The sequence below is a fragment of the Sminthopsis crassicaudata genome, chromosome 3 (genome assembly GCF_048593235.1).
Source record: "Sminthopsis crassicaudata isolate SCR6 chromosome 3, ASM4859323v1, whole genome shotgun sequence".
Taxonomy (NCBI): domain Eukaryota; kingdom Metazoa; phylum Chordata; class Mammalia; order Dasyuromorphia; family Dasyuridae; genus Sminthopsis; species Sminthopsis crassicaudata.
Window position 1 is genome coordinate 332,729,554 of NC_133619.1, and position 144,179 is coordinate 332,873,732.

The 144,179-nt window shown below is 35.7% G+C and overlaps 2 protein-coding genes across 7 annotated transcripts; both read right to left on the reverse strand.

The window, feature by feature from the left end:
- Positions 1–14,793: 14,793 nt before the first annotated feature.
- CCDC14 (coiled-coil domain containing 14) lies at positions 14,794–54,479 on the reverse strand. Of its 3 annotated transcripts, none has more exons than XM_074301421.1 (13): positions 54,323–54,479; positions 48,492–48,544; positions 45,817–45,892; positions 43,642–43,708; positions 43,408–43,542; positions 33,510–33,710; positions 33,309–33,391; positions 31,730–32,234; positions 30,522–30,663; positions 26,041–26,123; positions 18,822–19,040; positions 18,618–18,750; positions 14,794–15,936 (listed from the first exon to the last, which is right to left on the reverse strand). In XM_074301421.1, the coding sequence occupies exons 1-13, from the start codon at positions 54,419–54,421 to the stop codon at positions 14,958–14,960; spliced, it is 2,775 nt and encodes a 924-aa protein (XP_074157522.1). In that variant the 5' UTR covers positions 54,422–54,479; the 3' UTR covers positions 14,794–14,957. The 3 variants fall into 3 exon arrangements, with proteins under 3 accessions (XP_074157522.1, XP_074157521.1, XP_074157525.1); XM_074301420.1 differs by having other exon boundaries at positions 48,492–48,547; XM_074301424.1 differs by lacking the exon at positions 48,492–48,544 and having other exon boundaries at positions 54,323–54,447.
- Positions 54,480–57,559: 3,080 nt separating this feature from the next.
- Positions 57,560–84,457, reverse strand: ROPN1 (rhophilin associated tail protein 1). Of its 4 annotated transcripts, XM_074301426.1 has the most exons (8): positions 83,630–83,821; positions 82,188–82,272; positions 69,956–70,082; positions 67,169–67,286; positions 63,723–63,884; positions 59,231–59,263; positions 58,043–58,218; positions 57,560–57,770 (listed from the first exon to the last, which is right to left on the reverse strand). In XM_074301426.1, the coding sequence occupies exons 3-8, from the start codon at positions 70,069–70,071 to the stop codon at positions 57,704–57,706; spliced, it is 672 nt and encodes a 223-aa protein (XP_074157527.1). In that variant the 5' UTR covers positions 70,072–70,082; positions 82,188–82,272; positions 83,630–83,821; the 3' UTR covers positions 57,560–57,703. The 4 variants fall into 4 exon arrangements, with proteins under 4 accessions (XP_074157527.1, XP_074157528.1, XP_074157526.1 ...); XM_074301427.1 differs by lacking the exon at positions 59,231–59,263 and having other exon boundaries at positions 83,630–84,457; XM_074301425.1 differs by lacking the exon at positions 82,188–82,272 and having other exon boundaries at positions 83,630–83,846.
- Between the last annotated feature and the right edge of the window lie 59,722 nt (positions 84,458–144,179).

Sequence of the window (144,179 nt, forward strand, 5' to 3'; positions counted from 1 at the left end):
TTAGAAAGAAGCCTTCTCCACCTCAAGGAAAATGTGTAGAGTGCATAGTTAAACTAATAAAAAACCAAGGTTTGATTGTAACTTGGAAGCAGATCATTGAACTCTTTAAAATATTAAAATACACATCTCTTTAATTATCTAAGGAAGAATAATTAGATCCAGATAAGTAGAAACTAGTAGGAGAGCAATTACTTTATTATATTATAGTGATAATGGTCCTAATTCAATTTTTTTTTTTTATTTTAACTTTTTATTGACAGAACATATGCCTGGGTAATTTTTTACAACATTATCTCTTGCACTCACTTCTGTTCTGATTTTTCCCCTCCTTCCCTCCACCCCTTCTCCTAGATGGCAAGCAGTCTTATACATGTTAAATATGTTATAGTATATATATAGTATATCTTAAATACAACATATGTGTTCAGACTCATACAGTTCTCTTGTTGCAAAGGGAGAATTGAATTCAGAAGGTAAAAATAACCTGGGAAGAAAAACAAAAATGCAAATAGTTTACACTCATTTCCCAGTGTTCCTTTTCTGGGTGTAGCTGATTCTGTCCATCATTGAACACCTAATTCAATTCCTAAAGAAACATTCTATACATATAACTTAATACAATTGGCTTTAAGGAATTACATAAGTATTAGAATTAGGAAAAAAAAAGCAAGAACAGGAGAGGGAGTTATTGAAAAAACAGTTGAAAAGCATGAAGAATTAGACAAGAAATGAGTTAAGTACAATGCTGATGAAATTAAGGATGTAGTGCTTCACAGCAGGAGCCATTAGGGCATTCCCCATTCCCTGACCTACCATCCCCCTCAATTAACCCTTCATGGGTGGAGGGAGGAGAGGGAGGGGCAGTAACACAATCAGCACCATCTATGAAGCAGTTTTATCCATCCTCTATGACAGGATTACAAAAGGCACTAGTTAAAGCTAAAAAAGGACAGGATATATCTGATTTAATAGAAGCATACCCTGTTATTCAAGAGTTTGACTCTTCAGGTCAACAAAGGAAAAGATATACTTCTTTTGATCTGGAAAACACCAACATTTGAAAAAGGGTTGCACTCTTTATGGGGCTACATCATCTTATGTTAAGATGGCATTAGAGAATTTGGCTTATGAAATTTTAATCCCTAGTTGATTGGAAATCTATAGCAAGGACATCTTTAGAACCTGGACAAAACTTGTGGCTTTTGGAGTATAGTGAACTATGTAGAGTACAAGCCCAATGAAATAGGCAAACTGGAGTTAATGTACCAGCCACCTTTGATCAACTAGCAGGTAAAGGTCATTATGCAGATGCTTTAGCACAGATTAATTACCCTTTGATAGCACATGAGCAAATTCCTGCTGCTTCTATCAAAGCATGGGGTATGTTCCCAGAAAAACAAGATAGAGATAAAGCCTTCACAAAAGTAGAGCAAAGTTCAAATGAACCCTTTTCTGATTTTGTGGGACATCTGCAGATAGCTGTCATATGAACTGTTGGTGAAAATGCAGCAACAGGAATAATGATAAAATAACTTGCTAGGGAAAATGCTAATGAGGTGTGTAGAAGAATTATACTGGGACAACACAAGAATGCTCCTTTAGAGGAGAGCATAAGATGCTTTTTATACCCAGGCTATGATGCAGAACATGGGAAGACAGGGTCCCTCTTGGCAAGGGACTTCCAGAGAGACTTGTTGATGCTTTCAATGTGGTAAAGTAGAGCATCTGAAAGTTCCATCTTGGCATAGAGATACAGTGAGAAGACACACTAAGAGAACAAGACCCAAAATCCTATGTCCAAAATGCAATAAAGGCTTCTATTGGGCTCAGAATGCAGACTGACCCAGGGAAATGAGAGGTAGGGCCCAGCTCCAGGACCCCAGGCAAAAAACAGGTGGGGCATGATGGCAGCCGAGGTTACACCCACAGAGCCTTTAGAAATTCAGTAGTCTGACGTGATCAATCAGCCAAAAAGTAATCCAATGGGAGAAAGGGACTACAATTGGGGAGAATACAAGCTTTTTAACCCGACAGAAGGGCAATGTCCAGTGTGAGCAGCTCCAATGAGGAGAGATCTAGAAAGTGGTGAATGGAAGGGACCAGATAGGTTAACTAATTGGAAGAAAGGATTTGCTTGTATCTCTACAGATGGAGAAGGAATCAGATGAGTGCCAACACATACCTTGAGAGAGACAGAAAAAGAGAAAAAATCTCGTAACAAAGGAGAAGACCTAAGAAACATCTGACACTGAAAGAGCATGGCTGATAATGAGATTGTTACAGAACTTCAAAATCTGGAGGAATTATTGGATTCCCTGACACATGATGAGACTATTGCAGGACTTCAAAACTTGCAGGAATCATTGAATTCCCTGATCATGAAGTAATGCACAATACATTGGTTTTCAACTATTTCTAGAACTTATGAATATGTATAATTCCTCATTTTGATTCATGTTGTTTGTTATATTGCAATACCTCCCATGTTGATGGATTTACATATACCTGTTTCAAGTAAGACCCTTCAGAAACCTGCTAATCTGATTTGATTTCCCATTTCCCTTTAGTGTTTTCATCTCCCTTCCTAAGACGTCAGGGAGGGCGTGATCACCTCCTTTTTTGGTGTTTTCACCCCCTTTTCTCAGAAGTCTTGAAGGGTGTGATTACCTCCTTAATGAACGTTTGAGTCTGAGGGCTTGTGCTCCAGCCTCCAGCCACCACAAAGGTGGGAGATGGAATGAATGCATGTCTCTAGCTGAGTTTGTCCCAGTTTATATGCTCTATTCCAGTTAAATCCATTTATCATACTGCATATAAGCCAATCATTATATCACTAAGGAAAAACTTACTTGTTGTAAGATTAATTCAATGATATTGAACTAGAGAACTATTAATCACCATGCTAAAGTAGATAATCATTGTTTTATCAAGTCCACTGAGTTAGCACCTTGTAAGAATCTTTGCCTAAGTATATTTCTTCAGAGTTCTGGCCCAATAAAATTTCCCATGTAAACAAAACAAAACAAAACAAAACTATTTGCTTATGACAAGTTTCTTGAAATTGATATTGGCTCTTTATATGTTCATTTTCCTATTAAGTTTAGGTTCGGTTGATAGAAAGTCCTGAAAATCTACAAGTTCATTGAATGTGCTTTTTTTCTCATTCAGCATAATTCTGTGGAATGTGATATTTTTGGCCACAGGCTTAGTTCTTTTGAATGTCAGTAGATATGATTCCAGGACCTGCGGTCTTTTGTTGTGGCTGCTGCTAAGTTCAGTACAATTCTAATTGTAGCTCCAAGTAATTGTGTTTTTTTTTTTCCTTGTTTCTTTCAAAATAGGGATTTTGAAATTTAGCAATAATGTTCCTATGGTTTTTTTTTTTCCCCACAAAAGATTACATTGAAGTGGTATAATCAGTGGATTTTTTCTATTTCTTCTTTCCCCTCCTGTTCTATCACTCCAAGATAGTAGGTCTTTTTTTTTTTTTTTTTTTTTGGTTACAACTTTCAGGCATTACTTATATATTCTCTTGATCTGTTCTCCAGATTTGTCATTTTTCTTGTTTTACATTCTATTTTTTTCATTTTTAATGTTTTGTTATTTCTTGGTCTCTTATAGCTTCACTGGTTTCCCTTTGCCCAAATTTTAATTTTCAAAATTATTTTTGCCTTTGAGACTCTGTATCTCATTTTCTAATTAACTTTATTTTCATAATCTTGGTTCTTTTGAATGGTTTATTTTTATTTTTTTAGTTTTTCCTCAATGTTTCTCATTTGATTTTTAAATTCTTTTCTGATAAATGTGAGGAGGTACCTCAGAGCTTTTTTAATTTGCATTTTGTGTCTGATTCTTTGTGGTGTCATTCAGGGTTTTCTTGGCAAACATCCTGGAATGGTTTACCATTTCCTTCTCCAAATCATTTTATAGATGAGGAAATGAAGGCAAAAAGGGCTAAGTGACTTAATGAGGATTATACACTAGTAAATGTCTAATACCAGATTTGAACTTCCTGAGTCTTCCTGACTCTAGGCTGGCACTTTATCTACTCTGCCACCTAACTGTCTCCTCATCCCCCCCTCTTTTTTTTGGCTAACTGAAAGCATAATAAATCCTGTTCTACACCTAACATTTCAACTTTGAATGAATATGTATGTTTCAAATATATTTCTTGCAAATAACATATAATTCAAAGTCCCATTTTAAAAGTTTATTTTTTTTTATTATTAAAAGCTTATTTTCAAAACACATGCATTGATAATATTCAATATTCACCCCTCTGGAAAAAAAAACAAATTTTTTTTCCTTTCTTTTGTCCACTCCCCCCCAAATCCAATATATGTTAAACATATGCAATTCTATACATATTTTCATAATTATCATGCTACGCAAAAATCAAGAAATCAAAAAAGGAAAAAAATGAGAAAGAACACAAAATACAAGCAAACAACAAAAAATGTGAAAATACTATGTTTCTGGTTCTAGTCACTTCACTTCAAATCAGTTCATGTAAGTCTCTCCAAACCTTTCTGAAATCATCCTGCTGATAGTTTCTTTTTTTAAATTAAAGCCTTTTAATTTACAAAACACATGCAGGGATAATTTTTCAACATTGACCCTTGCAAAACTTTGTGTTCTAAATTTTTCCTTCTTTCCCCCATCCCCCCTCCCCTAGATGGAAGGTAAACCAATACATGTTAAATATGTTAAGATATATGTTAAATATATGTATACATATTTATACAGTTATTTTGCTGCATAAGAAAAATCAGATCAAGAAGGAAAAAAAAGAAAACAAAATGCAAGCAAACAACAGGAAGAGTGAGAATGCTATGTTGTGCTCCACACTCAGTTCCCACAAAATTCTCTCTAGGTATAGATGGCTCTCTATCACAAAATCATTGGAACTGATCTGAATCATTGTTGGAAAGAGCCATGTCCATCAGAACTGTCATCGTATAATTTTCTTGCCATGTACAATGATCTCCTGGTTCTGCTCATTTCACTTAGCATCTATTTATGTAAATCTCTCCAGGCCTCTCTGAAATCATCCTGCTGATTGATAGTTTATTACAGAACAATAACATTTCATAATATTCATATACCATAACTTATTCAGCCATTCTCCAATTAATGGCATCTACTCAATTTCCAGTTTCTTGCCATTACAAAAGGAGCTGCCACAAATATTTTTGCATATGTGGGTCCCTTTCTCTCCTTTAAGATCTCTTTGGGATATAGGCCCAGTAGAAATACTACTGGATCAAAGTGTATGCACAGTTTGATAGCCCTTTGGATATAGTTTCAAATTGCTCTCCAGAATGATTGATCAGTTCACAATTCCACCAACAATGTATCAGTGTCCCAGTTTTCCCACATCCCCTTCAACATTTGTCATTATCTTTTCCTTTCACTTAGCCAATCTGAAAGGTGTGCAGTGATACCTCAGAGTTGTCTTAATTTGCATTTCTCTGATCAATAGTGATTTAGAGCACCTTTTCATATGACTAGAAATAGTTTCAATTTCCTCATCTGAAAATTGTTCTTATCCTTGGATCATTTATTAATTGGAGAATAGCTCTTTCAAGTACCATTTTACTATCTTTCTTCATTTTATGGATGAGTTCATCCCATTTGTGTTATGATTATTATTGTAAGTTACAGATCATGACCTCCAGTCAAGTGAAACAATTTCCCAGCTTAAGATAAATTAGGACATTAGGAAAGGGCTTTGTCATTTGGATAAAAGAGTACAGCAGCCCAATACAGACAGTGCTGCTGGCCATAGCACAGATCAGTAATCAAGGCTTCTCAAGTCCTTGTTCAGGAGGCTGAGAATAGCATGCCAGCTGTGAGGTGCAAAACCTGGTACAGAAGGCAAATTGCCAGTCATCAAACCCCAGCAGAACTACCATGACTAAGCCAGGCCAGTGGGTAGCACAGTGGACAAGCCACTAACATCTGAGGCTCTAGGTTGGAAAAAAAAAATCAGCAACCATACCCCTAGCTCCCAGAACAAGGAGTTGGGTCAGTGTACCCTGTATCCCATGAGCAGAGATCAACTTTAAAAAATGAGGAAAAAAACAAAAAGAATCCTAATCATAGAAAGCTACTATGGCAACAGGGAAGATCAAAAAACACAAACTGAGAAAAAGACAACAATGTCAAAATGTCTACATGTGAAGCCTCAAAGGGGAATAAGAATTAATCTCAAGCCCAGAAAGTCCTCTTAGAAAAGCTTACAAAATATTTTAAAAATCAAATGAGGTAGAAGAAAAAATGAGTTATATGGGAGAATTAGGGAGGAAAAAAAACAGCTTGGAAAAGGAAGCATAAAAATTAACTAAAAACAACTCCTTAAAAAATAGAATTTATATTTACAATTATTTTTTCTTAGAGAGAGAATTAACATGCACACTTATTTGGGTATAGAAATTTATCTTACCTTATATGGAAGCAGGAGAGGAAAGAGGAAAAGAAAAGAAGGTGGGGTAGATAGAAGGTGTAATGGGCCAGAACTCTGTACTTGAAACAAAGATTCTTACAAGGTGTTAACTTAGTGGAATTGATAAGACAATAGTTATCTACTTTAGCATGGTGATTAAGTTCTCTAATCCAGTATGTTTGAATTAATCTTATAACAAATAATGATTTCCTAGTGATATGTTTTGTCTTATACTCAGTATGACAAATGGATTTAACTGTAATAGAACATATAAACTGGGACAAACTCAGCCAGAGACAATCATTCATTTCATCTCCCATCTTTGTGGTGGCTGGAGCACAAGCCCTCGGACTCAGAGAGAAACTTCAAGACAGAGACTATGCTGGTGTTCTTCCTGCTTCCCACACAGAAACCAAGACACATTCTGAAGGACCTCCAGAAAAGTAGCCTGGACCCCAGGTAAAGAGACAAGACTTTGAAGGAGATAATAAAGAATTTGGACTTTATCCCTGGCTATTCTCATGGCAATTTCCCTGCTGAAAAGAAGGCTGCCCCAAAGATCTCCAGAAAGCCAACAGGAACACTACAAGAAGGGAGGGCAGGAAAGGAAAGGAGAAAAAAAGGGAACTGATAGAAGGGCAGATTGAGGGAGGTAGTAATCAGAAGTAAAACAATGGTGAAGAGAGACAAGATGAAAAGAGAGGGCAAAATGTAAATGGGGAAAATAGGATGGCTGGAAATTCACAATAAGTAATTATAATTTGAACATAAATGGGATGAACTCTCCCATAAAATGGAAGGTAGCAGAGTAGATTAAAAACTAGAATTCTACAATATGTTTTTACCAGAAATGCATCTGAAGCAAAGAGATACATAAAGAGTGAAAAGGCTTGAACATAATATATTATACTTAAACTGAAGTAAAGAAAGCAGGAGTAGTAATCCTGATTTCAAACAAAACAAAAGCAAAAATAGGTCTAATTAAAACAGATAAGGAAGGCAATTATATCTTGTTAACAGGTGTCATAGATAATGAAATAATAACACCAAACATATATGCACCAAGTGATATAACATTAAAATTCTTAAAGAAGTAAGTTAAAGGAAAAAATAGACAGCAAAACTCTACTAGTGGGGGATACCTCAACCTTCCCCTCTCAGAACTAGATAGCTTCAGAAATTAACAAGGTAAATAGAATTTTAGAAAAGTTAGGTATAACAGAACTCTTAAGAAAATTGAATGGGGATAGAAACATACCTTTTTCTCAGCAGTACATGGTACATGGCACTTACACCAAAACTGATTATGAAACCTCACAATCAAATGCGGAAAGGCAGTTAATATTAAAGGCATCCTTTTCATATCATGATGCAATAAAATTACATATAATAGAGAATCATGAAAAGCTAATACTAAAAATTAATTGGAAATTGAATAATCTAATATTAAAAAAATGAATGGAACAACAAATCGTAGAAATAATTAATGATATAACATACCAAAACTTCTAAGGATGTAGCCAAAGCAGTTTTCAGGGGAACTTTTATATTTCTAAATGCTTACATGAATAAAATAGAACCAATTGGGCATGCAACTAAAAAAGCTAGAGAAAGAACAAAATAAAACTCCCTAACTAAATACCAAATTAGAAATTCTGAAAATCAAAGGTTAATAAAATTGAAAGTGGGAAAACTATTGAACTAATGTAACTAAGAGCTGGTTTTATAAAAACCAAATTACCACTATCAAAAATGGAAAAAGTGAATTTATCACCAATAAAGAAATTAAAGCAATAATTTGAAGCTATTTTCCTCAACTGCATGTCCAAAAACTTGACAATCTAAATGAAGTAGATGAATATTTACAAAAATATAGGTTGCCCAGATTAACAGAAGAGGAAATAAAATCTTAACAGATCTCAACAATTGGAAAAATATCAATTGCTCTTGGGCAAAGCTTATATAAGAAAAATGATAATTTTACCTAAATTCTTATTCAGTGCCATACCAATCAAACTATTAAAAAGTTATTTAACAGAGATGGAATTTCTTTTCTTTTTTTTTGCTGAGGCAATTGGGGTTAAGTGACTTGCCCAGAGTCACACAGCTAGGAAGTGTTAAGTGTCTGAGGCTAGATTTGAAATAAGGTCCTTCTGACTGAGCTGGTGCTCTATCCACTGCACCACTTAGCTGCCTTTAGAAACATTTTTAACAAAAAAAACCTGCAAAGGAAGGTGACACCAGACCTAAAATTATGCTTATAAAGCAGCAATCATCAAAAGCACTTGGATACCGGCTAAGAAAGAGTGGTGGATCAGTGAAATAGGTTAGGTACATAAGACATAGCAATAAATGACTATAGTAATCTGTTTGATAAGTGAAAAGACTTCAGCTTTTGGGATAAGAACTCACTATCTGATAAAAACTAATGGGAAATTCTGGAGAGCAATCTGGAATTATGCCCAAAAAGTTATCAAACTGTGCATACCCTTTGACCCAGCAGCGCTACTACTGGGATTATATCCCAAAGAAATACTAAAGAGCGGAAAGAGACATATATGTGCCAAAATGTTTGTGGCAGCTCTTTTTGTTGTAGCTAGAAACTGGAGGATGAATGGATATCCATCAGTTGGAGAATGGTTGGGTAAATTGTGGTATATGAAGGTTATGGAATATTATTGCTCGGTAAGAAATGACCAGCAGGAGGAATACAGAGAGGCCTGGAGAGACTTAAATCAACTGATGCTGAGTGAAATGAGCAGAACCAGAAGATCACTGTACACTTCAACAACAATACTGTATGAGGATGTATTCTGATGGAAGTGGAAATCTTCAACATAAAGAAGATCCAACTCACTTCCAGTTGATCAATGATGGACAGAGGTAGCTGCACCCAGAGAAGAAACACTGGGAGGGGAATGAAAATTGTTAGCACTAATATCTGTCTGCCCAGGTTGCATGTACCTTCGGATTCTAATGTTTATTGTGCAACAAGAAAATGATATTCGCACACATGTATTGTACCTAGACTATATTGTAACACATGTAAAATGTATGGTATTGCCTGTCGTTGGGGGGAGGGAATAGAGGGAGGGGGGGTAAATTGGAAAAATGAATACAAGGGATAATATTATAAAATATATATATATAAAAAAAAAAAAAAAAAAACTAATGGGAAAACTAGTAAATATTATGTCAGAAATTAGGCATAGACCAACATCTCACAACACTATATACCAAGATTAGGTCAAAAAGGGTACATGAAGTAGACACAAAGGGTGATAACCATAAGCAAATTAGGAGAGTTTATCAGATCTTTGGAGAAATTAAAGATTTATGACCAAAAGAGAAACAGAGAACATTATGAAATGCAAAATGGATTTTGATTAAATTAAAAAAGGTTTTTGCACAAGTAAAACCAATGCAACAAAGATTAGAGATGGGAAACAATTGTTATTGCCAGTGTTTCTGATAAAAGCTTCATTTTTCAAATATATAGAAAACAATCAGATTTGTAAGAGTACAAGTCATTTCCTAATAAATGGTCAAAGGATATTAACATTTTTCAGATGAAGAAATTAAAGCCATTTCTAATCATATGAAAAAGTGCTCTAAATTACTGATCAGAGAAATGCAAAATTAATACTGATGTACCACACCTCACAACTATCAGATTATTTAATATAACAGAAAAAGAAAATATTGGAGGGGGTGTGGGAAAACTGGGATATTAATGCATTGATGGTAGAATTGTGGAGTGACCCAACATTCTGGAGAGCAATTTGGAACTATTCCAAAGGGTTATAAAACTGTGCATATCTTTTGATCTAACAGTGTCACTACTGGGTCTGTATTCCAGAGATCATAAAAGAGGGGAAAGGACTTAGAAACTAATGAAACTAAGTGGATGTCTATCATTGGGGAATGGCTAAATAAGTTGTGGTATATGAATATGATGAAATTTTGTTGTTCTATAAGAAATGATGAGCAGACTGATTTCAGAAAAGCTCGGAAAGACTGATATAAACTGTTGCTGAGTGAAGTGAAGAGAGCCAGGAGAACATTATACACAGTAACAAGATTCTGTAATGATCATTCATGATACTTAGCTCTTCTCAGCAATATAATTCCGAAAGAATCATGACAGAAAATGCTATTCACAACCATACAAAGAAAAAACAGTGAAGCATACTATTTCACTTTTCTTTTGTTTTTCTTTCTTGTGGTTTTTCCCTTTTGTTCTGGTTCTTTTTTCATAACATAATGTGAAAATATGCTTAATATAATTATATCTGCATATCCTAAAATTTTTTCTTTAGATTCTCAAATGATTCAAGGCACTTCATTTTGTACCCAATTAAAAAAAAATTTTTTTTAAGAATTCAATATTATTTTCTTGTTATTTAATTACCCACTGCAACAACATTGTTGTCTATGATTTTTGTGGTCAATTTATAATGTATATATTTCAGTTTTGTTATGGGTTAAACAAGTTTTTATGGGCTACCCTGTACATTTGTCATCTATAATGCTCTTTTGTTTCTCTGAGGGGAAATTTGCAAAATGAATTTGTAATTTATAGATAAACTTGAAAAATATTAAATTATATGTAACTCACAACAGAGATCTTTATGATGCAATGCTTGAATACATTTTTTTCTCTCTCTACTTTTATAGGCACCACCACAATTTAAACTTTTGCCTAGATTATTGCAACAAACTATTGCAATCTGTCTCCCCACAAGTCTTTTGCAACTTCATTCTATCAAGTGTCAAAGTGACTCTTGAAGATCTAAAACCATGGAAGGATTGCAGTTTACATCAATGGATTAAGTGCTCACACCAAAAAAGTCGCAAATAGTAGAGAAGTTCATATTATGTATAAATGAAGTTTACCTAAGATTTTAGAAATCACTCACAATTTATTGTAAAACTCTTAGTTAAATTAAGAACAAGATGGTAACCACCTGAGACTCTCCCCATCTCTCTTCAGGAAACACACCCAAAAAACCTGATATTCATTTTTGATGCTACATATTTCACAATGAATCCCCTGTGTACAATATGTAATATAAAAAAAGAAAAAAAATTTAATAAAAAATAACCAACACATCAGCCAAGATTGGTATTTAATACTAGTCCATATTCATTTTCCTTTCCTCTGCAAAGAAAAAGGGATGCATTTTTCAAATCTGTTCTTTGGGATGTTAACTTGGTCCCAATAGTTTCACAATTCAATTGTTTTGTTATTGTAGATCTTTATGTTTACACTGTTTGTAAACATTGTGTATATTGGTCATGTCTATTTTGCTTTGCATCAATTTATAAGTTACCCACATTCCTCAGGGAGGAGCTTTTTTTTTTTTTTTTTTTTTTTACACAATGCAGTAATATCATATATCACAATATATCATAACTTGTTCGGTTATTTCCCAATTGTTGGGCATCTGATCTGTTTCTAGCTCTTGGCTGCTACAAAAAGTGTTACTATAAATATTTTGTTGTACATAGTACCTTCCTTTTTCATAATTTACTTCCAAAATCTCCCTTCCCTTTAAATAGTAAACCCTCAAATTGTTCAAAATTGCTAGTTGCCTTAAAAAAACTCAATACCTCCCTTCATAGGTTTATGCAGGGTAACTCAAAAATCTTAGTGCATTGCATTTTAAAGCTTTAATACTTTAGGTTTTATACTGTATTACTGCTCAAAGTATTTATAATGTATACTGTTCAAATAATTAAGAGGTTCTTTTTTTGTAACTAACAAAAAGGATGCCCTTTCTGAAATTTGCTTGGGAGCCTGAGGGTCCAGGCTAAATTCTTTTCCACAGTTCTGCTTAGTTCCAGCTTCTGTTCTGATTGCTCTCCTCTCTCTCATCTGAGTAGGGAAGAGGTCCACTTTTGTCTGAAGCTTCTAGGCCAGTACTGTCATATTGTCCACACCAATGTCAGGACCAATCTGTTAGGAAATGCCTTCCTGAACCTAAAAGTCAAACCTGAAATTTACTGTTATAGCAGCATCCAAGCTTTGTAGGCACATTGTTGTCAGGATGTCTCACAACTGAGATATCAAATGGAAAAGCACAGCATCTGTTATGATTAAGTAACTCAGCCTAGCTGAAGAAAGAAAAATAGAGAGGACATAGAGCATTTACTAAGCACTTATTTTCAAGATACTAGGTTAAGCAATAAAGACATAAATGCAAGCAAATAGGGGTGAACAAGACAGCCTCTCCAAGAAGCTTACTTTTTAGAAGAATGGTGAGCAGTAGGGAGTTTTAGACAGAATTGCTTTGATTTATTATGCCTAGAACAAGAAGGGAAAAGGGAATGTTAACAAGGAGGCAGGATATATGGCAAGTTAGGGATAGCTGGATAGAATGTATAGCATGGTCTGAGACAACCAGATACTGACCAGCCATGTTTGTACTCTTACCAATCAAGGTAGCTCAGTCACAGGGAAGGAGTTCTGAAAGTAAGTGGGTCAAGTCCTCCAGGGATATGGGATATAGAGCAGTTATTAGAAGGGATAGAATATATAAAAACTTTAGATGAAGAACCAGAGACTTAATCTACAAACTGGGTAATCAGTCCATAAAAAATGTTATATTTATGTGGATTATTCAGTATCCCCTTTGGTGCATTGAAGTATAGCCAGCAGAGGGAGTTCAGACCTCATATCCTGACTAAAAGCAGCCAGCTCTGTTAGTTGTATAGGATCGAGTCAAAAAATCTTAATGCTGTCTATGAACAACCAATTTAAATCAGAGAATCTCAAATTCCATTATATTTAATTGGCCAAGCTTATGAAAAATAGGTTAAATTCATATTCCATTAAACACATGTTTTCTTTTCCTTTCCCCCAGTATTTTCCAGACGAACCATATAGATATCTTTGTGTGCTGGGATTCCTATGTGTAACATAATTTAAGGAATGCAAAGGTTCATCCTTCAATGTGTTCGTGATATCTGAAGTGTCATCATTCATGATTTTGGATTAAAGGGTTGTTCTATTAAAATGTAATCAAATGAGATAGTATAAAAAGCTTTGAAAACCTTGATGCCATGTATACATATAAATTCTTTATATGGAATCAGATCTTAATCAAATGACATCTTAGTAAGAGGTTGGGTATGGAGCAAGGTTATGGAAGTATGTACATATAGAGATGTCACAGAGGACGGTGATGGTACACAGGAGATAGGAACTCTCAAAAGATTAATTTCTTCAGTTATATCTAGGATTGGTACTGTTTATTTTTCTTCTCTTGCTCCATCATTTTTGGCTTCTCTTTTCCTGCCTACCTATGCTTCCCTTTTCCACTCTCAATCGCCACATATATTTCATTTTAGAATATTCCTTCACCTAACTGCTCAGTGATAACTGGGACCTCAGGAATTTTACATGCCATCCCCTCTCTTGCACTAATAACTTACCCTATCTGGTTTTCAGACGTTTTTTGTGTTACTGTGCACTTTAATCAATATTCTTCCTTCTCTCTTAAGCTACAGAACAAGTAACTCTTGATTAGACTGCACAAAAAGGAGCTCATACAACTTCATAGCCATGAATGCAAGAGCATGAAATAAAGCTATTGACCATCATTCCTAGAATTTTGCTTAGTACTTTTCCCCTCAATTTGCCCTTTGGGCAGACCTTTTCTTTCTTTCCACAACCCTTATTTCCTTTGGTAACTTGTGGCCCAATTTCAAATCATATTACTTAAATCCTGGTCAGCTGAGCTTTTCCCTTTATGCTACTTTCTCATGCTATGTTAAGTCAGTAAGGTGGCTGGCACCTTATCTATTCATTCTTCATTAGTGACATAGGGCCAGGCAGTCTATCTCCTCTTTTGGTGTTGACATTGGAGCTCTCAGGCAAGATTCTAGGGAATAATGCAGAACAACCAAATGTGGGACATTAACTCCTGGAACATGTAAGAGAGGTAGGAGGTAGTTCAACCTGTCACATGTATTTTACACATATGGTGTTTAACATCTGAAGGATGGAAGAATCATTACCAAATTCCCCATGGAGACAATCTTATTTCCATTCCCCTGCCAAACTTACAGACTTAATGCCATTTCCTCAAAAGCTTAACACCTCCACTATGACTGAAAATATATTCTTAATAGTCACCAATAACATTTACCAAATCCAGTGGAAATTCTTCAGTTCTCATTTTTCTGATAGCACTTACTTAACCCAAATCATAAGGGTATATTTGAATTTAATTATTTAACAGTTAAATGCTGAACACAATTTACAAATCTTTCCAAATTGGGATACTTATTCCCTAAAATTTTAATTCTTCAAGATGATAGATTTCACAAATTTCATAGTGTCAATTTAATGCAATATAAATTTAGTTTATTCCACTGATAAGTTAATTCCACCCATAATTTAAACTAATATAAAACACTCATTATAAGCCACTCCAAAAACAGAGCACAAAGTATCAAAATATTCTGTAACGAATGAAGAATAGACACACTCAGTTTTGTTTTAGATTCATTTCTTCAGCAGGCCAGTCTGTAAAGTTTTTTGTAGCCTAGTTATGTTGGCATCCAATGCTGCAAGATCATTTCTGAAATCCTGTTCATCACGTGAAGTGAATGAAGAGAGGGAAGACACACTCCAGTCAGACATTCTTGACATCAGATCAGAATTTAAAAAGCTGTAGTCACAGAGAGTACTGTTTTTCAACACAGAAGTGGCAGTTTGACATGCCAAAGTATGATGATTAACTGAAGACTTGTCCATAAAGTCATTAGGGATCTTACTGATTACTTCCTTTATTTTCATTAGGAGTTGCTCATCTTCCACATTAACTGCCCTTAACTTTTCAGATGCAACTTCTGTTTCCCTCTTCAGAGAAGATGTATTTGGGAACTTTTCAAAACTAGCCTTTGCATCTTCTGACGACACAAATAAAGAAGTCGGCTTAAGAAGCTCATTTTGTTTTTCAGAACCAGGAATTCCATTGTTGCTAGATAGTTTAGAGACATTATTCTGTGGCAATGGACTTTTTCTTTCAGGGGTGGATTTCTTTTTAGATGAGCTTATAGCAAATGGGAGGTAAATTGTCTCATCATTTAGTCTGGATTCATCATCTATTAATGTGTCTGTCTCACTCTCTACTTCTGAAAGTACCTTTGAATGATAAGGAGAAGTCTCAAGGTCTAATTCATTAGCTGAACCTGGGGATTTGTGTTTACAGAGTTCAGGATTTAGGAAATTTTCATAGGACACATCTGGCACTCTCCCATTTCGATCTTCTTTTAAAAATGGTGACTCTGAGTGAGTGAAAATTTGGTCGTTTTCTAACTTTTTAAGGTAACCCATGGAAAACTGAGGTGGAGACTGTTTATGCTGTAGGTGTTTTTCATGAATGTCTAGAAGGGATCTGGTAAATATTTTCTCAGGCTTATAGAGAACATGGTCCATACTGAGGTCTGTGAGGAGTTGTGCCATATTGCTCTGCAAAGTTCTGTTGGGAGAAATGTGGTATATGAAGTTATTTTTCCTAGTCAATGTATATTTTTCCTCCAATAATAGCTCACTTCCACTTTGATTAAAATGTCACAGATGGTTTAAGTTTAATCCAGACCACATGGAATAATTTGGCCCAGATACTTCAACTACCTGCAGAACTTAAAAAGTATTAAGGAAAGCAGTGATTTTCTAGAATGTTTCTGATCTTGCAGGAGAAAGCAAATGACTTTATGACAATACAACTTCAAATGTAATATTTTCATGTAAGAAGAGATTCACAAAATAATCTCTTGTAAAATGTAAATTAATTGAAATATATATATTTAGAGTTGGAAGGACTCTCAGACATCATACAGTTCAATCTTCTCCTTTCATAGATGAGGAAACAAAAACCCAGAGAAATCAATTGATTTGCCCAAAGTCACACAAGAACAAAATGGGATTAGAACTCAGGTCCGAATCTGGCCTAGATTGTAATTGCAAACTAGGCTAAAATACAGGAAGTAGGAGGCATAATTTAGGCAGGGACTGAGCTAGAAGGCCAAAGGTGACTTTCATTTCTAAGATACTACTGTTTTTTCATGGCATCTCAAACAAAGTTATTTCCTTCCACTAGAAATATTTATACAAAATATATTACCCTCTAGTGGTTATTATCAGAACATCCTAACTTTTAGGGCTTAAATGCATATGAATCTAGTTTCAAGAAATAGATTCTTAGAAAAATATTTTGCAAATCAATTTTATTTAAATTGAAAATGTTTTCCACTTGGTTTACATGACAATTTTATAAATTTTTTTTCTTTATTTCTGATTAATTTTTAAGTAGTAAGAGCAACTTTTTTGCTCTCCTAACCTCAAATGGTTAATAAAACAATGTAAATAAATTGAAAGCATATCTTTAAAGAACCTACCAACAAGGTTGGGAGTTTTCTACTGTAACATTGTTGTTTACTCAAAACATTATATATGTTATATTAATATTATATAAATTTCCTACTAGCATCAAGCACCAGGAAATTATATTTTTACAAACTTAACTTTAATTTGTGGAAATGTAACTTAATAGATAACAGTAAAGCTCCTAATATGTAAAGCATTAATATTTACTCTACAAATTAAAAGTCAAAATTTCAATTTAAAAAGTCTCTAAATAATCCCAATAATTTATAAAAATTTGTAAAAAGTCACAAATTTTAAAGTTTAAAACAAACAACAAAACGGTGGTAGTTTAGGGAGAAAAAAGCTATTTCCTTAATAAGCCAATTGATATTTTTCCTCCAGACTACTTATTAGAAGTATTGTCATGTAAATATGGACCACCAGGTGCAGTTCATATACTTTCTCTTATTGATGCTCTATTTCTTATTCATTTTTGGATAATTTGTGGATAAGCCACAAATTACATTAGAATCTAAAAAGAGTGATCAGGATAACTGTAATCATTTAAAAGTTTATGCAGCATTAAAAGTGAACGAAATAATTTAAAGCTTGTGACATTTGTCAACCCTCACCTATTTGTTTCAGACAAAAAGGTGAAGGATATTCACAAAAAACTTACAGAGTTACTATCTATAGGTTAGTCTTAGTTCTGACCAGAGTGATGGATAAGGGCCAAGAAACTGAGGAGGAGGCTTGGATATCTATTTTATTTGAGATTGTCCTGTTTATTTTCAGTGCCTCTTAGTTTCTAAGTAAAACAAAAACAAACCCCCCAAACCCAAATCAATCCTGACCACCACTGTTTTTAAAAACCAGGGGCCAGTTTCAGGATATTTTAAAACAAAACAAAACTATTTGTAGACTCAAGGCTGTTACCAAAATGACACAATGAAGTCACTGACAGCTTTGGGATTAAGCATGAGTTTAAACCCAGTATGCCTAAATCCAGACTCAAAAACAAGAAAACCTCTCTGACCCCCCAAAATGTTAAAAACTGTGTGTATAGTATAATTGGGAATTATTTTTGGAAATATGCCAAATCCTCCGGGTACTTGTGCCTAAACAAATCTGCAAGTCTCTTAGATTCATCAAAAAGTTCAATTAATCGAATTAAAATAGGTTACCTGGGAATCATGCTATAGATGTCTTGAAAAGCAAAATGCAAAAGATTATTAAACATGGGGAAAGTTACTGAGACAAGCTCTGGAATCTCCTTTTGAAGAAGTATTTTTAAAAATCCAAGAAAAATATTCCCCCAATTGAGAAGTCTTACAGTTGGGGATGGAGTGAGAAAAGAGAGGATGTGTCACCCCATGTCATAGATGAGATTGTCATAGTAGTTCTAATGAAAAGGAAGGTCATTAAGTAAGAATTAAAAACAAGGCTGTCATTAAAGACTTTAACTAATTACCATTACATGAAAGGAAATCTCTCAGGAATGAGCAGGCAGAGTTTGACTCAGTAAAAATTCCTCAACAACAGATCAAGGAAATCTCACTCTTTTTCTTGATGACAATACATAAAAAAGTACAGAGCAAATAATATCAGAAGTAACTTTGGATAGTCTATAAACAGTAGAAGGAGAAGGAAATAAAACCCACTGAAATGAATGACAGAAGGATGCTGTAGATATCAAAGTGTCAGGCTTCGAGATTCTTTTTACTCTTAACTTTTGATAAGATAATTAGACAGACATGACAACTACTATGTTATTATAATGGGAGTGAAGATTACCTGGTTAGTTCTTTTAGACGGGTGATTTCAGCTTCACGCTGGTTTAATGTTACATCCAAGATTTTATTTTCTTTCCTAGATGTTTCTAGCTTAAACTGGTAGGTCTTCACATTGGCCAAGGCTTCCTCCAATTCTAAAATGTAAAAGAGTTTTAGTTTTTATTTTAATAGAAATATGATCATTAACTACAATTTAAATACACACCAATTTTAATCTTTGCAATTTCCATCTCAAAGTGCTTCTTATTTTCAAATAGTTTTTTATCTTTTTCTTGAAACAGCTTGACATACTTCTTATACTCTTCTCTCTGGTTTTCAACCACCTTTAAGAGCTTGTCATTCTTGCTCTTCAGTAACTTCTGATTCCTCAATGATTCCTTCAATTGGGTTTGCAGGGACATATTGAGTGACTGTGTAGAAATTACTGTTAAGACAAAGAGATCACAATTTGTTTCGCTTAAAGTTATACATACATATAAGCAAATTCAAAAGAAAAAATAAGTAAAATCTAAAATTTTCATCATGCTAACTTTATACTCTATGTAAACTTCACATATAATGAAAAACATTAGAAAAAAATCAGGGCTTTTTTCTATTACCAGTGAATATTTTATACATTTAAAAAAAATTAGCTTTGAAAACATCCCTCTCACACTTTTCCTCATAACAAAAACAAACCCAACAACTCTGTAAACTAATACCAACCAGGTCTAACATTATTACGGTGTTTGTGGCTATTATTTTCCTGGTACTGTTTACTTTTTCTTTTTCTTCATCACATAAAAAATATTTCGCTATATTCTTGTACCACAATTTGTTTTAGCTATTCTTCAATCATTAGGTATCTGCTTTGTTTCCGATCATTATTGCAAAAAAAAGCTAATTTAAAAAAAAAACTCTTTGCCAAAAAAAAAAAGAAAGAAAGAAAAAAAAGGAATACTGAAAAAAAGCATGTTGAAGATTTATTTTAACTCCAAAGACTTTCTACATATATACTACCCACATTACCCTCTTTCCATTGAGACTTCTCTTGTAACAAAGAAAAACAGTTAAGTAAAAGCAATTGATAACAGTAACCTAATATGACAAAGCAAAGGTCCCTGTACTCGAGTCTCCATCCCTTCACTAAAAAGATGATTTTCTTTAAAAATTTTCTTTATTATAAACATGACAAACCTCAACAAATGACAAACATTCCCGTACAAAACAGAAAAGAATGTATATGAAAATCTAGTATATATAGACTTAACATATATATAAACATATTGTACAAACTATATTACATATAAATTCATGTTACATATAACACAATGTTACATATAATAAAAATATAAACTTGTTTGTATGTGTCCCATTCCAAACTTCCTTCTGCTCAACTGTGTATTTGTAATGTTTCATTGATGTATTTTTTCTTTTTAAAAATTACCATTACCTCCCCACATCCCCTTCTCCAAATAAAAACCTTCTCTTGTAACAATTAAGTAAAATAAAGCAAATTCACACATTTTTGTCCTAAAATGTATGTCTCATTTTGCACCTTTCACTCATCATCCATTGTTTCTCTGCCCAGAGACAGTCAACATGCTTTATCACTGGTCTTTTAGAGTCCTAATTGGTTATTTCACTGATTAAAGATCTTAAGGATTTCAAAGTTGTTTATTATAGTATTATACTATGTATCTACTTATGTCTTCACAGGTTATATATCCTATTATATTCATAAACTACACTGTTCAGCCATTTCCCAACAGATGGTCATCTTTTGTTTCCTATTCTTTGATACAACAAAAAGCGCTGCGTTAAGTATTTTGTACACATGCTTCTTTTCTGTCTTTGAGCATTCTGGAATAGTCTAGTAGTAGTGGGATCCCTGGATCAAAAAAGTATCAGTGTTTGAAAATAGATTTTTCTATCTCTTCTCAAAATTGATTATTATAACAACACTCAGTGTTTGGTTTTTGGGTTGTTGATTTCTTTTTTTTTTTTTTTAATTAAAGCTTTTTATTTTCAAAACAATTATGCTGAACAAGAAAAATCAGATCAAAAAAAAAGAAAGATACAAACAAGTAACAACAAAAAGAAGTGACAATACTATGTTGTGATCCACCATTCTGTCTTCACAATTCTCTCTCTGGATGCAGATGGATCTCTCCATCACAAGATCATTGGAACTGGGCTAAATCCCCCTGCTGTTGAAAAGAGCCTTGTCCATCAAAATTGATCATTGCATAATCTTATTGTTGCTGTGTATAATGTTTTCTTGGTTCCAACTCACTTCACTTAGCATCAGTTCCTGTAAGTCTCTTCAAATTTCTCTGAAATCACTTGATCATTTCTTATATAATACTATTCCAAAACATTCATATACCATAACTTATTCAGCAATTCTCCAACTGATAGGCACCCAACTCAGCTTCCAGCTCTTTGCTACTACAAAAAGGGCTGCCACAAACAATTTTGCAAATGTGGGTCCTTTTCCCTTTTTTATGATCTTTTTGGGATACAGACCTAGTGGAGACGATGTTGGGTCAAAGGATTTGCACATCTTGATATGCACCATTTTGATAGCCCTTTGAACATAGTTTTAAATTGCTCTCCAGAATGGTTGGATCACTTCACAACTCCAGCAACAATGTATTAGTATTCCAGTTTTCCCCCATCCCCTCTAACATTCATTATCTTTTCCTGTCATCTTAGCCAATCTGAGAGTTGTGTAGTGGTACCTCACTGTTGTCTTAATTTTTATTTCTCTAGTGGATAGAACACCAGCCTTGAATTCAGGAGGCCCTGAGTTCAAATCTGGTCTCAGACACTTAACATTTCCTAGCTGTGTGACCCTGGGCAAGTCACTTAACCCCAGCCTCAAAAAAAAAAAAAAGAAAAAAAAAATATTTCTCTGATCAATGATTTAGTTCATTTTTTATGATTATAAATGGTTTTAATTTCTTCATCTTAAAACTGTTCATATCCTTTGACCATTTATCAACTGGAGAATGGTTTGAATTCTTATAAATTTGAGTCAATTCTCTATATATTCTAGAAATGAATCCTTTGGCAGAACCCTTGGAGGTAAATTTTTTTTTTCCTTCAGTTTATTACTTCCCTTCTAATCTTGTGTGCCTGCCTTGGTTTTGTTTGTATAAAAGCTTTTTAACTTAGTATGATAAAAATTATCCATTTTGTATTCTATACTGTATCTAGCTCTTTTTTGGCCACAAATTCCTTCCTTCTCCACAGATCTGAGGGGTAGAATATTCTTTGTTTTTCTAACTTGCTTATAATATCACACTTTATATTTAAATCATGAATCCATTTTGACCTTATCTTGGCATAGGATGTTGAGTGTGGGTCAATGCCTAGTTTCTGTTTGGCTTTTAAAATTTACTTTCTTGTAGTCCAATAGTTCTCTGATGTTGAAAATTTGTTGTTTCTCAAGATATGATACTACTGTATTTCAACTATATACCATGTGTACAATATGTGTATGAATGTACATAAAATAAATATATAATTATATAATGTTTAGCTGTCTCCCAACACCCACTATATTTTCTGGGTTATATTTTTCTTTTGGAGGATGTTTTTCAGGCGTTTTTTAGGATTGAGAAGAATGAAATGAGGAGAATGAAAAATAAAATATCTACCTCATTGATATATCCAAGACATGCATGAATGATTATTACTATTAGAAAACTGGGGTTGTATTACCTATGACTAAAGTCAATTATCTTCTTTCAAAACCTGAGATTCAGGCTTTTCTGGCTACATGTAAAAATAAATAACAGCCGTTTCCAAAACTTTTTATACTACCTAGACCTCTACAAGCTAGTGAGGTTCTTGATAGAGAAAGATATTGTATGTGTGTATATATGTGTGTGATTGTCCTTGAATTTATAATCTAGTGAAAAGACAACTATGCAAAAAATTGTAATTCAAAGAAGAATGTGATAAATATATGGGAAAACTCAAATAGGCAGGAAGAATTTGAGGGGGAAGTGTCACTTCCAGATATTAGAGGTGATATTGGGGTTAGGCCTTGAAGGTTAAGGCTTGAAAGAAAAGGAGTAGTGAGGACAAATGCAAAGGTAGAAGAGTGTGCATCAAGATCAAGAGTTCAGACAACTATTCTAGAGAGGAATTTGGAACTATAACTATATATAACCAAAGGGCTATAAAACTGTGAATATCCTTTGACCTAGTAATGCCATTCTTGGGTCTGTATCCCAAGGAAATCATAAAAGAGGGAAAAGGATCCACATGTGCAAAAATGTTTGTAGCAGCTTTTTGTAGTGGAAACTGAGTGGATACTCATAAATTGGGGAATGGGTGAACAAAATGCGGTACATGAAGGTAATGGAATATAATTGCTTTTTTTTTTTTAATTCTATAATTATAAAATTATAAAAAAAATTTTGAATGTAATTGTTCTAAATGATGAGCAGATTAATTTCAAAATAGCTTGGAAAGACATACATGAACTGATGTTGAATGAAGTGAGCAGAACCAGGAGCATATTGTACATAGTAAGAGCAACACTGTGCGATAATTACCTTTAGTAGAGTTAGCTCTTTTTAGCAATGCAATGATCTAAGACAATTCCCACAGAATGGAAAATGCCATCCACATTCAAAAAAAGAACTAAGGAGATTGAATGAACATCAAAAAGCCTACTATTTTTACCTTTTATTCCTCTTTTCCCCTTTTTTTTGTACTGATTTTTCTTTCATAACATAATATGAAAACATATTTAAAACTAATACACATGTGTAGCTTGTATCACACTTTTCTTTAAAGTTTTCTTGGGGAGGAAGAAAAAATTTGGAACTCAAAATCTTACAAAAATGGTGAAAATTATCTAAGGAGACTGAATGAACATCATTTTTTGAAAGGTCACATAACTAGTTAAGTGTTAAGTTTATGAGGCCATATTTGAATTCATGTCCTCTAGATTCCAGTATAAAAATTATAATGAAATTCTCAATTGCTATAAATAGCAGGTGATCAGATTTTTTGACTGTTTTAATATTTATGGCTCAAACATAAAACTTTTGTACGTTTTTTTTTTTGTTTGCACAGGCCCATGAGATTCCACATATAGGGATCCAATGGAATACTGATAATTTCTAAAAGGCATTTCCCTAAATGGAAATAGCAATACACATGAAGTTATTAGGCGGCTTCAACAACTTTTGAGACAACCAGGGGCAGCTAGGTGGCGCACCAGCCTTGAATTCAGGAGGACCTGAGTTCAAATTTGATCTCAGACACTTAATACTTCCTAGCTGTGTGACCCTGGGCAAGTCACTTAACCCCAGCCTAAAAAAAAAAAAAAAAAAAAAAACAACTTTTGAGACAACCTTGGTCTGAAGGGCATTTTGCCATATGACATCTAGTGTTATAGATCTATCCCACAAGAGAAGGGGACCCATAACTCTGATGTGAGACTTAGGTAATTATCAAACTTAAATAATTATTATTCATAAATAAAAAAAAGTGTTTGTCAATCAGGTTTCCTTTCTTCATTGAAGAAAGGGAAGGAAATACAAGAAATGGGTTTTACTTTATTGCTTCAAAAAACTTTCTTTAAAAAACCAAACCAAAACCAAAACTTTCAATAAACACACACACACACACACACACACACACACAAAAGGAAAAGGAAAAAAGAAATAGAATGGCATGCTTCTTGTACACAAGAATGAGATGTGGGAAACCTTTTTTTCTGCTAAAGGTCTTTTTTGGGTATCTATAACATCATTTGCAGGCCATACAAATTTGTCAACTTATGATATGCAAGCAGTGGAAGGTTACTGTACCTAGTTTTCAAAGCTCATCATCGCCTGGAAATTGCCTTAGCAAATGATTTCATAGGCCTTATATGACCTGTGGGCCAGACATTCCTCATCCCTGATTTAGATAAATGTTCTCTTCAATGTTATCCCTTATTTGTACTCATAACTACATCTTAGTTCAGTCCCTTGCCTAGATGAAAGTCTCCTTAACTGATCTATGTTCAAGTTTCTCCCTCCTTCAATTTATCCTTTGCAGTGCTGCCCTATTGAATTTTCCTTAAATGTAGACCTTTTTAATCATCTTCAGTGGCTTCCTACTGCTTCTAAGAAAAAAAGAAACTCCTCTATTTAACTTTTAAATCTGCCCCCTATCTATTTTTCTTTTTTTTTTGGTGAAAAAAAATTCATCTTCTCTCCCTCTCATGAGGGAAAATCAGAACTCTAACAAATATATAAACAAGCACATTTTCTCAATGGCTCTAAACAATATATCTCATTCTGTACCCTCAGTCCATCACCTTTCAAACTGTCAAGAGGTGGAAAGCATTCTTTATCATGAGTCCTTTGGAATCCTAGTCATCAGAATTCTGAAGCCTTTCAAAGTTGTCTTTGAACAATATTTTTATGTCTTTCAACTGTCTGTTCCCAAGGCTGGAATATATTTCCTCCTTACTTTCACCTCACAGTATAAATACTTCTTTTTAAGATACAACTCAGGTATCACCTTCTACATGAAGCCTTTTTTAATATCCTCTACCCAGGTTGTGTAATCCTCCCCCTTCCTCTCTTCCAAACTATTTTGTATTCAGCTAATTTTTATTTGTCTTACTGTATTTTATATTTACTCTGCATAAAATGTATGTATAATTGCTGTTTCCTTTATCAGAATCCAAATACTCCTTTTGAGTAGGGATTTTTTCATTTCTTGTATTTGTATTTCTAGTACTTAGCACAGTACCTGATATACATTAGGTACTTTATAAAACTGTTTACTCTCCTTTAGTCTATTTGTAACATAGTATAGGTGAGTTCTACAGATGACTTTTTGAAAGATAATCTTCCTAGCATTAGTTACATGTTTTCTTGTTTTAAATAGAAGTAATATCATTTAAAATGTTTTACAAAATGCTTTACATGAATTATCTTATTTGAGCTGTACTCTGTGGGGTAGATGCTATTACTATACCCATTTTATAGATGTAATATTAGAGTAGTTAGTTTAGTGACTTGCCCAGAATTACAGTTAGTTAAATCTCTGAGGAATTTGAATCCAGATTTTCCTAATTCCAAGTTTGATGTTCTCTTCAGTATTCCACCTGATTACACTAATAACCCTCTACACTACACAGCTTTATTTACCATATTTTTTTGTGGAGTAAGGGATGTGCTGTACTCAATGTACAATTGAACTTTTGAAATAAAATTATAAAATCTATGCTTATTATTTTGTTTTTTCCCCCTAAAATTAACACATTAAAGGCACTGAGAAGAGCTACTAAAGAAGCAATCCCCCACCTTACCACATTTTTTTCCTCATCATGCTATCATTCTTTTAATTCTCTACAAGATCCAAAGACGGACATACATTATTGGACACATTTTTTTTTTTTTTTTTAATGTCACACTACCTACATTCAAAGTTGTAATCCAGGGAATCGGATGACTTCATCATTTTTTCTTGTTCTCTGAGTCTCTGGCTTACAGCTTTCAATCGCCTAAATGAAATAATGGAAAAACAAAACAAAAACATGAATACAAAAGGCTGCTTAACAGAATGTATATCTCTGATGAATTTATCACAAAAGAAATAAAAGGATATATGAGGATGTACATATCAACTCAGGTCCATTCGAGTTAGCTTCTAAGTCAGTCAAAAAAATTCTTACTAAGCTCCTTCTAGGTACCTGTTGCTATGCTAAATAATGATACAAAGAGCCAAAATAGTTCCTATCCTCAGGGAGCTTCTGTTCTAACAGATAAGAACATATGTGAATATATAGACACATTTAAGATACACACACACACACACACACTGAATAGAAAGGAGGCAATAAGAAGGCAAGATAAGGAGGAAGAACTTCCCAAACATGGGAGGCAGTGACTGCAAAGGTAAGAGATGGGAGATGGAGATTCACATGTAAAGAAGCAAGTCAGCTAGTACATCTGCACAGAAAAGAATAAAATCCAAAAAAAGGGGCATACTAGGAAGAACTTAAAAAATATATATATATGCTATATCATATATTACAATAATATTTTATATATAATATATGCATATAAAACATATTATATATTTTAATATATATAAAATACAATATACATTATATATGTGTGTATATATATATATTTTAAATTCTTCCTAACATGCCCCTTTCATATATGTGTGTGTGTGTGTTTAGATTATATATATTTATATTTTTTTACGTAGTTCCTTAAGAGTCATATTGGGAGAGAAAAATCAGAACAAAAGGGGAAAAACCACAATGAAAAAAAAAAAAAAAAAAAAAAAGAAGAGGGGGGGAAAAAAAGTGAAAATAGTATACTACAATCTGTTTCCAGTCTCCATAGTTCTCTCTCTGGATGAGGATGGCATTTTCCATTTAAAGTTTATTGAAATTGCCTTGGATCATTGAATTGTTGAGAGAAGCCAAGTCAATCACAGTTGAACATCACACAATCTAATTTTTGTGTACAATGTTTTCTTGATTCTGCTTGCTTCAGATTCAGCATCAGTTCATGTAAATCTTTCCAGACCTTACAAAAATCAGCCTGTTCACCATTTTTCATAGAATGATAACACTATTGCTTTCATATGTCATAATTTATCCAGCCATTCCCCAGTTGATGGATATCCACTTATTTTCCAATTCTTTGGTACCACAAACATTTTTGCACATGTGAATCCTTTTTTTTTTCTTTTTTTTTTTTTAATGATCTTTTTGGGATATAGACCTAGTGGAGACGCTGCTGGGTCAAAGAGCACATTTTGATAGCCCTTTGGGCATAGTTTCAAATTGCTTTTCAGAATGGTTAGATCATTTCACAACTCCATCAACAATGCATTAATGTTCCAATTTTCCCACATCTACGTCAACATTTATCATCTTTTTCTATTATCTTAGCCAGTCTAATAGGTATGAGGCAATACCTCAGAGATGTTTTATTGCATTCAATCAATACTGATAAAAGATCATTTTTTTCATAGGACTATAGATGGTTTTAATTCCTTCATCTGAACATTGTTTATATAGGAAAAACTTTAATGCCAAACAGGGGCAGGTACATAGTAAATGCTCTATTAATGCTGAAAGCTATTAGAGGTTTCAGAGTAGGAGATATACCATGGTCAGACCCATACTTTGGCAGCTGAGATGAGAGAAACCAGAAAGGAGACCTATTAGGAAACAAATACAATAGCCCAGGCAAAAGGTGAAGAGGACCTGAGGTGGTAGCCATGAAAATAAGGGGATATATATGAGATGGTGTGAAGGGAAAAATGACAAAATTTCACAACAGAAAGTTAAGTGAGTGTGAAGAACCAAAGATAACACTGAAACTGGGAGTTTAGGTGAGGATGGTATTATACTCATCGGCAATAGAAGAAATTTGAAAAAGAGCATGGTTTCAGGAGAAAGATAATGAGTTGTTTTGAACATGCTGACTTTGAAATGTTGGAACATTCACTTTGAGATGTTGAAACAGTGTTGATGTTTGAGATGTTGAAAAGCAGTGGGTGATGTAGGCCTGGCTCTCAAAGGCTAGGGCTTCAAAGAGATCTAAGAATATATGAACAGAGATGACAATGAATCCGTGGAATCTGATGAGATTTAGAGAGTACAAGAGGGGAAAAGAGAAAAGGACACATTTTGTGTTTCTCTGTATCTGCAGAATAAGACCCATTCGGAATACTTAATCCTCCAAATTGTGAATTAATATTCAGGCACTATTCCTTTTTCCTCTATGTATAGGCAACCCCCTCAAGGATAAAATAGAATTTCTTTTAATATTCCTTTCATCTTCAATTATATCCATGTCCATTAGAAAATACATTCTAAGTTTCAGATCACCAATATATAGATGAACTTGTATTATAACACAATCTAGCTATTAATGACTGATGCTAGACTGTTTTGAAGTTATTGGCCAAAAGGCAGCCATTCCAAATAATAGCACTTTGGCTAAACTGCTGTAACTAAAGGGTTATAGAAGATGGGTTATAAAGGGTTATAAAGAAACTTGGGTGTCAGGCCTTTTGATGATGAACATCTTGGAACTTAGCTGTTCCTTGAAGATCACACACACACACACACACACACACACACACACACACACACACACACACACACACACTCTCTCTCTCTCTCTCTCTCTCTCTCTCTCTCTCTCTCTCTGGGCAGAATTTGTGTTCCTTTGAAACTAATTTTTATTACTTTACTCAATATTGAGAGGATTTGCTCACATAAAATGTTAAGAAAAAACAGTTTACAAAATTTCTAGTATAAGCTTTATCTCAAATTTCTAGTGAATTATTTCCAAGGAGAGTTTCTTTGCAGATCTGTTTTCATGAATAAAATAATTATAATTAGTGATATCCACTTGCAATAAATACTTATTCTAGTATCTCAAGTGTGGCTCTGCCCTCTTGTATCTATAGCTTTATCTATAAAACAGAAATCTCTACTGTTCATAATGAGACCCCTAAGTTACATATATAAGATTAGTTCTATTCAGTATAGTCTTTGTTAAGAAAGACAATGTGAAGTCCATTTTAGATGGATTTCCATAAAAAACTGTTAATAGTTAAAAAATAAAAAAATTCAACACTTATTTTAAAACTGTCCTATCTACAATGCAATTCCCAAGTCTGATGACCACAAAAAAAAAAAAAATGTTTTCTTTCCCATTACATGGCTAAGAAAAACCTGGATGCAGGTCAATTATATTGCTAACAAAACAGCACATGTAGTTTGTTTTTATTTCAAAAACTTATCCTCTCTCATAAACTGCAAAAAATAGAAACTCTGGGGGGGGGAGGGGGGAAGAGTAAAAAAAGCAGGTCCTTTATTACTTCAAACATTCCATTTCAAATTACCCATATCAACTTTAAATATGGACCAGAAATTATCTGAGCTCATCAAATGCAGTGCTAAAAATAAAAGAGAACCTCAGAGACATACAATTGTATTTTAAATATGGAAAACAAACTCTACAGAGGTAAAATCACATGTTTAACAACAACAACCCAGAGTTTTGGAATTTGGTGGCAGAACTAGGTCTGGAGACCAGGCTTTCTTCCCTTACTCCATAGTTCTTTTGTAAATCAACATGCAATTATTAAGTGCCAGGCCCAGACCTAAGATTAGGGTTACAAAGAAAGACAAAGGACTATCCTTGCTCTCAAGGAGCTCAGTTTAATGTGGAAGACAACATGCAAACAACTATGTACAAACACGTTCCAGACAAGATGGAGATACTTTCAGAAGAGAAGCACTAAGATGGAGGATTAAGAAAGACCCTATGCAGGGGTAGATTAGCTGAGACACCAAGGAAGCCAGGAGTGGGAAGACGGGAAAAGAGGGAATTCCAGTTATGGAGACAGTCAGTGAATATGTCCAGAGTTAGAAGCCTCAGGACTTACATGAATATCATTAATTACAAATCTTTGGCTTTTGAAGATGTTTTTGTTTAAATTTTTAGAAGCAACCAAAAGAAACATAGAGCCAAGTCTGGAGGGAAAGATAGATGATCAAGATGAGAAATAAATTTTTTTTTAAATGAGATATGATCATAAAAGACTTATTCTCCCTGGAATGCCCCCTTTCCACTTCATTTGGTTTAAATTCTACCTACTTTTCAAAGTTCTGTTCAAATATGAGCTTTCCCAGATGCCCACAAAAGGAATTTATCTGAATATTCATATTTTATTTTTTATCATGCAATCACTACAGAGTAGGCATCATTTGTGTATATTTTATCCCCCTCTCCCCCCCAACTAGGTACTAAGAACTCTAAGGCAGAAATTATGTTGAATTCATATTTGAATCTCCCTGCCTCCTTCCCAACTCTAGTGTTACATTTAATAAATGTTTGCTGAATCAAAGAAACCCACTAACCTGCGTAAATGAGTATTTTCACTTCTTAGGGTCTGCATAGCTAAAGCTATTTCACCCTCCATTTTAGTATTTTCGGCTACTTCTGGAAGCAGGGATATGCACTCTCCCACTTCTCTAATCAACCTCTGAATTTCAGAATCCCCTATAAAAGAAGTAAAGCAGTAAAAGCAATATGATACATATCTGATCCCTAAAAAGGGATGTTTCACAAACAATACACATTGGTGGTATATATAAGGAGAACTCAATTATTCAGGGGTTAATTACCCATGACTATTATCCCTCTGCCTCCCCCCCCTACATATAACAGGAGTGTCCTCCCATTAGAACTTTTATGAAGTATTAAGCAGTGTAAAAGGAAGGAAATAACACTCAAATCAAACATTTTGACTTTAGTAATCACCTTAGATAATAACTATGGTAGGTGGTTCATTGAATAGGGCCTATTTCTTTATAAGGGTTTTTTTTTTTTTTTTTTTCAGTCTTTCAATAAAATTTCTTGGGGAAAAAAAAAGGTCTGGTAGGAAATTTATGCTAAACTTTTTCCATTTATACCTTTGAGAAATGACTATATTGAATAAGTCAGATTAAATATAGTTACCTTTATATTAGTGAATCTCTACACTAGTCTCATTTACAAGTCATAACTATGTCACAATGATAACTTTTGTTTCTGATATGAATTAACAACTTACTCTATATGATCTCAAAGGCCCTTTATAACTTTAAAATTCTGATTTATCACCTCCTTGGTATGTCACCAAAAGTAGCACTATTATTTCCACTTTTTATCCAACTAATTCATTTATAACCCATGGTATCTATGAACTGAAAAAGTATAAGAATTGGTCACCGACATGATTCATTTATTTGGACTGAATAATGTAAAGTTCACACAATACCAATAGGTACTTAATGAGCATCTGTTGCTAAATCACGTAATTCTGAATGTTACGTAGTTCTAAAACATTTGAAATGAATGCAAATATTATTAAGGTTTAATTTTTAAAAAACTAAAGTCTTTATGATATTGTACAGAATCCTGTCTTGATGGCACATTTCTACCAATATTATCTTGCTCACAGAGTTAAATATCCTAACTTTAAATAATTACTGATGCTAATAACAATCTGAAATAGGCATTTAGTTTTGTATCATGTTGTATAGTACAGTGAATAAAAAAGTTCTAAAAGGAAGGATGCACCTGCCTTGCTCTGCAACCAGTGCCTTGAGTTCTCCTAATAAATACTTGAGTGTTCTCATTCTGGGGGATAATTCTTCTGGACTTGCACTTTTTGCCTTCTGTATACACTTGGCAGAATTTGGAGCTTGCATAGCTGCTATTTCATCATCACTTAAAGATTCCCAAACAGGTACTGAAGAGTATTCTTCTTCGGTGGCCAAGATCATGGACTGCTCTACTGGGTCAGGATTTTGATGTTTCTCATGTGTTTTTACTCCATGAGGATGTAACAGATCCAGGGATGCCTGGATACACTTTAATAGATTGATTTCTTTGCCCAACTGCTCAGATATTCCTTGTGCTGCTAGAATTCCATTATTATGGACTAAAGGCTGAACAACTGGAGCAGCTGAGTTGCTTTCCCCAGAAGTGGGCAGACAAGATGTGTGCGGATTAGTGATGATGGTTTGACCTGGAGCGTTAGTAGAAGTTAGAGACACTGCTCCATTTTGCAGGGGAGCCTGAGTCTCCTAAATGGGGAAAAAAAAATATTTGTGAGATTCAAAAAATTAATTTACAATCACCTGCAAGGTAAGTCATTGAGATTAGTTAAAATCAGAATTATTAAAAGCTATTATTTCTCAGAGGTGCTTATACAGACAGTTCTTGTCTTAGGTAAAAGTGCAATACATAAAATCAACTTTATATAAAGAAATGAAAAATTTGCATTCCAAAAAATCCTGTTAAGTTTTACTATACGGTACTGTTCTCCCTCTCTGCTCCTGCCCTCAGCTCAGCACCAGAAGACCCTAAAAACAAAGATACCCTTAAAAAAAAACCCATTCCAAGAGAAAATAGAAGAATGGACAGATGCAGAGCCCAATACTGCCACTGGATGAAGTGCTTGGTTTGAGACTTCCAATAATTCGAGGAGACCTGTGCCCTACTCCATCCATCCATTTTGGCCTGTCTGTCTTCCAACTGTCTGAGCTAGGGTACTGAGTATCTGTTCTTAGCCCTAGTCTATCACCTGATCTCTTCCTTCTATGTCCTTATCTGGCCCCCTTCTTTTGTTGCACTGGGTTCCAGCTATGCCTCATGTAGCTGTCTCCTTATTCCCACTGTATTCCTTTTCCTGCTCTTACTTCTCTGTCCCAGCTCCTACAAGTACTAAACTGTATGCTGGATCCCCTCCTACCCCAGAATCTCACCACAGGCAGGTGGCCTTCCTATCTCCCTCTCCCTTGTCCACATCCGTAGGCAAATTCACATTACGTAAAAATCTCTTTATATAGAAGACTGTGGAACAATCTACTTTACATAAAGTGATTGATTATCTACAAAAGCACATGCACACATGGATAAAGTACAAGCTGGATTTTTCTATAGTACAAGAAATTTTTATGATTTAGATTTGTTTGGCTCTTTATATACTATATAAATATTATAAAACTCCATGAAATCTACAAACACCTTTCATAGTTTGAAGGTATGAAGAGCTTAACATTAAGACACAAGGTTCATGAAATCCAATTTAATTTTCCTTGTAGAGCAAGTGATCTCTATTAACAATTGCTGTTTATAGTGCAATGAATTGTACTTACAGATTGAACATCAGAAGGCTGGGTTGGATGAGGAGAGAGAACTGGTGTGGAGGTGGGTATGCCATAATTAAAGACTGGAGGACCTTGACATTTTAAAAGACAAAAAGAAAGGAAAGAAAACCTTATACTGTTTTTAGGATAAGAAGACAGTTTAATTATAGTTCTTACTCACACTTTAAAATATGTGTCATTCATACTAACCAGAGTCAGAAACACTTTGAGAACTTTGGGCATTGATCAGAGACATCTGTGTCTGCACATGCTCACAGAAGGATTTGTACATCGTGGAAAAGTCAAAGTTGAAAGGTACTTGATTTGGTTGAATCTGTTTTGTGCTTGAAGGGTCTTTTTCATTTTCAGGAGAAGCTATATTAGCTGGATGTTTCTTATGACCTGAAGACACTAATGGAGAAGGAAACAAAGATTATCCCAGATTTTCATACCATATGATTCTAAGGTTAGATGAGAGCTCTAATAATCATCTGTTGCAAATGTTGGAGGGGATGTGGAAAGATAGGTATAATTTTGGCTGAACAAGCTGTGATTTGTGATTGTGATGAAATACTATTGTGCTGTAAGAAATGATGAAAGAGATGGTTTCAGAAAAATCAGGCCTTACATGAATACCAATACAAAGTGAATTGAGTAAAACCAAGAAAACATTGTATATAGTAACACCAATATTTTAACAATGATCAACTGTAAAAGACTTAGCAATTCTGATCAAGACAACAATCCACAAAAAATCCAAAGGATTTCTAATGAAAAAATGCTATCCACCCCCAGAGGAAACCAATGAATTTTAGAGTGCAGACTGAAGCATATTGTTTTTCACTTTATTTTTCTTATAATTCTCTACCCCCCTTTTATTAACATAGCTAATATAGAAAAGTTTTACATAACTTCACATATAAAATGGGTATTGTATTACTTGTCTTCTCAATGAGTTGGGGAGGGGTTGAAATTTGGAACTCAAAATTAAAAAAAGGAATGTTTAAAAAAATAAGAATTAAATATCCATAGAATATATATTTTTTAATTGTCCACTCCCTATGCCCAAAAAGCTATAAAACTGTACATACAGTATCTCTACTAGGTCTATCTAAGAGAGATCATAAAAGAGGGAAAAGGACCCACATGTGCAAAAATGTAGCAGCTCTTTTTTGTAGTGGCAAGAAACTGGAAATTGAATGGATGCCTACCAGTTGGGAAATGGCTGAATAAGTTATAGTACATGAATATAATGTAATATTAAAGTCCTATGAGAAATGATCAACAGGTTGATTTCAGAAAAGCCTGGAAAGACTTACATGAACAGATGCTAACTGAGCAGAACTAAGACAATAGAGTACACAGTAATAAGATTATGTAATGATTAACTGTGATAGACTTTACTCTTCCCAACAGTGAAGTGATTCAAGGCAATTCCAATAGACTTGGGGATGGGAAATGCCAGTTGCATTCAGAAAGAGATTGAATATAGGTCAGAATATAGTATTTTTCATTTTTTATTCTCATGTTTTTTTCCTCTTTTGTTCTGATTTCTCTTGCATAACATGATGAATATGGAAATATCTTTAGAAGAAATGCACACGTTTCACCTATATCAGACTGCTTGCTCTCTTGGGGAGAGAAAGGTGGGAGAGGAGAAAAATTTGGAACACAAAATTTTGCAAAGATCAGTGTTGAAAACTATCTTTGTATCTGTTTGGAGAAATAAAATACTATTCATAAAAATAAATAAATGTATTTCCCAATCCCTTTATTTAACAGACTTCTTGAGAATTTTTGAGAATAATACTACACCTACTCTTTACAGTCTCCAAGGAAAGAAATTCTACAATTTCCTACTGATATATCCTGAGGTCTTACCACACAAAAATTATTTTTTCATGTTTCACTAAAATCCTTCCTAGTTCTCATTTTTTCCTGAATATGGAAATATAGAACATCCCCAAAAATCTGTGTGCACACACACACAAATAGCTCTTATAAATAATGCTGTGAGATTTCCACCAACATTAATTAGATTTTTTTGTAACGTAAAGAAAAATAGCTTTCTTGGACTGAAGTAGGAGTGAAAAAAGTGCAATAAACTCTTAGTATGTGTTAGGCATCATATTACCTTAGAGAAATTTAAGTCCTCAGGGGGAAGATAACAAATAGATCATTTCCACTATTTTTCTTTGCCTAGAAAAGGGAGGAAGCTACATGCGTGGCCCAGTGGTTTGGAAAAAACCAGGAAGTGGTGTGCTTTGGGGCAAAATCAAGTGAAAGTTCTTTCACCCAGGGTAAGCCCAGGATTTCAAGGACAAAATCCTGGTTCTGATGGGAGGGCGATGAGAATACACAGAAAAGAAATGGCATAGTTGAAAAAGAAATAAGAAAAATGAATATAAACTATAAAATGGATCACTGAAATTCTTTAACTTGGAACCCCAAATCCCCTACAATCTGATCTCAATTTATCTTTCCATATCTACCACTGTCTTCAAATTCCCCAAATGTACTTTAGTCAAGATGGTTTACTCCCTAGTTTTGTTTAATAATCACAAATATGCTTGGTTCAGTCCTAACCCCATCTTTAGCTACAATGGAATGCCCCTTCTTACCTGTTCAAATACTGCTAAAACTTTCAAACTCATTTTCTCCATGAAGCTTTCCATAATCATCAATACAATTTAAAGTTATTTTTCTGTTAAATTAAACTAGAGAATTAAGTTAAACTAGAGTATTATTATTATAGCTCATTTGGCAATTTAACAGCAATGCAAAGTAAGATGTTTTCTCATGTATGTCTTGTCTGCCCAACAAGTTCTTCTTGTAAATAACGAAGGGATTGTTTTTTTTTTCTATTTTCTCATTTTCCAGAGCCTGGAAGTAAAGGGCTGCACATAGAAAATGATAAAATATTTTTCAAATGCTTCTCCAAAGTCTGTCCTGAGGGATCATCATGGTAGGGAAGTACTCATGAAGCTTTTTCTATCAATTGGGGAAAGGCTGAACAAATTAAGGTATATCATTGTAATGGAAATACACCTTAATCTGTTCAATCATTACCTAATTGACAGACATAACTATAATTTTCTGCTATACTAAAAGAGTCAATATAAATATTTAAATTACAAAGATATCTTTCCAATCAATATAAATGGTGACTTCAATATAAAGGTAGGCCTAGGAAAAAAGAGTGGAAATGTAGTCTCATGCTTAGTAAGTAGAATAAATAATTTCTTAAGAAGATAGCTGAGGAAAGCATTAGGTGGTGCAGAGGAAAGAACACTAGTTCAAATCTGACATCACACTTATTATTAGCTGTGCAACTTTGAGCAAATCACTTAACCTGGATTACCTCAAAGAGAAAGGGAGAGACAGATAAAGAGACAGCGAAAGAGAATGGTACCACAGAATATTGCCAAAAAATGTAATTCTAAAAGAGGGGAAATTAAATAACTATCCATATAGGATTAATTTCAGAATTAGCTATATGTGTATGTGTATTGAAAGTAAAGATTATATAAATAAAACCAAGAGTTGGTTTTATGAAAAAGCCAAAAAAATAGATAGACCTTTGGTAAATCTGATAAGAAAAAGGAAAGAGGAAAATCAAATTGTTAGTCTTACAAATGAAAAGGGGGATCTTTCCACCAATGAAGAGGAAATTAGAGAAATAATGAGTTACTTTGCCCAACTTTATGCGAAACATTTGATAACTTAAGTGAAATGAATGACTACCTCCAAAAATATAGGCTTCCTAGATTAACAGAGGAGGAGATAAATTGCTTAAATAGTCCCATTTCAGAAAAAGAAATAGAACAAGCTATTAATCAACTCCCCAGGAAAAAATCCCCAGGACCAGATGGATTTACATGTGAATTCTACCAAACACTTAAAGAACAATTAGCCCCAATGTTATATATACTATTTGAAAAAATAGGGGATGGAGTCCTACCAAACTCCTTTTATGACAGACATGGTACTGATACCTAAACCAGGTAATCGAAAGCTGAGAAAACTATAGACCAATTTCCTTAATGAATACTGATGCTAAAATCTTAAATAAGATATTAGCCAAGAAGACTTCAGAAAATCATCCCTAGGATAATACACTATGATCAAGTAGGATTTATACCAGGAATGCAGGGCTGGTTTAATTTTAGGAAAACTATTACTATAATTGACCATATTAATAAAAACCATATGATCATCTCAACAGATGCAGAAAAAGCATTTGATAAAATCCAAAATCCATTCCTACTAAAAATGCTTGAGAGTATAGGAATAAATGGACTATTCCTTAGAATAGTCAGGAGCATATATTTAAGACTGTCAAGTAAGCATCACATGTAATGGGGATAAACTGAAACCTTTCCCAGTAAGATCAGGAGTGAAACAAGATTGTCCACTATCACCATTACTATTCAATATTGTATTAGAAATGCTAGCCTCGGCAATAAGAGTCGAGAAAGAGATTAAAGGAATAAGAGTAGGTAATGAGGAAATCAAACTGTCACTCTTTGCAGATGATATGATAGTATACTTAGAAAACCCCAGAGATTCTAATAAAAAGTTATTAGAAATAATTCACAACTTTAGCAAAGTTGCTGGGTACAAAATAAATCCACATAAATCCTCAGCATTTTTATACCTCATCAACAAAATGCAACAGCAAGGGATACAAAGAGAAATTCCATTCCAAACAAATGTCGAGAGCATAAAATATTTGGGAATCCATCTACCAAAGAAAAGTCAGGAATTATATGAGCAAAATTACAAAACACTTGCCACAAAAATAAAGTCAGATTTAAATAATTGGAAAGACATCCAGTGCTCATGGATAGGCCAAGCGGATATAATAAAGATGACAATACTCCTCAAACTAATCTATTTATTTAGTGCTATACCAATCAGACTCCCAAGAAACTATTTTAGTGACCTAGAAAAAATAACAACAAAATTCATATGGAAGAATAAAAGGTTGAGAATTTCAAGGGAATTAATGAAAAAAAAGTCAGATGAAGGTGGTCTAGGTTTACCTGATCTAAAGCTATATTATATAGCAGCAGTCACCAAAACCATTTGGTATTGGCTAAGAAATAGACCAGTTGATCAGTGGAACAGATTAGGTATAAAGGATAAAAAAGGGTACAACCGTAGCAATCTAGTGTTTGATAAACCCAAAGATACCAACACTAGGGATAAAAATGCATTATTTGAAAATAACTGTTGGGAAAACTGGATATTAGTATGCCAGAAATTAGCTATGGATCCACACTTAACACCATATACCAAGATAAGATCAAAATGGGTCCATGACTTAGGAATAAAGAATGAGATCATAAATAGATTACAGGAATAGAGGATAGTCTATCTCTCAGATCTGTGGAGAAGGAAGGAATTTATGACTAGAGGAGAACTAGAGATCATTATTGATCACAAAACAGAAGATTTTGATTACATCAAACTAAAAAGTTTCTGTACAAACAATACTAATGCAAACAAGATTAAGAAGGGAAGTAACAAATTGGGAAAATATTTTTACAGTTAAAGGTTCTGATAAAGGTCTCATTTCCAAAATATATAGAGAACTGACCCTAATTTATGAGAAATCAAACCATTCTCCAATTGATAAATGGTCAAAGGATATGAACGGACAATTCTCAGATAATGAAATTGAAACTATATCCACTCATATGAAAGAGTGTTCCAAATCACTACTGATCAGAGAAATGCAAATTAAGACAACTCTGAGATACCACTACACACCTGTCAGATTGGCTAAGATGACAGGAAAAGATAATGATGAATGTTGGAGGGGATGTGGGAAAACTGGGACACTAATACATTGTTGGTGGAGTTGTGAAAGAATCCGGCAATTCTGGAGAACAATTTGGAACTATGCCCAAAATTATCAAACTGTGCATACCCTTTGATCCAGCAGTGCTAGTATTGGGCTTATATCCAAAGAAATACTAAAGAGGGGAAAGGGAGTTGTATGTGCCAAAATGTTTGTGGTAGCTCTTTTTGTAGTGGCTAGAAACTGGAAGATGAATGGATGCCCATCAATTGGAGAATGGTTGGGTAAATTATGGTATATGAAGATTATGGAATATTATTGCTCTGTAAGAAATGACCAGCAGGAGGAATACAGAGAGGCTTGGAGAGACTTACATGAACTGATGCTGAGTGAAATGAGCAGAACCAGAAGATCATTCATTATACACTTCAACAACAATACTGTATGAGGACGTATTCTGATGGAAGTGGATATCTTCAACATAAAGAAGATCCAACTTACTTCCAGTTGATCAATGATGGACAGAAACAACTACACCCAGAAAAGGAACACTGGGAATTGAATGTAAACTGTTATTACTACTGTCTATCTACTCAGGTTACTTATACCTTCGGAATCCAGTACTTAACGTGCAATAAGAAAATTGGATTTACACACATATATTGTATCTAGGTTATATTGTAACACATGTAAAATGTATGGGATTGCCTGTCATCTAGGGGAGGGAGGGGAAAATTTGGAAAAATAAATACAAGGGATAATGTTATAAAAAAAAAATTACTCATGCATATATACTGTCAAAAAAAATTTATAATTATAAAAATTAATTTAAAAAAAAATAAAGTGAAGATTATAGTAAGAGTAACTCCCTACCTTCATGGAGTTTATATTCTAGTGGAGAAACACAACATGTAGACTAATGACTGATTCAATGCAGTAATTAAGAAGTTCTCCTTCAGCAATGTAGACCACAATTCCATAATTATGCAGGCTCTTTCTGGTTTTGCAAAAAAGGGGATCCCAGAAGCATTGACAATTTCTCTTTCTACACTAAACATCCTGAACCTCCACCTCCCTTTGGGTCACCAAGAGAAAGTATGAAAGGTGTTGAATCAGACCTTATTTAAGTCCCATGTAATCTTTGAGCATACAGAACTCCTATAACAAAGTAATATTTAACCTGAAGAAAATTAAGGTCTTTTGGGTAAACAGAGAGATATTATTTGATTAGGCATTTATTTAGAATCTAGTAAATAGTTCCCTTATCAGGTAGCTGATTGTTAAAATGATTGTGGGAAAACTGAAATTATGAACTATACTCCTTAGATGAATTTGAAAAGTGACCTATTTCATCAAATGAAAAATATTCTTTTAAAAAAATTATTATTATAACTTTTTATTAATATTATTTATTTATTATTCAATTCACTTAATTTAATTTATTAAATTTCTAAATTTTATTAAAATTTAAAAAATTTATTAAATAAACAATAAAATATAAATAATAAACAAATATAAATTATAGTATATAATATTATATAGTAATATAAATAATAAATAAAAATAATAAATTTATTAAAATTTAATAAAATGTTTAAATTTTATTAAATTTATTAATTTAATTATTATTATAGCTTTTTATTGACAAAACATATGCATGGGTAATTTTTCAACACTGACCTTGCAAACATTTCTGTTCCAACTTTTACCCTCCTTCCTGCCACCCCCTACCCTAGATGGCAGGTAGTCCCATACATGTTAAATACAATATATGTATACATATTTATACAGTTATCTTGTTGCACAAGAAAAGTCGGATTTAGAAAGAAGGTAAAAATAACCTGGGAAGAAAAACAAAAATGTAAGCAAACAACAACAGGAAGAGTGCAAATGCTACATTGTGTTCCATACTCATTTCCCAGTTGTTTTTTCTCTGGGTGTAGCTGGTTCTGTTCATCACTGATCACTGGAACTGATTTGGCCGAAGATAGCCACTTCCCTCAGAATTGCTCATTTCACTTAGCATCAGTTCATGTAAGTCTCTCCAAGCCTCTCTGTATTCATCCTGCCAGTCATTTCTTACAGAACAACAATCTTCCATAACATTCATATACTACAATTTACTCATATACTACCACTTCACATCTCTCGTATTGGCTAAAATTACAGGAAAAGATAATGGCGAATGTTGGAGGAAATGTGGGAAAACTGGGACACTAATACATTGTTGGTGAACTATGAATGGATCCAACCATTTTGGAGAGCAATTTGGGACTATGCTCAAAAAGTTATCAAATTGTGCCTACTCTTTTGACCCAGCAGTGTTTCTACTGGGCTTCTATCCCAAAGAGATCTGAAAGGAGGGAAAGGGACGCAAATGTGCAAAAAGGTTTGTGTCAGCTCTTTTTGTAGTGGCAAGAAACAGGAAACTGAATGGATGCCCATCAATTGGAGAATGGCTGAATAAGTTATGGTGTATGAATGTTATGGAATATTTTTGTTCCATAAGAAACAATCAGTAGGATGATTTTAGAGAGGCCTGGAGAGACTTACATGAACTGATGCTAAGTGAAATGAGCAGAACCAGGAGATCATTATATATTTCAACACCAATACTATATGAGGATCAATTCTTTTTTTTTTTTAATTTTATTTATAAATTTTTTGACAGTATATATGCATGAGTAATTTTTTTTTAATAACATTATCCCTTATATTCATTTTTCCAGATTTTCCCCTCCCTCCCTCTACTTCCTCCCCTACATGACAGGCAATCTCATACATTTTACATGTGTTACAGTATAACCTAGATACAATATATGTGTGTAAATACCATTTTCTTGTTGCACATTAAGTATTAGATTCCGAAGGTATAAGTAACCTGGGTAGATAGATAGTAGTGCTAACAATTTACATTCACTTCCCAGTGTTCCTTCTCTGGGTGTAGTTGTTTCTGTCCATCATTGATCAACTGGAAGTGAGTTGGATCTTCATATAACATTGAAATGTACAGCGATATTCTGGTTCTATTCATTTCACTCAGCATCAGTTGATGTAAGTCTCTCCAAGCCTCTCTGTATTCCTATGAGGATCAATTCTAAGGGAAGTGGCTATCTTTGGCTATGAAGATCCAAATCAGTTCCATGAACTGATGCTAAGTGAAATGAGCAGAATGAATCACATCATTATACATGGCAACAGCAATATTATATGATGATCAAGTCTGACAGATGTGACTTTCCAACAATGCTTTATTTGAGGCCAGTTCTAATAATCTTGTGATGAAGAGAGCCTTCTACACTCAGAGAAAGAACTGTGAGAACTAATTGTGGATCACAACATAACATTTTCACTCTTTTTGTTATTGTTTGTTTGCATTTTGTTTTCTTACTCATTTTCTTTCCTTTTTGATCAGATTTTTCTTATGCAGTAAATTTTTTACAAAAAAATTGTATAAATATGTTTACATATATTGGATTTTTATTTTCAAAACATATGTGTGGATAATTTGACAACACTGACCCTTACATAGCCTTGTGCTTTAGATTTTCTCCTCCTTCCCCTCACCCCCCCCTTAGATAGGAAGCAATCCAATTTATGCTAAACATTAACATATATTTTTAAAAAATAAAAAGAAAAGAAAAATATTCTACAAATAACAAAAAACTACTACATTCCTGGTCTTTTGGATGCTGATAATATAAGCAGGTCTCATAGAAAAGGATTTATGTTTTCTTAAATTCATTCTGAAGTACGTGTCACTGAAACACATAACCCCAGCAGTATGACTTACTTTTCCTAAATTGTAAAGTGAATTATCAGATTTTCATTTCTGTTACATGTCACCTTGCTGAGTTTTTTATGGATTGCTTTTGGGTCACAATTAACCTGTGATTTATGAATTTGTTTTTTAAAATATATTTACAGCTCTATTTAAATATAATTGTTGTCTTTTATAATCCTGCACATTTTATCTTAAGCAATTAAAAACATGGTCCTAAGGAGTTCTACCTGCAAATTTTAAGAAACGTTAAGAGCTGTTTTACAGGAGTTATACTGGATAGCTATTATTTGGGGAATGAGAGGGCATAACATGTGAGGGAAGAAACATGCTAGATAATAAACATAGTAATGGTGAGCAGATGGCTAGCAGGATAGATAAAGAATAACCTTTCCAACTATGAGAACTAGTTATAGAATGAATTACAAAAATATCATCAAACAAAAAAGGTATTTGCTAATGAACAGAAACCTCAGATTCATTCTTTATATTTAAATCAGAAAAAAAAGAAAAGTGCTTACAAATTTCTTTACGGACACAAGAAGGAGCAACATTTTTGGGGAGGCCTTTCTTTTTTGGTTTATTTCCTTTGTATTCCCAAGATCTGGATCCAAGCTTCCCAGAAGATCCTTTTCCTGGATTCCCATAGGTTGTCTCTGAAGATTAATTTAAGCCAAAAGTCACTAAAATACACAACTTACACAATTAAAAAAAAATGCATATCAATAAAACATTAATAAAAAACAAATTTTAACCTTCATTTTGCAAAATATCCTTGAATAAAGATGCACAACGTTCAAGTCCCTGGGGCACTGCTCCAACCTGTAAATAAAATATCTTTTAGAATAAATTCTAGTTAAAGAAAATAAACATAAAACTAAGAAGATGTGAGCACAAGGGAGAAGACAGTAGAGCTATCTGCAGTCAGTCAGTAAGCATTTATTAAGAACTTATTTATATGTTAAGCAGCCTGGAATTCAAAGAAAGACAAAAACAAAAACAGTCCCTGCCTTAAACTATGCATTTTAAGGGAGAAAGATGACATGTAAATAACAAGGCATATAAAATGAATGAAAAATTGAATAAACATGCCACCAAACACACACACACACACACAATGGATGGAAGTAATCTCAGAGAAGGAAGCAACATTAAGAAGAAGAGAGCAGGTTTTAAATGCCAGAGGATTCTATATTTGATCCTGAATGGATCATTACTGAACATGAGAGTGTTACATTCAGATCTACACTTTACAAAAGTTACTTTGATAGCTGAGTGGAACATGGATTGGAGTGGGGACAGGCTTGTCCAAGGAGACCAGTTAGCAGGTTATTGGATAATTCAGGGGAAAGTTGATGAAGGCATGAATTCAAGTTATGGCTGTATGAGTGGAGAGGAAGGGATATATCCTAGAGATGGAGGTAGAAATGATAATTTTTGGCCATCTAATGGATATGCGCGTAAGAGTGAAAATGACACTAAAACTGTGCACTAGGAGAATGGCAGTAATAAAGTCTGTGGAGATAAAAATAATGAATTATGTTCCGTATATGCTGAGTTTGACTGCCTTTGGGACATCGAGTTAGATGGCTAGAGGTAATGCATGATTTAGGAGAAAGGTTAGGACTAGACTCTAGGAATCATTTACATAGAAATTGAAATTCATGGGAACTGATAAAAACTACCAAGTGAGACAGAGGGCCCAAGACAGAGCCTTGGGGAATAGCAACAGTCAGTGGGTATAAAATGGATGAAGAACCATCAAAAACTGCAGAGAATCAGGCAGACAGACAGGAGAACAAGAAGGGAGCAGTGTCACAAAAACCTAGAATGCAGAGCAGATATGTCTACGTTCAACCAAACTATTATTACCCTGCCTTGTTGAGGTCTAGGAGTATGCTTTAAAAAAGAAAGGCAATAAAAAAAAGTCAGGCAATGCAATCAATTTTGGTATATTTGAGAGTGAGCTGTACAATTTGTGTTGCTTCCATGTAATCCAGGGTAGGAAAGAGAGGAAAGAAGTCAGAAAAGGAGACTACAATCTGTGAGGTACAATAGTTGCTGAGGCCTGGATATATATATATATATATATATATATATATATATATATATATATATATATATATATATATATATAGTCCTTCTCCATCCTGTGTGTGTTGTGATAGTTTTTAGAATAATGCATAGTCTAGGAAGGTACTCCAAAGATATGTACTCTCCTTCCTGAAGAATGTTACCTATGTCTAAGCAGCACAGTAGAAAAAGCATTGGGTTTTAAGTCAGGGAGATTCCTTCTTGAATTCAAATCTGGCCTTAAACAATTATTTATCAATTAACCCTGCCTGTCTCAGTTTCCTCATCAGTAAAATGAGCTGGAGAAGAAAATATCAAATCACTCCAATATCTCCACCAAGAAAATCCCCAATGAAGTCAAAAAGTCAGACATGACTGAAAAATGATTGAATAACAATACAATTTTGTCTAGAATCAAGTGGTTGTACTGATCTAAGGTCTGGGCACAATAAACATCATTAAGGATTTGATCTATACTGATTTCTAACTGTGAGGTTCAGCAAAAGATGTGTACACAGTGACTAACTGAGAAGCAAGATAAGGGAAGAGGAAGCAAGATAATGACAAGAAATAAAGAGGAAAAAATCGTGTTTCCTAGTTGTCATTATATAAATATTATATGTAAATATTTCCATTGATTAGGATTTACAAATGATTGAATTAAATGAACTTTTGTGTCTATAGTGATGGATTTTTTTTTTTTTTTGCTTAGGCAATTAGGACTGACCCAGGAAAGTGTTACATGTCTGAGGCTGGATTTGAACTCAGGTCCTCTTCACTTCAGGGCCCGTGCTCTATCCATTGTGCCATCTAGCTGCCCCAGTGATGAAATATTGATATATATTTTTTATTCTTACCTGTTCATCAGAATCAGTAGAGTGCAGGGAGTAACCAGAATCTATATCAGCACGGGCTATTTTTCTCATATGGATCCTGGAAAACAAAGGCATTATGTTGGCTTTTAAAAAATCAACTTAAATATACATTTCAAAAACCCCACATGTCAAAGTTAAAGAACAAATGATGCTTCATTTAATTATATAATAAGATATCTTTGCTATCTTTAGTCATCATTAGAAATCTATTTAAAGATTTTAAATCTTTAAAACTAAAAAAAAATTTAAGGGGATTTCCTTTTAATGGGATTTAAGCTCTTATTTGAAGATAGTGGAGAAGTTAAGAGGCAGAAATAAAGAAGAGCATTCCAGTACAGGGAAAGCCAGTGAAAAATGTTCAGTCAAGAAATGAAGAAATGTCTTGTGTATGGAACAGCACAGAGGTTGATGTCCTTGGAGACAGATGGGTATACAGAAACTTGGTATACTGCATATTACATTGGAACCTTAATGAAAATCTTTGCTAGGCATACTAAGCAAAAGTTCAAAGAGATTTGTTAATATCCTTGCAAATTTATAAGTAATATTACTGCCTTTGATGATTGCATATGCTGTTTTTGACTGAAACATTAAATTTGTTTAATGTAAATTGCTTATTACAATTTGAGAGTGTTTGAGATTGTCCTCTGAAAGAGACAGGAAGTTAATTTGAAAAGATGCAAGTAAAAGCTTTTTAATGTCTGAAGGAATATGGACAAAATGTTTTACTAGAGAAGAAATTCACAACATTTTATAAATCTAGTATGGCAGAAAGTAGGCATGGATCCACACATAACACCATATACTAAGATAAGGTTGAAATGTGTTCATGATCTAGACATAAAGAATGATATTATAAATAAATTAGAAGAACATAGGATAGTTTACCTCTCAGATTTGTGGAGGAGGAAGGAATTTGTGACCAAAGAATTAGAGATCATTACTGATCACAAAATAGATAATTTTGATTACATTAAGTTAAAAAGTTTTTGTACCAACAAAACGCAGACAAGATTAGAAGAGAAGCAATAAACTGGGAAAATGTTTTTATATTCAAAGGATTTGATAAAGGCCTCATTTCTAAAATATATAGAGAATTGATTCAAATTTATAGTATTTCAAGCCATTCTTCAATTGATAAATGATTAAAGGATATGAACAGACAATTTTCAGATGAAGAAATTGAAACTATTTCTAGTCACATGAAAAGGTGCCCCAAATCACTATTGATCAGAGAAATGCAAATTAAGACAACTCTAAGATACCACTATACACCTATCAGATTGGCTAAAATGACAGGAAAAGATGACAAATGTTGGAGGGAATGTGGGAAAACTGGAACACTAATCCATTGTTGGTGGAATTGTGAATGGATCCAACCATTCTGGAGAGCAATTTGGAACTATGCTCAAAATATTACCAAACTGTGTATACTTTGACCCAGCAGTGTTTCTACTGGGCTTATATCCCAATGAGATCTTAAAGGAAGAAAAGGGACCCACATGTGCAAAAATATCTGTGGCAGCCCTCTTTGTAGTAGTAAGAAACTGGAAACTGAGTGGATACTCATCAATTGGAAAATGGCTTAATAAATTATGGCATATGAATGCTACGGAATACTATTGTTCTATAAGAAATGATCAGCAGGATGATTTCAGAGAGGCTTGGAGAGGCCTACATGAACTGATACTAAGTGAAGTGAGCAGAACCAGGAGATCATTGTACATGACAACAAGACTATACAATGATCAATTCTGATGGACATGGCTCTCTTCAACAACGAGAGCATTCAAACCAGTTCCATTTGTGTAGTGATGAAGAAAACCATCTACACCCAGAGAGAGGCCTGTGGGAACTGAGTATGGAACACAACATAGCATTCTCACTCTCTGTTATTTGTTTGCATTTTGTTTTCTTTCTCAATTTTTCTTTCCCTTCCTTCTTGATCTGATTTTTCTTGTGCAAGATAACTGTATAAATATGTATACATAGATTGGATTCAACATGTATTTCAACAAATTTAACATGTATTGGACTACCTGCCAGCTAGGGGAGGGAGTGGGGAGGAGGTGGGGAAAATTTGGAACAAAAGGCTTTGCAAGGGTCAATCTTGGAAAAATTACCCATGCATATGCTTTGCAAATCAAAAAATCAATCAATTAATTTTAAAAGAGAGAGGGAGAGAGAGACATTATTTCTGAACCTCAACTGAAATAAGATAAAAGAAAACTTAGTGCCAGTTCAGAATAGGTCCAATTAGAGACCTTGTAAGAAAAAACTAAGGTAATCTGGTTCTTCAGTATGGAAAGAAGGCCAAGGTATAACTTAGTAACAGTATTCAAATCTGTTAGTGGTTTTGAAAAATGATAATAAGTAATCACTATGTTTCTTTCTTTTTTTTTTTTAGGAGCGAATATGAAGAAAAACATTTACAATATAGTAATAAGTTTTGAGATGAGATACTTTATAAAGTCCTAATGGTAAAGCTTGTGAAACAATGAAACACAAACAAGGAAGTATATGGACCCAAATTGACCAGAGTTTTTTAAATGAATGGAAAGCCATCAGTATGTTTGAAGGTATTTCATTATAGTTTTGGTCAAAGACTAGGTAGCCTATTAAAACCCCCCAATTCCTTAAATTATACAATTTCTTACCCTTTCTTTCCAGTTGTTAATTTACTTGATCCAGTCTGTCTTCCTGCTGATACCTGCTGAATATTAAAGTGATTGTCCAAATATTTTTATTATAGTACATTAGCAGCATTACTAATTATTCTTAAATGAATTAAATCCAACCTAAAGTTTATAGTTTTCATGTACATACAAAACCCAAAATATTCTGACATAATCAAAATATTATATTAAATATTCCTTGTGAGATGAATGATTAATAGTAAAACTTGTTCTTCATAAGAAAACTTTTAAACACAAGTATCTAATCTGTGATGTACTGTAATCCTCTACCAATCCATGCTGTCTCACATAACTGAAAAAAAAAAACAGGCTGTTAGTGCAAATTCTTCTTCCATTCATGTAAATTGTGATCCCTTTACAAATTAGTAGACTGACTTGAAGAGTTTCTATGTCAAAAAATCCAACATCTTGATGTTACCTTTTAAAGGTAACTTAGTCCTGGAATGACAGACATAGAGTCTATCATTAGGCTTCTTTCTAGCTTGGAAAGGGATAAGAGTCTATTCTTCATTTGAGAATCCAGTCACCTCTATGTTTTGATAAAGTATCACATTAGAATTTCAGTAGAGAAATACTAGCACATTTTTTTTTTTTTTTGGTTACTGAGAATATAACACACACATACACACACACACACACACACACACACACACACACACACACACACACACACACAGCCTATGTACCCAGGGGTGTCAGTCAATAGAAACCAAATACTTAGCTAGGTGAAACAGTGAATAGAGCATTATACCTGGAGTCAGGAAGACCAGTTCAAATTTAGGCTCAGAACTCAGGAGCTGTCTGACTCTGGACAAGGCACTTTATCTACTTGCCTCATTTCCCTTATCTGTAAAATGGGGATGCCTATCTTCTAGGTTACTGTGAGACTCAAATGTGTTAATATTTGCAAAGCATTTAGCATAGTGCCTACCACACATTGGGCACTATATAAATCCTTATCACTACCACCACATTTATATCCCATCATTGTGGGATAAAAAAAAAAAGACAGCCCATACTTTCAAGCAGCTTCATATATAAGCTATATGAAGGATAAATTGGAAATAATCAACAGAAGAAATACACTTGAATTAGGGAGGTTTGGGAAAGGTTTTCTATGGGATTTTAGCTTACACATGAGGAAAGCTAGAGAAGTCAGGAGGCAGATAGGAGGAAGGGGAGCATTCCAAGCACGAAAGGAACCAGTGAAAATGCCTAGAGTCAAGAGATGAGTGTCTTGTTCAAAGAACAGCAAAGAAGTTATGCTCCTGGATATAGATGGATATAGATTGAATAGATATGTTCCATATTAGATAGGACCTTTACCGAACATTTTTATTAGGTATACTGAGCCCAGTGTTTGAAAGTATTATTATCCTTACCAAAAAAATTCAAAACTAACACTATTGTCTTTGAAGACTGTGTGTGTTCTATTTTGGTTGTTGAGTCTAGTTCAAATTAAGGAGTGTTCAAACCACTTTACTATGAAGCAGAGTTAAAGAGTTTGAACCAAAGTTTTCTGACTACAAATCCCAGAATTCTTTACTTAGTATTATACAGTTCCCAAAGTAGTAAATAGGACATTGGATTTAGTATCAAGGGACATAATATCAAATCCAGTCTCAGATACTTACTAGCTCTGTGTCCCTGTATAAATCAATTAATCTTTCTAGGTGTCAGTATTTTCATTAGAAAAATGAGGAAATTCAACTCAATGGTCTCTGAAGTCAGAGATCCTATGATTTCATTCATTACAAGTATCTTACAGTGACTTTTGAATCTTTCCAAAATCCATTGAGATAGGGTAAAGAAGATAGGGTTAAAGATTTGCCTCCATTTAGAATGAGTTGAGGCTCTAAAGATAATTTCAAAAGGCAAAGTTCCAAAAATGTTTGATAGTTATTTCATTGCTATTGTGACATTTATTCTGATCATAGATTAAATAATTTTCCAAATGAAAATCTGCTTTTTCTTCCTATTTCTTTCCACTTTTGGAAAAAAAGTGTCATACATGCAGGTATAGTCAATCAAACCAATTCTCACATTAGACCTGTTCAAAATAACTCAATCTACATTGAGTCCATCACCTCTTTTATCAGAAAGGCAGCCAATTTCACCATGAATAATCTGGAATTGTGATTGATCACTCTGATTAGCATTCCCAGGTCTTTCAAAGTTATTTATCTTTACAAGATTATTATTTTTGGCTCAGCTAAGTTTGGATCATTCATTTCTTTTCTCATGTTTTTCTGAAACCATACCCTCCATTACTTCTTGAAACATAGTAGTACTTTATCTGACTTATTTGAATTACTTCAGTTTCTAGTTTTGGGATACCATAAAATGATCTTCTATAAGCATTTTTATATTTATGGGCCTTTTTCTTTTTTTTTTGGTGGGGTATAGACATATTAGTGCTATCACTGAATCAAATGGTATATATAATTTAATAATTTTGAACATAGTTGCAAATGAAATTATAGTCATTTTGATGGAAAAAGTAGAGAGCTTCTCAACATGATTGCTGCAAATGGATCAGCAGTCACTTAAATACAAGTTTGGGTTTTGTTTATTTTTAAATAAGGTATTACTCACGGATCTCATCAATCAGAGTAAGATAATATGGAACAGAAAATACATAACTGATAAGGAAATTAAATATAAATGAAAGATAACTATAGGGTGAAATTATTTTGGAAACTCTTCATGAAAGAAGAGTTTGAGTTGAGTCAAGGCCAGGCTGAGTAGTTTGTATTTGATACACTAGAAAGCCATTGTAGGAGGTTCCTGATCTGGGAGAAATGATGTGATAAAAACATAATTTTAAGAGATCTAATCTGATAATATTAAATGGAATGGACTAGAGTGAGGAAGGACCAGGGGCAGAGATCATTAAAAATTGTATATGATGAAGCTAGTGGCTATGACAAAAAAAGGGAAGAAACAAACTCTAGAAAATAATACAACATAGTAAAAGACTTGTGGGAGTTGGAAAAGAAGAGGGAGAAACCAAAGATAACTCAGATATAAGATTAGAATGTCAGGAGAATGGTGGCACCACTGACAGAAATGAATGCTCTGGTAAAGATAATAATTTTTAATAGGAAGAAACTTAATAAAGTTAAACTTAATAAACTTAAACTGAGTTTGATGACAATATAAGACAAGACTAGGCAATTGGAGATATTTTGTAAGCAGTTGAAATTATAGGAGTTCGATGCTAACGAGAAATCAGAGCAGACTTGGGCATCATTAGCAAACTGATGATTGTTTAAGTCATTTATAATTTAGGAATGGAGAGATGAACATTCTCTAAGACTAAGGTAAGTTTAAAATGAGGGAAGTTGAGAATTCACCCATAGTTGAGGAACAGTCATTATGGCTGAGAAGAGAAAGAAGAACCATTTATTTTTTTTTTTAAATCAGCTTCATGGGAAGAGTCCTAAAAAAGAAAGTTTCAAGCAATGGATGACTGTTTAATGTAGCAGAAAATTTACAAAGGATGAGGATTGAGGTTCCAGAGGTTAAATGAAGTAACAGAGAAAATGCCTAGAATTAAGAGATGGAGTAAAACACCTGCATCTTCCAACTCTGTGCATTTTCACTGATTGTACCCAACGCTTAGAATGTTCTTCCTCCTTGTCACTGCCTCTGAGCTTTCCCAATATCCTTCACATCTCAGTTAAAATCTTGTTCTTCTTGAAGCCTTTCTCATCTCCCTTCAATTTTAGTCTTACTTCTGAAACTACATCCTATAAATAACTTGTTGTACATAATTGCTTCGGGACTATCCCATGCCTTTCTTTGTATTCCTAATACTTGGCCCATCATAAGTTTTCTCTCTTATTAGGGGAGAGAGCAGGGACCGTTGGTGATAACATCCAGAGCAGTCCTGTGCTAGGAAGAACAAGGAGGCTAATGTCATTGGATTGCAGAGTAGAAAGTAGTAGTGATTTGAAGTATAAGAAGACTAGAAAAGTGGGTGAGAGGAAAAGATTTATTCAGAGTTTTGAATGACAGATATTTTTACATCTGATTCTGGAGTGATAGGGAATCACTAAAGTTTGAATGTGCTTGTGTGACAGCATGATTAGATTTCTGCTTTAGGGAGATCATTTTAGCAGACAAGCAGATTAACTACAGTGAGAAGAGACTTGGAGAAGGAGACTAACTAGCAGGGTATTTCCCAGTTCAGGTGTGAGGCGGTCAGGTCTGCACAAGCAGAGTAGGAATGTCAAAAGAGAAAAGGAGATTTCCATATTCCAGAGATGTTACAAAATTAAGATCAAGAGGCCTGGGCAACAGATTTGCTTTAGGAGTGGGGGCGGGTACAGTAGAGTGAGGAATACAAAATTAAGTCTAAGTACTTAGGGATGTTTCTGAGAGGTTGATGGTAACCTCAATAGTAGAAGAGGGAATAGGTTTTGGAGAGAGGATAGTTCAATTTTGGATATGTTGAGCTTAAGATGTCAATGGGACTTGAGTTTGAGATGTCCCATATACTGTTGGAACAGGGGTTCTCAAACTAAGTGCCCCCCCTCCCCACATGCCGCCTGCTGAGGGCATTTATTCGGCCTGCAGGGTTATGGCAAATGGGCTGAGGGGCGGAGACAGTGTGAGGTTTGTTTTTACTCTAGTCAGGCCCTCCCACAGTCTGAGGGACAGTGAACCGGCCCCCTATTTAAAAAGTCTGAGGACCACTGTGTTGGAGATATGAGACTGGAAGACATAGAGAGGTTAGGGCTGCAAAAGATGGATTTGAAAATCAGCAGGATAGAAATGACAACTGAACCAATAGGAACTAATGCTATCACCATGTAAAATAATAGAAAAGGAAAAGAGGTATCAAGACAGAGTCCTGAGGAAAAGTTAGCCAGTGTGGCCTGGATGAAGATTCACAAAGGAAGCTGAGAAATAGGGAGAAGAGAGCAAGGAAAATAATGGAGGGCGATGAAGATCAAGAAGAGGCTGCTACATCTGCCAATTAAAAGTGAAGAGTTTAGGTGAATGATGACAGGTCATAGGAAACCACTGCAGGGAGAGGGTAGATGAGGGCTCCATCAGCAGGGCTGTTGTAATAGTTACATTCACTTATGTGTGTATATTAGGGCGTGAATATATATACATATATACATATGCATGAGCATGCAAAGTGTGTATGATTAACCACACATATATGGACAAGAATGCTTAACTAGTAAAATGTGTGTACATACATACGTCCCCACCTACCGCACTTTCTTTTAAAGATGATAACACAAAGGACAATACAGCACGACCAGAGCAAGTGAGCTTTTTGAGGCAGAAGAAAAGCGGCCAGTAAGGGAGAGATTGAAAATAAACGGGACACGTATAACTGACCTCCTAATACTTGCTTTCTCAAACTATAAGGGGAAGGGCTGGAAAAACGAGAATTGGGAACTCGAAGTATTTCTAAATGGATGGTTTAAAGTTTTTTAATTACGAAACAAACAAGCCGGGAGGAAAACGATGGGATCACGCGGGGAAGTGTGAGGGAGAAGGCGCTGGGCGGCCAGAGGGTTTCAGCAGCCCCCAAACCTTCGCGCGGCCGCAAGGGCGGGGGCAGAAGCGCCCTCGCAGGGGTGCCGGACTGCGGGACGTCGTGACTATCTCTGCAAACCACTAAGGTGGCGTTCCCTCCTCCGGCCGCTGCCCGCTCCCACCGAGGGTCCGTGGGTCTCCGCGCTCCCACTTTAAGGTTCCGATCCCTACCCTCAGGACAACTATTGCTTGGTGAGAATCCAGATCCCGCCCGTGCTCCACCTCCTCACCTGCGAGGACCGGGGCCCGGACCTCACCGTCTCTCGGACCTTGAGGCGTCCATCGAGCCTCCGGCCAGAAGCCAGGCGGTTGACAGAGTTAACAGCCATAGGAACCGTGACCCTCTCGGGCCGCCTTCCTCCGTTCCTGGGGCTTCCGTTTCCCGTTTGGTTCCCGCCGAATGCGGCGCTTCGACTTTCCGCAATCGGCCAATCGGATCTTCGTCCCCGTCCTGCTGCTTGTGCGCAGGCGTGGAAGCGGGGTCCTGCTCAGTTAGCCTCTGGCCCCGATGTTACTTCCGCTAGGAGCGAGGTAGGCGGGAGAGCCTCAGCTTTCGGAAAAGGTTTTCCCTGGGCCCGAGAAGGTTCCATGGTGGTGTGGTGACCGAAAGGAGACATTTCTCGTGGACCCAAGGAGAACGCGACTAGGGAGCTGTTTTCAGATTCTGTCCCTATGAATTCTCTCCTCGCTGGGCTCGAATTCCCCTCATTTTGCAAAACGAGAGGGTGCTAGACCCAGTGAAATCATATTAGATCCCTCCTTTCCAGGCTCACGGCTTTGATTTTTTGATTGAATTTCCCTGTAGGGAAACCATCTATTTGACTCTTTACTCCTATTATCAAATACTGTGACGTAAATAAAGCGCTGTGTACTGCTAGTCACCAGGATCGGCCAGGCCTGCCTTGAATGGCATTCAGCGCTCTTCGCAGTCCTTCCTTCTGCTGCCCTTTCTATCCGCAGGACTCGAACCTAGGCTTTTCTGCCTTAAGAGACTTCTTTTCACCACTGTTCGGTCCTCATTGACTCTCATTGGGCAACAGCGGATACTGTCCTGGATTTGGAGCCACTAAGACCCGAGTTCAAATTCTCAGACCCTTTTAGCTTTGGGACTTTGCCTCAGTTTCTTTCTCTCTGAAATGGGTGGAGGAGGAATGATCTCACCTACTTTAGAGTCGCTATGAGGATCTAATGAGGAGGTCTATAAAGTGTTTTGCAAACAAGCATTTTTTTAAATGCTAGCTTTTATTGTAATCGAGGACTAACTCCACAGATAAGGTCATTCAGATTTAGCGAGACTGATTGGTAAAGAATGAACTAAAGTAAATACTTGTTTTTCTTATACTGCTGACCACGCCCCTCCTGCTTCCCCGGCCATCATTATGTCCTCTTATGCTCTCAGGCCTGGACGCTTCCCGTGCTCCCATGAATGCTGCTATTCTATTCAGATAATTCCCAAAGGTTTACACACATACAACTCCAAAGTAAACTTTTTGAAATTATTTTTTTCCATTTTCAAGTCATTCCTCTCTCCCCCATTTCTCATTCCATTCCTCTTCTCCCACCATTCCCACCTTCTAGAAACAAGTGTAATTCAGCAAAACACCTTTCTTTGTTGACCATATGCAGAAACATGTATCTCATTCTGCCTACTGGGCTAGAACCTGTCAAGAAGCATGTTTCATCAGCAGTCCCCTAGGATTGTTTGGTCAATCTTTTTCAAAATTGTTTTTTCTACTGTGTTGATGCAGTAATACAATTTGTTCTCCAAGACCTGTCCACTCCCCTCAACGTAATGAGTTAAAAGTAAAAATTTATACTTTTCTCTAAAACTCTCTTTTCATCAGTCATCAGTTTCATCAGTACTTTAAATAAAGCACAATAGTATAATACATGAGTTATGTATCCTATTTTGTTCAGCTTTTCCATTAGTTTCCAATTCTTTGCTATTTTAAAAAGAGCTTCCATAAGTATTTTTGTATGCATAGGCCTTTCTCTCTTTTTTTTTGATCTTTTTGAAAGTATAGGCCTAAATATAATTTCACTGGTTCAAATAATATCACTTTTGGGGCTTTGTTCCAAACTGCTTTCCAAATTGTAATACCACTTAACAGTTACTCAGGCAGTTTATGAAGATGCTTGTTTTACTATAGCTGCTGCAGGGCTGGTCACTCTCCTTTTTTGCTAGTAATATCACTCTATGGGTAGGAGGAGATCCATCATAATTACTTTAATTTATATTTTCAGTTATTAATGAGTTGAAGCATTTTTAAATATAGCTAGAAATAACTTGGATTTCTTTTAAAAATTGCCAGTTCTTATTTGTTGACCTCTATGGGAGGAGATGTTCTCAAACTCTTATACATTTAATCAATTCCTTTTAATATCTTAGAAATAAGACCCTTATTAAACACATTTGCTGCAAAGACTTCTAAACTGCATTGGATCTATTCTTTATTAAAGTCAAAACTATTTAGTTTTATATAATCAAATTGTTCATTTTTACCTTTGACTCTTTTAAATCTCTTCTTTGGTCAGAAACTCTTCCCCAATTCATAGATCTGTAAAGTAATTTCTTGTTCCTCTAATTTGTCTTTCATATAATACTTTATTTCTAGGTCACATTATCCATTTGAATATCTTGACCCATAGTAGGAAGTGTTGTTCTAAGCCTCTTAGGTGCAACTTACAAATCCTATTCACTTTACTGGACACTCTCCTATTACATTTGTTGACTTTTCAGGCCACTGAAAACCGTCAATTTTTTTTTTTTCATATAAACTACTGTCTAAAAATAGTTTCTTGCCTTGGAAAGGTGATGTTTTGTGACTAAAAGTAAAACTAGACATCTTTCTATCCCTATTAAATTTCACCCTAGTGCTCTAGACTCAAAAGATTTGGACCCTGTTATCCAGTTTCCTAGCTATTTCTCTCAGTTTTGTCATCTATAGATTTGATAAATATGCTATCCTTGCTATTTTTCAAATCATTATGATAAAAATGTTAAAATAGTAAAGGGCCAAAATGCAGGCCCCCTGTGGGATGCTACTGTGGACCTCCTGTCAAGATGACATTCAGCCAGTTCTGAATCCATCCAATTATGCTATCATCTAGTCTACATTCTCCAGCTTTTCTACAAGATGTACTAGGTAATAAAATTGTCAACATTGTAGGCAGTGGAGAAGTAATAAAATGAGAAGATAAGCTAAAAATTCTGTAAGAATGTGGAAAACAAACACTTGTCATTTATGTCATGCTGATACAAACTTAGTAAAAATAATGCATATCATTAACAGTGTTAAATAAACATTCCCCTTTTGAAAACTGACATTCTTACCTTGCCTCATGGTATTTTTCCAGTCTGGCCACATTATCTCTTAATAGACTTGGTCAAAGTAAGGAGTGAACACTAGTCTCACATCAATCTTAGCATTCTGAGAACTTCTTATACATACCCAAACATGCACACATTTGTAGCTAGTATGTTTGCCTAATTGTTTATTAGTGTACCAGTTGTACAAGAAAATTGACATTGGATGTTGTATGGGGTGCAGTCATTCTGAAGCACAATTATCTCTGTATCTTCCTTCCTTTAAAATTGCTGGAATGCATTTTTATTCCAGCCGTACCCTGGGATTTTGGGTAAAGTCATTCACCTTGATTAAACCATCGGGACCAATTCTGTTTGGGCCAAAAATATATATATTTTAGTTAATTCATTTTATCAAGAAATATACTAATCATTTTAACATAATTCTTCTTAGCCTTATTTTTAATCCTCTAAACCTTTTATCCTCCCCCATTCTTTTTCCTTAGCCATATCCTTCTCTTCCTATTTCTTCTTCATGATATCCCATTTTTGTAGCAACTCTGTAATATACTGTGTTCTATTATGAATCAAAGTTCTGCTATATTTTTCCTTTATTTTACTGAGCTTAAGAAAATTTACTTACACTTCCTGTTCAATGTAGTTCAGCATTCTACTGACGTGGGATGCTGAAATCTCCCCATCTACTTCAGCAATATATGTGTAAAGAAACTGAAAAGTGCTAAAAGGGATTCGGGGAGGTCCGCCATCATGTTCAGATGATAAAACTTCACATACAATCTTGAGGGTTTTGGCTATGGTCTATTAAAAAGAAGATAAAAACAGATGGTTATATCCTTGAGGCCAACTTAAGACATGAGAAAGGTGATAACAAATAGCACCACCTATCAAATGTTAGAAAGGACTATATAACATTCTTAAACAATTTCTTTTTTTCCCATTTAATAGTATTTTTTCCAATTAATTTTTGACATTTTCTTTTGTTAAGATCTCAATATCCACTTTTTCTCTCTTCTCCTCTCCTCAAAGCAGCAATATGCAATCATATTAAACATTTTCACAATTAGTCATGTTAAAGAAAAATCAGAACAAAAGGGCAAAACAAAAACAAAAACAAAATGAAAATAGTATGTTTCAATCTGTAGTCAGAATGTAATTCTTTCTCTAGATGTGGATAGCATTTTTCATCATGAATATATTTTGGAGTTGTCTTTGATCACTGTTTCTGAGAAGAGCTAAGTCTGTCAAAGTTAATCATTGCACAATATTGCTAATACTCTATACAATGCTGAATGGAATTTCTTAACTTTTTTTGTATCATGGATTCTTTGAGTCTGGTGAAACCTGTGGACCTCTTCCCAGACTAATAATAAATATATAATAATAAATAATTATTATTATATAATAAAATGTATAGGGGATCACAAAGGAAATCAATTATATAAAAATAGTTATCAAATATTTTGCATTTGTATTAGTTTTTTATTAGGTCCTATCACTAAATTATATATCATTAGTGTGCCAGTTATATATAAAAAAGTGATACACCTTTTATTACCAAGATTCAATCACATGTAGTTGAAGAGGCAGCCCAATGAAATAGTCCATTAGTAGTACTTAAGACTTGGACAAGCATTACAATGAGTTGGTTTCAAAATTGAATAGGAGGGGGAAAGAGCTGGTTAGATAGCATCTGGAAAGTCACACAGTGTTTTCATTGATCCCAAGGTTGTCCCTCACACAAAAAGTACTTTAAAAAACACAACACAATAATATTCTTTTGATTATGCTACAGAGCTAATTATGCAAATACCATGATCTCAGAAGTCTTGAAGTTGGGGGTGATCTAAAGAAAAATGAAGAATCATGCTTTTTAAAATTAGGCTGCAACACATTATCAATAAATTATTTTTGTACAAGAAGTGGTATAAAAGACAATATACACCATGTGACTAGAAAAGGTGATTATGTCATAGGGTGTAAGAGAAGACTAGCAGATTATTATAGTATGTTCACTGTTATAGACAAAATTTTAAGATTCAGAAGATGAATTCCAAAACATTGGGCAGGATTGTAGAATTTATGATGTTGATAGGAATCAAGAGAATGAGAAGGCAATCATGGGCTTGCCACCTACCCTGATAGGATATATACACTGATGCAAGTTCACTGATCTATCATGGTGTCAAGTACTCATCTGGTGGTCAGAAAAAGCAAAATAAGGACACTTCAAACAGTCAAGAATTTAAGAATTGATTGTGCTACATGAGAGACAATGGCACAACACTGACTAGCAGTGTTGCCCTCAGCAGAGAAGGTACTGTGTGTGCTCTATGAGTAAAGCAGAATTAAAATAGCTGAAAAGAAATACAAAACTGCTCAGATTTAGAAAATCCACCCCCAAACATTCCCATGGACTTTGTGTCCAATCTGTGTGTAGAACATTCTGAGCTCATATTGGTCTGATCAGCCATAATCATACACACTATAACTTGACTTTAACAGTGATGTAATTTTGGTCCTCTATGAGAATGAAGGACATCAATAAATCATAGCATCCTCTTTACCCAAGGGAAGGGCTAGGATGAACCTTTCCTTGACTTTTCATTATTACAATGCATTCTTATTCCTTTCTATTTTAGTTTAACTCAAAGGAAGATACTGGGAAGAGATATAGAGGAAGAGAATAAGCTTTTAAGTGCCTACTCTGAGCCAGGCATTGATGTCAAGTGCTTTATAAATATTATTTTGTTACAGCACTGTGTCAACACATTGTAAAAGAAATTCAGCTATGAAAGAAAGGTCAGCTATGACAAAACTGAAGGGGAAGAGTTATTTCTTGCTTGGATAACACATATAAATAATGTTGAAAACTAGGATACAACCCATTCTGTTAGGCATACTATGTAGTAATTTAGGTGAAAACATCCAGAAACAGTTTCTTCATTATTAATTAGTAAATATAGGCTTTAAATTCAAATGCTAGTCTATGAGGTGCTGTGCCAACTTGTATGATTGGGGGAGGAAAGCCAAATAGAAAATGAATGATTTTTGCCGGCAGTTTGAATGAAAGGTTGTCATATAAGAATTAAACATTTTTTTAAAAGAAAATTTAAGAGACTTGTTTGCAGTTGAAGAATAATGAACAAACAAAAGGTAAAGAGCTAGTCTGAAGCCAAATGATATCATGACTTGGCAAGTGAGTTGATTTAAGTGAGGTGGGAGTGTGCAAAGTTATCAGCCTCACTCTCTCCTCCACAGTCATTTAAGTCCAGTGGAAAGATATTAGTTAGGACCACTACTAGCAATAGTGCCGGATGCAGTGGGAGATCTTGGTCTTTTAAAGCTATGATCTTTAAAAGGTCTCAGTCTGTCTGAAGCACCATTTGGTGATTAAGATTAGGTAAAAAATGAAGCAAAGAATGACTCCTTTTATCTAGTCAAAACCAAAACAAAATTTTAAAAAATCCAATTTGGGAGGGGAGGACCCTCAGAGTTTCTGAACAAAACAGAAACAATTGCTATTCACACTCACCCTGAATCATCGAGAACCCAAACAATGAGTGAGGCTTGGCTTGGAACCTTTTGTTGGCCAATCAATAAGGGCCAGAGTGATTTAGGTTTAAGGCATAGCTTAAGAAAGAAATCTAGCTTGACAACCCCAAAATATCTTGTGATGTTTCTATAAACAAAATTTAAATTCCTTTGGGCAGAACATCTGCAGGTAAGAGTATGATTCCCTATGTGGTAAGAGGGAGGGAGGGATAAAAGGAGGATGGGAAGAAGAGAGAAAGCAAGAAGCTTCATTGTCCAACTGGAACTACTACTGCTACTCACACAGACTGTTGTTTATTCTTCGCTCTTAAGAGAACCATGATATCAAAAAAGGATGTCATGATTTTTAATTGAGATGGATTTAAGTGAAGCAGGGTTGTGCAAAATCACCAACCTCAATGCTCTTCTTCAGAGCCATCTGGATCCAATGGCAAGATCAGGATGACAACAACTCTGAGAGGCAGGTTCTATTATTATCTCCATTTTATAGATAAAGAAATAGGCAGAGACTAAGTTATACAGCTAATAAGTGAATTCTTAATTGAACTCAAGTCGTCTTCCCGACTTAAAAGTCCAACATCTTACTATATCACACCTAGCTGCCTCTTGAAAGAAACCCAAAATGAAAACTCCTAGGAATGTCATAACCAAAACCCAAAAACCCAATCTACTGTAAGCTGATATAAAGAAAAAGTTTTAGCCAGGATCACTCAAAAAGAGTGGTGAACATAGAACACTATTTCCAAAGGAAAAAATAGAGGCTTACAACCAAGAATAACTTATTCAGCAAAACAAAATAGTTTTTACCTGAGGGGTGAGGGGTATTGGGGGCAAGGTGAAGGGTGGAAGAGACACACTTTTCATGAAATGACCAGAGCTGCATAGAAAATTTGAAATACAAACAAAGGAGCCAAGAACAACATAAAAAGGTATTCAAGTTTGCATTTGGAAAAATAAAGATAAAATGTTTTCATTCTAATAGGGGTAGGGGAATGATACAGACATCCTCCAAGAACCATGATATAAGCAGGGTCATAGAGGGAATTAAATAAGATGGAGGATCTGGGAATGGTTTTTATTATGTTTTTATGATCTTATTATATAATTCAACAACAATACTATATGAGAATATATTCTGATGGAAGTGGATATCTTCAACATAGAGAAGAGCTAATCCAATTCCAATTGATCAATGATGGACAGAATCAGCTACACCCAGAGAAGGAACACTGGGAAATGAGTGTAAACTGTTAGCATTATTTTTGTTTTTCTCCCCAGGTTATTTTTACCTTCCGAACTCAATTCTTCCTTTGCAACAACAACAACAACAACAAAAAATTCGGTTCTGCACATATATATTGTACCTAGGATATACTATAACATATTTAATATGTATGGGAATGTCTGCCATCTAGGGGAGGGGGTGGAGGGAAGGAGGGGGAAAATTCGGAATAGAAGGAGTACAAGGGATAATGTTGTAAAAAATTACCTATACATATGTACTGTCAAAAATGTTATAATTATAAAATTAATTTTACAAAATGTTTTTATGATCTTAAAAGGAGAAAGGAAAAAGAGGGGTTGGAAAGGATATACCAGGCAAGGAAAAGAGAAGAATGGGGTAACATATAATGGAAAACACAAGTAGAAGTCTATACTTCTTGGGAGATAGCTTTCAAATCCTGACGAGCTGGGAAAATTAAAAATAAAAAAAAAATTCTCCTTGGGGATGTCGAAACTGTAGGACAAGAAATGCAACATATCTTTGAATGAAAGAGTGAATATGTAAAGGATGAGATTTGCCACAGTTAATATTATTTTGAGCTTCAGAAAGTTCAATTAGGCATCTTGAAACAAGGAACTTATGACTGATTCCTTCAATAGGGAATAAATTTGCTTTTTCAGGGTATTTTCTATATTGTATTATACTGAAATTATTTTTACTACCTCTCCTCCCCACTGGTGTGCTTAATGATCTATTACACCCTCCAAAGAACCTCTTGGTAATCTGATATCTGTAACAAGAACCTGTTGCAAGCATAGGATGATTTTATAAACTAACTATGCCACTGGACCCATCATTTTTATTCCTATAATATTACTGATAAATGGATTGTTGAGATAATGTGGCACTAGAGGCATCATTGAGAAGCCTACAACAGGGTAAACACTCAAATACTTTTTAAAATTCATTCATTCCATGGCATGGGAACATGATAATTCATGGATTTAGAGTTGGAAAGGACAACAGAGGTCATCAAAATCAATTTCTACATTTTACCTGAGGAAACTGAGTCACAGAGTGATTGTGATTTGCCTAGGTACACAGCTATTAAATATCCAAAGCAGGATTTGAATCCAGGTCTTCTGGACTCAAGTCCAACTTTGTGTGTCACATATATACATCCCACTGGAGCTATGCTTGGGTTTAAGATACCATTAAAGGACATTTTGAATCTTGGATGACCACTTTAAATTTCCATAATGATGGCCTTTCCTCTTTTTCTGGTTGCTGAGCACAGAAACAAGTTAGACATAGAAGGCAGAGAACCTGATTAAATCAGATTTCAGCAGCAAGTCCTGGTTGGAAAATGGAAAGCTGACACTATAAACATTACAAAGAATATTAAGCCTCTTTTGGCTTCCTTTTCTCTCCTCTCCCTTCCCCACTTCCCCACACCTTCTTGGCAATACCCAGAGAAATCCCTTCACCCTTCCCCTCAAAAAATATAAGGCTAAAGGTAACTTACAACTCCAAGAGAACTGCAAGCCAGAGCTAAAAACTTGAGCCATTCAATCTCTTCAGTGAAGCGACCTACATTCATCACACTGTTAAATAGATCTGTTGGGAGACTCAGCACCTTCCACATCTGGGCCAATTCGTCGGCATGTATAATCAGCCTTCCGGCCACCTGTGGAAAACATCACCAGATACAGAGAATGAGGCAGGTTCCCAAGTCTAAGATCCATTGGTCTGGGAATCTGTGCCATCTCCCCAACTGTTTTCTTGATTTTCATCAATTTGGAAATATAGGGATGGCAGTCTGAACCTTTGTGCATTCCACCATCTCCTCTTTTATATCCTCTTATCACTCAAAGATATGGCCCTTCTCCTTGGTAAGGCAAATCCTTCTATCATATACAAATGGTTTAATGTCATTTTACTACTCCAGTTGATCATTCCTACCCCTTTTATTAATCTTCAATTTGAATACTGAATACTGGCTGTTTCCCTGATGTTTACAAATAAACCTATGTCTTCCTTATCAAAAAACCTTTTCCTTGATCTGTGTAGCACTGCTAGCTATCATTTCATCTCTCTCCTCCCATTTGTAGATAAACTCCTTGAGATGGCATAGACACTTTACTTTCCCTTTTACTCTTCTAGTCTGGCTTCAAACCTCATTTAATAAATTTTTCCAAATGCCATGTCTAATAGCCTTTTTCCATTTCTCATCCTTCTAGGCCTCCGTACAATTTGACACTGTCAATTGCTCCCTCTTCTTGATTTTCTCTTCCATCTAGGTTCTAATGGCACCTTTCTCTCCTGGTTCTTTTTCTGTCTGATCCCTATTCAGTTTCCTTTGCTAGATTTGTCTTCAACGCCAAATGAACATATGGACAATTTGTACCTAGTCTGTAGCAGAGCCTTCTAAGCGTGTATTGATCTGAACAGCTATAGTTGGACACTTGACCCCAACATAATGATGTCATTTTGGTCCTCTTCAAGAATAAAGAAAAAACAATTTAGTTTCCTTTGCTAGATCTTCATCCAGGCCATATACACTAACTGTAAATGTCCCCTAAGGTTCTGTCCAAAGCCCTTTTCTCTTTTCCTTTAGGCTGTTTTGCTTGGTGATTTTATTGGCCTCCATGCTATTATCTGTTTATCTAGTCTTAATTGCTCTTCCTATTTCTGGTCTCACATCTCCATCTATCTATTAGATATCTCAAATTCAGTGTCTCATAGACATCCTAAACATCCAAAACAATACTCATTCTCTTTCTCCCCAAACCCTCCCCTCTTCTGAGCTTCAGTTACTATTCAGGGCACTAGCCATTTCCTTTTCCTTATCCTTATCCTTATCTTTGAGTCATAATCATCTTCCTCATCATCTTCCATATCCAATCTGCTAACAGATTGTTAACAATTCTACCTTCACATCTTCTCTTGTATATGCTCCCTTCTCTCCTCTAACACTCCTACCACTCTGATACTTGAATTATTGCAAATTCTGCTGGTTTGGCTTTCCTGCCTCAAATCTTTCCCTACTTGAGTTTGTCGTCTTTCTTCAACTATCAAAATGATTTTCCAAAACTCTAGTGACTATCTGCTATTTCTGGGATCAAATATAAAATCCTATTTGGCTTTTAAAGCCCTTCGTAACAGTTTTTTCCTACTTTTATTCCTTTTCATTTCACTCTCTTTAATGTTCTTTTTGATCCATTGACTAGTCTCCTTCCTGTTCCTCCAAGAAGAAATTTCATCTCATCACTCTGTGTGCTTTTTCACCTAGTATCCTCCAAGCCTAGAATTTTTCCCCTCCTCATTTTCACCTTCTGGTTTCCCTAAAGAAGTCTTACCTAGTTCCCCCTTAATGCTAGTTCCTTCCCTCTACAATTATCTCCAGTTGTCTCTTTACATATCTTGTTTGTACATAGATGTTTGCATATTTTCTCTCTGCTATTAGATTATAAGCTCATTAAGGTCTGGGAGTTTTTGCTTATTATTATTTTTTTTAATTTTAAGTGTCTGACAGTAAGAATCAAAGAAATGCTTTTTGACTTTACTTTATCTTATGGACATTTAATGTCCAAATGTCTTTATCACTACCTTTTCTAAAATATGGTATCCAGAACTCAACATGCAACTTTAGATGAGGGCTGCCTATGACAAAAAAGTAAAGCAAGATTATCATCATTCAGGCCTTAGAAACAAACATTAACTCCCTCAATCAGCCTGAGATCTTATAAACTTTTCTTATCTACCTTATCACTTTGTAGATATCTACTGAGATTATAATTTGCTAAAAAGCCCAGATTTCTTTTTGTAAGGACTGCTATCTGGCTATGACCTCCCACATCTTTTACTTGTGGAGTGGACTTTCTGAACTTGGGTGTAATTTTTTATCCCCATTAAAACTCATCATTTTTAGATTTAGTGCTGAGTTCTAGCCTATTGAGATTTTTTTCTTATCTTCCCTCATATCTAGTAGGTTAGCTATTCCTTCTAGTTTTGTGTCATTTACATATTTGATAAGGATATAATCATTTTCCTGAGCTGACTTCTTCCCCATTTCAGTTTTAGTTTCTGCCCATCCTTTCTCTGAACTATTTGAAATTTCTCTTTAAACTAGGGTTCCTGTCAGATTACACCTAGCTTTCTTCTCTACCAAGAGAATTTTTAGATGAAGTATTACTTTCCTAGTTCCTTGGTGGAACTAGGATTTGGAATATGATTTTCCTTCATTTGTTCTCCTCTATCTTTGAATAGGGAAATGATTATTATGGCAAGTCAAGAAATTATTAGCTACTTTATTTTGGGGAAGAAAGCGTCTCAGATGATGTCTAGATAATTAGAAAACATTCCCCTTCTACAACTACTATATCATTTCTTAGTGCCAAGCTTATGATCTGTTTCCCAAACTTATTTATTCTTTCTGCCCAGGTGGTTTGTAGAACATTCTAATGATAGATATTTCTTAGGTTTTTGCTCCGTCTTCACTCAATTGATTTTCACCATGCCCTCCCAATTTGCTTCCTAGATTTCCTCAGCTTATCTTTACAATGTGTGTATTCAGAGATCTAGGGAGTAAGATGGATATATTTTGTACCTTTTTTATTTTATCTATTTCTTTATTTATGTTGAGGATGGGAAGTAAGGAGAAGGGACCATGTGGAGGAAGGAAATCTTAGTTGCATTAGATTTTGGGCAAACTAACTTAATGATTTACTATCACTGAAAAGTGCCCAGTCCGCATTCACCTTTTCATGAGCACCAATAGCTTGAAGCAGGACCTTAATACTGCTATGCCATTATTTCTGTTTTTAACATTTTCATTTCTTAAAGCAAGATTTAGTCACAGTTCATGGTCATGTATTTTAGAATTGTGATTAATTGGTCTGGCTGTTTGGCCGCACACAGCTTTTAAACAGTATATATATTTTCCTGCCTACTTCATCAGGGACCTCTTACCCGAGAATGCAGGATCTTTAGGAGTTCAGGTGTGAGTTCAGCCCAATTAGACAGTGGGATTCGCTCAGATCGCTCTCTCACTGGAGGAATCTCTCCACGGGACATGGCCCCAAAATAGCTAAAGTGAAAAAAAAAAGACAAATGTTTTTTATTCCAGCAACCAATAGTTACTTTGGGAACCTGTTGAGGGAAAAGGAGGAAAGGGCTTCTCCCTCCCCCTCCCCTCTTTCCTTTAATATATTCAAAGATTGGCTTACTCTCTGGGCAGAGACACAGATCCAGAGTTTGTTTAGAACTCACTGGTGCATATGGATGTTATTTCAGCCATCCCTATAGACCTTTCCTTAGGACTTATTTTTATTATTTAGAAGGGAATTTTCCTTGATGAAAATTTCCTTATTGATTAATCAGTGGTTCAAAACTTCTGCTCTTCTATTTTATTTTTATTACCTTTGCCTCTCTGTGATAAGTATACTACAGAGGGAAGGACAAACTACTCTTGAGGACCAAGTAAGGACAGAATAAAGTCCCAGAATGAAGACACTCTTATTAGCATTGAAAATGAAGACTGATACAGGGCAAGGATGTATCCTGAAGACATCTAGGGACATTGCTCCATTTAGGAAAGTCTCCCTTCCTCTACCTGTGTGTGTGTGGTATAAGTACATTGGGAATAAAGTAAATGTAAATGTTTTTGCAATTATTTTGTGTTTCCATATCTTCTAAAGTACCCCAGATATATGAGTCAAAATTAATTGCTTTTTGCATATTAATAAATTTCCATTCTCTTTTGTCATATTTAAACTGCACATTGATTTCTAGGGAAATCTCAAGGAGTTAAAATATATGATATAGTACCAAATAAAATTGGCTATAACAGAGGAACCATTTCTGCTGTAAATGTCAGGGACAATGGAAGGAATGAAATTTATTTTATTATAGAATAGCATCACAGGCAAAATAAAATAGAATTTAAAGCTACACAGAATATAACAAATATTATCTTATTATGCCAGAAAAATTTGTTCCAGCCTCAATGTAATATATCGTTTAGGTTAGGGAAATGACAGTATTTCTTACTGACAAATCAAGCCCCTTGAGGAAATATAACTGGTTAATTTCTGTATTATTTGTAAAAGCCTGATACCAATACGGGAAACTTGAAGCACTTTGGGGGAAATAGTCCAAAGATTCTGTAATGCCTGTATTAAAAACCCTCTATCTCACAGACCTTTACAAAACCATTTTTTTCCAATAGGACTGTCCAGGTTCCTCCTACTCCAAGCATATCTCCCATATCTAGACCTAGGGTCAACCCCCACACTTACCTATCCAATTCCCACAGCACCTGTTAGTCCCTCTAGATCCCTTACAAAGATACATCTATAGCCTCTGGACCTTTCTTTTCATAATTTTCTCTCATATTTCTCTCCCAACAATGAAACCCAACAAAATCATCCTCATTAGGCATCAAAACAAGTCAAAATATTCCAGTAAATAAAATTCTCCCAATACAGCCAAAACACTTATTATGAGACTCAGCCTCACACTTGATCTCAAGAAGCATTTATTTCATAGTTGGTTTGATTTATTAAGTTATTTCCACAATAGCTATTGTGTATGATATGTTATTTGGTCTGCTATCTCTCCTTGAAGAGAAGTATGTGTTCATTGAATCATAGGATTTAGAGATTATCTATAACCCATCATGACAAATCATGAAAAAGAAATATCAAAATGAATCATAATAAAAAAAAACAAAGAAAAACAAAAACATTTCTCCTCCCTCATCCCCTTGTTGATGATAGACATAAGTATGAATTGTGGCTGAAGTAAAGAGAATGGATAAGAGAAATAAATACTCTACTATTCTTTGCTTCCTCCCACAATCAATTTTCTTGTTTCCCACTGATACTCAGAGTGATGAATACATTCTTCCCAACTACTCTTTCCAGGTGTATGTCTGCTAAATATTACTGCTGGATAGGAAAAATGAGTTCATGGTGAAAATGAAAGCCTTGGGGCAGCTATGTGGTGAAGTAGATAGATACCAGCCCTGAAGTCAGGAGGATGCGAGTTCAAATTTGGCCTCAGATACTTAACACTTCCTAGCTTTGTAACCCTGGGCAAGTCACTTAACCCCAATTGCCTCAGCCAAAAAAAAAAAAAATTAAGAAAGAAAAAGCCTTTTAAAACGAAGGATTCTTAACACTGACTGCTATGAAACTCAAGACTCATTTCTATCCTCCAGTTATTCCCCCATTTCCTCTTCAAGAACAGACAGAAACTTGAAGTAATTTGAACTCTTCCAAGGGAGAATGAAATGCCAGTAGTGGATTGAGACTTTGTGTAGTGCCTCATAGCCTGGCACTTAGGAGATATGCCCATCTGGCTTCAGAGGGTGCCCTATACTCTACCCAACTTGATAGTTGCCTTCTATCATTTTTAAAAGTTCAAAAACAGGGGCACTAGGTGGCGCAGTGGATAGAGCACCAGCCTTGAATTCAGGAGGACCCGAGTTCAAATTTGATCTCAGACACTTAACACTTCCTAGCTGTGTGACCCTGGGCAAGTCACTTAACCCCAGCCTCAAGAGAAAAAAAAAAAAAAGGATAAAAGTGCAAAGACAAAAGCCACAAAGACTGGTAATGAATGGAGCCCAATTCCCTAAATCCAGTCCCTGCTGATCCATCCCACCTTTGCAGAAGTTTTCCATCACCTCCAGTTTTAGAATCTGATATAATGGAGGACTGATAGGACAGGGTGTCTTGGAGAAAAGAAACCTACTCGGCAGCCCATTGGATTAGATCCGAAGGCTGGGTCCGGATGGCAGCTTTGGTAAACTGCTTCAGCAATTCTGGAAGTTCCGGGGGGATGCATATTTGCTTGTCTGTTTGAGGCATGATTACTTGACCTATTAGAGAGAAACAAACAAATGATCAATGGAATATATTGAATCAATTTTTAAAATCCAGTTGGTATGGCTAGAGAGGTGATTAGTATTTTCTAAAAAACACTTTTTTGGGGTTTAGGAGAAGTTGCCCATAGACATTCAGCTGGAAAGTCTCATTCATTTAAGCAATAATAAGCTGAAGATCATATAATTTAATTTTCAGTGCTTTATTTATATTTGGATGTGCAACTCCACAAATGAATTTTCCATCTTAAATTTCTCATTTCTGTCGATAGCAATTGCTTCTCAGTCATTAGGCTAATTTTTTCTTAAAAATTAAAAAAAAATTTTTATAATAGTAACTTTTTATTTTTCAAGATACATGCAAAGATAGTTTCCAACATTCACCCTTGCAAAACCTTGTGTTCCAAAATTTTTTTTGTCTTCCTACATCCCTTTTCCCCTCCCCTAGACAACAGTAATTCAGTAAAGGTTAAAAGTATACTTCTTCCAAACATACTTAGAAATCTTTTAAGTGTTTGTTTTCCTTTAACAAATCTGTCACAAAATCTTTCATATTCCTTCTTCAAAACTGATGAGACTTCTCCCTTTCTTTCAAGTTCCATTCATATCTCCTCTGTATAGGTTCCTTGGTCCTCATGACTTCAAATCTGGATATACTGCTTTCTGACTCCTACTCCACTCCCCAGCTGGTTTCTCTATCTCCCCTCATTTTCTCTCAAATTCAGCATCCTAATTTATGTATGGTTCTGATAGCTATCAGACTAATTCTCCTAAAACTGTTTCTATCATGTCCTTGTTCTGTTCAAAAACCACTAGTGGTTCTTTTTGCTATTATGTTCAGGAAAGGTTAATTAAATAACAATTCAAAACTCTTCTACCTGGCTTTCAAGACCCTTCCTAATATGAGCTATCCAAATTAATTTCTTATTGGTAGGCAAGATATACCCTCTTTTCTTACGGGGTCAATCCACTGAACATATTATATTTGTTCCATTTTCCATTTTTTCCTTGCTTTTGTTCATACTGCTGTTCCTCCTTCCAAGAATGTCTTCCCCATTCCTTTGCACCTCTATAATTTCTAACCTTTCTTTAAGGAACTACTGCATTCATGAAAACGTCACACAACTCGTCTCTTCTTTTTCTGACCTCTTATAACACCTATTATCTATACCACAGATTTTGGCACTTAGATTCCATCTTGTTCTGTTCACTAAAGTTTCACGTAAGGGATTTGTCTCCCTGTGGTGAAATCACTTTATCACTGTTTTAAAAAAGAAGTCCACCCAAAAAAGCCTTTTAAATTCTGTTTAAATGCTTTTTTAAAAAAGCTTGTTCTGGAAACTGGCCCTTTGAGAAAAAGAGTTTCTGCTATAAACTGAAATTATGTAACTCCAAAGCACTCTGTATCAGAAAGGAGGCTGTAAAAGTACTGGTTGCTAAGGGAATAATTAAATTCAAATTTCAGTTCACATTAGACACAGTGAAAGTATTGATCAGAAGGGAAGAGGAAGGCTTGAAGCAAGCTAGAAAAAGCAGCTGAAAACTTATTTTGACTGGGAAAAAAGAGAGCAACCATGGAGTTTGAAACAGAATACATAGTGGCATCCTGGTGATAAGTAATTTTCCTCTTTCTGGAGGAAAGAAGAACTGAGTTTGATAAGAAAAGACCTAAGCCTAGCAGGAACTCTTAAAGGGAGCCTTAGAAAAGGCAAACTAACTGATATCTTTTGATTAGTTCACATAAGTCTCACTTGATGGACTAGTTATTGCTGCTGCTGGTTTACACAAGAAATAACACTAACTTAGATTTATATAGCACTTTACCATTTATAAAGACGGAAAAGGTCTCTGAAATCTGGTGAAGTTATAAAGCTATTCAATTACCTGGAAAGGGTTTTTTCGCTCTTAAAATTAAGAAAAATTAAGTACTTAAAAATATTTTTCAAGCAGAAAAAGGGATTATTCTAAACCTTTATTTGATAAATATTAGTATGAAAGGTGCTAAATTGTGTTAATTAAATTTTTTCCCATTATTTAAATTTTTTTTCCCCCTAAATAGTGTGAGTTTCTGTTTGCTTGTTTATAGTTTATAAACTAGACATTTTGAGCCACTTCAAAGAGACCCATGTCTATTGCCTAGCAATCCTTTTATATTTGCAGTAGATAGAGCACTGGCCCTAGAGTCAGGAAGGCCTGGGTTCAAATTTGAGTTCTGATACTTATGGGCTGAAACTCTGGGCAAGTCACTTAACCCCATTGCTTCCCAGATAGATAATTTATTAGTGGAATCTTTACAATGTCTGTTTCTGATTATTTCCAAATCATTGATTCTATTCCTTTTCTTAGTCTTATTCTCAGTTGTTGACACTTTCACTGGGATCAGAGCTACATTGCATGTACTGCTACATTTACTTTTGTCCCCATTTTACTACATTTCTTCCATCCTTCCCTCTTATTTTAGAGGAGATATTGCCTCTTCTATTTAAATATAATTGGTGCTCTTGATCCAACTTCTTTCCAGCTCCTGCATGATCCATCTTGCTGTCTTACAGAAGTCCTTTCCACTCCTGCCTGCTTAATACTCTTTTTACCAATTCCTTTTGCAATCTGGCTTCCATCCCTACCACCCTATTGGAACTTCTCTTAAAAGGTCACACAAGTGTGATTTAAATCAAGTGGCCTTTGTTAAGCTTTCTTTCCCCTTGACTTCTTTGATTCATTTGGTTTTAACCATGCTTCATGAAATTCTCTTGGCTTCCATGAGTCTACATTCATGTCTTTTCCTTTTTACTTCTCAAATTGCTCCTTCATGATGATTCTAGATTCCTTTGCTGTTTACTCTTCCTCCTCCTCTGGAACCCTGAGTTTTCCTTAAGGTTCAGTACTTAGCTCACTTTCCCCCTCCCCCCCTACATCTTCTCTTCCTTAGAGGGCTCATCCATTATGTTTTCAATTGTCAACTCTTTTAAAACTCTTCAAATCTTATATTCCATTTGTGTGTCCTATGCCTCCATTTAAATATCTCAAAAAGACATTGACTTCATTATCTTACCCTTTTGGTTTAGCTTCCTCTCTCAAATTAGCACACCATTGTTTTCTATAATTCAGTTATAAACCTTGAAATCATGTTTTACTCAAGTCTGTTCTTCATTGCTCATATTTAGCTAGTCACAGAATTCCATCAACTTTTCTTTTGAAATAATATAGTTCTACCAATAGTCTGTTTCACTCTATTTCTACATTCATTAATTGGTCTACACCCTTTTCATCCTTCTGCATCACAGCAATAGTCTTTTACTGAGAGCTTCTTCCTCCCCTCCCCCAGTCAAAGAATTATACAATTCTAAGGTTATAATGACCTAAACTCTGAAGCATCTAGCCTAGTGCAACCCAATTAAAAGTACTAAATCCAATAGTACACATTAAAGCTATATCTGTTAAATCTCTAAACACCTTGGCCCCCCTCAATGACTGCAGGGTTGGGAGTCTAGCCAATAGTAATCTTCCTTTTTCATTACCCCTACCACATGCATATCTATTTAGAAACTTTGCCTTTGTTTCCAGTACTGTCTTCCATGCCATCAACTCAAGGCTTTAGAGAAAAGAAGAGTAATTCTTCACAAAAAAATGAGGAAGTTGAGTTCAAACACCATGTCCAGCATGAAGTCTTTCCAAATTACTTCATGCCTTGTTACATACAATGTAGCACAGGATTATAGAATGAGAGAATGTTCAATTTGAAATAGACCTCTAGCTCTACCTCTCTCTCTCTCTCTCTCTCTCTCTCTCTCTCTCTCTCTCTCTCTCTCTCTCTCTCAGCATATATGTGTATATAAGGATGTGAATATATATATATATATATATATATATATATATATATATATATATATATATATATATATATCTCAAATTTGTAGCCTGTTGCTTTCTGTCATTGGATATTTCAATTTAATTCAATAAGAATATATTGTTTCTACTATGTATTTTCAGGTGTTAAAAGCTACAGGGACAATGACAAAATGAAAATCATTTTTGCTCTCAAGGCCCTTATTAAGGGGATGGGCAGTAATACAACACTTAAACAGATAAATAACCATATAATTTGATGTGGGAAAGAAAATACTAACATCTAAGAGGATTTAATGGCACTGGACTCCAAATCAAAAGGACCTGGGTTTATACCCCATTAGAGACATTAACTTGTAACTTTGAACAAGTTACTTAAATTATCTGTGTCTCAGTTTCTACACTGGCAGATCTTCAAACACTAAGCAGAGAGTCGTCAACAGGACCATATTTGATTATTTTTTTTTTTTTCATCTGAGTACCACCAGTTTGAGCTTGTACTCCTGTGACATTGTCTTTTAGAGACCAGAATTACTGCTACCCACTAGCATTGGTGAATCATCATATTAAGACTTGAGTGGAGACTAGAGGAGATGTAAAGACTATATAAAATGGGGCAGCCATTATATATCACATACATTGTATGGAAAAATACATTTGACTAGGATCTTGCATCTTTTTTTGTCCTTAATATTTAGTGAACTTTGGGCAAATCACTGAATGTCAGTCAGTCTTAGTTTCTTCATTTAAAAATGTGGGTAATACTCCTCTGCCTATTACATAGAATTACATAAGGATAAAAAATGTATATGAAAATGTGATGAAAAGAATAAATTATTTCACCTACAGAATTTGGGTTCAGATTGTTGGCAATGTTACAAATCTTGTATATAAAGAGATCATTTTCCCAGTGATCCTTGGGTATGATGGAGCAAGGGTTGTTGAAAGCGTTGGGGCAGGATTGTCCAAATTCACACCAGGTGATAAAATATTCTAGTTTACATAGTTCAGGGGGAAAAGCCAAGTTTTCTTTGAGGCTTTGCCTAAAACACTATAAAAATCAGGAGGATCATATTTGTGAAGAAAAAACAAAATTAAAATTCCTATTTCTGATCAGGGCCTAATAGCTGATAGAACTAGCAGGTTTACTTGTAAAGGAAAATCAATTGACCATTTATGGGATGTATACTTTTTTTCCCTAGGACACCAACATGTCTGACAGTTTCAAACCTTGTTAAAAAAAGATGAGACTTTAGTGAAAGTACATCTTTTTGGATGTGGGTTTTCAATAGGCTTTGGAGCTTGAGAAGCATTGCCAAGGCTCTGTATGATGACTTCAGTGACAAAACTGAATCAGTTATTTATAAAAAGCACAGCATTGGTGTTTTGTAAACTATAGGGCAGCATATAGATTTGTCAGTATATATTTTCAGCAGTTTCCAAGAGCTATTGTTCCACCTCTAGCCTCTTAACCCTTCTAAATCATCCAATGCACTTCTGCCTGATTTTTTTTTTTTTTTGACTGGATCTGTAATTTCATTGTTTCCAATGAATCTTCCAATACAGATTAATACCTTCTCTGCAATTTATAGCCTTAGTTGTCTAAAGCACTTAGTGGTTAATGATTTATATAGGGTGTGCACAGAAGGCTGGCACTGTTTTTCTAATTAAAGTTGACTGACTTCTCCTGCCTGATTTTATTTTCCTTAGTGCAAAGCTTTGGTTATCTCTTTTATTTTTAACAAATCCTTCAATGATTTCCCAATATTTATCAAATAACTTATTCTGCAATTTGAAACTAGTCACAATTTGGCTTCAACTTGCTTCATTTCACAATTATCTTTCACATTCTCTATGTACCAACCAACCTAGACAATTTATTTTCTCTTGAATATAATTTGTGTTTTTCCATTCCTATACCTTTGCTTGCACATTCCTCCAGATGATTCCTTTTTCAATCACCTACATCTGTTAAAATCTCACCTAACCTTCAAGACTGAATTCAAACATTACAGCTTCCATAGTGTTCCTTAATCCCACTAATTAGAAGTGAAGACCTTTCCAGGCCTATGGCTTGAATTAGGACATTGTTCTTATTCACATATGTCATTTTGTACTATATGTATCTGAGTATAGTAAGATTTCATTGGTCCATATGTGATATGCCATGGAACAAACTTTTAATTGACAATCCTTTGAGAACCAAGCCATGTGTAATTTCTAGCCATGTGAGAGTCAGATGATAGAGGGCTTTCATTTCCAGATTATAAAGAGTCTCCTTATTGGCTATGAGTCTGAACAGTTGATGACTTATGAATAGATTAGTTACTCTCTTCCTTTCTACCTATGAAGACTATTTCAAGTTGATTCCTGAGAGGGGGTAGAAGAAAAACATGGTTTGCCTTATTTCCAAAATAGGAGCCCCAGTCTTCATGGGGTTCTAAAAACTTAGTGATGTACTCTTCTGTTTTCTTCCCTAATTTTAGATGAATATATATCTTTCAAAATCAACCATGTTCACCTACACTTAGAGCTTTGTGAGTTCAAAACATATGGAAGTGCTAAGTTCTACTGAATGGGGCTCAATGATATCAAGGAGAACCCTTAAGTTACCCCAATATTCTAGATAAAGTCAGCCTTTGACAAGAGAATCAACCTCAGCCTGACCATTTTACTATCAGAATGTACTTGGAGTTGTTTAGACAGTGCAGAACTAAAATGAAATGTAAGGTGCCTAATTAGTAATCTTGTAAACTGGTTTATGTTCTCATGAGATTTAAGTGTCAGCATTCTAGAGGATCTTAACAGTACTTATAAGAAATTACTGAATATATTTCAGATTATTCTGTTAATACTCTCTGTGGGTCTTTTATGTCTAGCATTTCTTTTCGGTGTGTAAATAAATTACTTTTCTTATATCTGATATAATGTATACTAAGTTTGTACCTTTTACTTCTCTTTGGGAAAACTCTTTATGTGAGCTTAACCCAAACTATAAGTAAATTTGCTTTGGGGCTCTAGGGGATTGGTGCTTAATGAGCCAAAGAATGTTTAAAAAATGAATTTAATCTCTTAGAAGCCCGGCTCCCAGGATTGTTTCCAGTTCAAATTACATGACTGGTTATAGAGCTAGTAGTTAACAAAGTACCTTAATCTCTTCAAGTGCCAAGTGGAGGCAATTCAGTTTTAGGTGGTAACACACGTTATCTAGTACTTCCCTTAAAAAGCACATCTCTTTTTCTATTTTGTTTCTGCTTTAATCTGATCACTTCAGCATTATTGAGATTATCATTATCATTAGAAAGCATTAATTAGGCATCTATTTTTGGTATAACATTGAGATAGCTTTTTAATTTTACAGGGGGAACAAGAGAAGAAAAGATCTAGCTGTAATACCTTTCTTTACCACCTCATGGTAAAGACTTGAATTTATCTTTAAAACATGAGAAAATTGAGTTCAATGTTCTCTTTTTAAAAATACATAAGTATGTATTCGTGCCCTGATGTAACATACATAGCATTCTACAAATGTTATGTCTTATTTGCAAAAAGTGCCCACTGGTACATTGGAATGCTATTATACTCAATGGAATGGAATGTTTTATGTATTCAAATTCAGAGAAATATACAATTGTTCAAAATCAAATAAAGAGTTGATATACTTAGAGAAAGGAGTTTGCCTCAAATGAGCTGACCCATTCTAAATAAAACAATGTGCCTTAATTATCATGTATATACTTTTAAAATTTCTTTCTCTCCCCTCCCCCCCTTTTACTCCTTTATGGATTGATTTGATTCTAGCTTTATTTCCCCAACTTGTGGCATGTAGTAGGATCTTATTGGACTACATTGGATTGGTTTGGTTTGGTTTATATTGGTATTAAGTAAAAGGGATGACACTTTGTGGGTTTATTTTAGGGGCAATAGGAAAAAAAAACAGTGACCCCCAAAGTTGAAAAATTACAGTTCTTATTACCTTCTGTCCCTTCACAGTAAATCTAAGTATAGAGGTGGCCGCCTTCCCACCTCCCTTTTTTCTTCCACATGATTTCAAGTTGCTTATAGTTTCATTCCCATAGTACAAACAACCTTAGATTAGTTGAGCTTTCTTACTTCTGTGCAAGATGACCCTTCATTCAGTTCAGACAGCTAAAAGGAGTCAAGCGAGGTCTTTTTCAAGTTTAAAGTCTCCAGATTCCAAATCCTTCCCTAGTCATTTATTACAGTGCTTAGTAGTTCCTGAATCAACCTTCAAAATCAACAAATGTCTCTTAAATCGCTGTCCCTTTTCACTGCAATCTGATATTTACTGATATTCACAGGTATGTTGCCGCACATCAAGTGATTAGTAAATTTAGACTGTTCTTAACAAAACAGACCTTCATTTGCACTTTTCTTTAGCCTAGGTGAAAGGCTCTTTCTGTGTGAGTAAAAATATAGTACCACAGAAAAGGCCAGGTTCTGCAAATTGATATTGGATATACCAGAGTTCAAAAATTAACTCATCTGGTGTGCTGGGCAAGCTTTCCTAAGATAAGAGATGATAGGTGGGGAGACAGAAATTGCAGAGTCCTAGACTCCTATAAACAAACTCTGGAAGCCCAAGTCTCTCTGCCTGGGAAGCATGTACTGGGATAGAATCCAGGCGGGGCAAGGCCAGGCAGGTTAAGTTTAGGCAGGTTCATCTTTGATATTGTTGCTGATGGGGTTGGGGACTGTGGGGTGGGAAGGAGGAATTTAATGATAAGAAAAGAGAAAAGATACTTGTAGTTTGGTAGATTCCTATTCTACCTAATTGTTATTGTTAATGTATTTTATGGATTGCATGACCAAAAAAAGGATTAAAGATGGGATCAGGAGTAAAAGATGACATTAAGGAATGTCTAATAGGAACAAAAGCTAGGCTGATCATATGGTAAGGGTAAGTGATGACTAATGCACAACTAGAGTCTTTCCTGTTGTGTTAAGATAAAATGAAGACCACCTATTGGGTAGACTCCCTGTCCCCATTCTTTCAGGAGGATTTGGACAAGAGTATCACACAGGATGAGTTGTGTAATGTACTATTAAACTGACCTTCCAAATCAATTAAATCACAGGTCAATTGGCCTATTCCTGCTAAATGAATGCTAAGCTCCATTGTTTCTAACTACCTAAAAATTTCCAGTTAAGGCTGCATCCTCTAGATTTCAGCACCTTAGGGCTAAGTCCTAATTATAGTTCTGGGAGAAACATTTAATGTTAGCTGCAGCCTCATATCTGAAAGACAGAAAAATAGCTATGGTGGATATGTGTTTGATGTATAGTTTGTCTGGCCCAAAGCTTCTTAAATTATGGATCGTGACCCCATATGGGGTTGTGTAAATGAATGTGGGGATTGCGAAAAATTTGGCAACACAATGAATCTGAGGTTTTTTGGCAGCATTTGTTCAGTACCATGTTACTTCACTACAACTGTGGTTCTGAACATGCAACATTGCACACTTTGCTCTGTGCATGCATGAACGCTGTCAGAAACATTGTGACTCAGATTCGAGATGCAGTCATGTAAAAATTTCTTGGGTGCAAGAGGAGAGAGAATGATCTACCCTTAAGACAGTCCAGGCTAAAGAAAAGGATTAAGGAAATGGATGATTCAAAACAGTAATTCCCAAACTATCATTTTAAATGATTATTTTCTGGCTCCTCTCTTTTCTGCCATCCTCTAAATATAGGAACCTAAGGAAATATTATCCTTGGCTGATCTTTTCACATTCTCACCATAATCGATATCATCTATTCTTATTATTATTCAGATGACTTCCAAACTTATTTCCAACCTTTATACTTTCTGAGATTCAGTACCTATATCTTCAACTTTTTTGCTATTTATCACCACTTGGATGTCTCACTGACATCTCAAACTTAAAATATCCAAAACTGAAGTTTTATTCCCTGCCATTTTCCACTTTCTCCAAACTTCAGTTACCTTTTTTCCTTTTCCTTTATTCATCTCCCACAGTATAATCGGTTGCTAAGTCCCAGTGCCTCTAACTCTGTAATCTCTTTCATCTGTCCCCACTTCTATTTCCACTGCCATGACCCTAACTAAAACCCTAGTTCTGTTTCTGATGTCTCACCTGTTATATTCCTACAAGTATCCCTGCCTCCAGCCTCTCCCTAACTTCACAGTATACTCTGTATGACATTGAGAGGTTAAACTTTCTAATGAACATCTCTGGTTATATCACTCCCTCAGCTTAAAAAACTTCAATTGCATCCAACTGCATACATAAAATAAAAGCTCCTTTTCCTGGAATTTAATAATTTTTAAATTCCTAATCAGTGTCTTGCTCATAGTAGGTGCTCTTTAACTTTGTTCAAATGAATTTGACTCTGAAATGATTTTGTATCTACCCATCATTTAACTGATTTGCCTTTTTAAAAAATTATCTTTGGCTCTAGTTGATATAAATGAATTTTTACTGGGTACCCTAGGGTAGGGAAGATAGTGACATAATAGTGTGGAGGAAATGAGGAAGCTACATTGACAATAAATGTTGGCCATGGTGACAAAGAAAAATGAAGTTTATTGTACTTGCTACATTTATAGGGAGAGTTTGATTCGGTTATTCTTTGATTTATTCTATAAATACTTATTAAGTTCCTAGTCCTAGAGAAGATAGGAAGTTGACCTGAGACATGGTTCCTTCTTTCATGTATCTTATAGTTTAGGATGGAGATTAGCTCTATTAGCATAAAGATATAAAATATTACATGATAAATGAGTGAGAGAAGTTATACAAAGAAATGCTAAAGTTCAAAGGGAAGGTCCTTACCAGGATCAATCAGGGAACTTTTCCTTGGTGAGATGATTTCTTAATTATCTGACATAAACAATAAGGAAATATATCTTCCCTAAATATAGCTATAGAATGTTACTGAAAAACCTTCCCAATTTTTAAAAATGTTATGACCACTACTCATATTTCCAGTGATTCATTTGGATATCAACAGAAAGAATCTAGGAAATCTTTCTAAGGTTTTGGCAAGAAACTGGTGATATTGGAGGCAAACATAGTATATTTTCATCATTGCTATCAAGAGAAGACAAAGACTTTAGAAGAAAGAGGCATTTTGAGAAACAAACTTGGTACCTGAAATTGGTATAGATAAAATCTAGAAATGATTTCTTTGCCAGAAATGGAGAATATTAAACTATGGAGTAGTGGGCTATACTAATGGTAAAAATACCTTTGCTTACTCTTAAAAATCTAATAAAATGGATATAAACTGTAAAGAAAAAGCAAGAAAATTGAATATATCTATATCTGTGCCAAGCTAGGTGTTGTAGAGAGGAATTATTTTGTAGAAAGATATTCAGTAAAGCACTGGGCACAAAATTCAATAAAGTCATCAGCAATAAAACCCATGGTCTTAGATATCTATACTGAAAGGAACAAAGTACCTGTTATAAGCAAAGAGGTAAATTTGTCTCAAAGTTATTATTAATGCATAGTAAGATGGGACCTATTGCTCTGGAAGAGTATAACTTATATAAAAATAACAGAAAAGACAAAGCACCCTGCGGTTGGGAGTGGGGCAGAGGAGTGGCATTATGTGTTAAGAAGATATGCTTGTGAGGAAATCTAGGAGCCAGGGTAGGAGAAGAGTGGTGGAGAAAATTTAACTTAAGGTCAACAGAGGGAGAAACAAAAGATATTGTCATGGGAGATTGTTCGAGTGAACCTAGACAAGAAGTAGTAAATAAATGAGAGATATGGGGGGGAAAGATAAAACCTGGTGGGGAAGTTGTGCTAGAGTAGGGATTTCAAATTTCTGAACCTCCAAAACAAAGTGCCTAACAATTTTTTTGGCTTGCCTCAATAATAATTTCAGCCTTCAAAAGATGGAGCAAGTGACTTGCTAATCTTGACATGATTTTTAATCTTAAGGAGAAATTGTCTGCTGAAGTGGAAAGATGAGGTGAAATAGAAGTGACTGCTCTATTTTATCCGTGATAGAGGACAGCCAGGTATAGTCTGATATGCAACCTAGATTTGGAAAAAATGGCTTAGCGAAAGGTTAGGTAGGATGCCATCCACTAAAAATCTATAGGAAAATATGGGACGGATGGAAAATTTTCAAGAATGAAAAACTTGAAAAAAATAAAAACTGAAAACACAAAGAGACACAGTTCTGATGGAAGAAATGGGGGAGGTGTTGAAAGAGACCAAAGTAAATACAAAGGCTACCAACTTATCAAATTATCCTCACCAGAATGAGGTGGTGTAGCTAGCACTCTGGATGGCAGAATCAGGATCCAGAAGGATTTCTGACAGGGTAGAATTCTGAGCTGCTTCTAACAAGACGAAATTACATGATAATAAATGAAAAATCCCATTCATTGTACTCAGTCTTGGAGTTTCCCAGGGATCTATCTTTGGTTCGGTGCTGTTTTAACACTTTTTATCAATTCTTTGGAGAAAAAGGAAAGGGAGAGCCAGACCAGACGCTAGGCAGACCTACGCGTTCAAGTCCCATCTCTGGGATATCTTGGCTTCGTGACTCTGGGGACAAGTCAGGTAAGCTTCCAATGTTCTGGCAACTTTTTAAAAAGTTGCCCTAATTTGAGACTAATTTGAGAAGGAATCTTAATACCTTTAACGGATAAGATACTGGGATAGCTGTCATGTTGGGTGTTAGTCAACCTAGATATTAGCTATCCTCCCCACAATTGTATCTTAACTGATTGGAGTTTAATAAACTATTTAATAGAGACAAATTGGGTTTTATAGTGGTTAAAAAATCAACTTCTTGAGTACAAGACTAGGGGAGGTGGGGCTACACCGCAGTTTGTCTGGAAAGTCAATATGATTTACCAGTGTGATATGATAACCAAAAAAGAAAGCTTGGTTGGAGGACCTAGAAAGTGAGTTTGAAGACCTATTAAGAGGTCATTACAATTGTCCAGAGGTGGAATAGAAATGTTGTGGTTCAGTAATTTGATTCTTCAGGACCTGTTTGGCAAAGATCCTGGGGTGGTTCGCCATCTCCTCCTCCAGCTCATTTTGCACATGAGGAAACTCAGGCCTTCAGGGTTATGTGACTTGCTAGCGAGTGTCTAAGGCAGGTCTGAACTCAGGAAGAGGAGCTTTCTGACTTCAAGGCCAGACTCCATCCCCCCAGCTGCTGTGGTTATGAGATACTGTAGGGCCAATGGCAAGAGAGGGAAGGTAGGGGATCCCTCTAAGAAGTTGAGCCAGGAGAGGTGACAGCACTAGTGGAGCATCCTACATAAGACACGATAGACAGAGAAGAGCAATGGCAGCCCAGTTTCCAACATGGAACCCACTGAATGACAAGAGAGTGTGAAACCACAAGGTGGGCATGTTGAATTTGAGGTGCTGGTGTCACATCCAGGTGGAGAGGTCCTGTGGGTGGTTGGAGATTCGGGCCTGGAGCTCGGGAGACGTCAAAACAATAGAAAATTCGTATTAAAAAAATCTCAATAACGGGATGCCCTTGGGTTACATGGTAGGACTTTCTGCCCTACCAATTCGCCTTGGATTGGGGAGCTTCTCCCAGAGCTCGTTCCTGGGGTCACTTGCCCACCCAGTCCATCTTGCAGCCCCTTCAGCAGCTTGGGCCAGGGGGGGTGAGCGCTCCGATGGGGAAGGTGCTTCCAGACCCACCCCGATCCCTCCCCGGGTTGCTACCTGAGGCTCGCTCCCAGACGGGCTCAGTCTCGCTGCTGGCGGCACCGGCGCCAAGCCACGGGCGGGGTGGGGGAGGGGAGAGACAGGCGCCTCGCACCCAAGGCGGAAGGAGAGCAGCAGCACCTTAGAGGGAAGGGCGGAGCAGATGGGGGTGGGGCGGGGAGGCTCCCCTTTGTTTGCTCCCTTACTTTGCTTGACAACCAAGCGCGTGGCTTCACCCGTCTTAGCAACCAGCGGGGGAGGGGTGGGGGCCTGCGGAGAAAACGTCACAAAGACCCCCTTGTCAGGCAGGGCTCAGGGTGAACAGGGAGAAGAGATGTAATGGGGATGTTCTCGAACTCGCGACTCAGGAATGGAAACTGGAAACTACTGGCGGGTTCACTGGGCTAGTAGTTAAAGGAAAGGGTTTAGAGGAGTGGAGACCGTTCCTGAGGTTTGAGGCTGGAAAGGACCAAAATACGCCCGAATGTACAGGACGAATGTGGGCCTCCTCTTCCGGGAGGGTCACTGAGGCCAGAGGTCAGCCGGCAGACTCCCGCCTTTAGGGGAAGCGGGCCAAGGAAGCCGTACCCGCTGCCTAGGATTTTCTAGGAAAGAAAACGAAGCTAGAGGGAAGGGCGGTAGTGGTGAGGGGCGGACGCGCTGCCCTGGATGGCCCCTAGGCCCCCATGCCTCTTAGATGCTACGGGTCTGCGTAGCCCCAGGTCGTGCCCACAGTCAGGGGGAAATGCGCAACCACGTCTCTGGGAGTAAGAGTCTGCCCTCCCGACACACCCTTACACTCATTCTGCAGGGTAAACACACATCTAGTCCCGCGCAGCCGGAGACGCGGACCGAAAGCATGCCCTCGGGTTACCGCACACCTCCTGAGCATGCGCAGGCAAAAGGCGCGGAGGAGAGTGAGGGGCAATCCCCGGCCCTTCATCCAGTGCTCCCCACGTGCCCAGCTCCCGGGAGGTCGGGAAACCCAGCTCCCAAGGAGCCCCATCTCCTGTCAGAGCACGCTGAAGGTCGTGGGTAACTGACAGGAGCTGTGGGAGGGAGGGGGAAGGGAGAGGGGAAGGGTCAGAGCGCATAACGGGAAGAAGGCAGACTCTCCGACCACTTTCCACCCCCTCCCCCAGGTGTCCCTGCCCACATTAGTGTTTTCAATCCTTCATACTTGGGTTTGGATTCAGTGTAAACCCATTTCTATTTATTTAAGAATTATATTTTTAGGATTCTTCCCTAATTTTAATCTCTTTGGATTTTTGTAGTAGGAAGGAGTTAAGCGAGATCCAAGCCAATCTCTTGGCAGGATCCGAGAACTATACTAGACAACTGTTTGGAGGGTCAGGTTTTGGGGAGGGCGAGGGAGACTTTACTCCTGATCACTCTTCAACCAACAAGGCTGTATGGAAAGCCCACTCGGTGCTTATTTGACAAATAGCATTGAAATGGTCATTGTGAGCAGGTTCTTCAGTATGTAGAATACCTCATTTGGCATCACATTTATAAGAAATGAGGTTTGTCAGCTCGTAGGATCACTTAAATTTAAAGTAAAAGTTCTTTAGACCCCTCCCCCTCCCTATGCCTTACCTGAGATCTCATCTTAGAAAACTCCTCTGATTCCAAATAGAATCCACTACATCAAGCTTCTTTCCTCTGAGTAACAGGGTTTTTGTTTTTGTTTTTGTTTTTGTTTTTGTTTTTGTTTTTGTTTTTACCTTTCATATTAAGTGCTTCAGCCTTAAAAAAAAAAGTTAATCATTTTAACAAAAAATCTTAACTAGGAGAAGGCAGCTGAATGGTGCAGTTCTCATGGAGCTCTGGGTCTGGAGCCAATAAGACAAGTTAAAATCTCAGATACTCACTAGTTGTGTAACTGCGCAAGTCACTTAACCTTGTTTTCCTGTTTCCTTATCTGTAAAATGAGCTGGAGAAGGAAATGGCGAACTACTCCAGTATTTTTGCTAAGAAAACCCAAAAGGGGTCACAGAGGGTCACAAACTGAATCGAGACTGAGCGAACTACAAGAAAATGAAGATCCTTCTCTTGAGAATCTTCACATTTACTCTCCCTTTTTCTTAGACTACTTCTTGCCCTTAGTCTGTGCCTTGCATCGTCTTCTCCCGACTCCTAATATTGGGATGCTCTCTGTTTGTCGATCTTCTTTTCTCCCTTGATATTTTTTGGCCTGAGTTCTTTTACTTCAACGATCATTTCTTTACAGATTTATTCCTACATTCAGATAAAATTCCTGAGCTTCAGTTTTAATTTCTCACTGCTTCATAGGATCGTAGATTTAGAGAAAGAAGGAACTTAGAAGTTGCCTAGTCCAATTTGTACATAATACTAATGAGGGCATTGAAGCCCAAAGGATAACTTGCTCAGTCACAAAGGTCTCATAATTAATAGCAGAGTCAGAATTTGGATTGAAATTCTCTTGACTACAACTTTTGTGCTCTTTCCACAATATCAGTCTTTTCCCATCTTGTTGTCCTGCCATTTCTTCAAACAACATGTCTAAAGCCAAAATTATCTTTCCCCTTAAATCAGTTCCAGATTTTCCCGTTTCTCTCAGTAGTACCAATCTCCCAATTACCCAGGCTTAAAATCTTAGTCAACCACTTCCTCTCTCTCTCTCTCTCTCTCTCTCTCTCTCTCTCTCTCTCTCTCTCTCTCTCTCTCTCTCTCTCTCTCTCTCCATCTACCTAATTAGTTATACAATTATGTTTTTACTTCTTTCACACTTTTTCTCTTCCTAAACTATTATAATAATCTCCTAAATAACATTTTTCCTTAATTGACAAGCATTTATTAAATACCTATTATATACCAGACACTGTACTAACTTGTGGAAATACAAAACTATAGTGATGAACTCTGCCTTCAAACTAGGAAACACGACTAGGCAGATATCACTGTCTATTCCTCGCCTCTTACACTCCCCACCCCAATAATTCCGTTCAAAGCATTTATTAAACACCTGTTCATTTATTAAAGCACTGTTCTAGGTGTCGGAGATAACTGAAGAGATACAATATGTACATAGATAAACACAAATTACATACAATGTAATTGAGGGGGAGGGTTTGCCGTAAATAACAACTGGGAATATAAAGACATCATAAATACACAATTAAGTCCAAACTCTTGTGCAAGAGTGTTTACAACTATGTCCCCAATCTTATCTTCTGCTACTCCTACATAAATCTGAACACAACCTATTTATTATTCCCTGAACAGATTACCCAAATTTCTAATTCTGCTTTTGCTTCTACCTTTTTTTCTTGGTCTGATTTATTCCTTCCTCCCTCCCTCCCTGCCTGTCAGTCTGCCTGCGGTCTTTCCTTCTCTCCCTCTCTCTCTTTCTTTCTTTTTGTTTAAATCTTTCTTTTCAAGTCCAAAACTTGAGTTACATTCTCAGAACAAGTAATCAATGATCACCTCCCCTCCCCCCAAAAAATCTATTTGGTTCTCTCTTTTGCTGAGGCAATTGACTTGCCCAGGGTCACACAGCTAGGAATTGTGTCTGAGATTAGATTTGAACTCAGGTCCTCTAGACATCAAGGCTGATACTCTATCCACTGCACCACCCAGCTGTTCCCCCCCCTTCTTTTTTTTTTATTATAGCTTTTTATTTACAAGATATATACATGGGTAATTTTTTTATCATTGACCCTTGCAAAACCCTCTTTTTCAACTTTTCCCCTCTTTCCCCCACCCCTTCCTAGATAGCAGGCAGACTCATATATGTTAAATATGTTAAAATATATGTTAAACACAATATATGTGTACATGTCCATATAGTTATTTTGTTGCACAAGAAAAATCGGAGTTAGACATAAGGTAAAAATAACCTGAGAAGGAAATCAAAAATGCAGGTGGACAAAAACAGAGAGTAGAAATGCTACGTGGTGGTTCATACTCATGTCCCAGAGTTCTTTCGCTGGCTAGAGCTGGTTCTCTTCATTGTTGAACAAATGGAACTGATTTGGTTCATCTCATTGTTGAAGAGAGCCATGTTTATCAGAATTGATCATCATATGGTATTGTTGTTGAAGTATATAATGATCTCCTGATTCTGCTCATTTCACTCAGCATCAGTTCATGTAAGTCTCTCCAGGCCCCTCTGTATTCATCCTGCTGGTCATTTCTTACAGAACAATAATATTCTATAACATTCATATACCATAGCGTATTCAGCCATTCTCTAATTGATGCTGCCCCTCTCTTTTAAACTTCTAATCCATAATATCGATTTTTACCATTCTTGGAACTTAGTATATGTTGCCTATGTTGTGTTGTGCTTTATCTGTTTTGAGGACTGTATGTCATGGACCAAAGAGACCCCAGAGATTAGACAAATCTTAATTATTTGCTTTAACTATCAGGGAAAACAGTCTTACCCTTAGCCACTAGGGGTCAGCACCAGCACTGCCTTCCCTCCCTCCTCACCCCACTTCCCATTTGGGGATTGTGATGGGGAGAACATGGTTCCCCCAGCTGAGTATTCAGGATTAGTTGCCTTCTTAACCATGTGATCTTCCTGACTACCATTGCCATTGACTTCCCCTATTCTAGTCAGTTGAAACACCCTGATCAATTTGTATTTACATTGTCTTCTGAGTAGCAAACTTTCATAACCTGTTTCCCTAAATCTGGCATTTCGGAGGCACTATGGAACAAGGCATAACAGCTGTCTTCCAAGGTATACCTTGCCTAGTCTCAGTTTTTGTCTGCTTTCCCCTTCTACTGTGTCTTTTAGAACCTCAATGATATCCTTAACAAATTCCTTCTTGTACTAGGTTTCTCCCTCTTGTATACTATCTCCTTGTGCATATAGAAGCTTTTTTCCAGGTGGTACCTACTTAACTTCTCTATTTCTGGTTGCTCCTTTTTTTAGGCCCTTTACCACAATAGACCAAGAATAATAATTAACATTCTCTTTGTTTCCTACTTCCAACTTTAGTCAACACTCTCTTTTCCTTTTAGTTGTGCTCCAACCATGTATAGCATCCTATCCATATTCTTGGTGTTTACATGTATGAACATTCATATTACTATCCCTTTTTTCTCAAGGTATTGGAGTCTTTCTCTTCATCTTAACACTTTGTGTTTGTGCCTAGGGACTTCAGTAGTCACATAGTGGCTCCCCATAGTGGCCTCCAAATTAATCAGCCTCCTTGAGTCCTATGAACTTCATCTTTACTCCATGTCAACTACTTACAAGACTCTAGACTTCTCCATCCTCCAGAGTAATGAAGAAAGAGGCAATGTGGCAAGAGGTGGGAAGATTTGCATTTGAATCCTGCCTTTAACTATTTTTGAGTTAACTATTTTTCAGTCTCAGTATCCTCCTCTATAAAATGGGGATGATACTTCCACCTATTTTATTGGATTGTTGTATCAAATGAGAAAACATATACAAAACACTAAGCACTTTAAGGAGCTATATAAATGTGAATTAATGCTGCTACTTCTGCCTCCAACTATGCCAGTTCCCTGATCTGAAACTTGGAAGTGCAGTACTCAGATTATAGCAGTCTCCGTTCTTCCACCTCTTCCTGTGTTTTACTTCCCCTCAAGCTAATTTTCCTCAAAACTGTGATTTCCTGTTCTTCTGGTCCTTTGCCCTTCCCCTGGGCTCACTTTTTTTCTTCAATAGTCTTCACTCGGTAGAACTAAATTTCAAATTTGCTCCCCTTGTTCCTGATCCTGCTCTTGTACACATAGAACAAGCCACTATCTGCCTTTCAGTTCCTCCTTCTGAATTGCTGAATACTAGTGAAAGAAATCATGCTGGCTGGGGCCTACTAGAAATTCATTTCATTTAATTTCAATGAAGTTCTAACTGTTGTACAGCAATCCTTTTATTTTTCCCTGATTGATTGTCATACTATTGGTAGTGGCTATCTCCAAATTCCCTCTCTCTAAAGCCAAGCTCCACCCATTTCTCTCAACAGACCTTCTACTTAGCTAAGAAAATCAAGACCATTTTTCCTAGCTTCCTAATTAATCTCCATCTTAATACTTTTATACTTTTATTTGCTCCATTTCCTCTTATCTCCTCTATACGATTTCTGTCTCTCTGACATTCTCTGTGTCTCTTTCTCTCTGTATCTCTTCCTCTCTCTCCGTCTCTGTCTCTGTCTCTGTGTCTCGATTTCTCTATCTCCCGTTTCTATCTCTGCTTTGTCTTTCTGTCTCTCTGTGTCTGTTTCTATCCCTGTGTTTCTCTCGTTAAAATTATTTTTTTCCAAGTTAAGGGACAAGGATTTATATAACTAATGCCAATTGAATGGACTAAAGTTTCAAGGGAATCTAGCAAAGAGCCCAAAGTAAGATGCTATGCTACTTGACAACAGGTTAATTTCCAAGGAGATTTAGCTGTTTCTCTGTCTCTATCTCACTGTCTCTCTGTCTTTCTATCAGTCTACTCTTTGTTTCTTTATATCTGTCTCTGTCTTTAATCATAGCCTATCTAATGTTTTCTCCTCTGCTGTTTCAAAACAATATCAGATCATCCCTAGTTTTAAAAAGTCATTATGTAACTGTGACATAATTTATATCTTTCCTCTCTTTCACTGCTGAGCTTCTAGAGAGAGATGCCTTTACTCATCATCTCTACATCTTCACCACTAATCTACTTCTGGATTCTCTGCAACCTGTTTTTTCCACTTTTCCACCATATTGAAATTGTTCTTTTTGTGTTTTCTACTAATTTCTTTACTGTTAAATCCAGTAGCCTTTAAAAAAGTCACTGTCTTGCTTCATGTCTTAATAGCTTCCTGCATATATGCTCCTTCTTCCTTTGACTTGACTTTGATATCTCATGATTCTTCTCTTCCCTTTTGAAAATCCTAATTAATGTTGGAGGGGATATGGGAAAACTGGAACACTGATGCATTGTTGGTGGAGTTGTGAAAGAATCCAACCATTCTGGAGAGCAATCTGGAACTATGTTCAAAAAATTATCAAACTGTACATACCCTTTGATCCAGCAGTGCTACTACTGGGCTTATATCCCAAAGAAATAATAAGGAAGGGAAAGGGACCTGTATGTGCCAAAATGTTTGTGGCAGCCCTTTTCATAGTGGCTAGAAACTGGAAAATGAATGGATGCCCATCAATTGGAGAATGGTTGGGTAAATTATGGTATATGAATGTTATGGAATATTACTGTTCTGTAAGAAATGACCAGCAGGATGAATACAGAGAGGCTTGGAGAGACTTACATGAATTGATGCTGAGTGAAATGAGCAGAATCAGGAGATCATTATACACTTCAACAACAATACTGTATGAGCATGTATTCTGATGGAAGTGGATATCTTCAACAAAGAGAAGATCTAGCTCAGATCCAATTGATCAATGATGGACAGAATCAGCTATACCCAGAGAAGGAACACTAAATGAGTGTAAACTGTTTGCTTTTTTTGTTTTTCTTCCCAGATTATTTTTACCTTCCGAATACAATTCTTCCTTTGCAACAACAACAACAACAACAAAATTCGGTTCTGCACACATATATTGTATCTAGGATATGCTATAACATATTTAATATGTATGGGAATGCCTGTCATCTAGGGGAGGAAGGTGAAGGGAAGGAGGGGAAAATTTGGAACAGAAGGGAACGCAAGGGATAATGTTGTAAAAAATTACCTATGCATATATACTGTCAAAAATGTTATAATTATAAAACTAATAAAAAAAGAAAATCCTAATTCAAGCTATTTTCTTGATCTCTATCCATCTCTCTCTTTTTCTTTTTCTTTTTTTTTTTTGCTCCCAAAGCTTTATTCTTAGGCACTTTTCATATCCTTCCCAGGAAATCTCATCTGCTTTCATAGATTCAATTATCTCTATATGTACATAAAATTTTCAAACCTAGATATCTGGTCTAGATTTCTCATTGGAAAAACACTTTAGCATTGCCACCTTTTGCTAGACATATCTACCTGCTTGCCCCTAGCAACAAACATCTCACACATGTCAAAATGGAAGTCATCTTTTTTCTCTTTTTTAAACCTGCTCTATCTCCCAAACTTTCAGACCTCTTTTGTAAGTACCATCATCCTTCAAATCATTTAAGTGAAAATTTTTGTAGTCATTTAAATATTTTCCCCCATGTTCCATTCCCCCCATTCCCCCCATTCATTTAAATATTTTAAATTCCATCTCCACATGTTTCATATCTGTCTCTTTTCTACCCCTATATGGTGAGAGGCATCTATCACCTGCTATATGAATTATTGGAGTATATGCCTAAATGGTCTCCTCACTAGTCTCTCCTCCTATTCCTTCTCCTGCCTAAACTATTTGCCAAAGAAAGTAATTTTCATAAGTCTCAGGTCTGACCATATTACTCTCAAAAATCCTCTTATTTTCCTCTTATTTTGGGGATAAAATTAAAACTTCCTAAGCTTGGCACATAAAAGCCTTTAATGCCATGTAGCTGCAAACCTACTTTTCTATATTTTTAATTAATCCTTCTTATGAACTCTACATTTCATTCACATTAAAACATTTTCTATTTCCTAAACTTAGCATTCCTTTTCCTGTCTCTGCTTTGCTGTCTCCATTTCTGAAATATGTTTCTTCCTCATATACAACTTTCAGAATTATTTTCCTTCAGGACTCAGCTTAGGTATCATCTTCTTTGGAAAGTCCTTCTTGATCCCTGACCTTCTACTTCCCAATCATTAATATTTATTCTTCCCTAATATCCTGTATTTATTTGTAAGTTCCCTGAGGGCAGGGAGTTTTTTTTTTTTCATTTTTGTTTTTGTATTCTTAACATCCAAAAAAGTTTCTTTCTGTACCCTACCCCCATGTCCTCTCTACTCTTAGCTAACATCTCCAGTTTCTTTAATTTATCTTTGGATGCCATGATTTCTAGTTTCTTCTCTCTTTAGTTCTTCTATTCTAAAAGTACTTTAGTTTGTTGATGCATTTCCTAAAATGGGGCACCTTGACCTGAACAAAATAGATGAGAACTGACCAGAGCAGAGAACAGTGGTATTTTCAGCTCCCTTATTTTGAACACCATGTCTCCATTCAGGAAAAGTTCACAGTAACTTTTTCCTTTTTTGCCTGCCATATAACACTAATGGCTGTTATTGAACTTCTAGTCAATTGAAACTCCCATATCTTTTCCACATAAACTGTTGCTTAGTTATGTCTTCCCTATATTTTAAGTAGAAGCCCAGTTAAAAAAGCTTGTGTGGGATTTTTCATTGATCACTATTAATTTTTATCCTATTAGATTTAACATGTTATTCTAGATTTTCAGGGTATTTTTAAATGCAGATTTTGTTGTATGACATGTTTGCTATTCCTTCTAGCTTAATGAAATCACATTTAATAAATGTCATTTATACCTTCATCTAAGCCATTGATAAAAACTTGGAACAGACTAAGAATAAGGACAGATCCCTGTCATTCTTCATCAGAGACCTCTTTGGGCCTGACCAGTCAATTCTTTGTTATTATTATTATTATAGCTTTTTATTGACAAAACATATGCATGGATAATTTTTCAACATAGATTTTTGCAAAAGCTTCTGTTCCAACTTTTCCTCTCCTTTCCTCTACCCCTTCTCCTAGATGGCAGGCAGTCCCCTACATGTTAAACATGTTAAAGTATATGTTAAATACAATATATGTATATATATATATTTATAAAGTTATCTTGCTGCCCAAGAAAAATTGGATTTAGAAAGATAAAAATAACCTGGAAAGAAAAACAAAAATTCAAGTGAGCAATAACAGAAAGAGTGCAAATGCTATGTTGTGGTCCACACTCATTTCCCAGTGTTCTTTCACTTTGTGTAGCTGGTTCGACCAGTCAATTCTTTTTTAAAAAATAGATTTTTATTAGTATCTTTTGTTTTTACATCTTATAGATTCCCCTATAAATCTGTTTCTCTCTCCCAGAGAACTAGTCCTTATAACAAAAAATTAACAAAAAAGAAATGAGAAAAAATTCAGCAAAACTAATTCCAGAGGGCAGAGGTTGATAGGGTAGTTAGTATGGGTGGGACAGAGTTGACATTATAGGAGACCCTGGATTTCACCCCTGCAAAGGAATAAGAGAAAGGATTTTCCAGTGTCTTTAAGAAATAAGGCAAATAACTAATTCTGCATTCACTGTTTTATGCTAATCTAGAACACATCTATCCATCTTGTCCATATCATGAAAGACTTTACCAAACTTTTGATAAGTCAGGCTTATTGTCTAGGACATTCCTCTTATCCACAAGTCCAGTAACTATGTTACAAATTCTCAGACTTGGAAGGGAAACTCTCTAGTCTAATTCCTATTTGACCATCATCCTCAACAACTGGTCATCCAATTCTGACTTGATCTTTATCTTCCAAGGCAGCTCACTTTTGTGTAGTCATGATTATTAAGAAATTTATATCAAGCTGAAATCTGCCTCTCTGAAAACTATAAAAATGGATGAATTCACTACTTTATTGCTGCCCCCAAGGCACTCTAACTTGATAGATATTCAGATACTTGAAGAGTATTATGCACCTTCTTGTTTGTAATTAATTGTTTACATGTTGTTTCCCCTATTAGAACACCCATGACATCATGAGGGTGATATCTTGACCTGTGAATGAATTTGATTCTTAAGATGAATACACATAGCAGCCTCACTCTCTCCTCCAAAGTCATTGGGGTTCAGAGCAAGACATAAGTCAAGATGACTGATGATGGCGCAGAAAATGTGAGCACCTTGAGATTATTTTTTGCTTTTCCTTTTATACCTGGCACATAATGGTCATTTAATAAATGTTTGTTGGCTTGTTGACTTGTAACATGACATAGTGGTGATCTGAAATGCTATTGAGATATGTAGATTAGTTTTCCCTCATGCTAAATGACTGTGGTCTCCTATGCTTTCAAGAGTCCTTATGCCAGCTTTAGATTATAAATTCTCTGAGGGTAGAAACTCATCCAGAGCACTTAGTGGAAAGAGAAAAGGTCCTTAATAAATATTTATTGAATGGATAGTTTTTCTTTTTTTTCCCTTGCTATTTGATTTTTGCTAATATGCCCATATCTAATAATTCATCTCTTTTCCCCACTTGCCTCTTTGGAAATTGCTGTGTGGTGGGACTCTAGATAATTAAACTTTTTGGAATGGGGCTAAATAGGAATTGGGAGGGTCTAAAGGGCTCTCCTAGAAACAAAGATTGGATCTTGTTATCACTTTTTCAGATCTTCCAAGAACTTTTCCCTTTATTTTTGGTTATGTGCTGTGTAATGATAGGGTTATAGGCACCCTATTATAATTATGATTGTTACTTCTCATTAAGTGAAGTGTCATGATGGTAACTCCACAGTAGGAAATTAACATTTTTCCTCTGTTCTTCAGACCTCTTCCTTGGGTTATGATAGTGGCTATTTGTGGGAAGATGTTCTTTTTGATCTACTTTGCTCTCTACAAATAATAGCAAAGCATCACAGCCAAATGTATAATATATCTTTTTGCAATGATGAAATATTAAAAGTATCTTTGTTAGAGATCTTAAGAAAACTCTTAAATACGATCAAAAGTTTTTACGAATTGTACACTCTTGTATCACTGTAATGGGGCACTGGTCATTAATGTGAGACTTTATGAGCTTTCACAGAGTGTCCTGCTGATGTAATTCCCGACATGAACTTTGTAGTATATATAGATGTTTGGTTCCTGTCAGCTAACCATGTACTAAAGAGAAGTCTAATAGGATTTGAGGTTAAATTCAAAAGGTCATCAGAATTTCTTTCCTTGATCTGATTTCCTCTTCCATGGCAATGTTCTGGTAAGAAAAGAGAGAATGTTGTCAAGGCAGAGTGTTAGGTTCTTACTAAGTGCTAATGAGATAATGAGATATTAGGTTCTAACTAAGTGCTAAGTCGGTACTTAACAATTTTCTAGTTCCGGCCTTTAAAGGGAGTTTTACCCCTTTGAACTTCTGGGGAGGAGCTTGCATGCTTACGAGGATCAAGTTCATTGGTTGAAGTAATTTTTCCCAGAAGCGTGGGGCTGGTCTAGCTCCTCTGAAGGGCTCAGAATAAGACCTTGTCAGGATAAGCAAAAGTCCTTGCCCCACGTTGTGGACACCAATATGTAATGTGCTGTTGTCTCCAGAAGCTGCCTATTGCTCTCTGGGAGGAGATCTGCTGTGTCAACTCAGATCTCTCGGCCAGACTCTCGAGCTGCTCCAACTCTGACTTACAGTTGAGACTCTTTCTTCCTCCAGAGAGCGGCCCCAGGTCTGGCCCAAACAAGACTCTCAATCTCTCAAGTGCCGCCCTCTTTTATCCTCCCAGAGAATGGGCGTGGGATAATGCAAGGGCTTATGGGAAAAATTACTTCAACCAATGAACTTGCTCCTCCTAAGCATGCAAGCTCCTCCCCAGGAGTTCACAGGAGTAAAACTCCCCTAAAGGCTGGAACTAGAGAATTGTTAAGTACTGGCAGCACTTAGTAAGAACCTAACAAGAGAGGCCTGAGCCCTTCCCTGTCTAAGGTTAATATGTGGCCCATTAATGAGGTTCTTTGTATTAAAAATTGTTCTTTTGTTTAAGATGCTGAATATTGGAAGCTACAATTTTGACAGTTTTGAAAGATCAGGAAAGCTGGTCACCAGGAGATTTGGGAGTAATGTTAGGGTTTATAGCCTTTAAGTCCAACTTTGAGGTTCCCAGGATTAAGGGAAGACTCTTCAGTAGTTAAGATAGGGATTCATTCAGCAGGTACTACAGTTGTATATGAACTTGGTGGGAAAATTGCTATGGAGAAACTTTATTAAGTCTCAGCCCACTCTCCCCAGAAACAGATAGTATAGGGGAGAATCTCCTGGTGAAGTATTAGCTTCTGTACTTGCTATATCTACAAAATGGTACTAAGTCATTGCTAATTCCAGTGGGGGAACCATACCCAAATCATCTTAAACTGTTAGGCTAAGATAAAAGACATACAATTTCTAGAATCCTGAACAGTAGATGTAGCTGGCTTTGTTCTGGGTAAGACTAAAATATTTATTATACTTAGAGTATAGAAAGTAGGAACTATGGTTATGGTCACTGAAATCTTAACCTGAAATGAGAAAAGAAATCCTTAAGAAGAAAAAAAAGGCCATTTTATGTTCCTTCCATGTTGTTTGTGCTTACATTTGAAAAAGAAATCTCTTTTTCTTGATCCCCAGTCTTTTTCAACTTTCCTGAATACCTGGTTAAAACTTTAGTACTAGTTAGGTGTTATTGGTTCCAGTTTCTTCCCTGTCAAAGGTTGGTATTATTAGTCTCTGTAATAGGTCAGAGTGGAGAAGACTAGTAGGGGATAGAGCAGATTTTGTAGCATACACCATTTCAATAACTGCCCACGGTTGGTCTGGTAATGGGGAGTTAATGAAGCTTAAGTAAGTTAATATGAAATAAATTGTAGCTATGAAAATATTTTTAAAGATAGTTCCTTTCCTCTTTTTTCTAACACTTCTGAATATGGTCCCAAAAGTAAGATCACTGAGTTAAAAGATACGATTACAATAATAATGTGATAAGGTTCCTGTTTCCCTAGAGTCCTCCCTTCATTAAATTTTCTCTTTTTATTTTTAGCTATCTTTTAAAATTTGATAAGCACAAGGGGCTAACGTCTTGAAGTTGTTTTAATTCCCATTTCTTTGGCTATTAGAAAGCTCAAAGGCTATGAGAATACCTTTAAATAATTATCAACTATTTTTATTTCTTTAAAATGATCTCTTCATTTTTTAAAACCAGTTCTCTACTGAGGAAATTTTCTCATCAATCCCTTGTAAGATTCTGAATGTTAAAATTTTTATCATATATGAATAACTTTTTGTAGTATATACTTTTTTTAATCTTTGTATAAAAAAGTCCATCAAATTTATTTCCCATGATTTCTTTCATTTGTTTTACAGATAAACATTTTTTTCCTCTCTAGGACTGGATGGGACCAAAAGTATTTGGCAACTATTTCATTGACATGTAAACTCTTCACAAATCCCATTACTTGGTGGTACTTTTCTATTATAAAACTCTGCCTACATAGCCTTCAAGTACTTTGTGCTATGCAAATTATTCTTCTTTTTCTTTCATTAAAAAATCCCATTACATCAATGCCCCATCTCAGCTTTCCTTAGAAGAACTAGAAGAAAGTCATAAATGACATTCACTGTTACTTTAATAGTATTCCAAGGATTATTAGCTTTTTAAAATTGTTGAGAGAAGTAATGCATTTAATGGTAAAATTTTAGACAGTATATAAGAGGAGGTTGAGGGATATCTTGCAGATAGTAGCTGGGGTGCTCCTCAGGGCTTCAAATACGTATTATTCATGAATGGATAACCTTTTCCACTGGTTTTTTGGGAAAAAAATCTGTTTAGTTTTGAGATGGGCAGTGAATTTTCCATCTATTCTTCAGAAGAAAATCCAGTCTTTCAGTTTGAAGCAGAAATAAAATACAAAGCAATCATGAGAAGTAACAATTGAGTAGTTACATGATTCTGCAGAGAATGTATACTGGACATGGATTCTTTCTGAAAGAATCTCCTTTTATGGTTTGCATAATCACAAGTAAGTGCATACATAAGTAAATGCAAGAGGGCAGAGAACAGGTATTATAGGATAACCAAGGCTGAGTTCATAGAATCAAAAGAGGAAGGCTGAAAGTTCATCACTTTTCAGGAAGAAATAAGCCTTACTCGTCTCAGAGGCACATAAATCTTCAGATAGAAGGCCCCATGGTTTCTCTTAGTTGCTTCGAGATCTAATTGCAAACCTTTCTCTAAGGAATTTCTTCCTTATCCCATAGAATCAGTTGAATAATTTTATTCTTATAGAAACAAGAAATAGTTGTAATGACTGAACCAATTGGCAATCAATATGTGACTAAATCAGAGTTTCCCCAAAATCACATGACTATTTTCAGTAGTACAGATCTTTGTTTTAGATTTGGAAGGAATATTAGAGATCATCTATACCAATTCTATCTTATAGGAAAGAAAACTGAATTTCAGTGAGATTTCTAAAATTCTTTAAGACAGTGATGGAGTTGGTGCTTGAAGCCAATTTTGTCGTTTTCCTTTTTTCCTTAGTTTAGGTATATCACATTCAAGGTAAAATCTACAATTAGTTTTTGATGGAGATTTTTTAAAAGTTAACTTTCAATTTTTCTTGGTATAATACTTCTTTGTAGATATTTAGTTCCAGATGGTTCCCTAAAATCAATACACAGTTTATGTCTTGATCAGCTACCATAACATTTATCCTTCGTGCTTAGGGAAAGTAAATCAACTTTAATCCAAGTTTTGTCCATATCTAATCAGAAAGAGAAGTACAGTGGCAGGAAAAAAAAAGATAAAGCATTGAAAGTCTAGGGCAGCAGAGAGTTCGGCTACCAGCAATGGCAGTTCTCAAATGCCAGTAGAAAAATCCTTGTGAGAAATGTCTGTGATGGAAAAGAATCCTTAGGACCCAGCCTTTCTTCCCAGATCCTCATTTTGGAATCATATTTATTCTGGGAATAGAGCAGAATGCTGTGTCAATCTGCTCTGAGGGAGGCAGAGTTATAAATAGGAAAGGTGCTAGAAATAGGAAACAGGATGAAAGTTGACATTTTAGGTATTTAGGCTTTTTCATCTCAAGTAAGAGGAGAAAGACATCCAGCTTTCACAGAGGGAAGAACTCAGAAGCCAGCTTATCTTAAGAAAAGGAGGGGAGAGAGGAGGTGGAAGAGATGAAAGTGGTAGGAAGTAGGAGAGATAGAGTGAAGCATAAGCAGAGGAGGAGTAGGAGGGCAAGGTCGACTCCTGGGCAGATTAAAGGCAACTATCCAGTGCCAGTCTAGAAATGACAATTTTAGTCAGTCAACAAAGAGCCTGGAAGAGTGAGCTAAAAATGACACATTGATATGGCACTGGGGATGGAGCAGAGATGCTAAGTCACAAAAATGGAGTCAAAAATGGAATATAACTTAAATTTGGGAATTAAATTGTTAGACTGCATATGAAAATATAGCAGCGATCCATTTTAGTCACATTTGCCCCTTTTCAAAGCTGCTACTAGAGAAACTGATGAAATGGTATAGGAGCTCATCTGGTTCTCAGAATAGCTCCATAATCCTATTGCCCTTCCACTCTATAAAGGTAGATATGATGTATTGCCTAGGACCTATTTTTTTCTCATCTGGATGATTATAATAATTATAATTATTAATATATTACATATTAATACAATAGAATAATTATAACTGGCCTCTCCAAGTTCCCTTTTTGAAAACCTTTTGTGATTCCTCAGTGCCTGTTTCATAGACAACAAACTTCCCTTCTTAAATCTGTTGTTCTTCTACTCCTTCCATCTACTAGCTCTTGCTGAAATCTGGCTTTCCTCTCTTATCACAACCTCCCTGGCTACCTTTTCCAGGACTGACTGAATCTTTATTCATTCTCCTTGGTTCACTGTTCGAGTTGGGGGAGTTGGAGCACTCCTTGTTCTATATTGACACTTTCAGATTCTCCCCCTTCTTCGCACAATAACCTCTCTTCTTTTGAGGTTCATTCTATTCATATCCACCACTCAATCAAAATCCTGGTAGTTATCATGTACAAACTTCCAGGTCATTTTTCTTTTTCCTTCAATGATTTTGATAATTGGCTTATAATTTTTATCTCTTCCTCAACTCCTGTCCTCAAGGTAGGAGACTTTAATATATATTGATTCTCCTTAGTTCCTCAACCTGTTCACCTTCTATGAACTACTTGTGAACACACAGAGATGATCATACCATCGATCTTGCTATCACTCACAAACGTACCACTTCCAGATTTAAGAATTCTGAAATTCCTTTCTGACAATAGACTACTGGCTTTCCTGCCTTCCCTTATATAAACTTAATCTTCATCCTGCTCATGACTTAAAATTTCTTGATCCCTCACTTCTTTCTCCTTCACTTATTACTTACTCTCTTCTTTCCATCCATTGACTCCATGGTTAGTCAGTTTAATTCAACTGTCCTCCTATCTTGAATCCCTTTCCTCCCATATCACAGAACTTAATTATACCCAGCCAAGCTTCCACCTTGGATCAATCACACCATTCATTGTCTTCACACTTACACATGTGCTGTTAAACAAAAGTAGAGAAAAATCATACAAGTGTTTTGATTGAGTTCACTACAAATGTATGTTCCAAAACCTCAACTAGGATTTCACTTCTAGGCAGTTTCTTCCTTAGAAACTCACTATCTCACTTCTTTCAAACTTTTCATCCTTCCTCAAACCTTCTATGGCATCCTCTCCAACCATTCTCATTTTGAGCCTTGTCTCATATTTTACAGAAAAAATTAAAACTATTCATTATGAGTTCCATCTTTCCTCTTTTTCCTCATCTCCTACACTCAAATGCTTACTACTACTTCCATCCCTTTTTCATATGATGAAGTATCCTTATTCCTGACCAACATAGCCCCTTTGTTTGTGTAAGTCATCCTATTCCAACCCATCTTCTCTAACAGATTATCCCTTTTTGTCATCCTCACTCTTACTTATTTTCAATCTTCTCCTTCCTATTGGTTCGTTTCCCACTAACTGTAAACATGCTCACATCTCTCTTGCTTAATGTTTGTGGCAGCCCTCTTTGCTGGAAACTGGAAACTACATGGATACCCATCAATTGGAGATTGGCTGACTAAATTGTGGTATATGAATATTATGGAATATTATTGTTCTGTAAGAAATACCAACAGGATGATTTCAGGAAGGCCTGGAGAGACTTACATGAACGGAAGCTGAGTGAAATGAGCAGGACCAGGAAATTGTTGTATACTTCAACAACAATACTTACTATATGATGATCAATTCTGCTGGATGTGGCCATTTTCAACGATGAGATAAACCAAATCAATTCCAATAGAGCAGTAATGAACTTAACCAGCTACACCCAGCAAAAGAACTCTAGGAGATGATTATGAACAACTACATAGAATTCCCAGTCCCCCTAATTTTGTCAGCCTGAATTTTGGATTTCCTTCACAGGCTAATTGTACACTATTTCAAAGTCCGATTCTTTTTGTACAGCAAAACAATTGTTTGGACATGTATACATATATTGTATTTAATTTATACTCTAACATATTTAACATGTATTGGTCAACCTGCCATCTGGGGGGGGGAAGGAGGGGAAAAATTAGAACAAAAGGTTTGGCAATTGTCAGTGTTGTAAAATTACCCATGCATATATCTGGTAAATAAAAACTATTAAAATATTTTTAAAAATATACTTGCTTGATCCCTCCATCATTGCTAACTTTTGCCATATTTCTCTTTTGCCCTATATAGGTAAACTTCTAAAAAGGCCATCTACAATAGGAGCCTTCATATGTCTCCTCTCACTCTCTTCTTGACTTCTTCTAGTCTTGCTTCTGATTTGATCTGCTCTTGAAATTGCTTTCTTCAAAGCTATTAATGATATCTTAGTTGCCAAATTCAATGGTCTTTTCTCTATTCTTATTGTCCTTGACTTCTCTATAGTCTATCTTACTTGATGCTCTCTTCCCATTAGGTTTTAGGACATCACCCTTTCCTGGTTCTCTTCCTACCTGTTTGATCACTCTTCCTCTCTGTCCTTTGCTGGATTCTTCACTAGATCACATCCTCAAGTTGTAGGTATCCCTCAGCGTTCTATACTGGATTATCTTTTTGGAGTCCCACTATATTATACTATGCTATGCTATGCTATGCTATGCTATGCTATGCTATGCTATGCTATGCTATACTATACTATACTATACTATACTATACTATACTATACTATACTATACTATACCATTCTTTACTCATCAGCTCCCATGGATTTAATTATTGTCTCTATACTCGCGATTCCTGAACTCTCTCTTGACCTTTAATCTTGCATCTGCAACTCTCTTTCAGGCATCTTAAAGTGGTTGTTCAGTGGATCTCTTAAATTCACCCCGTCCAAAATAGAACTTATTATTTTATGCCTAAATCCTTACCACCTTCCCTATTATTGTGGTGGGCATCATCATCTTCCCAATCCCTTAGGTGCACAACCAAGGAGTCATCCTTTATTCCTTATTATCTCTTACCCTCCATATCCAAGATGTTGCCAATATCTATTAATTTCACATTGATAGCATTTCTGGAATATGGCCTCTTTTCTCATCTGATACTTTCACCAAAGTGCAAGCCCTAATCACCTCCTGCTTTGACTATTGCAATGGCTTGCTGGTGGGCTTGCCACTCCAATCCATTCTCCATTCAGTCACTAAAATGATTTTTCTAAAACACAGGTCTGACCATATCAGCCGACTATTCAATAAAGTCTAGTGGCTTCCTATTGCCTTCAGGAGCAATTACCAAATGCTCTGATGGATATTCAAAGCCTTTCAAGGCTTAGCCTTTATGTACCTTCCAGTCTTCTTTTGATCCAGTGATAGTGATCTTTTGCTGCTTCTTCCAGAAAATCACTCCATTTTTTGGTTCTCAGCATTTTCTCTGGCTGTCCCTCATGTCTGGAATGCTTTCCTTCCTCCACTCTGATTATTGGCCTTTTTGGCTTCCTTTATATCTCAGCTAAAATCCCATTATCTATAGGAAGCTTTTCCTAATCCCTCTTAATTTCCTCTTTTAATTATTTTCCATTAACCTTACAGACACCAATCTAATGTGTATGTACTTATACACATGCATTAACATAGACATTTAAATGCAGGTAGACAGCACAGTAGATTGAGCTACTATTTATATATCTTACATGTTTTATATACACATACATACATAATATATATGTGCATATTATCTCTGTCATTAGATTGTAAGCTCCTTGAGAGCAGGGACTGTCTTTTGCCTTTTTGTACTCTTAGCACTTAATACATGCTTAGCACATAATAATAGTCACTTAACAAATGACTATTGAGTGAATGAATGCCAAATAAAATCCAAAATAATAATAGCTGGCATTTATAAAGTATTTGAAGGCTTACAAAATGCTTTATATATATATATATATATATATATATATATATATATATATATATATATATATATGTATCTTATCTCATTTGATCTTCACAACACCCTTGTAAGAAAGGTGCTATTATTTCTCCCTTTTTACAGATGAGGAAACTGAGGCTGAGAGAGATTAAATAACTTGTCTGTGGTTATAAGTAAGTATTAAGTATCTAAGATTGAATTTGAATTCAGGTCTTCCTGACTTTATCTACTATGTAGTTTACGTCCCTTTCAGCACGGCTCTTCACAAGCTGGCTCCTACCAATTTTTTAAGGTTCATTTCATAGAACTTCCTTTTATATTTTCTATCTTACAGTCAAAATATATTACTCCCTCAATTTTTCTTTTTCTTTTTTTTTTTTAACTGTTCTTTCATTTCTAATTCCTTTCATATGTTATGTTGTTCTCTGTGCCTAGAACATCTCCTATGTCTTCCCATCTCTATCTGTTGAAATTTTAAAATTCCTTTAAGAGCCAGCTCTGGTAGCATTTTTTCCATGAAGCTTCTTTAAACATCTTCCTCTCTTCCTCTTAACCCTTAAAAGAGACCTACCTTTCTGAAATCTCTCATTAAGTGATGTGAATGCTATCTGACCTCTCTTGTGATCTTAACCATATAGTTATTTGTGTCTTTGTTTTATATTTTCTCCTAGATTGAAGTTCTTAGCCTGTGGTATACAAAACTACTCCTCACTACTAGACTTCAGGGAGATCATTAACTTGAATTAGAAAAGCATTCTTTTTTTTAAAGGTTTTTTTTCTAAATACACACAAAGGTAGTTTCCAATACTCACCTCTGCAAAATCTTTTTTTTCCTTCCTTTTTTTTCTTACTTCCTTTCATCTCCCCCTCCCCTAGACAGCAAGCAATCCAATATATGCATTTCTCTAAATATATTTTCATATTTGTCAAAAGCATCATGTCTTAATTTTCACTAATCACTAACTGAAATTGGGCATTACTTTCAATTATGAATAGAGCAACAACTATTATTCTGAGAAGGGTCCATAGGCTTTTCTAGTCAAAAGGATCATACAAAGAAGTTAAAAATCCCTGTAAAATTGTAAGCTCATGAAAGCCAGAAGTTGTGGCTTCTTTGGGGCCCTCTTTCTGTGTCCTCAGAATCCTGCAAAGTGTACACTGAATGTTCTTGTTAAAGGTTTATTGAATTGGATATGGAATTTTCATAATTATGGTGCTAAAAAGGACCTCAGATTCCATTTAATCCAACACTCTCATTTTACAGGTGAGGTAACTGAGGCAGGCAAGTAAAGACTGCCCAATTCACACTAGTAGTAAACTTAAGAATTAGAATATAAAACCTAAGAGTCAGAACTAAGACCTGATGCTATTTTTGGAGTTTTTTGATGTCCCTTTTCAAACATGGAACCACAGAATGAACACAATACCTCAGATTCGATTGGCATTGAATATAGCACTACTACAACCTTTGTTCAGGAAGATAATGCTATGGTTAAGATGATTTACAGAGAAATCAAGCAGATGCTATTTTAGGTTAAACATCCCAGGATGTCTGAATTTTATTGAGATCACTACAGGTCTGGAGTTTGCTCCTCACTTTTTCAGATTCAGAAACTATTCCTTTTCCCAGTTCACTCTTCGATCAGGTTCCAGAACACTAATTCATGATCATCAAATTCACAAGAAACTAATTTGTAAATTGGCTTTTTTTTCTTTTCTTTTTGAAGACAATTGGGGTTAAGTGACTTAAGCAAGGTCACATAGCTAATAAGTATCTGAGACCAGATTTGAATTTAGGTTCTTTTGTCTTACCTGCTTTCTATTTACTGTGTCACATAACTGCCCTTGATTTGTGAATTAGAATGCCAATTCTTAAATTTGTAAGAAAGGGAATATATGCCTTTCCAGAGAATTAAATTCTTTGTCTGCAGTAGAGGGAAACTATTCTTTCATATCTAGGTACAGGAAACATCACTTCTGACATAAGATAATTAATTTTGGGAGATCCATTGATGAACTGTAATATAAGCCAAGGGCAATGCAGATGGTGAACATGTGGGAATTCTTAACATATAAAGATCAACATGTCTCACTCATCTATTCTACAAAACCTTTCTATTTGTCCATGTTCCCTATTTCAATTGATGTCATTAACATCTCCCCAGTCTTCTAGGCTTGAAACTTCCAAGTCATCTCTAGGACTCTACTTTCTTGCTCACCCCTCCCCATATCCAGATAGCTATCCAAGGGCTGATTTGTAACATTTACTGATCAATTAACCATCACAAACCCTTGGAGATGCATATCCCTGCTTATAACTATACTATTTTCTGTACATACTTTGCCTACCATCCACCCAAAGTCATCTTGTTTCCAATCTCATCCCTTCCAAATGACTGCCTTTCTAATTCATAAATGTCTTTCTCCCTGCTTAAAAACCTTATGTACTTCTTTGTTTCTTACAAAGATAAAGTTTTTAATCTATTCCTCTACGTCTTATTCTAGCCAACCATTCCAGCCTTTTTTTTTTTTTTTTTTTTTTTAACACTACTCTTCATGCACTTTATGTTCCAGCCAAATTGGACCTCTGAGTGTTCCTGAACTCGACGTGCTGTCTCTTGCCTTTGTGCGTTGATGGGGGCTGTTATCCACTCCCTTTTCATTCCCACCTGTTAAAATCTTTCTTTTCCTTCAAGACTTAGTTTGAATGCCATATCGCCTGTGTAGGCTGCCAGAATCCCTGCAGCTGAAAGAACTCTCTCCATCTTCAAATTTTCCTGAAGGATTTTGTCTGGATTTCTCACACCTTTCTCAAACTCTACCTTATCTTCTACTATCTATGAATGGGTTTCATTTCCCCTAAGAGACTATAAGCTTTCACCTTAAGACTATGTAATTTTTCATCTTTGCATCTCCAATGTCTTGCACATTATAACTATTTAATAAATGCTTATTGTGGTAGGACGAATATTTATTAGGATCTCCTTCCATTCAAATATCTTGCAGATTTAATTGACTCAGGGGACTAAAGGCTTGGTTATTGATATATCTTCCTGGTCACCTGGCACAAAAACCATGAGGAGCTTCATCTCATTCCTGATTCTTGATCCATAGATTCCCAGTGACAACACAGAGGGAAGGCAGCTGTGCTTAACAATGTCCTAGTTGAATATCCTTGTTAAAATCTTTCCCTTGCTGTGGCTAAGTAAATCTCTTTTTGTTTTCTGTCAGATCTTTAAGTGTATTTTGTTCTAGTATCAAACTGGATTTTTCCAGAGGACTAGCTTTATTAAAGCATTTATGGAATTGAATTGAACAGGGGGATGTTTAGCCTGGGGAAGGAAAAACAGGACTGAAGAGTTGTCTTTAAATATCTGTCTAGGTCAGAGGAGGATGGGGATGAGAAGGAGAAATAATACTCTTTTGAAATCTATCACATTTACATACCATAACTTTTTCTCCAACTTACTGGTATCCCCTCAGATCCTCATTTTTTGTTGGCATCTCAAAAAGAGTTATACATATTTTATATATCTTTAATGTTTGTTTGCTTAAGACTACTTCCATCAATCTATCTTTCCTCTAATTAGCCTTCCTGTTTCTTCTTCTTTTTTCCTCTTTTCTTTGTTGAGTTAAATGTTATTTCTACAATCAATTACGTATAATAACAATAATGATGATGATGATAGCTAGCATTTATCTAATGCTTACTATGTGCTAGCACTATGCTAATTGCTTTACAATTATTATCTCATTGTATGTATTCTTTCACCTAGTTTTTTTTTTTGGAGCAAAATTCTTTTTTTTTTTTTATTATTAAAGCTTTTTATTTACAAAACATATGCATGGGTAATTTTTCAACATTGACCTTTGCAAAAGCCTTCTGTTCCAAATTATCCCCTTCTTTCCCTTACTCCCTCCTCTAAATGGCAGGTAGTCCAAGACATGTTAAATATGTTAAAATATATGTTAAATCCAATATATGTATACATATTTATACAGTTATCTTGCTGCACTAGAAAAATTGGATCAAGAAGGAAGAAAAAAAACTGAGAAAGAAAACAAAATGCAAACATATAACAACAGAAAGAGTGATAATGCTATGTTGTTTCACGTAATTTAGATGAGTGGAGTTCAAATGTCAGCTGCTTCTCCCTACCCTCTTTTCTTTTTATAGAGGTCTACTTGCATACCTTGATTGAATGAGATGAGATAATTTCCTTATTTTTTCATTCCCTTTCAGGAAATGTTATTTCCCTCCATCCTTCCATTCTTAAGATCATCAAGACATAACAGAACCACTTCCAGGCTTTATTTAATTGGGGTCCCTCTATAAATCATAATGATGTTAGGATTCAGAGGGAACACTATCTCCTTATATTTGAATAAATGATTGATGCAATGTTCATTCATATTTACATTATACTGTTCATTTATATTTACATTTTTTTTTCTTTCTCTTCACTCTTGCATTTGAATTTCAAAGTTTTCCTGTGGCTTTGGTCTTTTCATCAGGAATGCTTGGAAGTCCTCTATTTCCCTAAAGGTTCTTTTTCCTCTTATAGAGCTGTATTTAGTCTTTCTGGGCAAACAGGCCCAAATAAGTTAAGTGACATTGTCTAGATCATAAGAGTTACAATAAGTCAGAGTTGGAACCCAAGTCTTTTGACTCCAAATTCAGTGTATATTCCATTGTAACATCCTGTCCCTAATCTTTACTGCAAGCATTGGGGATAAGCCCAGTGATGGCCCATATGTCTTTCATGTGAAGAACAGCTTAACTAAATTGTCCTAGTTATCTTACTTAACCCATTATCAAGATGGCAACAAGGTAATGCATTTTCATCCCTTGTGACTCTTGAAGATGATTTGCTAAGTCATAGAAGAGTTTTTCTTTGGGTTAACAGATAGAGTATTCATACCCATAAAATCATAACTGTTCATACTCTGGAATTCAAGCTTCATCAATTACTAATTGGTATCCATGTCAGCTTGTTGGTTTAATACTTTGTGTTTTGCTAATTAGAGTATTTGGCACAGTATAACAGAATCCCTTTGGCCTTTCCTTGCTGTCTATCTGTGGGCTAATGATTTCTATATCTTCTCTACATTTTTATCTTTCCTGTGGGAAAAGGGAAGAGGGAAGGGAATAGGCATTTATTAGCACCTACTGTGTTCTAGGAAAAAAATATTCACAAGGTTGTGAGGAGTAAGTACTTACTATGGGCCAGGCTCCATGCATAATGCTGGATTTACAAATACAAATTAAAACAAAGAGGGTCCCTGGCTTCAGGGAGTTTAGAATCTAATGGAGAAAGATGACACATACACTAAAAACTGAAAAGTTAGGTGGAGGGAAGGTACCTGATGTGAGGGCATGAGATAAAGTTCCAAAAAAAGTTCAAAAGCAGTATGAATACTGGGGAATGGGAAGAAAAATTATGATCCACTAAGCCACATATTTGTCTATTAGGTCTATTAGAACAATCAAGACTGAGCTAGATTTTTTTATCCATTATTTTTCATAGTGCTTTGTTAGGTCTAGCTTATGTTTTTTTTTTTTTTTTCATCATTGGTAATTCTTGTATTGCTTTACTCCCAACATCTTCCTTCTACCCTTTACCTTTCTTCCCAACAGTAATTATTGGCTGAGAAATGAATTTGAATTACCTAGGAAGGTATTTTCGCTTGCCATCATACTCCCCCATGATTTTTTTTGGGCCACTGGTCCAATTCTCCGCAGTCTTCATCCCAAGCAATCTGATCAACTCAAATCTATTTGCTAATTAAACAATCTATTAGAGCTTCTATTCATCAGATTACTTTCTTCTCAAATTAAGGGAACATAAAGACAGGGCAGGTCTTTGTGCTAGTGTCTGGTGGCCTTTCCTGAAAAAGAGACACAAATTTACAAAAAAGAAATTGGGAGAGAGAGGTCTTAGATACTTTAAAAAAAATTTATTAATTTTATAATTGTACATTTTTTGACAGTATATATGCATGAGTATTTTTTTTATAATATTATCCCTTGTATTCATTTTTCCAGATTTTCCCCTCCCTCCCTCTACTCCCTCCCCTAGATGACAGGCAATCTCATACATTTTACATGTGTTACAGTATAACCTAGATACAATATATATGTGTAAATCCAATTTTCTTGTTGCATGTTAAGTATTGGATTCCGAAGGTATAGGAACCTGGGTAGGTAGATAGTAGTGCTAATATTTTACATTCAATTCCCAGTGTTCCTTCTCTGGGTGTAGTTGTTTCTGTCCATCATTGATCAGCTGGAAGTGAGTTGGATCTTCTTTATGTTGAAGATTTCCACTTCCATCAGAATACATCTTCATACAGTATTGTTGTTGAAGTGTATAGTGATCTTCTGGTTCTGCTCATTTCACTCAGCATCAGTTCATGCAAGTCTCTCCAAGCCTTTCTGAATTCATCCTGCTGGTCATTTCTTAAAGAGCAATAATATTCCATAGCCTTCATATACCATAATTTACCCAACCATTCTCCAATTGATGGGCATCCGTTCATCTTCCAGTTTCTAGCCACTACGAAAAGAGCTGCTACAAACCTTTTGGCACATACAGGTCCCTTTCCTCTTTTTAGTATTTCTTTGGGATATAAAACCAGTAGTAGCACTGCTGGGTCAAAGGGTATGCACAGTTTGATAACTTTTTGGGCATAGTTCCAGATTGCTCTCCAAAATGGCCGGATTCTCTCACAACTCCACCAACAATGTATTAGTGTCCCAGTTTTCCCACATCCCCTCCAACATTCATCATTATCTGTTCCTGTCATCTTAGCCAACCTGACAGGTGTGTAGTGATATCTCAGAGTTGTCTTAATTTGCATTTCTCTGATCAGTAGTGATTTGGAACACTCTTTCATATGAGTGGATATAGTTTCAATTTCATTATCTGAGAATTGTCTGTTCATATCCTTTGACCACTTATCAATTGGAAAATGGTTTGATTTCTTATAAATTAGGATCAATTCTCTATATATTTTGGAAATGAGACCTTTATCAGAACCTTTAACTATAAAAATATTTTCCCAATTTGTTACTTCCTTTCTAATCTTGTTTGAATTAGTATTGTTTGTACAGAAACTTTTTAGTTTGATATAATCAGAATCTTCTATTTTGGGATCAATAATGATCTCTAGTTCTTCTCTAGTCATAAATTCCTTCCTCCTCCACAGGTCTGAGAGGTAGACTATCCTCTGTTCCTCTAATCTATTTATGATCTCATTCTTTATGCCTAAGTCATGGCCCCATTTTGATCTTATCTTGGTATATGGTGTTAAGTATGGGTCCATATCTAATTTCTGGCATACTAATTTCCAGTTTTCCCAACAGTTTTTTTCAAATAATGAATTTTTATCCCAAATGTTGGTATCTTTGGGTTTATCAAACACTAGATTGCTATAGATGTACCCTTTTTTGTCCTTTATACCTAATCTGTTCCACTGATCGACTGGTCTATTTCTTAGCCAATACCAAATGGTTTTGGTGACTGCTGCTATATAATATAGTTTTAGATCAGGTATAACGAGACCACCTTCATCTGACTTTTTTTTTCATTAATTCCCTTGAAATTCTCGACCTTCTATTTTTCCATATGAATTTTGTTGTTATTTTTTCTAGGTCATTAAAATAGTTTCTTGGGAGTCTGATTGGTATAGCACTAAATAAATAGATTAGTTTGGGGAGTATTGTCATCTTTATTATATTCGCTTGGCCTATCCACAAGCACTGGATGTCTTTCCAATTATTTAAATCTGACTTTATTTTTGTGGCAAGTGCTCATATAATTCCTGACTTTTCTTTGGTAGATATATTCCCAAATATTTTATACTGTCAACATTTGTTTGGAATGTAATTTTTCTTTGTATCTCTTGCTGTTGCATTTTGTTGATGAGGTATAAAAATGCTGAGGATTTATGTGGATTTATTTTGTACCCAGCAACTTTGCTAAAGTTGTGAATTATTTCTAATAACTTTTTATTAGAATCTCTGGGGTTTTCTAAGTATACCATCATATCATCTGCAAAGAGTGACAGTTTGATTTCCTCATTACCTACTCTTATTCCTTTAATCTCTTTCTTGACTCTTATTGCTGAGGCTAGCATTTCTAATACAATATTGAATAGTAATGGTGATAGTGGACAACCTTGTTTCACTTCTGATCTTACTGGAAAAGGTTTCAGTTTATCCCCATTACATAGATGCTTACCTGACAGTCTTAAATATATGCTCCTGACTATTTAAGGAATAGTCCATTTATTCCTATACTCTCAAGTGTTTTTAGTAGGAATGGATGTTGGATTTTATCAAATGCTTTTTCTGCATCTATTGAGATGATCATATGGTTTTTATTAATTTGATTATTAATATGGTCAATTATACTAATAGTTTTCCTAATATTAAACCAGCCCTGCATTCCTGGTATAAATCCTACTTGATCATAGTGTATTATCCTGGGGATGATTTTCTGAAGTCTTTTTTGCTAATATCTTATTTAAGATTTTAGCATCAATATTCATTAAGGAAATTGGTCTATAGTTTTCTTTCTCAGTTTTCGATCTACCTGGGTTAGGTATCAGTACCATGTCTGTGTCATAAAAGGAGTTTAGCAATGTCTTAGATACTGAACTGATTGATTATATTTTCACTTTCCTATGGCAACCCTTTGACAAAACAACTTAACTTTGTACTATTCTGTACCATACAACCCATTACCTCCTTTCCCCATCATATTAAACTCTAACACTAGATTATTTCCATTCACCTTTACTGCTTTTATTCATATGCTAAAAAGAGTAGAAGTAGAGGAAATCTTGAAATTATGCCCACTATAAATTTGTTATTTAATCCTGATTGGGTCCTTGCTGAAACAAGACACATTCTATTCCTCATTTGCCAATATGCTATATCACAGTGGCTATTCCAAAATTCTAATCTCTCCTCAAGCCTTTAGATATTTATTATGGTATTATTCTCTTTGCATTCAGCTGAGGAGTTTGACTTATGCTTTATTGGGAAAAATGAGACCTTTTACCAAGAGCTCCCTTTTTCTCCTCCTCACTGAACACCATTCACATATTTTTCCTTCCATCTTCTCCTTCACTCTAGAAGAGGTGGTCTTTCTATCCAAGATCAACACCTTTACATGCAATCTTGATACCATCCACTCCTAACCTCGGTATTAATTCCCTACATTATCATTCCCATTCTCTATTATCATCATCTCTATTATCTATTATCTCTCCTCCCTCCCAGCTCCTTTCCCATACCTTTGCCTTCATTATCTTTAAAAAACTCTCCTGGACTTTATAATCAGCTACTATACTCTGTCTCTCCTCTAGGGAATGAACTTCAGAATGCTGCCTTCTCTAGGTGCTTCTGTTTTTCTTCCTTTCTTCTAAACCCTCTGCATTCTGGCTTCAGACCTTATTCAATTGAAACTGTCCTTTCTAAACTTTCCAGAGATTCATTGTTAAATCCAATCATTTTTTTCTCAGTTCTGATTCTTTTTGATCTCTGTGCAATATATGATATATTGACCATCTTCTTCTCTTGAATATTCTCTTTTAACCAGGATTTTATGACACTTCTTTTTACAGATTCTCTTTGTCTGATCATTCCTCCTCATTCCACTTTGCTGATTTCTTTATCTGTGTCACTACCATTAACTGTGGATAATCCCCAGAGTTCTGTCCTTAGTTCTCTTCTTTTTTACTCTATACTGTTTATTTAACTTAATGACATCAGGTAACTTTTTTTTTTTTTTTTTAGCATTTTTTATTATAGCTTTTTATTTATAAGATATATGCATAGGTAAATTTTCAGCATTGACCCTTGAAAAATCTTCTGTTCCAACTTTTCCCCTCCTTCCCCCTCCCCCCTCTCCCAGATGGCAAGTAGACCAGTACATGTTAAATATGTTAAAGTATATGTTAAATACAATTTATGTATGCATATCCATACAGTTATTTTGCTGCACAAGAAGAATTGGACTTTGAAATAATGTAAAATTAACCTGAGAAGAAAATAAAAAATGCAAGTGGACAAAAACAGAGGGATTCGAAATGCTATGTAGTGGTTCACATTCATTTCCCAGAATTCTTTTGCTGGGTGTAGCTGGTTCTATTCATTATTGAACAAATGGAACTGATTTGGTTCATCTCATTGTTGAAGAGAGCCACGTGCATCAGAATCGATCATCATATAGTATTGTTGTTGAAGTATATAATGATCTCCTGGTATATCAGGTAACTTCTCAGATTTTCTCTGCAGATAAGCCTTGTATCTATCTATCCAGCACAAGTCTCTGTTGAGCCACAGTCACATATCTCCCATTGTTTGTTAAATATGCTGGATTAGATATCTTCTAGAAATCTCAAATTCAACATGTCTAAAATAGAATTCATTATATCTTTCACTTGTTTTTCAGTTATGTCCAACTCTTCAAGACCCCATTTTGGAGTCTTTACATGTTGTTTTCCCTGTTAGAATATATGTTTCTTGAATATAGGGACTCTTTTCTCTCCTTCTTTGAATTTTTAGTTGTTAGTACATTGCTGAGTACGTAATAAGCACTTAATGAATATTTTTGCAGGGAGCGAATTCTTTAGAACATGGAGTTCTGTATGAGCATGCAGTTGGTGAAATAAGTTCACAGATTTCCTGTTTTCCTTCATCAAGATGAGAGAAAGGCAGCAAATTAAATTATTATATTAAATTATTGCACCTCCCACCCCAATTGATATGTTCCCTTACTCTCTCCAGGTGTCCCTATGATTGCTCCTAGAGTGTGATTTTAGCTAAGTATAAATCCTATCTTCCTCTCTTCCTTCCTTCCTTCCTTCCTTCCTTCCTTCCTTCCTTCCTTCCTTCCTTCCTTCCTTCCTTCCTTCCTTCCTTCCTTCCTTCCTTCCTTCCTTCCTTCCTTCCTTCCTTCCTTCCTTCCTTCCTTCCTCCCTCCCTCCCTCCCTCCCTCCCTCCCTCCCTCCCTCCCTTCCTTCCTTCCTTCCTTCCTTCCTTCCTTCCTTCCTTCCTTCCTTCCTTCCTTCCTTCCTTCCTTCCTTCCTTCCTTCCTTCCTTCCTTCCTTTCTCCCTTCCTTCCTTCCTTCCTTCCTTCCTTCCTTCCTTCCTTCCTTCCTTCCTTCCTTCCTTCCTTCCTTCCTTCCTCCTTCCCTCCCTCCCTCCCTCCCTCCCTTCCTTCCTTCCTTCCCTCCCTCCCTCCCTCCCTTCCTTCCTTCCTTCCTTCCTTCCTTCCTTCCTTCCTTCCTTCCTTCCTTCCTTCCTTCCTTCCTTCCTTCCTTCCTTCCTTCCTTCCTTCCTTCCTTCCTTCCTTCCTTCCTTCCTTCCTTCCTTCCTTCCTTCCTCCCTCCCTCCCTCCCTCCCTCCCTTCCTTCCTTCCTTCCTTCCTTCCTTCCTTCCTTCCTTCCTTCCTTCCTTCCTTCCTTCCTTCCTTCCTTCCTCCCTCCCTCCCTCCCTCCCTCCCTCCCTTCCTTCCTTCCTTCCTTCCTTCCTTCCTTCCTTCCTTCTTCCCTCCCTCCCTCCCTCCCTCCCTCCCTCCCTCCCTTCCTTCCTTCCTTCCTTCCTTCCCTCCCTCCCTCCCTCCCTCCCTCCCTTCCTTCCTTCCTTCCTTCCTTCCTTCCTTCCTTCCTTCCTTCCTTCCTTCCTTCCTTCCTTCCTTCCTTCCTTCCTCCCTCCCTCCCTCCCTCCCTTCCTTCCTTCCTTCCTTCCTTCCTTCTTCCCTCCCTCCCTTCCTCCCTCCCTCCCTCCCTCCCTTCCTTCCTTCCTTCCTTCCTTCCTCCCTCCCTCCCTCCCTCCCTCCCTCCCTCCCTCCCTCCCTCCCTTCCTTCCTTCCTTCCTTCCTTCCTTCCTTCCTTCCTTCCTTCCTTCCTTCCTTCCTTCCTTCCTTCCTTCCTTCCTTCCTTCCTCCCTCCCTCCCTCCCTCCCTCCCTTCCTTCCTTCCTTCCTTCCTTCCTTCCTTCCTTCCTTCCTTCCTTCCTTCCTTCCTTCCTTCCTTCCTTCCTTCCTTCCTTCCTCCCTCCCTCCCTCCCTCCCTCCCTTCCTTCCTTCCTTCCTTCCTTCCTTCCTTCCTTCCTTCCTTCTTCCCTCCCTCCCTCCCTCCCTCCCTCCCTCCCTTCCTTCCTTCCTTCCTTCCTTCCCTCCCTCCCTCCCTCCCTCCCTCCCTTCCTTCCTTCCTTCCTTCCTTCCTTCCTTCCTTCCTTCCTTCCTTCCTTCCTTCCTTCCTTCCTTCCTTCCTTCCTTCCTCCCTCCCTCCCTCCCTCCCTTCCTTCCTTCCTTCCTTCCTTCCTTCTTCCCTCCCTCCCTCCCTCCCTCCCTCCCTCCCTCCCTTCCTTCCTTCCTTCCTTCCTTCCTCCCTCCCTCCCTCCCTCCCTCCCTCCCTTCCTTCCTTCCTTCCTTCCTTCCTTCCTTCCTTCCTTCCTTCCTTCCTTCCTTCCTTCCTTCCTTCCTTCCTTCCTTCCTTCCTTCCTTCCTTCCTTCCTTCCTTCCTTCCTCACCTTATGATTTTTTTGGTGTAAGGCATTCCCAATGAAGAAATTGCCCCAAGAAAAGAACTCACATGTTAAAAAAATGTTTGTAACAGCCCTTTTTGTAATGACAAGGAAGTGGAAACTAAGTGGATGCCCATTGGTTGGGGAAGAGCTGAAAAAGTTATGGTATATGAATGTTATGGAATATTATTGTTCTATTAAGAAATGATCAGAGGTGATTTCAAGAATCTTGGAGAGTCTTACATGAGTAGATAAGTGAAGTGAGTAGAATCAAGAGAACATTGTGCATAGCAACAATAAGATCAAGTGATGGTCAACTGTGATGGAAATGGCTCTTTGCTATAATGAGGTGAGTCAGGCCAATTCCAACAGACGTGATGGAGAAAGTCATCCATATTCAGAGAAAGACTGAATATGAATCACAATATAGTATTTTCACCTTTTTTATTGTTGTGTGCCTGCTTTTCTTTTCTTTCTCATTTCCCCCCCTTTGATCTGATTTTTCTTGTGCAGAAATGATAAATGTAGAAATATATTTAGAAGAATTGCACATGGCTAAAATATATTGTATTGCTTGTTGTCTAGGGGAGGGGATTAGGGGGAAAGGAGGGAGAAAAATTTGGAACACAAGGTTTTGCAAGAGTGATTGTTGGAAATTATCTTGGCATGTATTTTGAAAACAAAAAGTTATCATAATTTAAAAAGAAAAATATATTAAAGTTAAGAATAAAATTAAAAAAAAGAAATGGCCTCAACCAATGAAGAGATAACTATAGTTTTGCAATTTAAATAGTCAAAGAGCTACCATAGCACATTGACAGATAAAAGAACTTGTCCTGGGGTCAGTGAGTGAAGTAAGCTTCCTCTGAAGGGCAACATCCCAGATCTTCATACACAGAGCCACTGATCTATCCACAAAACCATAGTGGATAGGTTCCCACAGTCTGTTTTCCTAGGAGCCTCTCACCCTGAGCCTTGGAGTGAGTCCCCATTGTTAGTTTTGATGAATTTCATTGGCAACAATGACTAAAATCCCTTACTAAGAGATTCCATGATTTTATTTATAGCAGTGAATTTTTATTTAGTTCCACTTTAGTCTCTTTGGTCAGATTAGAAAAGCATCCTAGTTTCAGTCTAGTAATTTTCAAATCATCTCAGAGGAAGACTTCAAAAATTTTGTTCCTAGACTCCTTTGTGAAAATACACAGGTATGTAGTGGGCTGATAAAGCCAGTTTGGGGGCCATATCCCTATTCTCCAGGCAGTACAAACATTTTATTTTATTTTTTATCAGTGACCCTATCAAGTTATTGCTTTGTACTGAAATTGTAGTTAATGAAAACCCCCAAATAGTTTTCACAAATTGCTGTTATATAAAGTCTCTCTCATAATTGTGTAATTGATTTTTGAAATCCACATAGAAGACTTTACTGGAGGCTTTGGGGGTTAAGTGACTTGTCTGGGGTCATACAGCTAGTAAGTGTCTGAAGCAGGATTTGAACGCAGGTCTTTCTGACTAAGGTCCAGTTTATCCTCTAAGTTGTCTAGTTTTTTCCTAGTAAACCTTTGTGTTCTCTCTGTGTATCTTTTTCTCTTTCACTAAAAAATTCTTTCATTATTTCCCTCCTTCCTCCGAAACCTTATCTATTTTTCTTTTTTTTTCTTTTAATTTTTTTAAACCTTATCTATTTTTCTGTCTTGTTTCTGATGATTTTTTGCAACTATATTTTCTGATTTGCAACCACGGAGAGATCCTCAACTCTTCATTCATTGTCATTTCTCTTCTACCACCCACCATATTTAATCGCCTAGTTCTGTCCATCCTTCCTTTATAACATCCATCCCCTTTTGTCTACTCACACAAACCTTTTAGGCTTTTGCCACTTCTTGCCAAGACTATTTCAATAGTTTTCTTGTTAGCTTCCCTTCCTCTAGTATCTCTCCTCTCTAATCCATTCTTCACTCAGCTCTAACATTGATATTCTTGAAGTACAGATCTGACAGTGTCACTTCCTTTGTTCTGACAAGTTTCTGTGGCTTTATATTTAAGATAAAATAAAATTTCCTCTGTTTGGAACTTAGAGTCCTTTAAAATCTGTCTCCAACCTCTCTTTCTATTTCTCATAATAGCTCCCCCCAATTCTTTTTTCAGCCAAGCTCTCTTATTTGATGGTTCCCATAAAACACTACTCTGTTCCCCATATCTCTGCCTGGAATTCATTTCTTGTTCACCTCCACTCTGTAAAACCTCTGGTTTCTTTCAAAGCACAATTCAGGTGCTTCTTCCTAGAAGAGGACTTTTCTTTAGTTCTCGCTCTCTTCCGTTATTTGGAATGTATTCCTTTTATAATTTGTATATAGGTAGAAATAATTAGAAATAACTTCCTTAGTTTAGTTTCCTTATTTGTAAAATGAGAGTCTAAAGAGATGGATTCTAAGGTCTGTGTGGTCCCATAGTTTTGTGCTTTTTTTTTTGTTCCAGTGGAATGCTTTTTGAGAGTAAGGACTATTTTAATTTTGTCTATCTCTAGCATTTAGCTTGTCTGGCATTAAGTAAATGCTTTTTGAATTGGATTGAAATAGAATTCATTTCCCAAGCTTTCCCCCATGATTTCCTATACAATCTAGCCAAAAGTAAGTGTAGGGTAGAGTAGAGGACTCATAAATATACAGTTTTATTATAAACAACTTTCAAAAAAGACCCCCAAATCATACAAAATAAAGAATACAATTTTAAGATTCTTAGCACTTAACAAAGTCAAATCCCCAAAATTACCAGAAAACACTAATTAAGAAATGTACTTGCTCTGTGTCTTTAAGTTCTTTGAAATCCTGCTTCTTTTAGCTTTTGTTTTCTATTAAAAAATACTGTTGTAGTTAATGTCCTCAGTTTTGGTTTTGCTGATTTTTCTTTATATAACTTTATATCTTTCTTTCCATATATCTTGGTATTAATATTCATTTTTTACTGTATTATAAGATTCTGTTACATTTGTATGCCATATTTTATCAAGTATTTTTTGATCATTGTCATTAGATTATCTCCTTTTTATTATTATAAATAAACACAACAAATGAGCATTTTTGTACATATAGATTTTTATTTTTGTACTATCTTTTAGGTTAAAGTCCTAGCAATGAAATTTTTGAATCATACAGCATTATCATACTTTTGACTCTTATTATTCATTTCCATTCTCTAAACTTCTCCAAAATATTTGTATATAGGCTAAATGTGTTTGCATGTTTAAAGTTTATAATATATTGGAGTTACTAATTTACCTGTAGCCATACCAATATAAAATTTTAGTTGTTTTGAAGTTGTCTGACTATTAGGGAATCTAAGCTTCCACTGTTTAGTTATTAACAGTTTATATTTTCTTCAAGAAATGAGCTGTTAATGTCCATCAGTTTTTTGTATATTCTAAATATCACACTTTCATATTTTTTATTTATTGCAAATATTTTCCCCAATCTTCATATTTTTTCCTTTCCTTTTTCTTTTGTAAATTATAGACGTAAAATGTTATCTGTGGCTGTAGTAAATCTATGTGGGTCTCTGTGGTCAAAGAGCCATGGACAAAGGTGTCTGTCAATTAATCCCACGATAGGAGTATGACATTCAATTAACCTTTAATGCCCATCTGATTAGTCATTTACCTTCAATTCCTTTTTAGTCTGTAGTAACAATAAAACAGATACACAAGGGTCATAACCCTAGTGAATAGTTTCATTGTAGTAGATAAAAAAGTAATAGAAGGCAAGCAATATATAGATTGAAGTGGGACCTCTTTCAATGCTTTTTACTGAAGAGTGAAAGAAACAGTAAATTCAGGTTTAATGTAAACCTCCCAGCTCCTGCCACATACACAGAGCTCAGGACTGAAAGCATATCTCAAAGAGGAATTGAAGGGAAAAAATGTTAAGAACCCACCATGAGAACAGATTAGGGAGTAAGAATATAATTTTGACTGTACTAGAAATATGTTTGAGTATCAGTAATCTATATCCTGAGAATGGTCATCTGAAAGAAAGTTCATGGATTCTTGGATAATCAGAAAATCAAACAATCTCTCTCCATCCTTTTGAGGGAGAGTGTGATAAAAAGGCATTGTAGCTTGTAACTATGCTGTTTCTTTTTTAATTTTTAATTTTTCTTTAAAAAAGAAAGGAGTCAATTCTAATTGGGGACTAGTCTTCTACCCCCAAGTTAAAATGTATACAGAACTCTTAACTTTCATATCCAATTATCCTCTATAGTGTTGGCACTCCAGTTTGGTTTGCTTGCCCCACCATCACTAGTCCTTACTTCAGGTTTGCCTCAGGGAATAATCTTATCAGTACTTCTGGCCTTCTCTGCCAACCCCACCTAGTGACCCATGCTCTCATCAGCAATATGGACATTTTCTTGATGCATCAGTCTTTCTTTTTTTCTTTTCTTTCTGAGGCTGGGGTTAAGTGACTTGCCCAGGAAGTGTTAAGTGTCTGAGATCAGATTTGAACTCAGGTCCTCCTGAATTCAGGGCTGGGGCTCTATCCACTGTGCCACCTAGCTGCCCCATCCATCATTCTTTCAACAAAGATTTAATATATCAGGCACTCTGTTAAATACTATATCTATGAATAAAAGAGATCTTTACCTTCAAGGAATATAATGGAGCAGAAAACCAACAATAATTATATATATATTCTCTCTCTTTTCCCCACCCTCCTCTCTAAATTGAAAAGTAATCTCAGAGGAAAGACATAAGTAGCAGCAAAGTGGGAGATGGGAGACGGAAAAAATCTTAGTCTTTTGTTGTCTATATGCAGAAGTTCTAAACCACTATCTTATTTTATATTACTATTAAATTAGCATAAATATTTATGTACTTCATAAAAATGTAAATAATATAATTAGTTAATGTAAATACATTGTTTTCGGAATTGTCTATCTTTTCTCTGCTTCCTTGTAGGTTTTCTTTTGTTTTCTGCTGTCACTTTTTACATTATTCTTTTTTCTCCTTTCCTTCCTTTCTCCCCCACATAGGCCATAGTTAAACTTGAATACATGTACACATACACAAATATCTATAATTATACATTTATATGTATGTATACATATATGTACATACACAGGCATATATACATAAATATAACTATACATATACACAATATTCATTCAAATACATCTATGTAAGATTGTACTATGCTATGTACTATATGTAAGATTGTATAGTTCTCTCTTTCTCGGAAGGTGGATAACATCATCCTTCTTAGGTCCAAGTCTGGATATTTTTCTAAATCTACCAACTCATCATTTCCTATACCAAAACAATATTCCAACTTTATACTATATGATTGTTTTAAGTAATCTGAAACAATATTGTTTAATATGACTGATATATAGTATAATATAGTTTCCCTATTCTCTCTTTTGATTGAACCTAATTTAACTTTATTGAGATCAATTTTTTTCTAATAAATTCTACTCTATCATCATCATCATTATCATCATCATCATCATCATCATGTTTGTATGTATCTCTTGTTTCAAGGCCAGTTTTTAAAATGTCTTTTATACAATATTTTCTTCTACTTTTTATGTCAATTCTGTTATTTTCTCTATAAAATCTTTGACTTTTTTTGGGAGAGATTCTCTATAATACATTTATTTTTTTCTGCCTTGCTATTTATATTTTTAAATTCTGCTCTTAAAACTCAAATTTCTATCGTAAATGCATTTCCAATGTCATCTCTTAAGAGTTTTATTTATTTTTTTGAACCATCATGGAATTTCTTTTGTCCCTTGATCTATGGAAAGTATACAGCGTTTTCTTAGCTCAGTTAATACTGGTGAATTTTCCTTCATGTAATGATATTTGATCAACATATTTTGGCTTGTTTTTGAAGATGTATTAATTTTATCTTGTTTCCACAATCTTTTTATTGGTTCGTCTGCTTGGGAGATGAGTTTTTATTTACACTTTCTTGAGTTTTTAGTCCTTCAATTATCTCTTGTATTCCCCATCACTTAGCTTTTGGGAATCATTTAGCTCCTACTCCTCCAGTGTTACACAGACATCCTCCCAGCCTCCTATCACTACAATCCCCCCAAAGCTGGACTGCTAGGTGACCTCATCTTCCTTCATCTGAAAGATATGAAAGTTCTGGCTCATGTTTCTATCCTGAGTAATTGGAAAACTCCTGAAGATTGGGCCTCATTGAATTTCTAGACCCCTTTCCCTAAGTCCAAATGTGTCACCCAGCCTTCCCCAAGACTTTTGTCAGTCTCCTCTCCTTTCTTTCATGTGGCTGAGCAGAATTAGTGTCTGCCATTCTTTTCAGGTTCTGGTGGGGGAGACTGGGGAAAATCACTGCACTGGGAGATCCTATAGCTCGCTTGCAGCTTGCTTGTGTTTCTTGTGTCGACATGCTGTCGACATGCTGAATGAAAGTTCTAAATATTAAAGAATGTCAATTAATAGGTTTTTTGGTCTTGTGAGTTTTGTTGTCTTAACTTATAAATTCAGCTGCAATAGTCCTGTATATGTGGTACATAATTCTTCTTCCTTAATTTTGGGATCTAAATTTATAGAATATAAATGTTCAACTGATCACTAAATAAGAAAAGAGGGTAAAATGGTTCTAGATGCCCTAGAGATCTCATGTAAAAGAGCTGTAAATTCTCCTTAAAGAACAGAGCAGTTAGCTGAAAGCAGTGATAGCAACCTGTCATAGTACCATAGACAGGTAACGCAAATGTACAGCTACGTTATAGGGCAGCTAGGCGGTGCCATATGCTTAGTGCCCTGGGCCTGGAAGTCATGAAGACTTGTCTCCCCGAGTTCAAATTCAGCCTCAGACATTTATTAGCTTTGTGACTCTGAATGAGTCACTTAACTCTGTTTGCCTCAGTTTCCTTATCTGTAAAATGAGCCAGAGAAGGAAATGTCAAACCAGTCCAAAAATCTTTGTTAAGAAAACCCTGAATAGGGTCATGGAAAGTAGAACATGACTGAATAATACATTTATAGTTCAAGAATAGGATTATAGGATAATAAATTTAGAGCTAGAAGGATCTCAGAAACTATCCTGGTCCATTCCCCTCACTTTACAGATGAGGACACAGAAGACCAAGGAGGCTATGCCTTGTCTAAGGTCATTTAGTAGAAGTCAGGTGGGATTTGAACTCAAGTCCTGTAACTTTCCGCTGAGGTTAAAATTGAATTTAAAAAGATACATGTATAAATTTATTATATATGTAAATTTAATAAAATATACATAGTAGATTTTCAGTTTCATGTGCACTCTTTTTTATTATATTGTTATGGAAATGCTTGTTTTATCCCATAAATTAAAAATAAAATAATAAAAAGATACATATTCAATAAAAATAATGGCTTCCACATGTAGTTCTGATTTAATTATCTTTTATAGGCAAGGACTTACCAGTCCCCTTGTGTTATCCAGAAGTCAATGATATTCTTCCTCCCCACAGGATCCCCAGTATCTGGTATTAGGATTTGCACATCTGATCTTTCTGGCTAGAGCACATTCACTCATTCAGAAATCCCTGATTTACTCTTAGCCAATCAGGAAACTTCCTAGTTATTGTGTTTTTAGTGTTCTAGCTAAATTACTGTTTATCACTCCCAAAGTTCACAAAAGAGAATCCATGTTCTTATAGAGTACAGCTGTGTCTTTGATAACAGCCTCTGAGACCTTCCTTATTCTCTTAGGTTAGAGAATCCAGGGAGAGAGAAATTGCACAACAATTTAATATAATCCATTCCTGTAATGCTGAGAAAATATGAAGAGTTCTCATAGTGGGAAAGAATGGTAGACAATTTCTCAAATATGTTTCAATTAATTACATTTTTCTTTAATAAGCATAATAAATGCATTTTTTCATTCTTCCCCTTCTCTTCTTTTCTTTTATTTTTCATATAACCTTTATAGTTCCTCTTGACTTTTTTCTTTTAACTAGGTTTATTCACTCTGTCAACATTTATTGTCTGTTGTGTTCTAGGGACCAAAGCTATACGGTAAAATCATTCCTGGTCTCTGGAAGTTTACACTAGATTTCTGTTGTCTCCTAGAGCCTTTGTGTCCAAGATCAAGACTGCTTCCACTTTTTTCTTTAATGAAAAATATACTTTGTTTCTACATCACATTCATTTCTGAATATATTCCTTCCCTTCCCTACCTAATGAACATTTCCTTATAACAAAAATTGCAAAAAGAAAAAAACAACTTAGCAAAACTAATATATCCACTGTGTCTGGCCTCATGTTTGATATTACACATCCACAGTCTCCTACCTTTTCAGTGAAGAGTCCATTTTTTTTTTATCTCTTCAATGGGGCAAACTTGTTCATTGTAATTACAGAGCATTTTCCCTCCATTTACAATGCCATATTTTTTAAAATTAATTTTATAGCTATACATTTTTTTGACAGTATATATGCATGAGTAATTTTTTTTATAACATTATCCCTTGTATTCATTTTTCCAGATTTTCCCCTCCCTCCCCTAGATGACAGGCAATCTCATACATTTTACATGTGTTACAGTATAACCTAGATACAATATATGTGTGTAAATCCAATTTTCTTGTTGCATGTTAAGTATTGGATTCCGAAGGTATAAGTAACCTGGGTAGATAGACAGTAGTGTTAATATTTTACATTCAATTCCCAGTGTTTACATTGCCATATTTATTGTGTACATCATTTCTTTTGTTCTACTTGATTCCTTCTGTATCAGTTCATATAAATATAATGAGAGGACTGGACAACAAAGGCCCAATTTGCCTAAGATGCTCTGTCTGCACCAGCCCATATGGAACCTTGGTGAACTGGCTTCTAGAAATATGTGATGGAAGGTGCACAGACATTTGACTGTTTCCTCTCATCTTACTGTGTGGTGATTAAAAAGAGGCTTTTAATTGGCTCCTGGGTGAGAACTGAGTGTGCACATCAAAAGACTATGCAGATGAAATCTCTCTTCTCTGGCACTTTTGAGTGAAAAGAAAGGCCTTTGGGTAGGAGAGGGAGCAGCAGCAGGTGCTGCTGAGGTGGCCTTTTCTCCCCACTGGGCAACTGTGTGGTTGTGAATGCCCATTGTTTCTACCTCTGTGTCCCTTCTGTTTCTCATCTTAGGTAAATGAGTGTCAGGATAGACCAGCTTATATAGACTGTGAGCTTCAAAATTTAGAAAAGCCACCAGTGGCCTACCAGTCTGAAGTCCAAAATAGCATTTCTGGTACTTGCAGAAAGCTGGCCCGGTGAGGGGCCAGCTCTGAGCAAGGGCCTGCTTGACCTAGTTCAGTGCTGAATCCACCCAGAACCCACCACATAATCTTTCAAGCTAGAAGCCAGATTGGTGGGGGGAATATTTGGTAGTCACCACTTTAAAACATTTTTTCCTGGGATTGAATGGATGTATAGAGGCAACAATGTGCATCAGTTGGCTGTAATTCTCTTGTAAGAATCCTTTATAAAGGATACTTGATATTAACTGGTTACTTGGTATTGAGGAGAAATTAATTGGCCAGATATATATTGGAGATATATAAGTTGAGGGAATAATATTGAAAAGACCACATATATAGTGATATAAGTGGTTGTATTAGATAATCCTTCCAACCCATCTGATTTACCCCTAGAAACCACAAACAGTCAACTTCGGAAGACTCGAGTACCAGTGGTAATGGAGGCTGAGAGAGTGAGCCCCAGAACACATGTGCTACTTGGAGAAACAATGGACCCTTTATATTTTCAGGCACCTAGTAAAGAAATTCTTCTCCAAGGTGTCTCATTATTGGTCACTCTAATTTTTAGTATTCACTACAGAAAAAGGGCATTTTTTTTTCCTTTATAAGGATTGGGCTCAATCCTTATTACATATTAATTTATATAATTTTACATAATTTTTACATATTACATAAGTTTACAGGAACAGATTCTAGAAGGAAGTTATGAAAATCACTTGGTGGAAGCAGCCAGAGAAAAGTATGAGTAAAGGCAAGGCGGTAAAAATGAGTTAAGCTCTGTAGAGGGGATAGCAATAACATTGATATGGCGAGAGTAGAGGCATTGTAATGACAGATGGAGTCAGGGGATGGGGTCATGGAATTCTTGTTGGAGGATTTTCAAATGCTAGGATAAAGAATTTAGATAGGGTAGAATAGGCTTGACACAAATGCTGCCATTGTTCTTGAGCAGTGGGTGACATGATAATATTTAAAGAAATTATACTGGCAGAGTGGTTTGGAAGAAGGAGGTACAAAAAGCAGGGAAACCAATTAGGATAGTAATGCAGTAATCCAGCTGTGAAATGATGAGGAACTGTATGAGGGAGATGGCTGTGATAAAGGAGAAGGATGGATAAGTATGAGACACATTGTATAGGAAGAACTGGGACCAGGAAAATGATGGAAGTTTGGTTAGTCCATATGGCAAATTTGTCCCCCATTGCATATAATATATCTTTGGTGTAATCCTGCTTTCCTTCTGTTCTACATGGTATTTTGTTAAATGACTAAAGCTAATTGCTAAGAGCTATTTATTAGTAATTTGCTCCACAACTCCTTATACAGAGTACTGTTTCCATTTATTGAAATCTCTTTTCCATAAAGCTGCCTCTTATTCTCCCAGATAGTAGTGATTTTTTCTCCTTTATCAACATTCTCAACAATATCAATCAATATTTCGATAAACGTTTATTAAGCACCTACTATATGCTAGGCACAGAGGATATAAAAACAAAAAAGAAAAATCCCTGCCTTAAAGTAGCTTTTGGGGAAAACATGTTTTTATATAAAGATATACAAAAATATTTACAAAGGATACACACACACACACACACAAATGCAAGACAATTTTTTTTGGGGGGGAAATATTTGAACCTGAAGATGTTAGGAAAAACTCCATTTAGAAGGAGGCTCATGAACACAATTTTGAAAGACACAAGAGATTCTAATAGGTGGAGTTGAGGAGTGAGGGCATTCTAGAACATGGGAGAGTATGTGTGTGTGTGTGTGTGTGTGTGTGTGTGTGTGTGTGTGTGTGTGTGTGTATGTTTTGGAGATGGGAAATTGCAAGGCGGTCAGATTGGCCAAACTGTAGATTATGGGAAGGCAGAAACTTTATAACTTAAAAGTGCTGGTCTAATGGTTCTGGAAAGCAGAGTTTTTTCAGAGATGTTTGTCTTTACATTATAATGATCATCATGTAAACTGCTGTTCTAGGTCTGCTCATTTCCCTTTGTATCAATTCATTCAAGTCATCCCAGGTTTCTCTAAATTCTTTTATGGTGAAATTCACTTATGATTATAATGAAATAATATTCCATTAATTGACATTCCACAATTTGTTCAGATATTTTTCAATTTTTAATTCTTTGCTGCCACAAAAGTACTGCTATAAATATTTTGTAGCCATTTGTAACGTGCTCTCCTGGCAGTTACAATTACTAGTCTGTCCTAGACCCACCAGAGCACCTTTGACCACTGTCCTTTGCAGTGTGAGCTCTACCTGGCTCGCCTCCTCTGAGGCCTTCTAAGGTCTCTGGCCACAATCTCTTGAATCTATAGCTTAGTAACCGGTAGCGCACTCAAGAACAACCACATGTAATCTTAAAAGCCTTTATAAATAAATATGGTTCCTTTCCTTCTGTTTTTCAATATTTTAAAGTATATGCCTAGTATTGATACATCTGGAACAAAGAATATGAATAGTTTAGTGACTTTTTGAATAGAGTTTTCAAATGCTTTCCAGAACCATTAGACCAATTTTCAGCTCCTCCAAGAATAAATATGCTTATTATCCCCAAAAAAGTTTCATCCTTTGCCATCTTCTCCAATCTGATGAAAATGAGGTAAAACTTCACAGTTATTTTAATTTGCATTTCTTTTATTATTAGAACTTGAGGCTTTTTTCCATATGGTTGTTGATAGAGTGTTTCCCTTTGTTTGGGAACTTCCAATCCATAATCTTAAACTATTAATCTACTACTACAAGATTATTGTTCTAAACCTTGCTTATATTTGACTTAAAAGTTCTCTAAAAAAAGCTGGAGAATTGAGATAAACTTTGCAGGGAACAAGGAAAGGCATGCATCTCAAAACCATTTGACTTATTGAACCAAATGCCAAATTACCTCCAAAAGGGGCCAGGGAGTTAGTACAGTGGAGTTAGAAGGATCTGAGTTCAAATCTTGTTTCAGATACTAGCTGTGTAATCCTGAACAAGAAGTCACTTAGCCCAATTGCCTCCAGAGTTGGAGGGGACAATACTTGAGGGAGTAGGATACTGGGAGGGAGAGAAAAAGACTTAGTATCTAGGCTCACAGTGAGACTGATGACACTGATGTGGTACAAGGAACATGGAAGTAAGAAAATAAGCATTTATTAAGCAACTACTGTGTGCCAGACACTGTGCTAAACACTTTACAAATTTTATCTCATTTGCTGCTCACATCAACTCTTTGAAATAGGTGCTATTATTATTCTAATTTTACATTTGAAAAAACTTAAGTAAATTGAGGATGACATGGATAGTAAGTAACATAGTATTTGAACTCAGACCCTCGTGAATCTAGGCTCGGGGCTCTACCCACTATTACCTGAATGACTTATATGGAAAGCATATCCATTACCTCAAGACAGGGATACCAGAGTAGGAAACAAAACTGTTATTTCCCTGTGCTTTGTGTTGTTTCCTTCTTAATGTTTGCTGGCCCACTCCATAAAATGTGGAAAGCATACAAACATATACATATCTATAATATATGGAAAGCATACATATATATTTCTCATACACACATATTGCAGGCATAAAAATTCTTTGCAGCATAGTTGGTTGTGCTTTCTCTCCTGCATTCTCAGTGTGATGCAGGTAGACCACCATTTCATTTTCTCAGGTGGGGAAAAAAGCAGCATTGACTTAAGCAGGTGCATGCTCTGCACAGTGTCTGAGGCCATTCAACAATGTGTGTTTCCTTGGAGATTCATGCTGCTCTTGGTGGTGGTGGCTGTCTGGTTACACATTATTATTATCATTAGTAGTATTTTGGAGGAGAATGGGGGGGTGCTAGTGCTAGTAATCAGGTGGTTCCATCTGGACCTCTCCTAAGACACTCTGCTAAAAAGATTAATACAGCAAATTCAGCAAACTGTGGAATTATTTCTATCTCTGTGAACATCAAATGAAAAAATATGTGTAAAGCATACAATATACTTTATGTATGTATGTACATACATGTATACACATATACTTTATGTACATACATAAATAAAGACTTTAAAGCATATGTGTATATAAATGTTAGGCATAGAAATATGTATTTTGTATATGTTGTATATGTGTGTGTAATATATATAAATATATGTCAATGCATATATAAAGCTTGTATGTAAATATATAAAATGTATATAATACATATATGCAAATATATGCATATATTAATATATACATAAATACATATAACGTTTATATGTATATAGGGCTATGTAAATTCTAGCTATTATTATTGCAAGTATTACCTCCATTTTATAATTGAGGGAACTGAAGCTCCAAGAGTTTGAGACTTCATCACATGGCTAGTAAGTGATAAAAGTAGACCAGAGTCTTTCTGGTTCTAAGATCAGTATTCTGTTCATTATATGTTAGACATTCAACCATTCTGACCAACATTTATCTTTTTATTTTCTTTCACATTTAACACTAAAAAATGAGCTCATACTAGAAGTAACAGTCCATCCCTACTTTTCTTCTTGTGGAACTGAAGTGTTTTCTGTTATCTTGCTATCAGATTCTTAAGACTGACTGCCAGAACATGTGTTTTTGCTTACTCTTCCAACTCTATTTTATCTCAATTACTGCTCCCTGTTTTTGATTTGGGCAATATTTTTTGCCTCTGGATCCCTGGTTCCACAGCCATATGGCTGCAGCCAATTCCAGTCCTGACTTGAACAGACCCATGTTTCTGCTCCCTTCTGAAGCAGGAGCTCTGCTCATAATATAGCCTTTATTTACTCCCATCCCAGGAGGCTTCATTTTGTACCACAGGACTCGGCCTTAGTCTATGGTATATTAGGTCTTTGGAACTTTATAATCATAAACTATTTGCCAGGGGGATGGTGGGAATTGCATATTCACTCTGGCTCATGCCTTATTGAGGTAGACGAGAGAACCATCACTGTCTGAAGGATATGTTCATTCCTTTAGTCTAGTTAATTGTTCTTCACGATAACTGTAAACAATTATTACAGGGCATGAACCAAATTTCTTCTATGTCTCTCCAGGACTTGTGGGCATAGATTTAGCCGCAGGTGTACTTTTGGAGTTTTGGGGACACTTAATTCTTGACTAAATTCTTATTCTTTTGTAGCTTGGGTTTTTCTTTTTAAATGATTTTTTATTTTAAAACATTAACCTTCAGCTTTAAAAATTTTGCATTCCATATGCTCTCCCTCTCTCCAGCCCCTTCCTCACCTATAGAGAAGGCATAGCCTAGATTTTTCTATTCTAGACATCTGACAAAGTCACTCTGGGAAATGCCTTTGACATAAATCATCCTCATAATAAAGTTAATTTATATAACTCTTTAAGTTTGACTTGTGTTTAGATCTGAACCATGACATTTATATTCTCAGCCTCAGTTTTTTTTACCTGTAAAATGAAGATAATATCTATTTCACTGATCAAATGAAAATATAGGTAAAGCACATACATATACTTTACATATGTGTATACATATATACTTTATGTATATGCATAAATATATACTTTTGTGTATACCTATAAGTATACACATATATAAAGTACACATAAAGTTTACATGGGTTAAGTATTACTCCCATTTTATAGATGAGGAAACTGAAGCCCCAAGAGGTTAAAAGACTTGTCCACTTCTATCACCAGTATTCTATTTACTATATATTAGAAATTCAACCATTTTGACCAAAATCTGTTTTATTTTTTCACATTTAAAGCAAAAGAATGAGCTCATACCAAAATTTTCTTGTAGTCAGTATTTTAAATTTTAGATAAACTATGAGACTGTACTTGCTCCAGTGTCAGGATAATCATGGAAGGTCTAATTTTTTGTGATCTGTCATTAAATAATTTGGGTTGGTTCATCTATTGTTACGGATGCTTTAACCTTTGTCCTGAATAAAGATTTCAGATCAGACTTGTATGAGCTGATGCTGAGCCAAGTAAGTAGAATCTTAAGAACAATTTATAAGAACAATAATCACAGTAATGTAAAGGAAAACAGCTTTTAAAAAAAAAAACTTTAGAACCCTGGTCAATGAGAGAAGCTAAGTGGCACAGTGGATAGAGCACTGCCCCTGGAGTCAGGGGCACTAAGAACCCTGATCAATGCAATGACAGCCTAGGACTTCAGAGGACTGATGGGTGGAACATGATTCTCCTTTCATCAGAAGAATGAACAATGGGTGCAGAAAGAGACATAAATTATGATCAATGTTTAGATCTGTTTGGCTTAATTGTATTTTTTTGTTCTGAGAGGGTCCTGCGGTGGTGGTGGGTGGGTGAAAGGGAATCACCAGAAAGTAATAATGTTGTTTTGAGAAGTCAATAAAACATTAAAAACAAAAAAGTGTGTTTTTCTTTCTGAGAGTCCAGAAAAATGCAAGATAGCTCATGTGCAAAACCTACATGTCCCAGTGAGACTTTTTTGAAAGATTTTTTTCTTACCAGACAAGGCCTCTGATAAAAGATCAAAGGCTGAAGATATGGACCTGTAGTTTTTTTTCCTTTAGGTGATTCTAGGAAGAATGTATCTTATGTCAGATTCACTGATTGTCTCACCCCAATCATCTGTGCTATGTAATAGCATCATCCTTATGTAAATAATGAGACACTACAGTACAAACTGGTTTCCCAACATCCCCTTTACATTCAGAAAAGGTCCCATTTTCACCCTGTATTGGTATTATCACTGATGATTTTCCTCCATTCTAAGGCAAGGACAATGACTGGGGGGAAACAAAATACCATTTGTTACCTCCTAGATATTTGTGTTAGTGTCTTTTGGCACTATGGCTAGTTAAGGAGATAAAGAAGAAAAGTAAGAGACATATTTGATTTTGCAAATTTACTATTCCCTTCTCTCTCTCTCTCTTTTTTTTTCCCTGAGGCTGGGGTTAAGTGACTTGCCCAGGGTCACACAGCTACAGGTCCCGAGTGGATAGAGTTGAGGCTTTATTTTAAAGTTGTTTGTTGGGGAATTCGAAAGAATTCAGCTGGGTTACTGCTTCTAATCTATGATCTTGGCTTTATTCCTGGCATATACTTCTTGGAGTTGGAAGGAATAGTGAAAAGCTATCTATAGTCATATGAAAAAATGTTCTAAATCACTATTGATTAGAGGAATGTAGATTAAAATAACTCTGAGATATTACTTTATACTTCTCAGAAGTGACAAATGCTTAGAGGGAGTGGGGGAAAATAGGAACCTAATGAATTGTTGGTGGAATAGTGCACTGATCCAATCATTCTGGAGAAGAATTTGAAAGCAGGCCCAAAGGGCTATAAAACTGTGCCTACTCTGACTCAGCAATACTGTATCCCAAAGATACTGAAGAAAAAGAAAAATTATGTACAAAAATATTTGTAGCAGCTGTTTTAGTGGTGGCAAGGAATTGGAAATTGAAGGAATATTCATCAATTGGGGAATGGCTGAGTAAGTTGTGGCATATGATTATGAATGGAATACTGCTAAAAGAAATTAAGAGTGGCAGCTTCAAAACAACAACGCAGGACCTATTAGAACTGATGCAAAATGAAGTGAGAAGAACCAGCAGAACATTGGGCACAGCAACAGCAGTGTTGTAATGATAATCAACTGTGAAAGAACTGACAACTCTAATAAATATAAGGATCCAAGATAGTTTCAAAGAATTCATAACAAAAGATTGCTATCCATATCCAGAGAGATAACTGATGAATTCTGAGGACAAATCAAAGTATAATGTTTTCATTTTATTATTTTTTGCTTGAACAAAATATGGTCAATATGGAAATATATTTTATATGATTTCACATGTATAAGTGGTATCATATTACTTGCCTTTCAATGGGTGGGGGAGGGAGTGGGAAGAAGGAAGAGAAACTGGAACTCAAAATGTGAAAAAGATAAGAATGTCTAAAATAAATAGCAAATTAAAATGAGAAGACTATGTCACACAGTAAATAAAAATAACCACTCTTCCTGCTGGCTTTGAAATACGAGGATGACTCTGAATTGTTCAGATGATCAGGTGGGAGAATACAATTCTTTTCAATCCATTGCAATTCGTAAGCTCATGTCTCCTCAGTTTTCAGGTCAGAGAATTCTCTATTATTGTCATGGGAGACCTTTAGGTTCAGTCCATGCCAGGTTCTGTGTCTGGACTCACTCAGAAGCAGGATTGAAGGATAATGTACAGGGAAATTCCTCTATCAGCTTGATATGGTTACAGGGGGTGGATTAGGATTGCCTCCCATTTCCTTCTCCTTTGGTACAGATTATGGGATCTCAAAAGATAGTTAAACTGCTTCTAATCCTAAGCATTTTAGACTCATGGTATTTGACTATTGAAGAAATTGTAGTAGCAACAGCAGAAGAAAAAGACAGGCTGAAAATGAAAAGCTTTATTTTCACAGAGACCACCTAAAAGAAAGGGCCCATTTAGTGTGAATAGACTGTGCTTGGTGGAAATGAAATGTAAAATAGCAGAATAGCAGCCCCAACAACAAAGTATTTGCCAATGTCCCGATGAGGCTTGAATATTAGTCTTGCAACTGATTGTATTAGTAGAAGTGAAATTTTTTATAATCATTTTATGATTCTCTATTGCCTAGCATTCCCTTTTCTTTGAGGAAATAAAGAGCCTCCTTTGAATCATCTCACTAACAATCCCAAATTTGAGAGTCCCAGGCAGGGCACATCCTCCTGGAAGACAAGGGACCACTATGAGCAGTGTTAATCTCTTGGAAAGGAGAAGACAATTGTGTAAAGGGCTCTGAATATAGAGAAATAGCAGCACTAGATACCTGAGAGATGTGATGGAAAGTAAAAGAACTGGATTTTAGTTGCTTTTAAATAAATATTTTTTTCTTCTTCTCTAAGATGATAGCATTAATATTGACTTGCTTGATCTTCTGAACTCCCTTTTGTTCTTTTCTGTGTATTTAAAAATATTTCATTGGTCTCCCTTCCTCCCTTCCTCCCTCCCTCCCTTCCTTCCTGCCTCCCTCTCTTCCTTCTTTCCTCCCTCCCTCCCTCCTTCTCTTCCTTCCTTCCTTCCTTCCTTCCTTCCTTCCTTCCTTCCTTCCTTCCTTCCTTCCTTCCTTCCTTCCTTCCTTCCTTCCTTCCTTCCTTTTTTCTTCTTCTCCTCCTCCTCCTCTTCCTCTTCTTTCTTCATAATTATCATTATTCACCCACTAACCTCTGTTATCACAATGAGTTATGTGGATAATATAGATCCAGTGAAAGAGGGGGTTCCTTCTGTAGCAATCCTAAATTCACTTCACTCCAAGAAGGGATTCAGTCACCTTACAATAGAATCATAAAACTGAACATCTATATGTAAATCTGGGGTGTAAGGATTCACTGGAATGCTGTGGAGGGAGGTTGCCCCATTTAGAATTCCCAATTTTGTTTCCCTTTTAAGGAGAGTTCATAACACAAAATGGTATCATAAGTATGGAGGACTTTAGGACTCTGGAGAAAGATGAGATTTATCAGAAAAGGGAAATTGTACCAGTTTTTATATGGTACTATGTGTTTTTTGTATATTTGTGTGTGGAGTGCAATAAAGGATGCCTTGTGAAAAATTTGTGCATATTGTCTTGAGAGCTTATACAGAATCTGGGGAGCTTTTAATCCAATCTGTGGGAACCTAGTCATGAGTAACACTTGAGCTATATGATCTGATACCTCTCAGAGGCAACTTTGGGTTGGGGTAAAAAAAAATCAAAAAGAATGATTTGGAAGCTAATTATCTTTTGATTTGGTTTGTAAATCCAGAGCATAGGGATTCTGGGTGACAGGGTACAAAGTACATTTACCAGAATTGAACAATGGGCAAATAAAGAACTTAAAATCCTTGCATTTATACATAATTTTAATGTTTATAAAGTGCCTTTATATATGTTATGTCCTCTTTGATGCTCACAATAACACTAGATGTTATTCCAATTTTACAAATGAGGAAACTGAGGCTGAGAGTGTTCTCAATGATTTGTCTGGGGTCATGTAATAAGTGTTTGAGTCAGGTTTCTAATTCAGGTTTTCCTGACTCCAAGGCCAGTACTTTATTTTCTGTGTCATCTAGATGCTGCTTTATGATACAAATTCTGTAATTCATTTTACATTTTACATTACATTTACAATTACATAAATTCACATTTGTGTAATGTTTTAAGGTTTAAAAAGTGCTTTCCCTACAGCAACCAAGTAAGAGAGATACTGCAGTTATTATTGTCTCCATTTTATAACTGAGTTACAGAGTGAGTGGTTGAGTAACTTGCTGAAGGGTTTTCTGATGAACAAGATGTCAGTCTTTTCACCCCTCATTGTCTCTTCTGTACTGTTATACAAGAGAAGGTAATCTGAGGAATGGGACAGAGAATAATCAGAAAAAAAATTACCCTGTAATAACAGCAGTAGTATCTAGCTACTAGATTAGCAATCTTTTCCAACTTCATCATTCAAGTGTCTGGTGTTTACATCCACATATTCCTACTTTTAAAGGTATTTTAGAAGTCAGATCTAGCTCAGGCCAGTGATTCAACCTCAGGTTTATTATGTATAGAGGAACTTATGGACCATAAAAATGATAAAAAACAACTTTATTTATGGCAAAGGACAAAGAGTATATAATTATTAAGGTTAAAAAGAAAAGATGCTACTTCACATAAAAGAGCTACTCCCCTCCACCTCCACATTCTCCATGGCAACCAACCAGTATAATCAAAAATGCATTCTGGTGGGGCAGTGGGGATTCTGCTAAAATCTCTAGTTCCATTCCACATACATTGGACCTTTTATAATGTAAGTAGCAAGGAAGACAAACAACCTTCTTAGGCCTTTTCCAAGAGCCAGCTCCTGCCCTTGCTTGAAAGTTGCAGTCTGATACTGTGCAAAGAACAGAAATAGCACCCAAGAGCCCCAGGTTCTGATCCTATCTCTGCCATGCAGTGTGCCTTTGGGTCTTAGCTGCTTTCTCCTCCTCCTTTGTTTATCTTTCTTCTTCTTGTTCTCCTCTTCTTCCTCCTCCTCCTCCTCCTCCTCCTCCTCCTCCTCCTCCTCCTCCTCCTCTTCTACCCCCCTTTTATTTCTCCTGCTTCTCTTCTCTTTCTTAGTTTTCTCTTCCTTCTTGTTTCCTCCTTTTCTTCCTCTTCATTCTTTCTTCTCCTCATTGAGTTGACAATAAATAACAATTAAAAAAAAATCTGTTCCTTCCTCTACTCCACTCCCATTCTTCACTCAAAAACTCCCTTAAAAAACAAATCCCTCAGTACTTTTCTTCATAGTCTGGCAAAACAAATTCCTCCATTATCTATGTCTCTGAAAATCTGTCTCTTTATGCATTTTAAGTTCATTACCTCTCTGTCAGGAGATGAGTGATACATTTCATATTCATTCTTTTGGACTCCTGATTTTTTCATTTAGAAATGTTTCAATTTTTTTTACTTTATAAACATGCATAGAATGTAGTAAAGTGAAACATCTAAGCAAAACTAATAGGATCTTCATCTGAAAATGCATATAACATTCTTTAGTTGTAGCACCCCCTCTCCTTTTAAATTATTTTCTATTCTTAGTAGATTGGCAAGGATGACAACAATGAAATGATTAATGTTTGAGGGATTTGGGGAAAATAGTCACACTGATGACATACTTTTAGTGGACCTGAAAATGGGTACAACCATTCTGAAAACAATTTAGACTTATGTACAAAAGTTAATAAGCCAAGTATACCCTTTGATCAACTATATCATCGACAGGTCAGTACCCAAAAGAAATCAAAGAAATAAAGAGATACTATTTATACAAAAATATTTATAGTAGATACTTTTGTGGCAGCAAAAAAATGGATATTAAAGTGATACCTATCAATTTAGGAATGAGTGAATAAACTGTGGTATATATATGTAACCAAATACTATTGTGTTGTAAGAAATGAAGAAACAGATGAATTCAAATAGACATGGAAAGACATACCTCGTGGTTTATCATTGCATTGATCAAAATTCAACAGTTTTTCAAAATTGCTTTTATTCTATGTTATAGTACAGATTGTTCTACTTCTACTTAGTTTTCTCTGAATTAATACAAGAAAGTCTTTCCAGTTCCCTAGAAAAATTTCCATTTCATCATTTGTTATGGCACAATAATATTCTGTTATATTTATATACCACAATTAGTTTAGCCATTCCCAATTTTTGGCTACCATAAAAAGGACTGCCAGAAATATTTTTGTACATAAAGATTCTTTTTCTCTTTTTTTGATTGCTTTAAGGTAGAGATCTATCTAATAGTAGTATAGCCAGGTCAAAGGGTATGCATAGTTTTATAACTTTCTGGGCATGGTTCCAAATTTCTTTCTATGATGGTTGGACCAATTCACAGCTCCATCAATAGTGCATGAATGTAACTGTTTTCTTATAGTGCCTCCAGAACATTAGTCATTTTCCTCTTTTGTCATCTTTGTCAATCTGATATGTATGAGTAGAACCTCCAGGTTTCTTTAACTGAAATTTCTCTAATTATTAGAGTTTTAGAGCATTAAAAAAAAACTGATTGTTGATAGCTTGGATTTTTTTCCTTTGAAGAAATCTATCCCCTTTGGCCATTTATATGTTGAGTAATTGCATTTGCTTTAGCTTTTTCATGTAAAAATGAAGGGGCTGGATAAAATAATTTTGAAGATTCTGTGCAGTTTTAATATTTAGTGCTCTTATTTTACTGTCTTCTAGAATCTCAGCATGACAACAGTGCCAATGTCTGGGTTAGACTGTAAATTGTAAAGCTGTAGAGCTCTGTATCCCCTAGGACTATGACTCAGTGATAAGAACATTAAGACTGAGTTACAAATAGCAGATTTCCCAACTTATCTGAGGCATGAGTCTTCAAAGTACATCTCTAGGCCATACTGGTTTTATCTGCCATGACAAATTTCATGAAAATTGAGCTTTTGTTTTGGTTTGTAGAAAAACTCCCCTGAAAAATCCCACTTTGAGGACTATTAAAATTAGCTTCTTTTTATTTTGAAAAATGGTAAATGTATTAAGCTAATTTTAAAAATTACATAGGTAAAATAGGGTCTTAGTTCTATATCCACTCTTGGTTGCATTGAGAAAGGTCTGTCTTAGACAAAACTATGAAGAAATTTGCATTTATAAGTCTCCCCTTCTCCCCTCCCTAATTCTACCAAGAGAAGCCTCTTTCCTGTCCTTACTTCAAACTTTAGGAATTCAGTGGTCTTTCTCTCACCTTTTCTTCTGGCATATCGAAATTCCTATCTTAAGAAACAATCTGATATTATAATTTATATCATAGGGTAAAGTGAAGTCATTTTGTTGCTCTTCCACAGCTGTAACTGTAGAATGAAAAATCTTTTAAAAGATCATCAGACAGCATAAAGGAGGGGTGTTAGGGATGGGGTTCCTCCTAGTGCCTTGGAAACACACCCCACAAGTCTTCCAAGTCTGATTGATCTTGAAAAAAGTTCCTGTCCTTCTGAGGATCCCAGTCTCAGAATTTGTACAATAAACTATTCCATTTATACCTCCCTACTTCACAGGGCTATTGAGAAGGAAGCCTTACAGAGATCTGGGAATTTATACTCCTGGCAGCTAGGCAGGATGGAGTCTCTAAAACAAATGGCAAAGTAGAAGTACTGGACTAAAAGTTGGAAGGTTTTACTCCTCTATATACCACCTGCTCATTGTATAAAATCAGGCAAATTATTTGACATTGCTGACTCTTATTATCTCCCCTGTAAATTTTTAGAAAATAATACCTTTTTGCCTTTTAAAGTTGTTAAGGAAATGAAATGAAGTGATGTATATTAAAGAATTTACAAAAATTATATTAAGAATGTTCCAAAAATCTTAGTGCTATTTTAAACTAAAACTGTGTGCTAAACTTGTATCTTGTTCTAGCATCCCTTTCTAGTTAGTTTTTAAGTATGTTTATAAGGAGCCAGTGTGAAGTAGCACTAGCAGGAAGTAAGATTGAAAAGGAGAAACCTAGGAGCCCTATATAAATAGTCCCCAAAATCAAAGGAGCATAATTTACAAATTATAGAATATATTTACCAAAAATCTCATTCTGGTAATATGTTCTGAATCAGGGGAAGTTATCTAGGTTTGCTGTCATGGCTTTTTGGTCTTATATAAATCTCAGAGAAGTTCCAGATATCTACCATAAGACAACAGATCACTAAATGTTCTAACAGAATACTAAATGAGATAATGTAGATATATTATCTATAAAATTTTACCAAGTTTAGGTGATCAGAATGTGTTTATGAACTAATCCCGAAGTAGCGCTTTCCCCCCAAACTCTATAAAATGAGATCTCAGCCTTCTGCCTCCCAAACCCCATTCCATCTCTATTCAGTCCATGCTGCAGAGTACTCCCAACTCTAATCCAGGGTTACAGGAGTAATAACCTGTGCCTCTTCCCTTTTCCATCCTTTTCCCTATAGTTGCCTGCCTTCCTTCACCACCTCATCTTCCATCCTCATGTAGCCTGCATCTGAACCCCCTTTTGCCACTTGTCCTTGTGTTCCTATACCCTCTGTGTCTTAACAAAATATGATTACTACCTTGCCTTACACTGCTATCCTGGTCTTTCCTGCTGAATACCCAAAGATCCAGATGTTACTGCCCCATTCTATAACTTCAGAAATTAATTTTCAATTCAAACTACACCAAGACTTTTGGGAAACTCTGTGTGTGTGTGTGTGTGTGTGTGTGTGTGTGTGTGTGTGTGTGTGTGTGTTGAGTATGATTAAAAGTAATACTGAGAAGTTACAGTAAGGGTAAACGAATGATTTCTAGGATTGAACTTGGTATTTGAATATATAGATCTTAGGGTTCTGAACCACAGTTTTAAAGCATAAATAATATTATTAATTAAATTATAAATAATAATACTCAATAAATAAACAATAATGATTGTAATGATGATAATATTTGATACTTAGTTGGATCCACAATCTTATCAGAGTGGGTAGTTTCTTCATTGATTTGGAAGTAACTCCTCCCTGTTTTCTTCCATACCAAGTAATTTTTTTTCCCATTTTTTCCTTCCTTCCTGGCAATTGGGGTTAAGTGACTTGTCCAGGGTCACACAGCTATGACGTGTTAAGTGTCTGAGAGCAGATTTGAACTGGGGTCCTCCTGAATTCAAGGCTGGTGCTCTGCGCCACCTAGCTGCCCCTGTGATGACCGCGTTAGCACCCTGAATCATTCGAAGTCAGGATAGCAAAAGTCCTTAGTCTTTATTCTTGGTCTTTAGCAGTAGAAATCAAAGGAATGGACGCATAGGATCTCCGCAACCTCACCTCCTTGTCTCCTGTGCAGAAGTGACCCTGGCTAGTCTCCCTGCACCTCCTAGTCCCTCCCACAATTCTCTGTATACACCAAACTATTGGGCCAGCACAGGATAGTGGGGAAGGGCCATTTTCCAAGCATATTCTTATAGAGTATTGTCCAATCTGTAATTAGCTTCAAGTGCTCAATTGTCCAGTCTCAATGCATTAACTCAAGAGTTTCAATCCTTTACATGTCCCCATCGCTTTTTTTTATTTTGATAAATCTTTCATTGAATGCACTGGAGATCTTCCTCTGGGTCATTTAATATTTTTGGGAAAAAATATACTATGAAAGGTAACATGGTATTATAGATAGAGAACCAGTTTTAGAATTAGAAAGACCTGGATTCAAGTATTGCCTCTGAAAGATACTGACTGGAGGACTCTGGGTAAGTCATTTAATTTCCCAGAGATTTGGGCAACTCTTAAAAATGATAAATTGTGGAATAATTACCAAGGTATATTGAGAGACAACTTCCCCTAAAGGAATTCCTTATACCATAAAATCACAGATCCAGAATCTCCACCCCCTTCTCCCAAATCCCAATACCACAACCCTGTTCAATGAGCCACTGGTCCAAATAAATGTGATACTCTTTAAGTAGACATATACTGTTTCACCATTGGCAGATCTGCGAATTGGTGTAATCTTTTGGGAAAGCAAATTGGAAATATATAATTTCAATGATCAAACTTGGCCCAATGATCCTGTTACAACAGTCTATATTCTAAAGATCTTGTGAAATGTGGGAGAAAAAAACTAACTGTACAAAAATATTCATAGCAATTTTATTGTAACAGCATAGAATTGGAAACAACCCATATATCCACTGATTGGAATATGACCAAATAAATTGTGATGTATCATTGTTTTAGAATCTTATTGAATCATAAGAGTGAGCAAGAATGCAGAAATATGGTTAGGAGACAGTTCAGAAGGAGGAAGATAAAAATGGCAAACAAATAAAAAAATAAAATTTTGATTATTTAAAATTTTTAAACTTTTTGCATGAAAAATCAGCTTACCTAGGATAATGAGAGAAGGCATATTTTTTCAATTAGAAAAAATCTCATCAAACATGTCTGATAAAAATTTGATTGAAAATTTATAAGAAATTGATATAATTGTGTGTAAAACTAAAAACAATTCACCATTAGAAAAAGTGGTCAAAAATATTAAGTTTTCAAAAGACAGAATGTGAAAAATATTTCAATTCAATAATTATAAGGGAATTGTGAATTTAAATACCTTTAAGAAATCACTTCACGCTTATCAAATTAGCAAAGAACATGAAAGATGATATAAATTTTGAAAGGGCTATAGGGAGATAAACACAGATATACTGTTGATGGGGACTAATCATTCTATAAACCATTTTTCAATTATGTAAGAAAAGTTATAAAACTGTTAATTGATCCAATTATGGAACCCCCAAGGAAGTCAGGGGGTAAGGAAAGTGCCATATGTAGTAAAATATTTGTAGGAGAACTCTTGATAGCAATAAAAGTCTGAAACAAAGTATTTATCAATTGTGAAATGGACAAATAAATTTCAATACCTAAATTACTTGAATATGTATTATTCTATTCCAAGGAACAACCAATATGAGGAATTCAAAGGAATATAGTAAGACTTAAATGAACTGATCCAGAATGAAGAAAATAAAAGCAGGAGAACATTTTATTCAAGCACCACAATAATATAAAGACAGCATTAAAAGATACCAAAACTCAGATAAAATGCAATGATTCCAGATGGCTGCTATTGGATCATACTGTCTTCTTCTTCACAAGGAGCAGATGAATGGAAGATGAGGAATTCCAAATATTCTGTTAGTCATGGTCAGTGTATTAGACTGTTGTGTTTTTTCAATAAGACTAGAACCAATGATGAGAATAGGTCTACATTATTAAGAAATGAAAATAAAAATGAATCAGTACAACAAAAATAAAACATCAGGGGATAAGCCATTATTTTGAAATTGAAAATGATATGTAAAACAATGCTCAAAATTGTAACAATATACAGACTTATGAGCAGAATAACAAATAGCAGAACATTAAAATGTGATAACACACACATACATACCAAACAGCAAGAACAAAATGTGATATTGTATACATGCACAGATATAAAGGAGATATCACAGCAAGTAAAATACTGTATTTATTAAAGTTTTACCCACTTTTTTTGGAAAACTCTAATTTGTAATTCAATATATCATTTAGCATTTATGTGATTATTTGGCATTTTAATTTGACTGGTTTATTTGAATGCTTGATTTGGGTGATGGGTATAAAGTTTATAATAGAATACGATTACATAAAGAAGAGGACAATGAACAAAAATCAATCCTCAAGAGACTTTAAAAGTATATCACTCCTATCATGGACATCTTTTTGTATTTGGTCCATTTTAGCTGGTTTTGTTGACTTTATTTGTTACTTCCTCACAAAAGATCCATTTTAAGGATTACACATTATTATTAGGAAATTATTATTCTTAGTATCAGGAAATCAGTTTGCGCCACTAGAAAGAAAGGCAAAGAGGGATAGTCAGAAATCCATGCAAAACAAAAAGTCATGAAGGTTTCTGGAAAAAGTAAATCACACATTCCTGGTTTGGTGAAAGTAGACTGCAATTCCAAAGGATTTATGATAAAACATGTTATCCATTTCAGCAAAGGGAGCTGATGGAGCAAAAGTCAGATTGAAGCATATTTTCTTTTCGCTCTTTTTTTTCTTTCTTTTTGGAACATGGCTAATGAGAAAATTTATTTTGAATGTCTATACATATTTTTAATGGTTATTACTATTATCATTTATTGCCTTCTTAATGGGTAGGAGGTAAGAAAAGGGGGGGAGAATTTGGAACTGAAAATAAAATACAATTTTGAATTTAAAAAGAAAAAAAACCAAATACAAGTGGTTTAGTGGATAAAAAACTCAACTTTGAGTTAAGAAGATCTATGTTCAAATCAGCCTTAGAAACTTACTTGCTTGCTATGTGATCCTGATCAGTTCATTTAACTTTCTGGTGTTCTAGATTTTCTACTATCCCTTCCAGCTCTAAGTTTATGATCCTATGTTAAATAGAAAGTATAAACAGAAACACAACTAATAAAGTTGTTTTTCCATTCTTGGGGCATTGTCCATATCTATTAATGTTAAAAACCGGTCAATTGCTCATAAACAGTTTTAATCAATATGGTGTTTTATAGGCACAGTTTGAGCTCCTCCTCGATGGTTTGCTCTGAAATGATATCTGGATTTGGATGAGAAAAGCCACATGAGACAACTAAATCTCCTTATTCAGTCCTGGAGCTCTACTTCTAAGAAACTCAAATTCTTAAGGATTATCTGTGGCAGCCTTTGGCTAGGATAGGATTG

What these genes read in the sequence shown, in the direction of transcription:
- CCDC14 (XM_074301420.1), bottom strand. Translation starts at nt 54,421, where the DNA reads ATGGCTGTTAACTCTGTCAACCGCCTGGCTTCTGGCCGGAGGCTCGAT. An exon ending in CTACTGATTCTGATGAACAG is followed by an intron (nt 43,709 to 45,816) that starts GTAAGAATAAAA and finishes TTTTATTTACAG; the next exon opens with GTTGGAGCAGTGCCCCAGGG. An exon ending in TTGTGTCCGTAAAGAAATTT is followed by an intron (nt 33,711 to 43,407) that starts GTAAGCACTTTT and finishes CTTCTCCATTAG; the next exon opens with TGTCTTCAGGTCATAAGAAA.
- ROPN1 (XM_074301425.1), bottom strand. Translation starts at nt 70,071, where the DNA reads ATGCCTCAAACAGACAAGCAAATATGCATCCCCCCGGAACTTCCAGAA. An exon ending in TAAAGATCCTGCATTCTCGG is followed by an intron (nt 63,885 to 67,168) that starts GTAAGAGGTCCC and finishes TGTTTTCCACAG; the next exon opens with GTGGCCGGAAGGCTGATTAT. An exon ending in AACTACATTGAACAGGAAGT is followed by an intron (nt 57,771 to 58,042) that starts GTAAGTAAATTT and finishes TGGCCCAAACAG; the next exon opens with AATTGGTCCCGATGGTTTAA.